The sequence below is a fragment of the Fringilla coelebs genome (assembly GCF_963513975.1).
Source record: "Fringilla coelebs genome assembly, chromosome: 23".
In the NCBI taxonomy this organism is placed as follows: domain Eukaryota; kingdom Metazoa; phylum Chordata; class Aves; order Passeriformes; family Fringillidae; genus Fringilla; species Fringilla coelebs.
In genome coordinates, this window is record NC_140049.1 from 467355 (window position 1) to 599636 (window position 132282).

Consider the following 132282-nt stretch of genomic DNA (forward strand, 5'->3'; position numbering starts at 1 on the left):
TCAGAGAGGGATTATTTTTGAGCCTCCCTCTGCCAAAAAAGGTAAGCCTTATCAGATGGAAATCAGAATCTATTCTTTGGATCAGCAGCCCGGATCACGGCTCAGGTGGAAAGCAGGTCACATAAAATCAGACCTTTCATGAATATTTATCTTGCTTTTCATTAAGCCTTGCACCTGAGGGTCTGGTCCTGAGCCCACGGAGTGCTTGTGCAGAGTGCTGCCTGCTCCAGCCCCTGGTGCAGCCAGGCTGTGAGCTACAGTCTTATTTGGATCTCTAATACATGGATAATAGACAATAAATTAACCCCTTTCTTTCTGCTGCTGTCTGCAATAGCAATAAAGGCATTGCCAGCTCCTGTGCCGTCCCTCCAGGATGATTTAACCCCGTTCCTCAGCTTCCTCATGCAGATGAAGGTTGCATCCCAGGCAAGGAGCCTTTGCAACAAATAAACTGTGGGGAAAGCTTCTGAGAAAAAGAGGAATTCTATCTGCCTCCATTTCTGCCATCGACAGAAACAAACAGCTGCTTCTCTCAGGCTGAGAAACTGAGCAAAGTCTGCGGGCTCAGAGATGCCCAAGCCAGCAGTGGCACAAATTGGGCACAAAGAGCAAAGCCATCCTGTGGATGGAACTGCACCCAAGAGCTGTTCCAGGGCTCCCTGCTGGCCGTGCCAAGGTGTGCCCTGCTCCTGCTGGGGCTGGGGCTGGTCCCCGTCCTGCCCTGCCAGCCCAGGTGTGCCCGCTCCTCCTCGGGCACGGGGTGGGAGATGAGTGCTGAGCCCCCAGCCACAGCCACGCAGGTCAGCTCACCTGACTGCAGCAAGGAGCTGCTCCAACTCCCTCCTGGGTGGGCAACGGGAGCTTTCACTGCAGAGGATTTCCTGGTCACAAGCAGGAGCACGGTGCTTTGGAAAAATCCCATTGCTGTGGTTTGCCAGCTTCTTTCTCCCCCAGGACAAGCCCAGAGTCCCCAATCCTTCTGGCCCTGGAGTCTGCTCTGAGCCAGCCCAGCTGTGTTTTACAGGATGTGCCAATATCTCTTGATTAGCCTACAATAAAGATAACACCACCCAAGCCGGGAAATCTTGCATTTTGGGTGAGGTGACACATTTTCCTAACAAGCCTGACAGTTGTGTCTTTTACATGGAGAGCAAGAGCACCTCCTGCTCAGATAGATGTTTGCATAAATATCCCTTTTGAGCTCCTTGAGAGGCTTAGATGAGAGATTTTCCATTCATGAAGAGCTTCCTTTAGCTCTGGACTATCCAAAAATACTAACTGAATTTGCTTTCAAGCTATCAGCTACTGGTGCTGCTGTGAGCAAGTTTAAATTAATGCATTAACAAAAGCTCCCTTTCTCTCTCAAAGGTCTGTACTGAGGATTAAGATCTGAATTCCAGGTTAGCCCTTAATGACACTCAGATGCGCCTTCCCTTTAGCTGGGAGACTACATCCTGCTAGAGCAGGGCAGAAATAATGATCTCACTAGATTCAATATTTTAAAAAAAATCAGATTAAACTTGAATTCTAGTTATAGAATTGTCTGCAGGTGAAGTTATTTTTAATCTGTTCCAAGATAAAGGAATAAATTTCATTTCTGCCTATTACAATTCTCATATACAGAGAGGAGTTTGGTATGATAAATTGGTTTGGGGCTAAATTCACCTCTTTTTTCCTCAGCAATGAGAGGGGACCATCCACTCCTGACCAGGAAATATTGGGAAAAATCTGTCTATGTCTGAAGGTCCAGGCTCACCTGGTGAGTGAACATGGACAATCTCACCCCCAAATTTCTTCTCCCTTCTCCCCTACGTAATAATAATAAAAAGGAATGATGATAGGACAGGACTCATTCCCCAGACAATAGCTAGGCAGGCTGTATATTGCTTTATGGCTGTTGACTTGATTTAAAATGCGCTCTTAAAAATGAAAGAACAACTCCTCAAATTTGCAGTAAACGTAGAGTTCCCCAGACCTGATTTACTGGTTACGAGCCACCAAAAAACTGCAATTCCAATTTATTGTGTTGTTGACTGTGGCAGCAGAACCCTCGGCATGACTGGAGCTCTGGTGGTCCTTCCAAAGCTGATCATTGCCTATTGATCATTATCTGGGGCTGATGGTTGCCCATTGACCATTATCTGGGGCTGATCATTGCCTATTGATCATTATCTGGGGCTGATCATTTCCCATTGATCATTATCTGGGGCTGATCATTTCCCATTGATCATTATCTGGGGCTGATCATTTCCCATTGATCATTATCTAGGGCTAATCATTGCCCATTGATCATTATCCGGGGCTGGCTGGGTTTTGCTGGGGTTTGTTCTCTAACTGGGCTCTGCCTGGCAGCAGAGATGTTGCTTTGATGGTGATGGTTTAACCCAGGCTGTGAGATCAAAGCACAGCTCTGGCCCTGTGCTCTGCTCACTGCTCAGCCTGGGCTGCCTCATAATTACAAGAATTCCCAGCTGGCTGGGAGCAGATCCTGCAAAAGGAACTCGCTGAGGAGCAGCTGGATGGAGAGCAATGTGTAAATCCTGCCCAGACACCACAACTCCTCAGGAAAGGGGCCTGGGCTGCCCTGGGAAGGGACAGGGGACAGGGGACAGGCAGTCCCAGCCCTGACTCGGTGTCACCCCTGCCCTGCCAGGCTCTGCTCCCTCCCTGACCCTCTCTGGCAGCAGCTGAGCAGAAAACGCTGCAGCTGCAGCTGCTGGAGGCTCCATCCTGGGCTGGGAGGTCTCCAGCCCCAGCTGGGAACGCCTGCTGGCCTGGAGCCCCCGGCGGGGCAGGGCAGGGCTGCAGAGCCCAGCTGGGATGGGCAGTGCAGGGATCCAGCAGCCCAGGCTGAGGGGGGGTCTGGGACCCCCGGGACACAGACAGCACCCCTGGGCACGCTGCACTGCTCCCAGGGACCCCACACACCTCCCTGGCTGGGTCCTGCTTCACAAGGGGCTGGACAGGGAGAAACCTTTCCCTCCCAGGGCTTTTGGAGCCAGCAAGGTCCCCTTGAAAACTCCTGAGGATGCTGAGAGAATTTGGGATTTCATTGTTCACACAGCCCTGTAAAATATTCCCAATATTGGTCTTGCAAGAAAACTAAAGCAGAACCTTATTATGAAAGATCATTTCTTAAGGACACTTTCACAATTCAATGTTCTGGTTTTCCTTATAAGAAAGCCAAGAAAATTCTGATCCAACTCCAACTTTTGGCAGTTTTTTTCCCGTCTCAAAGAAAATTCAGGTTTGTGCTAGTGAAGACCATTTCCACCCCTGCACCTTGACTCGAGGAAGGGGCTTGGACTCCTGATTTTGCCAGACCAGGCACAAAGGCACTACACCACATATTTCATTCCAGGGTTACAGAGACCCACTCCTTCTCATCATCACATTAATGACCTTTCTTTAATCCATGCAGGTGTTTTCCCCAGCCTGCAGCCCAAGCAAGGGAGCTGCTGGCACAACCCACAGCACACAATCAGACTACAAAGCTCTGGTGCTAGGGCAAGCTGGAGTTGGAGGCAGGCGGGCTGTGCTCCTGCAGCTGGCACTGCAGAACTCCTGCAGCACAGCCACGCAGGGAACGGGGCTTTTAGATGCAGAATTTATGCAGAATAGCACCCAATGTAGAGAGCAAACACAATAAATAAAATAAAATAAAATAAAACACACTGCAGAGGCAGAAACGTAGAAGAGAATGGAAGGGAAAAAAATTAAGTGAACTATATTTAATATTGATATTTAACCGTGATAGCTCATTCCATAATTTCTCTGGTGTTTTGACACCAGCAGGTTCTACTTCTCAGTAGGAGAATGAAAAAAAGTTGTTGAAAAAGTTAGTAAAAGCTCTAAGTGGGGTGGTAGAACCTAAGGAGATTTTCCTAGAAAAGAGAGAGAGGGGAAAAGGCAGAATGAGAGAGCAAAAAGAAAAGAGGGAAAGAAGAGAGAGTTAAAGAGAGAAGAGAGAGAAAGAAAAAGAGAAAATATATTGATAAAAAAAACAAGACAGAAGAAGGAATATTTTCACTCCAGACTATCTGCAGCAGGCTTGCTTTTGACTTTCATATTCTATTTAAAAATACAAAATTGGGAGCACTGAAAAGAGTTCCCAAATTAGCTTTTTAATAGAGATGGGAAGTTAAAAGGGGCCGAGTCATGGGGGAAAAGCGATTCAGAATCACAGCCAGGGCAGCACCAGCAGAGAGTGAGGCCAGAGCACGCCCCAGAGAGAGGAGTCAGGAAGTTTTATGAAGTGGTGACACTGTAAATCACAGAAAAATCTCTTATACCAGCAAAAGCCAAATGACATTTCTGGTTCTGCTTTCTTCTCAGCATCAGCAGAGGGAAAGAGCAAGTGGAGATATAGGGAGGGTTTGAAAGTGGAAGGCAGCTCTGAAGACATCTAATGAAGATGGATTCAGGATGCTTTGATACGTTCAAATTCTTAGAGCCACTGAAAGTTTCTCACAGAAGTTTTAGGATTCACTTTGCACAAAACTGTTCCCGTGTCCAGCATACAACTCTTAAAATCCAAACCCTGAGGATCAGGGTACGCTGTGTGTGCCTGAACTCATTGGCTGCTCTGCCACACCGAGGCAGATCACAAATGTTACTGGGGGAGGCTGGGTTTGGGGAGGGTTACTCAGGACCTGACATTCAGAAATTAGTGTTATTTTTTAATAATTACATTGAATTATCAGAAATGAGACCCTGAACTGGACGGATCAGGGTGAGGTTCAGTGGTATCTTAGGAAAAATGCCAGCACTGAAAGTGTGGTTAAGCAGTGGAGCAGGCTGCCCAGGGAACTGGTGGAGTCACCGTGCCTGGAAGTGTTCCCAGCAGGAGTAGATGTGGCACTTTGTGATATGGTTTGGTGGGCACGGCAGGATTCAGTCACAGGCTGGGGGCATGATCTTGGACGTCTTTTCCAAGCTGAATAATTCCATCAGCAGGGTCCTGGTTTTAGAGTTTCTAGAACCAGATCATTGATTTGTTGAAATGCCGAGGATTTGGAGATCTTTCCCTATTTTTATTTTGGTGTTTGGTTTTTTTTTCTTTAAGAAAGTCTTGGGTTCAGAACTCTGGGCAGAAAGGCTCCTGGAAAACGGCCCCTGCTCATTCCTGGCTGTGCCAAGTCCCCGCTTCTCTTATTTTAAGGCACCAGGGGCACATCGGACCCCCCAACACACATGCCTTGCTCTCAGAGATGCCTCTGGAGGCGCAGCTCCTGCCCCTGGCCATGCCATGCAACCCCTGCACCCCTTGGCCCCTCCTTACACACCCCCGGACCCCTCCTCACACCCCCGGACCCCTCCTCACACGCCCCCGGACCCCTCCTCACACCCCCGGACCCCTCCTCGCACCCCCGGACCCCTCCTCACACCCCCGGACCCTTCCTCACACCCCCGGACCCCTCCTCACACACCCCGGACCCCTCCTCACACCCCCGGACCCCTCCTCGCACACCCCCGGACCCCTCCTCACACCCCCGGACCCCTCCTCACACCCCCGGACCCCTCCTCGCACACCCCGGACCCCTCCTCACACCCCGGACCCCTCCTCACACCCCCGGACCCCTCCTCGCACACCCCCGGACCCCTCCTCACACGCCCAGACCCCTCCTCGCACACCCCGGACCCCTCCTCGCACACCCCGGACCCCTCCTCACACCCCCGGACCCCTCCTCACACCCCCCGGACCCCTCCTCACACGCCCGGACCCCTCCTCACACACCCCGGACCCCTCCTCGCACGCCCGCGCACACGCGGCTCGGGGAGGTGCGGGGTCCCCGCTGCGGGGCTGCTGTGCCCCCGGCCGCCCCCGCCGTGCGCCGCCCTCTGCCCGGGGGTCGCGCACCGCTCCCTGCCGGGGTCCGGCGCCCTCTCCCCGCGCCCGGCCCCGCTCGCCGCCGGCTGCGCTCGCCGGTGCCGCTCGCTCCGGGTGACACCTGCCGGCGGCCGTGCGGGCGGGCGGCGGGCGGGGACGCGGCCGAGCGCGGGGAGCCCCCGCCGCCCCCCGCCCCGCGCCGCCGCCCCTCCGCCGGGGCTGGCCCCGGCCCCGCCGATCGCCGCTCTGCGCCGCGCGGTGCCGACCGTCGCTGCCGCCGCTCCCATCGCCGCCGCCGCCGCTCCCGCCGCTCCCGCCGCCGCCCCGCGCCCGCGCACTCCGCGCAGCCCCGCGCTCCGCTCCCGGCAGCCGCATGGCCGCGGAGGCACCGGGCGGGCGGCCGCGGCCGGGAGCGCCCTGCGGAGGTGAGGGGGTCCGCCGGGAGGGCGGGGGGCGGCAGGGGAGCGGCCCCGGGGGGCGGGGGGCGCGGGCCGGGGGTGCGGGGGCTCCGACCCGGGGTGCGGGGGCTCCGGCCCGGGGGTTCACCTGCGGGCGGGGCGGGGGCAGCGGGGCCGGCGGGTGTCCCCGGCCGCTCCCACCCCGCGTCCCGCTCCCCTCCCGCCCCTCGCCGCTGCCGACGCCGGCCCGTGGCCGCACAGCCGGTGCCGGCCCCGCACGGCCCCGCAGAGCCCCGCACGGCCCGTGCCGCCGGCGCTCAGCGCGGTGCCGAGCCGCCCGGGAGGCGATGGCGAGGCGGCCGAGCCCCGCTCGCTCCCGTTCGTATCGCTGTGACTTTATGGAAGTCAGCAACTATCGCTGCGGCGCGTCGGTCACCGCCCGGAGCTGCCCGGCAGAGCAGGGCGAGGCTGGCTCGCTCCGATTTGGGCTGGTGCTTATTCACTTAACGGAGATCCGACAGCAAAGGGATAAATGAGCGAGGCTGCCGGGTCTCGGAGCGCGCCGAGCCCAACTTCGGAGCGGGGATGAAAGGGATGCTGAGGCGGCGTGGAGACAGGACTGGTAAGAGCTGCCAAGGAGCAGGGCGAGCCAGAACAGCAGGACGAGGGGGAAAGAGAAAGGTGGTGGGCAGGAAGAGAGGAGGACAAGATAGGGAAAGATCGGTTTAAATCCAAGTGATTTCTTTTTCTTCCTGAATGTAACCTCCCGCCCTGGCCAAGGTGCTGGGTGCGCGTTCGTGATGCTGGAGGAATAGCTCGTTTTCCTGCCCAGAAGGAATCGCTCCTGCCCTGTCCCCTCCTGACCGGGAGCCAGGAGGGACACACAGGGAGCTTCGGGATGCAGCCGTGAAGTTCATCCCCTACTTTCCCCCCTGCATCTCCCCCTTGGCACATTAGCATGCAGGGTAGGCTCTGCCGTGTATTTAACGGCTCCATTTGCTCTGCCAGCTCACAGCGCCCTTCTCCAGCCCGCTCGGCTCTGCCGCCGGAGCCGCCGCTCCAGCCCCGGCTCGGGGAGCGGGGCCGTGCCCAGCTGGGCTGGGCAGCGAGGGCACAGCGAGGGCTGGGAGGGGAGGGGGCAGCGCCCAGCGAGCTCAGGAGAGAGGCAGCGAGAGCCTCCGTCTCGGCAGCAATGAGGGAGAAGCTGTTTAGTCATCTCTCTATATATACTTTCACAATGATGATCACATTTACTGATTGCTTCTGACTGCATTTAGAGAGGGAGTCAAGAGGCAGGCAGCACAGCTCACCTTTCATCCTGAGGAGTGCCTGCTCCCCCTTCCTCCCCGTTCCCCAGATTTTAGCCCTACTTTTGGGCGCCGAGTGTCTTTCCCTTCCAGGTAAGGCAGCGCTGCAAGATGGGGCTCTCGGGGCTCGCCGGGAGGAGGGAGGGGAGAAGTTTGCATGCATTTATCCTAAGCCTGTTGCTTTTGCTCCTAAATCTCCCCTACAGACTGAGGGAGTGAATGTTTTGCAGAAAGTTTTATTTTCTGGTGTTGCTGCGAAGGGGAAGGAATGTGTGGCTGACAGAAGACACCGAGGCTTTGGCTGACATATTTTGCTTTAAAGCAAAGGTGTCTTTGCTGCCTGAGCCTGACCCAAGAAGGACAGGAGAGGGAAGAAGGAATGATCTCCAGGCTCTTCACTCCCATTAGCAGGGTGTCATCAAGAAACTTGCAGTGTGTTTATCCGATTTCAGATCAGCCCTGTCTGCCTCTAGAAAGGGAAACACTGAGATTTTTGGTTTGTCTCTGCTCTCTTGAGATGATGAAGAGACATTGATCAGTGTGGAGCTACAGTGGTAAGAACCCATCCTTTATTTCTGGACCCTTTGGGTGAACAGGCACTACTGTTCTCCACCTGGTTTTCCTCCTGAGCTGTCCTGACCCAGGCTGGGTCAGGATTTGGCTGCCAGGGTTTTTTGGGGATTTTTGGGTTTTTTTGGGGTGCCCTGGAGCGGCTGCAGCGGAGCCATCGGGGTCAGGAGAGCTGGGAGGGCACAGGGGGCTCCTGCTCAGCCTTCTCTCCCCAATTTGCTTGGCTCTTTCCTTGTCCCCACAGTTATCTAAAGAAAACAGATTCCTTTCTCTAGAGATACTTTTTTAAAATCAGGAGGCAAATGATTCTATTTTGTGTACCAGGTCTTCTAAATGTCATCAGCAGGGTGCCGGTCTGCTGTGAACCAGTTCCTTTTAAATTACATGCAGAAATTATGGTAATTAAAATTAGAAATATGGATATAGCTAAATATATGCTTGTTAGAATTAGAGTGTGTCTGTTTTCTATGAGAGCTCCAGACACTGTCAACAGTACATTAGATTTTGAGTCCAGCCAATTGCTTTCCAGCCTAAACAGGCTGGTTGGCAGTTACCAAAATCCAAGCAGGCAGAAAAGGGGGATTCTTTCTACATTCTGGAATTCCACATTCTAGATAAACTGGTTGCTTCATCTTTTTTTGACTCAGCTTAGGTTGTGCAGGTCAGAATTATAAATCCAGTCCCTTCTCTCTCTCCCAATTTTCTTTCACTTCCTTGAGGGAGTGGTAGAGTTCCAAGGACTCGTGGACAAGAAAAAGCAAAACCTCTGCAACAGGGATTTCACTTCCCACTCGTGGTCCTTCGGATAATTTACAGCTGAAAAAGGCTCCTCTTGTGTGTATTTTGAGGATCAAATGGGGCAGATTCCACGTAACTCTGAGAGGGAAGCTGGCTGCGCTCTGTTGTTCTAACCAGCTGCATCTCTTGGACCCAGAGAAACGGGAACTAAACTTCCACAGAAGAATTTCCCTTTCTTTCTCTTTTGCTTTAATCTCCTGTCCCTTTCATAGCTGAGGTATTTATAGCTTCCCCACATATACTGCCAGCATGGAAGGACCCATTTTATCTTTCAAAAATTGATTTAAAAATGTGTAAGTCACTTATGAGTTACCAGTGCTTTATTGGAACAATTATATGTGAAGTATTTATAGTGCCTCAGCAGCTAATGTAGGTAACCTGGAATCCACAACCAAAGTTATAAAAGTACAGAAGAGATTTCTAATGTGGTTCCCCTGAGAAATCAGGGGAGATGAGGATCCAGTGTGCTGAAAGTGGTCAGGTCACCAGTCAGTCCTGGAGAAGGACGCTGGTGATGGTGCTGAGTGAAACTAAAACCCAGGGAAGACAGTTTGCCAGCAGGGGAAGCAGGAACAAGATGCCTTTTTTTCTTGCTTTCTCAATGATTTGCCTGTATATGTTTGGTGATTAATGGATGAAATAATCCTTATTTTGCTGCCTCCTGTTCTTAAGTGTTCCATGAAAGCTACAAGGTCCACCAGCAGTGGTGGCAGGGCTGAGCCCCTGGAGATGCCCTCTCAGCTGGGGCTTTCCAAACCAGGCAGAGAAGGCTCCCAGTGCCGAGCTCTGCCTCAGCCCTGCTCCCCAGGGCGGCCAGGGCTGTAAACTCCCTCTCTGGGGGCACAGAAAAAGTGGTGGTGCTTTAACACTGAGCAGTTCTTTGGAGGGAAATCCTGTGGGATGTTTGCTCCAGCGCCGTGCAGATAAGCAAAGTGTCTCCTTGGGATGAGCAGCACTGTGGGTTATTTATTATATGTTCTGTAATTACCAAAGCTCTTCAGCAGCAGCAAGATGCTCGCACGAGGGACCTCAATTGTCCTTTAGACAGTAAAATTGCATAGGAAGATGCTCCACATTAAGGTGATGAATGTTAATTTGCCCTGAAGAGGGAGAGCGTTTCTGTGAGCACTTCAGGCATTTTCACCACAGACTCATTCCATCATTTTTTATTCAGTATTTTGATGGCCCATTGGAATCAATAATGCTGCAGCCTTGCTGGCTGGATTGGCAGCTTTCATGTAAGTTAAAAACTTTAGAGTAAAACTGCCTACAAAGATACAATTAGGCTTCCAGGGCCTGAGTCAGTGGAATCAATGGAATTTCCATTGATAAATTGACTTTTGATAGTGCTCCTAATGCATCTTATATGATAATGGCACCTTTCTTCAGATAATTTCATGGCACAATTAGAAAAGCACTAGGGAAGTGGAAGTAAAAGCAAGTTAAAACAAAAGTTAAAGACTGTCAGAACTCTGACCAAAGATCAAAAAGATAAAACAAATTCATGGCTAGATCAGAACACAGAAATTACTCAAACTTCAAGAGATTGTTGGCCTCTGGTAGCTGAGGGTCTGGACAACTTGGGATGTTCCTCATCTAAAATTCCAGAATGCAGTGAATGTATTTGGTTTCAGCCTAGGAGTCCTTCAGTTCTTCAGCTGAAGGATTCTGCCCCTGCTAGCCAGGAAATAAGTAAAGCATTTTCCTGCTGGGAAGAAATTCTCCAGCTTTGGGGCCTTCCTTCATTCCGATGTTCTTGGTATTTGGTAGTTCAATCCATCAGCCTTCACACCTGGGATTGAAGCTTACTGGTGCTCAGGTATTCTGAACAATGTTTCCCCAAAAAATCAGAATTTTCCTCTGCTCCACTGGAGGGCTGCAATACAAACCCCACCTCTGAAAGAAAAAGCGGCAGAAAACTGCTGCTGAGGCCAGGCCATGCATTAAAGATGGACTGCTGAAAACCAGATAAAAATTTCCATTTCTTTCAACTAGAGATGTTCTTAGAGCAAGATTCAGAACATCCTGAACTTGTCTAGGACTGGAAATGCAGCTAAGCCCAGCCCTGGGCTCCAGTGGTGTACAATTCCACTGCAGGCTGATTCCACTGGAGTTCCCAGCTCTTTCTTGACAGCTGTAGTTAAACTGATGAGCACAGGAGGCTTACACCTGGGGAATTATGGATTAGTCTTGTTTGTGAGGAAGCAAATATAAATTACTGTGTTTATGCTACTTTTAAAATGCTTTTAATGAGGAATCATTTGCTATTCAAAGTTTCAATCTACAATAATGCCATAGCCCCGCTGAGCTGATGATCACGTGCCTTGTTCCACATCATTCTGCACCAGTGGCTGGAACCTCTGGTGTCTGTGCTGGTCCCGGGCTCTGCAGGGCGTGACTGTGTGCCGTGTTCTCTTCTGTGTTCCAGATGGAACTGGCGTGACTCCCAGCCGGTGCCAGCAGCCTCCCCAGCCCCGTCTGCACTAACACGGCCCGGGCTCACCATGGCGGCAGGAGTGGCAGCGTGGTTGCCCTTCGCCAGGGCGGCTGCCATAGGATGGATGCCAGTGGCCAACTGCCCCATGCCGCTGGCTCCGACGGAGAAGAACAAGAGGCAGGATGAGCTGATCATCCTCAACGTCAGCGGCAGGCGCTTCCAGACCTGGAGGACTACACTGGAGAGGTACCCGGACACTCTCCTGGGCAGCACGGAGAAGGAGTTCTTCTTCAACGAAGACACCAAGGAGTACTTCTTTGACCGGGACCCCGAGGTCTTCAGGTGCATCCTCAACTTTTACAGAACGGGCAAGCTGCACTACCCCAGGTACGAGTGCATCTCTGCCTACGACGAAGAGCTGGCCTTCTACGGGATCCTGCCCGAGATCATCGGGGACTGCTGCTACGAAGAGTACAAGGACAGGAAGCGGGAGAACGCGGAGCGGCTGATGGACGACAACGACTCGGAGAACAACCAGGAGGGCTCCATGCCCTCGCTGAGCTTCCGGCAGACCATGTGGCGCGCCTTCGAGAACCCCCACACCAGCACCTTAGCCTTAGTCTTTTACTACGTCACCGGGTTCTTCATCGCCGTCTCGGTGATCACCAACGTGGTGGAGACCGTGCCCTGCGGCTCCGTGCCGGGGAGCAAGGAGCTGCCCTGCGGGGAGCGCTACGCCGTGGCCTTCTTCTGCCTGGACACGGCGTGCGTGATGATCTTCACCGTCGAGTACCTGCTGCGGCTGTTCGCGGCGCCCAGCCGCTACCGCTTCATCCGCAGCGTCATGAGCATCATCGACGTGGTGGCCATCATGCCCTACTACATCGGCCTGGTGATGACCAACAACGAGGACGTCAGCGGGGCCTTCGTCACGCTGAGGGTTTTCAGGGTTTTCAGGATTTTCAAGTTCTCCCGCCATTCCCAAGGCCTGAGAATCTTGGGCTACACTTTGAAGAGCTGTGCCTCCGAGCTGGGCTTTCTCCTCTTTTCCCTCACTATGGCAATCATCATCTTTGCAACTGTGATGTTTTATGCGGAGAAAGGGTCCTCGGCGAGCAAATTCACCAGTATTCCTGCTTCCTTTTGGTACACTATTGTCACCATGACAACGCTGGGGTGAGTGTTACTTTTCCTTTTCCTGAGCAGCAGGCAAGCATGTACGGGGAGCTTGACTCCAGCTCCTCCTCAGCGTTTTCCTGGGTGCATGTTCGAGAAGGGGCTGGAAGCGTTCGGGGCTCGATTATTCTTTGCCTTACAACTTCTGCGGTTTGTGCGCGGTTGTACAGACCAGAAAAAGCTCTCACACCCACTTGACAAATGCTCGGCACCACGGCAAACGAGTGCAGGAGGAGCAGAGTGGTGGAGTAGCAGGTTCTGATTCATTCCTGCGGGGGGGACGCTGACCCCAGCGCAGGGGCTGGAGAGGAGCTCTGCTCTCCCTGACATTGGCTGCAGCCATGCGTCTCACAAAGCTGCTGATGGGTCTCTTGTGTCTCCTTGCAATGTCAGTCCTTGTTTCTCCCCTTGACTGGCCAGGAATTGCAGATTTGCTGAATCCAAGTGGATGCTGTGGGTCACTGTACTGGAATACTCAGTGATGGGCAGGATGAGATCTGGTTTTTACTCGGCTGAGCAGGAAAGGGCTTCTTGTCTGTGCCTAGCTGTAAGTTTGAGGACTGAGCGTGCTGTGGTGGCTGCAGTGGAATTCCAAACATTCCCACGGACAGGTACAAAGATGAGGAAATCAAAGCAAGGGGAATGCAGCCGGGAGGGCTCTTTCCCCCCTTGTATTTCGTTTCTGCCTCACAGATGTTGGAACTGTGATGACAGATTTGCACTTCTGCTGCTCTGAACTAAAACCCCTGGGAGCAGAGCGGCCAAACCCTCACCCTGACAAGGCTGTGTGGAGGAAAGTGGGCATTGCAGGCGGCTGCTTGGGGCACACACAGAACCAGGATCAAGGGCACTCTCCTCATCCCACACATCACAACAGTACAGGAAATCTGGAGTTACTTTGCAATGAGTTTTCCCACTGGAGAGTTCACACAGTTCAATACCCAGATGCAGACAATTCTCCTCCTTGTAACGCAGAGACCACTTTTTCTCTAAACTGCTTTTGATTTTAAACACTTCTCTGTGCCTATTATACATGAACAGGCTCACAGTAGCACTTTTCAATTATTAAAATCATAATTCAGCTGTCAGAAAGTCACCGAATCTGGGCATATGACAACTGGAAGTCTGAATTTCTTCATTAAGTGCAAGTGTAGAACCTGTTTGTCATAGTCACCTAAAGATCTCTTATTCTTCCTTTTTAATAACGAAGCAAAGTTTGCAGGTTTATGGCAAAAGATGTTCCTTCCCCTGAGGAAGGTAAAACTTAGAAATCAAAGCTGGGCTTTGCATTCCAGCCCTGCCCCAGCTCAGCTTTCCATTTCTGACTGGTCCATACTGGTCAGATCCCCCCTCCAGTCCCCACCACGGGATCTGACCAGGGACACCTGCCTTGGCTGGCTCCTTCAGGTGTCTCTGCACAAGGGGAGAAAATCCAGCTCTGTTTGCAGGCTCCCCTTAATAATCATCACAGCATCCTGGCACGGGCACAGCCAGCACCCTCTCACACTCGAGCTGTTTCCCCTTTGTGACAGGAGCTGGGCTCAGGGGCTGGCCTGGGTGGGCTGGGAACGGCCCCAGGATGTGCAGAATGTTCTGGAGAGCAGCGGGGGCTCTGCTCCCAGCAGGGCTGTGCTGGGTTTGGGTCCCTTCCCTCCCTTTCTGAGCACAGGGACAAACCCAGTGCTCCCAGGGACCTCAGTGTTCTCAATTTGCTGCAATCACAGAAATCACAGAGGAGCGGGTGCTGCAAATGAGCTGACATGGATTTAAGAAATTAGACATTTAAACATGGCTTTGTTCACTGGGAGGGGACCTAGAAAATGCTGTAAAGTCTGAAAACTGAGGCTTCTGCTATTGCTGATTTGGGACTTTCAGGTTGTTTCCACCTTCCTGACTCCCTCTGTCTGGGGTGGGGAGTCATCAACGCTCCTGGGGAGTTCACCCTCCAGGGCTAACCCTCCTGGCCCCCTTCATCTCCCCAGAAATCCTTCCAGCTCTGACAAACTGGCACTTTCAGACAATATTTCATGTACATCTCTCTTTAGAAGCCTTTTCCATCTGTTTGGAAGGATCTTGTTGCTAATGAGAGCCCTGGCAGTTCCTCCTGCAGAGAAGGCAGCCAAGGTCTCCATCGTGCTCCCAGTGCATCAGCCTTGCCCTCCTCAGCGCTGGCCACTTCACTGCTTGGGTTTCAGCAGCACTCAGGGCTTTTATCCTGATCTTAAATATTTCCTGCCTTTTGCCCTTAATAATTCAGCCAGCATTTAAAACAAGAAACTATGAAGCACGACGGTTTTTAACTCAAAATCACATATATATATAGTTTGTTTTCACCACCAGTACATTTAAACCAGATAAGTGCAGCTTTCCCTGAGGCTGGAATCCCACCACTGCCTTGGCAGAGTGCCTTAGAGGAGTGATCTGGAAGGTGCAGGATAACTTTTTCCCTGTTACTGGGATTAGCTCCATTTGTGTAAAACCAAAGTTTGCTCACAACAAACAAACAAACAAACAAAGCCAACAGCAGGAGACCACTGACCCTCCACTGTCCTGTGCACCAGCTGCTCTCCCAGATTCCCAGGTATCTTTGGGATGCAATCACAGTTCCAGACTGACCCATAAATAAAATGCAATAAAAATGCATTTCTTCTCGGAGGTGAAGCGCAGCATCAATAAATAAGCACTGGTTTTGGTGGGGTTACCATGCAAATCAGTTTAGAGAAATTCAGGATGACTTGCAGGCTCCTTAGGCAGTTAACAGCCCAGGGAGACAGGTACAGCAGCTTTTCTGGAGTGGGAAACAAAGCAAAGGAATTAAATTATCCTGACCCTGCATCTCCAATCCCTCTGCTGTGCTCATCAGCCCTGCTTTAACAGAGGCTGTTTTTAATTCAACACAATTTAAATTTTGCTCAGGAGGCTTTATAATGAAAGCATTATTCTTGGGTGCATCTTAAATCAATCTGAATTACTGAAACAACTACTCAAAATTAATTCAAAATCAGCTCTCCAATTCATGCAGAAACATTTTTCTCAAGAGGCCAACAGCTTCCCTCTCCTCTCTGGTGCCCGGGCTGTGCCTGTGCCAGGCCCTGGCTGTGTCCTGCAGGAGCTTGGGACCCCTGCCCCGGCTCAGAGCAGCAGAGCAGCAGGGCCAGCCCCACCCCAGCACCCGTCCCTGTCCTGGCTGTTGGTTAATTCAGTGTGCAGGTGTTCCCATCTCTGCAGAAATGGGAATTTGCTTCCCTCGGTGCAGTGCATTGCTTCCCATGGAATCACAGAAGGGCTGGGGTGGGAAGGGACCTTAACCCAGCTCATTCCAACCCCCCTGCCACGGGCAGGGCACTTCCCCCAGCCCAGGCTGCTCCCAACCCCACCCAAAATTCAGTTTTATTCACTTTTAGGGAGCGGTGTGGGTGGGGAAGCCTCAGCTTCCCCAAACATAAAACCTCTGTCCCCCCACGAAACCCCACGCCAGCTTTGCCCAGAGAAAGTGTTTTTCTAAGCTTTTTACAGCTGTTTTCATTTAATATGGCAGCAGCAGTATGTTTCAGACTCCTAGGCAGCGTCCATGACCTGCAGCAGAGGCATCAAATTGTAGCTGTGAAAACCTGAGTGCCACAAAAATCCTCCTGCAGCCCCAGGGGCACGGCAGCCAGCCTGGGAGGAAGCAGAGTCCTGGGTTGGGGGGCTGGAAGGGACCTCAGAGCCCCTCCAGAGCCATGGCAGGGACAGCTCACACTGTCCCAGGGACAGCTCCCACTGTCCCAGGGACACCTTTCCCTGTCCAGGGACACCTCCCACTGTCTCAGGGACACCTTTCCCTGTCCAGGGACACCTCCCACTGTCCCAGGTGCTCCCAGCCCTGTCCAGCCTGGCCTTGGGCACTGCCAGGGACCCAGGGACAGCCCCAGCTGCTCTGTGCCAAGGCTGCCCGCCCTGCCAGGGAACAATTCCTCATTCCCAGTATCCAGCCCTGCCCTCTGGCACTGGGAAGCCTTTTCCCCCTGCCCTGGCAGTCCATGCCCTTGTGAATTTGTTGTGTTCAGTGCAGCACAACATAGACTGTCCTGCATTTCAATTTTAGCTGATTTAAAGGAGCTCTCTTGGGGCTCCTTTAGGCACAGGAAGGTGCTGTAAGGAGGGAATGCTCCCGGAGGGAATTGTCACTGAGACCTTTGGGCCATTTTTGCCCGGGAAGCAGCGGTGGCAGGAGGAGCAAAGGCTGGTGCTGGGGCTGGTTTGTCCTGGGGGATGCTCTGTGCAGCTTCTCTTGCCCAGAAAGGCAGAGCTCCCACAGCCTCGGGGTGCTCTGGGGAGAAGCTCTCTGGCTGACTGTCCCCCTCACAATCTGCAGGACCATAATGGCCTGGAGAGCACTCTGGCCCTTTCAGGGCTGGCTGCTCTGCTCAATGGCTTTGACAGACACAGCTCAGTGCACTTGGACAAGGCAGGCCCGTCTGCAGAATCCATTTAAGGAACCAGGTTAACACGGGCAAGTCAATAAAACAGCCCTGCTGGCCTGCCAATGTCAACAGCCTGGCTGGCAGAGCTGCAGTTTGTGAGAGGGTTTGTTAGCTGAGTGTGTGCAGGGCAGGGATTTGGGGTAGGGTCTGGTTTGGGCTGTCCTGGCTCAGCTTTGCCTCTGCCAGTGTGGATCAGAGGCAACACGAGCTGGTGGGCACCTGAGGAAAGGAATGAGTCTCTGTCCCCTTACAAACCCTCATTGCTGGGTTTCTCTCTCTGCTGGTGCTCAGGAGGGGGATGCAGTGTGAGCAGGGCCGTGGTGCAGAGCGCTGCCCACGCTGCTCTCTGCACAGCCAGAGCTCTGAGGCTGGGAGCAACCTTCATCCACCCTCTCCCCACACACACCAAGAGCACTTTGCAGAGGCAGGACAACCATCCATCATCTCTGGAGCGCTGCCATTGCCGGCTCCTCGGGACAGACTGCTGCTTGGGCCGGGAGTGCCTGCGCAGCTCAGGACTTTGGGAGCTGCCATTAAACTGAATCAGGGAAAACTTCCCGACAGAAACACCACTCTGCATATTTAACACCCCCACTGGGAGGGTGGATGGGATGTGGGGAGTTTCCTTTGTGAGGGAAGGGGCTGGAATTTCATCGCTCTCACCATCTCCCACGCAGCCAACAATTCCTCATGTCCAGGGGCCAAAGAGCTGCTCGGATTTAATACACAGAGGCCACTCAAGCCATGAGCTGATGGAGCTACACAAAGAGGCCATTTCCTTGAGCTTTCATTCTCCTCACTGCAGCTTCATCTCAAACAAAACCTGTACCAGTTTTCTTCTCCTAATGGATTTGCAGATATTGTGTGCGAAATGTCTTTGTATCAGAACCTACAGATGGAACCTCTTCCCTTCACTATCTTGATATAAATCTCAGGCAAGCATCTCATTTTTGAGCTATTTGTATTCACCAGAACACCAGAAGTATTAAAATACCTTTATTCATTCTTAGAGCAAGTGGAATTCAGCGGATTTTTTTTTCCTCTCTTAAAAAAAAATCATGCATCCTCATGCTTTTTGTGGCTTTGGATATTTGTAACAGTTGCACGTATGTGCAAACGCACCATTTTTAATGTGCAAGACAAAATAACTTGCCTTTAGGGGAACTCATTGTGTGAGAAGTGAATTATTTTGAATAAGGCTAAGAAATGGTGCTGACTAAAATTGTAACGTGACTGCTAAATTTACCAGTGGAAGCCTTGGCAGGGATGCATCTATAGCAACTGATTTACAGATTTTTTTTCTGATCTCCTCTTTCTTTTTTCCCCCTCTTTTCTTTCCAACCTGCCTCACAGAAAGTGCCTGAGAAACACAGATTAAAGATAACATTGCATTTTCGTTGGAGATGAAGGGAAGTGATTGGCGTGCTGACTGGATCCGGGCTATTTTTAGTCTCATAAAACGATAATTTCATAACAGAGCTGACCCAGTAAAAGTAATCAGTTTACAGACATCAGCTGACAACAAGGGACAGAGTAGCCACTGCCAGTCAGGGAGCAGGGAGAGGGGAGGAGAAGGAAAGGCCCTGAAACAAATTAGCCCAAACTAATTAGGTTCCTTAGTGATTACAGCCCACGGGTGTGCGCAGGGAGAGGAGCACGGAGGAGCTTGGTGCTGCCAGCAGCCATCCTCATCCTCATCCTCACGGGGACCTGGGCACCACGTCCTCAGCAGCCCTGCTCCCCTGGCACGGGGTTCATCCCAGCCAGGGCTAAACCCACACCTGGTCTGAACGGCAGGAAAAGAACAGGAGATGATTTACTGCCATTTCTTAAGGGATCTGTGCTTCCAAGGATGGAGGGACTGCACGAGGGGGAATGCCTTCAAAATGAGAGAGAACAGGTGTAGACTGGACATTGGGAAGAAATCCTTCCCTGGGAGGGTGGGGAGGTCCTGGCAGCCGTGGGAAGTGCCCAAGGTCAGGAAGGACACGGCCTGGAGCAGCCTGGGACAGTGGGAGGTGTCCCTGCCATGCAGAGGAGTAAACCAAGATGATCTGTAAAGTCTTTTCCAGCCCAAAGCAATCTGTGGCCCTGGGTATGGGGATGGCTGTGCCCAAAGCCAGCCTGCTTCCAGGCCATGCCCAGGCTCTGTGATGGAAGCACCTTCAGCCAGCTCTGCCTTCTCCTGGCCACACAAGGCCTGCAGAAACTGCTTGTGTCTGTTTAGCTATTTACCACTGCTCCATTAGAACACACTCAAGGGCTGTAATTCACCTCCTAAAGTTACAGCTAAGTGTGGAAGAGTTATTTTAAAATCAATATCTAACAGAATGCCATTGTTCCAACATTTAAACCTGCTGGGAAATTACCAGGAGGCATGTGGCAAGTCAAATCACTGCCTGCCAGAGGAGGAAACAATTCATTGCTGCTGCTAAAGGTGCACGCTTGCACTGCCTTTCCATCCTGCCTCAGGAATGACCCTGGGCAGGCTCAGAGCCGTGCCTGGGTAAGCTCAGAGCCCTTCCTGGGCAGGCTCAGGCTCAGAGCCCTTCCTGGGCAGGCTCAGGCTCAGAGCCATGCCTGGATAAGCTCAGAGCCCTTCCTGGGTAAGCTCAGAGCCCTTCCTGGGTAAGCTCAGAGCCCTTCCTGGGCAGGCTCAGGCTCAAAGCCATGCCTGGGTAAGCTCAGAGCTGTTAATAGGTAAGCTCCACACTGGGTTTGCTGAACACTCCCTGGCAGTGACACCCTGGCACCCCTGGCAGTGTCCCTGGACCCCTGGCAGTGACAGTGACATCCCTGGCAGTGACTCTGGCACCCCTGGCAGGGACAGTGTCACCCCTGGCAGTGACAGTGACACCCCTGGCAGTGACCCTGGACCCCTGGCAGTGACAGTGACACCCCTGGCAGTGACCCTGGACCCCTGGCAGTGACCCTGGCAGGGACAGTGACACCCCTGGCAGTGACACCCCTGGCACCCCTGGCAGTGCCCCCAGCCCCATCAGCTGCTGGGCACTCTGAGCAGCTCCTGGCAGCCCAGTCCCCATCCCAGCCCCGGGTGAGCCCTGGGCTCTGTGTTCTGGGCCCCTGTTTGTCCCCCATGTGCTCCTCCCTCATTCTCAGGGCCCCCTGGCTCCCTTTGCCACCCAACAGTCACTAACTGCTGCTGTTTTTCTCATCCTGCCTGTAGACACAGGGTTCCACATAAGATGGGAAAACAGCAGATGATAAAATCTTGAGTCATTTTCAGCCTTTAATATGCAAATGTGCAGCCTTGATAACAAGATTGCACCCCACCACCAGGCAGCTCGTTTCCCCCCTTGTTTTCATCTAGGAAAACACTTACTATTGTTTAATTTTGCTTATTTTCTATGTGGTTAGAATCATGGGATCCCAGAATGGTTTGGGTTGGAAAGATCTCATCGGTTCCCACGCCCTGCCGTGGGCAGGGACCCCTTCCACTGTTCCAGGTTTCTCAGAGCCTTGGACACCTCCAGGAGTGGGGCCACAATCCTCAATTCCAGGTCTGCATGCTCCACGTCCACCACTGGGTGTGATTTGGAGACAACATGTGCACATTTCCCTCTGTATTTGTATGATCTGCAGCACAAGGGAGCCATCCTCCTCAAATATTAATTACAGTCACTGTGCTGAGAACAAAAATAGCACTTTATTTTTCAATGGGAAAGGATGGAGCAAGCCAGCTCTTCTCACAACCTGGGCAGAAATAAGCTGGCTTCAAAGGGAGAGCTGAAGTGAGGGAAAGCTGCTCTGAGCTGCTTTCTCCTGAGGCTCTGGGGCCTTGGCTGGGATCAGGAGCGCTCTGGAGCGAAGCCAGCCCTGTGTCCCTGCTGCTGTTGGCTCCCAGGGGACAGACCCTGTGGATGGAGGGGCACTGCAGGGCCCCCAGTGTGCTCCCAGCCCCAGAGGGTCCTGCCAGGGTGCAGGGGGTGCCTGCTCCTCTGCTCCTGCCGGCCTGGCAGCGCGGGGGGAATCTGATCCTGCCCTGCCACTGAGCTCAAACCTCCTTCTCAATCACAGTCCTGCTTTAGTGGGGCTTTTCTGGTGTTTACAGTGCTTCTTGGGCTCTGTCATCAATATTAATGTGAGAAAAGCTCTGCTTGCTTCTCGGTGCCTCTTGTGAGGGAAGATGGAACGGGCTCTGACAGCTCCCTTACTCCACTGCAGCAGAGCCTTTTTCTAGTAATCAGTGTCTGCAATGAGTAGAAACAGCACCTAAATTTACCACGTTGAGCACGAATCAATGGAGCATTATTGCCAACACACATTCCTCACTGTCACACATCTCGCTTGTGCTGCTGCTTCGGGGAGATTTCAAACCCTGTCTCCCACCCAGCTTTGCACCTGAGGTACCCTTCCTACCAACCCCACTCTCTTATCCCTGCATAATTAACCAAAATATGACATTCCCAGCTTCTGCCGTGCCTGGGTGTGCCCAGACCTTCCCCCAGGAGCTCAGGATTGTGTGCAGATGGGCAATCACGGGCAGGAGGCAATCACAACTTTTCCTTGGTGCCTCTTTGGTTCTCCTGCCCACCTGCATCTGCCCAACCGTCTGTTCATCAATGCTGGAGCACCCAGCACGGCGCAGGATGAGTCCCACTGAGTCAGACACTGCTTCAGTTCATGAAATGAGCTGGCAACACATCCCAGCCTTGGCACACTCCATACAGAAGATTTCAGCCCTCTCAGATGTTTTTCTGCTCGAGAGGAATAGCAGGACAGATTAAATAATAGAAACAGCCATTCAGCAAGGCAGCTGTTGAATGAAAACATGGGAAATGGATGAAATTAGGTAAAAGTCATCCTCTAGCCAAGGGTCAGGACGAGCAGTAAGCTGGGCTGAAGGGATACAAGATTTTGGGCGGCAGAGGGCTGAGCAGGATGAATTCCACCACTAATGAGCTTAGTGAATAAGCTCATTACCTAATGAGCTCTATTGAACAAGCTGGAATTCCTGCCTGGGGAAAGCCCTGCCGTAGCTCCAGCGCAGGTAAACAGCCCCATCAGTTTGCACACACAGGCTGCTGAGGCTCAGCAGCCAGCCCAGGGTCGTGGCAGAGCCTTTCCCCGAGCTGTGGGTGTCAGGAAGGATCAGCAGAGAGCAGAGGCTCTTTTCCAGTTCTGTCCTTTCTGCACAGTTTGGGATCTGGACAAGGATGCGCCGACACGACTCGTGTCCTCTCACACGTCCTGGTAACTTTCCTTCAGCATTTACATCAGGTCCTTCCCCCTAAGGCACTGCAGAGCTGGACTGGGAATCCTCCAGAGGACCAAAACTGTACCAAAAGCTGCTCCTGAAATGGTTCATCTCTGTGAGTCTCCACCTAAAACCCCGGCCTCGCCTTGGTGCCTGGGCAGATCTGTCAGAGCAGATGCCAGTTCTGAGGGTTTGGAAAAGACCCAGAGGAACATCCCCACTGCCTCCTGGACAGGTTCTAACCCAGAAAGGCAGGAGTGCCTGCAAGGAACGGCCCCTCATCCCCAGCAAGTGAAAGCTTGGTGCAGCTTTCACTTCTTGTGACTTGGAAGTGAAAAGGGAAAATGAGATTTCAGAAAAGGAGAAGAGATCTACAGATGAAATCTTCATTTCACTTGACATAGCAACATTTATATTTATTTGTACCATTTCTTCTAAGATGTTCAGCACATACTGAAATATTGTCTGAAGCACTCATTTCCTACAGTTGTGCCACTCCAGAACCCTGGCACTGTCCATCATTTGTCTGTTTCCATCTGAGCAGGGCTAAAAAACATTGGAGGAAGAAAAGGGAAGGAAAATACATGAACTTTCCAGTAACATAGAATAGCTAGTTTGGTGGGAGATGAAGATTTTGAGTAGAAAATTGGTGTTCAGGCTTTAAAAATACAGATCTTTAAGCTCTGCACGCATGCCCTGAAGTGCAGCCCAGGGTAAACAAGCACAGGCAGCTCGTTGGACTTGTCAGGGTAGATTCACATGAGTGCAGCAGCAAAGTCTGGCACCAAATGCACTGTGAACTGAAAATGAATTTCAGCAGCTTTTGTGATTCATTTTTGGTCAGAAACAAAGGCTGTGGCTGGAGCTGCTCGTGTGCCATGTCCAGGGGTTCCTGCAGCACAGACCCTGCACCCAGGAGAGGCTGTGGCTGGGTGGGAACTTTACAACCAAACCATCATCAGTGCCTAGGACAGACAGAAAGTGCTGACACCCTCCAAGTTTGGTATGAGAGGGTCAGGAAGCCCTCAGGGGGAATTCAGCCCCTCCTGGAGGCACCTGTGCCTGGCTGGGCTCTGTGAATGGACAGGTCTGGATGCTGCCCTGGGCAGGCACTGGGAGCACATCACAGCCCTCAGGGGCAGCAGGAAATGCAGCCTGGTTTCCAGAGGTTTGGCTGATGGAGAGATTGCACTCAGCTGTCAGGGAAAGGCCTTTTCCCCCTCCTCCCCACGTGCCCCCCGTGCTCACAGCTCACTCAGCAGTGTGGCAGCAGGGCTCTGAACCGAAGGGAAATTGGCTTTTTGCCCACTGTGAGTGATAGGCTTTGTCAGGAATGATCTATTTAAAAACTGAGCCCTGCCCAGGGCTGTCTTTCAGACAGACAAAACTGTTCTTGAGGCATCACTTTGGGGCTGGAGCTGGCAGCAAGGCCCTGGTCCCACACAGGTGACTGGGGATGCCCTGGGCTTGTGGCCAGCACACGGACCCCAGGGCCAGCCCTGCACATTGCCACACTGCCAGCAGCATTGCAGGGACACAGGACAGGCTCAGAGCACACATGTCAAGGACAAATTGCTCCTTTCCCTCCCCAAACCCCGTCACTACACGGGGAGATGTCTCTGCTCACTCTTGTGCTCAGCTCAGGAACAGGAGGGCAGCACAGCTCAAAGCACTGCCCCACTCTGCTGGTCGTGCCAGTGCAAGCTCAGGGGGTCATTCCTAAGGCTAAAAAACTCATTTTTAGGGAGTTAGGGAAGGAAAGAGCTGCTGCAGAAAGAGAAGAGCTTCCAAGGGCTGGGCATTTCTGCTGCCTCTCCTGCTGCCTCTTTTGACGATAAGCATCCTCCCAAGATGGCATTTTGTCCCTCCAAGGCACATGGGGGTTTTGTGGTGCTGGTTTGGGGCTGGTTTGGAGGGGAGTGACCCCAGCAGGGACTGCCCTGTGCCCTGGGGCAGCTCCAGCTGCCAGAGGTGACTCCTGAGAGGGATCTTCTCCCAGCTGACCGTTGACACATGGCTGGGTAAATGAGATTGGCTTTGGCATCTCGTTCCCTTCTCAATCCATCTCCTCTCGTGCTTTTCTCCCCTCCAGCCCGCACATGGAAAGGTCAACCAGTTTAATTACAGATGTGGGACACATCAGCACCATTTGCAACCCCAAGTGAGCTCGTGCAGCTGGAGCTCCTGCACACTCCCACTCACTGTTGCACCAGCTATAAGAGCAACAGGTTCCTTTGCAGTCAAGAAACCTCTCCACGTATCACTGGACTGATAACAAAAGGAATAAATAACTGCAGAGAGTGAATTTTAATGACATTTCTGTACCAAGTCTGTCAGAGCACGCTACAACCATTTATTCAAGTTCACTGCCTTCCTAGATAAACACTGACATCTCTATTTTGCAGGTGTAAAATCCAGTCAGAGAAAGGCTGAAGTTCTCCTGCACAGCCCACACAATAAAGAGTTCCCTGCACATCTCCCAGTGGAGCAGGGCCTGTGCACTCCCTGAGAGTGCAGCTGCAGCAGAGCCACGGCCTGAGGCAGCTCTGATCAAAGCCTCCCCTGCTTCCAGCAAGACTTGATGTCCTCAGAGGGTGACCAGAGCAGGTCACCTCCTGCAGACAGGCCAGGGGTGGCACTGAGATCCTCTGATGTGTGTTCAGAGGCTCGGCCTGGCACCTCTCCAGCTGTAATTCCCTTGCTCATCTCTGGAACATCTGTAGGTTCTGCTGCCCAGGTGGGTCATTGCAGCTCTGTTCTCCCACACTCTCCGCCCTTTGAAGAGCAGGGGCACAAATCCATTCAGGAGCTCTTTATTGGGGTCAACAGAGCAGTGCTGTTCCTATCCCTTTAGAGAAGCCCACAAAATTCTACAGGGGCCAAAACAAACAGGAATACACAACCAGCAGCTGCCCCAGCCTCCCAGAAGGATTCTGTGGCATTCCAGGAACTCACAGTGCACTATAAACTTTGCTTTGAAATAAAGGACACTGTGATTTTTAATTGCCTCCCAACCTTTCATTAATTGGGCTTTATGCAGTGAGCAACATCCCAACAGCAGGTCTGCAGCCTCAGTGCAGAATGCAAATGGGCCACAATGAGGGGAGGGCCCTGAGCCAGCCAAGCCCAGCCCCAGCAGAGACTTCCTAATGATCCAGTGGCCTTTGTTTCACTGGAATTACTTTCAGAACAAGCAGCATCTGAGAAGCATTCCTGACACACCACAAATGTTGGCATTTGCTCCTCGGAGAGGCACAGAACAGCTCCACAGAGTGATGGCTTTCGGCAGCTCTGAAAAGTCACACTTGAAATTTATTTCCATAATAATGAGTCTAGTGAACAATTTTGTCAGGAAGACTTATTTGCATACCTCCCATTTATGTTTTCACGTAGTTTCTGAACTTCCCATAAACAACAGGCTCCGTGGTGATAAAAGCAATAATCCCAAGGGCAGGAATTTGTGATGGCCTCGCGCTGTGCTGCAGCTCCCCAGGGCTGATCCTGCAGCAGAGGAGCTCAGCCTGGCCCTGGCCCAGCCTGGGCTCACCTGCCAGAGCTCCCAGGGATGCCAGTGGGACTCCTGGGGGGTCTGTGCAGGGACAGGGGGGGACCTGGATGGTCCCTGAGGGTCCCTTCAGCTCAGGGCAGCCTGTGACTCTGACTCCATGAACGCCAGCTATGGGAACACAACTCCCTTCCCTCGTGGCCATCTCATCCTGCCCTTCTTGTGCCCTGGAGCAGCTGCTGGAGCCCCTCAGGATCGGGATATCCTCAGGACTGGGATCCCCTCAGTGCTGGGATCCCCCTGGGACTGGGATCCCCCTGGGACTGGGATCCCCCTGGGACTGGGATCCCCTCGGGACTGGGATCTCCCTGGGACTGGGATGCCCCAGGACTGGGATACCCTTGGGACTGGGATCTCCCTGGGACTGGGATGCCCTCGGGATCTGGATGCCCTCAGTGTCGGGATCCCCTCAGGACCAGGACCCCCAGCCCAGCCCAGCCCAGCCCAGCCCAGGGCAGCCAGCCCCTGCCAGCCCCCAGGCCCTGCCCTGCAGAGGGGACACAGCCCCCGTGCCCAGCAGCAGGCTCAGCTGGCCTCAGCAGGGCTGGGGGTCCCAGAGCCCAGGTGAAGCTCCCCCAAGGGGCTCCGGGAGCAGCAGCAGCACCTGAGCCCTCTCCCTGCTCTCCCCGCAGGCCTGGCTGGAAACATCTCCCAGCAGAAACCTGGAGGTGTCTCTGGGGGCTCACAGTGCCTTTTGCTCTAATTCTTGTTGACATTTCATTTCACACGCTATTAAATGACCTCCGTCAGAAGGATGGAACAGAAATTTGGTTCAGAAGAGAGGAAAAATAACGTGTGCTTCAGGAGAAAACAAGCTCCTGATTTATTTTCCTGGTGAAGTTAACACGTGGGGCGCAGAGCAGCCAGGCAGCCTGAGCCAGGGCTGCTGTTGGCCATAATTCTGTATTTGGGGACTATGGCAGCAGAGTCTCTAATGTCACAGCACATGTTTCTGTGATTATTGCCATTGTCACACCATCAAGCTGTTCCTGCCCAAACTAATGTCTGCCTCTGTTTGTGGGCAGAGCTGAAAAGCTCTCTGTGACAGCCAGGGTGGTACCTGCAATTCCACCGTGCTGGATAACAGAAGGACAAGTGGAGGAACTCCTCTGCACCATTTTTGTGTGAGCAATTCAGCAGTGACACATTCTGCCAGCCACCTCTGGGGCCGGGGGTGGGCAGCTCTCCTGACACCTGCTGAACCTTTCTGTGAGGCTGGAAATGACCTCAGGAGGGGGAGCAGGGCCCTGAAGGTGCAGGTGAACCCTTCCATGGTGAGGAGGGGAGTTGGTGCTGGCACTCAGGGCACCCTTGGGGACAGTGGCTCCGAGAGCTGCACACTCACAGAGCTGATGTGGGCAGAGCTGGGCACACAGGGAGAGGGGGGGCTCCTGTGAAACACCTTCCCCTGCCTTTCCATGGGCTTTGGCTCCCAGCATTCATCTTCTGTGGTGATTAAAGCTCAGCAAAGTCATTAATACTGAGATTATTACACTATATCACATTCAAAAATAGACTTTTTTACTTGTTTTAGGAAGATCACCCCCTTTTCCAAACGGGCTTTCCTAGGGGAAACGCAATACTGAGACCTTGGGAAGGAGTCCATTTGTTTATGGCCAACCAACAATTTCATGAGTGCAGGAAAAATACAATTTCTGGGGATAAACAGGGGCCGTTATTGGCAGCAATCCCACAAGATCATGATGGGATGCACTGGAGCACTGCAGGGGATTCCCTCAGCATCGACCTGGGGGTGCAGGGGACGGAGGGGTGGGGCTGTGCCCAGCACACCTGAGCTGAGGCAGGGGCACGGCAGGGCAGGGCAGGGCAGGGTGGGCACAGCGGGGCAGGGCAGGGCAGGGTGGGCACAGCGGGGCAGGGCTGGCACTGGGGGGCTCTCAGGTCCCTCCCAGCCCATCCCCTGAGCTGTGGCTGGCTGGCTGTGCCAGGCAGGGGCACAGCAGGGCAGGAAGGTGCCACAAACGCACCCTGGCCAGAGGACAGAGCCATTCCCAGAGCAGAGTCACTCGGCAAAACCCAGCCAAGCTCAGGGTTGACCTCCAGACAAATAAAGCTGTCAGGAGTAATTAAAATGCTCTTTTTCTTTCTCTCTTCTCTCTGCTGGTCAATAAGATAAACACAGGCCAGAGGAACACAAAGAACAGGCTCTGTGCACTCTGCACTCCCAGAGATGCTTTACAGCCTCAGACAGCAGCCACAAAAGCTGAGCTGATGGGTTTCGTTCCTGGCTGAATGTGTGTCCTTCTGTGTCACTTTGGCGTGGAAGGAAAGAAATATGCTTCTGCCTAAACGTTCCAGAATGGCCACAGGACTTAGAGCAGGTCCTCATGACAAGATTTGTAATCCTGACAGGAAGAGATGCCCTAAAGCCTCTCTGGGGAGGTGGGAGAGCCCTTTGGAGTGAAACCTGGGATGCTGGAAGCTGTCAGAACAAGGCCCCAGCTCTCTCATGCTGGGCCCACCCGGGTGGGTTCAAACCTGCTGCCCCTCCCCAGCCCTGGGCCAGCCCTGCTCAGCTCTGCCTCCAGCTCCAGCTCTGCCCTGCTGCCTGCCCAGGGCGGCTCTCAGAGCAGGATCTGTCCTCCCCCAGGACATCAAAGTGCTCCTGCTGGAGCCCCTTTCTGCCAGGGAGGCTGAGAGAGGCTGCATCAGCAGTGAAGTGTGAGAGACTGTGAAATATGGCTGTGCTTTTGCAGCTCCTGCCCCGCTGAAGCTCCCTCTTAGCTCAGGGTAACCTCCCAGTCTGCTCCTACGTTTGCTTTGCAATGAAAAGGAGAACATTAAAAAAGTAATGGAAAAGGCCCTTTTCCCCCTTTACTTAAGTATCACCTGAAGGTTTAAATGTAGTAATTAAAAGTCCCTCTATGCTTCTGCATGAATTTTTAAATATAGTCATTAAAAATAAAATAAACCCTTAGCATGATCTGCCTTACATAACTTCCTCCACAATTTAAAAATAACTTGTACAACTTTCTAGTACTCAGTGTGCATCACAGCAATTAGAGAGAGGCAGGTAACAGCCAGCTCCAGCCCCCACCAGGAGGGCAGGATCCCACAGCGGGGATGATTTGGGATCAAATTTTGGCATCTCACTGATGATTTGGGGAGAGACCCCATCCCCAGAGGCACACGGAGCTGGGGGGCTCCTGGTTCCATGCTGGTCCCAGGCTGGGAGGAGGCAGCTCAGCTGCACATCTGGAGCGTGGAACATCTGGAGTGGGGGATCCCCTCCTCCTGAGCCTGAGCACAGCCTGGCTCTGCCCCCCTGCATGGCCAGGGAACCCCAGGTCTTGTGTCACAGCAGAGAGGGAGGGCAGGGAAAAAGCTGATTAAAAGCTGATGAAAAGCCCCAAGAGTGTAAATACAAACCAGAGCTCTCTCTGGAATCACACAGCACACAACACACTCTGTGAAACCTCCCTGCCTCGGCCCATCCTGCTCTGAATCTGCTCTGAACCAGGCCAGCACAGTCCGAAGGCTCTCCTGGTCCAGACAAAGTTCCTGAGAAATCCTCAGGAGCAGCAGAAGCCACTCAGAACCGCAGAGGGGAAAGGAGTGACCGTGTGAGAATGATAAATGTGCTGGAAAATAAGGGGAGTGAGGATATAGATCAACACAGGTCCATAAATCATGGCTCACATGATGAATTTGTTATGCCAGCTCTGCCTGTTGAACTGTTAAAGCAATGCTAAAATATGATTGAGGCACATGTGAGAAACTCCAGGCAAGTCTGCCAGGCCTTCAGCCCTGTAAGTTATTACAGCTGTACTCACCTAAGTTTACATTAAATTAGGATCCAGCCAGTTTTAGCTACAGAGAGAATTATTACTGAGCATCCATCAGGCACAGCAGCACCAGGGACCGGGCACGCAGCTATTCCCCATTTCCCAGCTGCATTCCATCCCTAATTTATCCACTGCCACAAGCTTTCTTCCCCCAGGCACACCCACCCCTGCCTCGGGCTGAGGAGGAGCCCAGATGAATTCCTGGGGTGCTGGCTGGGACCAGCAGGAGCAGGGAGCAGCCCCAGAGGGCACGGGGCAGGGTGGGACCCTGGGACCCCCAGGGCTGGCACAGCCTCCCTGGGCAGCCCCAGCCCTGTCCCCCCGAGGGGACCCAGGGATGCTCTGGGGGCTCCCCCAGCCCTGTGCCCCCGAGGGGACCCAGGGATGCTCTGGGGACTCTGGGGGCAGCCCCAGCCCTGTCCCCATCCGAGGGGACCCAGGGATGCTCTGGGTGCTCCTCCAGCCCTGTCCCCATCTGAGGGGACCCAGGGATGCTCTGGGTGCTCCTCCAGCCCTGTCCCCATCCGAGGGGACCCAGGGATGCTCTGGGAGCTCCCCCAGCCCTGTCCCCCCGAGGGGACCCAGGGATGCTCTGGGGGCTCCCCCAGCCCTGTGCCCCCGAGGGGACCCAGGGATGCTCTGGGGGCTCCCCCAGCCCTGTCCCCCCCAAGGGGACCCAGGGATGCTCTGGGGGCTCTCCCCAGGTCTCCTCCAGCCCTGTCCCCATCCAAGGGGACCCGGGGATGCTCTGGGGGCTCCCCCAGCCCAGGCTGTCCCCAGGCCAGTTTGCTGTGTCACTGCAGGGCTATTTATAGTATTTATAGAGCCAGGCCTATCCAGGGAGCTGGGGATGTTGACTAGTATTCACCATGAATAAAACATGGATATTCTCCTGGCTGCAGGAGCCAAGAGCTGCTTTGGATTTAATGTTTCACTCTGTGATCAGACTCAGCTGCTGAGGCAGCCCCTGGTGCTCCAGACACAAAGTGGGATTTGAGACTTGGACTGAGAGAAAACCTCACAGAAAACAAACACGTTTGTCAGGCAGCATCAGGCCTGGCAGACACTGCATTCTTGCAGATTTAAATCAGAGATTTGGGAGGGATTCCTGGCTGGGAGAGTGGGCAGGCCCTGGCACAGAGCAGCTGGGGCTGCCCCTGGATCCCTGCCCAAGGCCAGGCTGGACGCTGGGCTGGAGCAGCCTGGAGGGTGAAGGTGTCCCTGCCATGGGATGGGGTGAGCTGAGCTTTAGGGTGCCACCAGCCCCAGTCCAGTCTGGGCTTCTGTGGAGTTGAGGGCATTAAAGCAATGATCCTTCAGGGCTCCTGGAGCAGCTCTGTGGCAGGCAGAGAGAGCAGGGAGGACGTTCAGCAGCCTGGGACAGTGACATCTCTCTGTGCTGACCAGCACAGACACACACCCAGGCACCTGCCAAGCTCCACTCTGGCCCAGTCCCTCTCTCCCATTACAAATGAATGCCAAGTTTCCTACAGTGACATCTGAGCTGTGCAGTGGCACAGGGAAGGTCAGAGTGGTGGCTGTGCTCCTCCATCCAGCTCTGAAGTAGGTCAGGTAATGTAGGACTTGGCATTGCTCTCAGAGTAATCAGAACTGGAATTAAATTTAGATTTCAATAATGAAGGTGCTGGAAAAAGTCAAAACTCCAGGCCCGTTTCTGTGGCCCCCCTTCCCTCCTGCAGGAGCCCCCTGTGGCCCTGGAGTCCCCTCTGAGGAGCAGGAGCACGCAGATAGTGCCAGCTCACCCAGGAGACTTTTAACTTTGCGCAGGGTTTTTGTCAGCTCCCCCGGACACATCGTCCCGTGGTTATGTAGAACACTTTCATGGCAACTCTCACTGTCAAATTTCAGATTATTTATAGCAAACATAACCTTAGGAGTGCCTCTGCAGATGAACAAACACCAGCAGCCTCTGCTGCTGCAGCTTGGGAAGGGACAGGACTGCCCAGCTCTGCTCCAGAGTGACTCAAGCCCCAGAGAAAGCTCAGCTTCTCCTGGTGTTTAAACCTTCATTACTCAGGATATTTCCCTCTCAGGTTCAGAAAGGCTTTGGTTTCATGTATATTTGTCATGGCTCACAAAACTGCTTGGTTTCAGTTGGATTCGCAAGAAAAAAAAACAGTGCAAGAAGTTCATTTCCCAGAGTTTCACCCATCCTGCATGAGAAAAGCTGAGAGCAGAAAGCCTGACCTAATGAGATTAGCCAGGTTACTATTGCAGAGCTAACTGCTCTTGGGAAGAACAGAAAGAAAAGCCCATTACTGACTGATAAATAAAATAAAACTCATTTTTCCAATGTATTCTGTAAATCAAAACACTCAAAGAACCTCTAAGGCTATATTAAAGCCAAGAAAAACGTAACATGAAATCAATGTTAAAGGCCATCTCAACATCCTTTTATCTAACCAAAATTGTAAACACACTGCTCCGTTCCCAAAGCACAAAATCCATTTACACTTTGCATACTTGAAAAGAAGTCTAATGCATTTTGAAAACCACAGACTTAACTGCATGTTTCTCCCATTTAATACAACGCAGCTTAATAAGATTTGCAGGAGGCACAAAAGGCAAATTGAGCCCTGGAGTTGAACACACGATCTCAGGTTCCCAGCAGAGAGGCAAACCTGTGACGGGGAAAATGCAACAGCAAAGGGATCAAAGCAGGATAAAGGATGACCAGAAAAGGGAGGGAAAATCAGGAAACAGATTCAGCACCCGAATTCTTGCAATGCTCCTCTGAACGCTTGGCGGATGATTTGTGGCAGTGACAGAGTCAGATCAAACCCAGCTGCCAGAGGGATTTGGTTTCTTGTGGATAGCTGCATTCCAGAGGCAGGCAGGTCGGGTTTGGGTGACACAGCAGGCAGAGAGGCTGGGGAGAGGCTTTGGCAGCCCAGGTCTGTGCTGCTCTCCCCAGCCCATCCACCCATCCTCAGGGAGATTTCCACTTCTCCCTCCTGCTCTGGCCACTGACAGCAGGGCAGACTTCTGCCCAGGACTTCAGGCTGAAATTTCTGAGTATGATAAGAGAAAAACCACCCAGGCATGAGCTTAGAAGGACAGGTCTGAAACATCCAAGACCTGCAGCTGTTTGAAGGCATCCCAGGAACTGGCCAACCCCATCCATGGACATGTCCCTCAGTTATCCTGTGCCTTTTGATCTCTTCACTGGCCTCTGCGTGTCCTGCAAGGCTGCAGAAGCACTGAGCAGTGAGTTTCTCATCCTAAAATCTTAAATTCCCCCTTGAACTCTGCCCTGTTCCTGTCCACACTCCACAGCCCCTGTGCAGCCCCTGATGCTGAAGCACAAGCCCAGGTAACATTGTTCCCTCTGCTCAGAATTAGAGAGGCTGACATTAAGCTGGGTTTAAAGTGGTGTGTACACAGCAGAAAGCCGAGAGCTTATCCACAAGTGGTCTGAGGCATGGCACAAACTCAAATGACTCAACACAACAGATGCTCTTTATACCTGTCTGACTCCCTGCACAATGAGTGCTCTGATCCAAAGCTTTTATGGCAAAGCTGGAGCCAAAGCTGGCTGGGAAAACAGAGTCCTGAGGACTCAGGAACGCTGGCCTGGGTCAGGCTGGCAGCTGGAGGAGCTGAGCACTGCTTTGGGGTCAGGAATGTAAGGTGTGCAGGCTCAAAATTAAAAGTACCCCTGATGTCAATTCTCGCCCCAAAACCACCTCCTAGCCCTGGGCTGGGAGCAGAGAACCCCCTGGGGAATCCCTGCACTGGCTCTGGCCCCTCGGGACATCCCAGGGGGCCAAGACATCCACAAGGAACGAGCCCTGCTCTGGCTGCAGGAGGAAAGGGGAAGGGGTGGAGCGGGCTGGGAGCAGATTTCCATTTAAAAAATCAGTGACTTTGGAGGAGGCAAGGAAATGACCAGGGATAGCATTTGTCCTTTTCCCCCTTCCTGCAATGTGCCCACTGCCTGGTTCTGACACAAAGTTCTGCACGGTGCCAATAAACCCCAAAACCCTGGGGACCCTGCTGGGGATGCTGCTGGGACTCCTCCTGCCCTCTGCCATTCCAAATAAACCCCCAAACCCCGGGGACCCTGCTGGGGCTCCTCCTGCCCTCTGCCTTTCCAGTCCCCAGCATTTCCCTCTCTCCCCCATCTCCATCCCGTCCCCAGCAGGTGTTCCCATGGCAACGCCGTGCAAAGCCATCCTTCCCTCCGACACCGGAGAGATGGGGAATGGCTGGAGAGAACCGGCTCGGGAAAACCTGGAAATTCAGCCAAAAATAGCAACGGCAATAATGGAAGGTGAAGGTGGAAAAGTGCCCGGGGGCTCCAAAGCCCTGCGGGCTCCCGGTGCAGCCAAGTGCAATTTGCAGCTTCTCCTTCCTCGGTGAGAGGAGGCAGGAGCTTTGTTCCCTCCTCAGAGCTGGAGCAGCCCTGGCAGCTCTGTCCCTTCATTCCCTCCTCTGAGCAGCAATTCTCCTCATTCCATTTTATCACATCGGAATGACTCTACGGGGCCCAGAGAGCAAGGAGTGAGCAGCAGAGCCCCAGATTCCCCCCAAGGAATGGCTGCACTTGAAAGCTTATAACTCTTCCAGTAAATCAGGGTAATTTGTGCTCTGATGTCCTGCACGGCTTTACAAGTGACAAATCAATCATTATCCAAACACCCTTTGATAATCAGTGTGGTTCCATTAATTATGATAAATGCTTTCAGCAGCTACAGTATGTGGATGCAATGTGTAATTGCTTGGGAACTGTATTACCCTACTTTTCTGCTCACGTCCTCAAGTACAAAGTCTCTGAGAAAGTGCCACACTCCAGCAGCTGAAGGCAGAGTTTACACAATCTACCCTTCCAAGTGTTTAATTGGAGCAAATGCACAGTCCATTAGTATTTCTGTTATTAAATATTAAGTAATATTCCTTGAAAAAGACCCATTACAGCTTTACAAATCACAAATGTGCAGGAGGAGTGTCTGAGTCTCCCGGCCCTGGGGATTAATTGCAGCAGTTGTTGCACAGCAACGCAGCACAGGCCACCAGGACCTCACCCGATGAGTAACACTGCCTGCAATTGGAATTGCAGGGAAATGGAGCCTGGCAGGAGGCAATTACCCAGCTCCAGAGCTGGCTGGGCTGCAGGGCTGCTGTGTGCTCGGCAAGGGCATCTGGAGGGACTGGGCTAGGGATGAGGAACTGTAATTCCCTTGGGTCTTAAAGACACGAGAGGACAGGGGCTGAGAGGCTTCAATCCAAGTGACAAACTGAACCACAGATCCACAGAAGCATCCCCACAGACCAATTCAGTGACAAACTGAACACACAGATCCACGGAAGCATCCCCACAGACAAATTCAGTGACAAACTGAACACACAGATCCACGGGAGCATCCCCACAGACAAATTCAGTGACAAACTGAACACACAGATCCACAGAAGCATCCCCACAGACAAATTCAATGACAAAGTGAACACACAGATCCATGGGAGCATCCCCACAGACAAATTCAGTGACAAACTGAACACACAGATCCATGGGAGCATCCCCACAGACAAATTCAGTGACAAACTGAACACACAGATCCATGGGAGCATCCCCACAGGACGATTCTGGGGATTCAGGGCCACAGCACCTCTCTGGGAGCAAGAGCTCTGCTGCCTTTTCTGAAAGAACCAACACTGCTCCCAAACCCAGGAGCTGGTGTCAAAGTAAGGCAACACGAATTTAGAAAAGGTTACAATTCTTTTGAATTCATAGAGAAATGGCCCTGCTGGCAGGTTTTCACTTGCTCGGGGTCTCTTTTCTGGGGCCATTCCCATTTGTCACCAGGAGTGACAGGATGCTGAACTGGGCAGACTTTCAGAGCTGCGCCTGTGTTTACATTTCCCCCATCCTCATGATCACAAGGACTCAGATCTTGGATTTACAAGCTTTAAGGGAGTTTTCCTGGGGATTTTGGTAAAGCAGAACAGCATCATTAATTGTCTGGGAAACCAAAAGCACATGTTTGAGAGCTTGTACAGCATCTGTGCTATTCCTGCAGGAGCTGCTGCAGGGGAAGGAGCTGAAGGTCAGCCTTAAGCTGGAAAGGTCTTGTTTGTTGGAAGAGTAAAAACAGTGGGCATGGAATAAATATTTGGACGGGCTAAAGCAGCAGGGAGGAAGGAAAGGAAAGGGAAAGAAAGGGAAGGAAAGGGAGGAAGGAAGGGAGGAGCGAGCAGGGCTGGGGAGGGCAGCAGGGCAGCTCCAGCTGCTCCTCACCGGGCAGGGGCAGGAGCAGAGGGGATGGAGCAGCCCCACGGGAGCCTGGGGATTTCAGCATCGCGGGAAATCAAGGCAAACAAGGTGCAGGAAGGGGAGGAACGGGGACACAGCCCACCACAGCAGGCAGGGCCAGGAGGAGCCCCCACAAGGAAACTCCTGCAGTGCCCAGTCCAGATGGGAGCAGCAGAACAGCCCCGGGCATCCTGCTGCCCTGGCAGCGAGCACTACCATCGGCACCGAAAGAGCAATATTTAAAGCATAAAGATAAGCAACAGCTCTGCTTAAATGACTGCTTAGAGAGGATTTTCCCCCAGAATGTGACTTTTAAAGACGCGGTTTTCATTAAAATAATGAGGGCTGTTTAAACTCTGAGTCTAAACATCCATTCCCAACGTTTGTACTTCAAGAGTTCCGTTTTGCAGAAAGGATCCTCGTGTTTGATGCACATGAAAGGTTTTGCGGGGGGACACAGAAACACTCACGTTTGTGTTTGCAGAACAAAACAAACCACTTCAGAATGAAGGAGCCTGAGCCCGAGGAGGCTCCTGAGGCACCTCCAGGAGTCCTTTCTGCTGCCTTTCCCCACTGCACCCTTCAGAGCCTTTTTTTGCCTGCTTTACACAAGTTCTCCCGAGGAATTGGTGCTCTCGAGTCCCCAGCGACCCACCAGTCCCTTTCCTGCCTCCAGGGATGAACCTCAGCACAGCTCCAAGAGCTTTCTTAGCAAAGAGGGATTTAACCCTGTGTTTTCATCAATTTTCCCTAAACCTCTTGGCATTAAAAGATCTGAAAATAAACCCCCTTTTCTATTTGGTGTGGTTTTGGAGTCTAATTTAGAAATGGTTTGAGAAGAGCTTTTTTTTCCTTTTTAGCCTTTATATCAGTCATTTTATCTGATATATGATAAGCTCAGATGAGTTTAAACTGATTCATCCTATTTTGTAATGTTTAAATGTACTTTGCTGAAGCTCCATCATAATGTCACACACTTTTAAAATGAATAATTCATCCTGCCCACCTTTTCTGAAATGCCAAAAGGATACTGTGCCTTTCCAGAGAGAAGCAAATACCTCCACTAAAGAGTACACAAGGAAACAAAATCATTTAATAGCAAATAGCAAGGCCAGCTGCAGCCCTGCAAATCTCAATCCTGTGGCTCCTGTGGGGTAACACCTGAGCCCAGCAGGGAAGGGGCAGCCCTGGGGGCTCTGGGCAGCCCTGGGGGATGGAGGAGGGTCTGAGGAGCAGCCCAGGTCAGCTGTGCCCAGCCCTGGGCAGGGATGGCACTGCTCTGATCCCAGGCTGGCTCTGCTCCAGGGAGAGCTGTGTCTATATTCTATATTTACCTCTGGTTATATCCCTCACTAACAGCCAGGTAGGGATTTGTCAGTTTGGAGCCCAGCAGGGAGCAGGGAAGGCTCTGCAGTGAGTGGCACTTAGTGGGGAGCAGTGTTTGCCAGCTGGAATAAAACGCAGGTGGAGTGAAGAGAAACCTGGGGAACAGCAAATGGCAGGGAGCAGGGCTTGTCCCAGCTGGAGAACAGAGATTTCTGCTGCCAGGGCCCTCCAGCCCGGGCTGGGGGCTCACCTGGACAGGAGCAGCTCCAGGGAGAGCCCAGAGCCCCGCCAGGAGCTGGAGGGGCTCCAGAAGAGCTGGAGAGAGACTGGGACCAGGGAGGGAGGGACAGGACAGGTCCCTGCTTTGGTCACAGCCACCCACCTGCCCAGCAGGAGCCCAGGAGGGTTTCCTGAAAGGGCCAATAAATCATTTTGCCCCAGGATAGCACTGAGGGTAAGGCAGGAGGAGAGAGCAGGGCCAGTGCCAGGACTGCCCCAGGTGCCCCAGGGGAGCAGATTCCAGCCCCACAGACCCTCCCCAGCACCACAAACACCACGTTTGCACCCACGGCCTAAATCTTCATTTGTGTTTCATAAATACTTGATGGGAATATTTTACTGAATGGTGGAGAAGGCAGGGGATGAACTCTGCACTGGAGATACCAAAGGCATCTGGTCCCTTTGCTGAGCCCCCCTGGGAGCCCCCAGAGCTGAGCAGGGCAGAGCAGCCAGGCAGGGACAGCCTGGGTCCCACAGCCTCTGCTGGGGAGGCTGCAGCAGAGCCAGCTCCAGAACACCCCATGGGTCTGGGAGAAACCAAAACCAAAGCAAACTAAAGCCCCCAGAAAGCCCCGTAGTCATTTTCCACCAAGAGGCCCCTGCTGCTCATCAAACATTGAAGAGCAGTCTGTGAATATCTGTGAAAATGACCTCACTGCCATTCTTCAAACCTTCCCTTGGAGCCTGGCAGCTGCTGGTGCTTGCAGAGGAGCACCAGAGGAGTCTGGAGCCCTGTGTCTGCCCCCTCCCCAGGCTGGTCCCAGTGCCAGCTCACTGCTTTGGTGTGGCAGAGCTGCAGAGGGGTGCTGGCAGAGCCCCTGCCCCTTCCCCAGGCTCCTTCCCAGGCAGCTTGGGCAGGGAAAGGGAGCAAAGAGGCAGGTTCTGCTCACCCCAGGGCTGTGCTGGCTCTGACACCAGCAGGGACCCTCCCTCTGTGCCAGGCTGCTCCAAACTCTGTCCAGGCTGGCCATGGGCACTGCCAGGGCTGGGCTCACAGCCCCTCTGGCATTGATCAGCCCTTTGCAGCAGTGAGCTCTTGAAAGTGATGGGAGGAGAAATTGCTGAGCACCCAAGGAGCTCCTCAGGGCTCTGCAGCCCCTGTTCCAGGTGGCAGGGCTGGTCTGGCCCTGCTCTCAGTGAAAAATGAGCTGTCTCATCCCTCGGAGGGCCAGGACACCCCTGGGAGGGAAATGAAATCCCTGCACAGCTCCTGGGGCTCCACAGCCCTGCTGCACAGCCCGGCTGCACAGCTCCTGGGCAGCACAGCTCCTGCTGCACAGCTCCTGCTGCACAGCTCCTGGGCAGCACAGCTCCTGCTGCACAGCTCCTGCTGCACAGCTCCTGGGGCTCCACAGCCCTGCTGCACAGCTCCTGCTGCACAGCTCCTGGGCAGCACAGCCCTGCTGCACAGCTCCTGGGGCTCCACAGCCCTGCTGCACAGCTCCTGGGGCAGGACAGCCCTGCTGCACAGCTCCTGGGCAGCACAGCCCTGCTGCACAGCTCCTGCTGCACAGCTCCTGGGGCTCCACAGCTCCTGCTGCACAGCTCCTGGGCAGCACAGCCCTGCTGCACAGCTCCTGCTGCACAGCTCCTGGGGCTCCACAGCCCTGCTGCACAGCTCCTGCTGCACAGCTCCTGGGGCTCCCTGCTTGCCTGCCCACTGAGGAGGGAGGCTCTGGGGACCTGATTTCTGTCCAGGAGTCACAGCTAAAAGGGACCATCTGCTGCAGATTTCAGCATTTGGCTTCTGGTTGAGCCTGGGAAGAGGAGACAGCAGAGAAGCTTTGGATGCCAGGGAAAGCTCAAGGTCCAGCCACAGCAAATCCAGTCCTGGGGAATAAGACTTATTGAATGTAACTGAATTACTCTTCCCTGGCTTCACATTCATTGGAGGAAATTGTGTGTGATGTTTATCTCTATCTCTGTCCCTCTGACTGCGCAGTGCTCCTCTAACCCAAATCTGATCACTGGGAGATGTCCCTTCCCTATGAACCCACCCCTCGGAGCCCAGCCCTGGGGTTTGCAGCTGGGGCTGAGGGAAATTGATTCATTTTGGATGTCTGGCCAAAGCCTGGGCACCCCGTGGGAGCAGCAGGGCAGAATAATCCCCTGTACATAAACAGAAGGTGCCCATGGGGGTCAGGAATTCATTAACAGCTTTTGGGGCCAGAAGGGAAATTGTGCCCACCCTGGGGCTGGCAGAGGAGCCAAACACCCAGGGACTGCAGGTCTGGCACGCCCAGCATGAGCTCAGGATCCCTCTGCTGATTTTGGAAATCAGTCACGTTTTCTATGGAGCTCAGCCCTCTTCTACCATCTTTAGTTCTTGGGTGACTCAGGTGACTCCTTCTGTCCATACACAGTTTCCAGGGATCTTTTCCATCGTTTCCAAGAGATTTTCTCTGCTTTGAAAGCCCGAGGTGCAGGAGGAGAGGATTTAGGAGTGGCAGGGTCCCACTGAGAGATGGAGAATGGGGCCCAGGCTCTGTGCTGAGTGTCTGAGCTCTGCAGCCCTGCCTGGGCAGGGCTTACAGGAAAGCTCCAGAGCTTTCCTGGATGATGGCTGGACATGAGGGCCGGCACGGATCCAGCCCAGCACTCCCCTGTGGCACTTCAGTCACTTTTGTTACATTTTGTCATCATTCTGTCACTTTATGAGGAATATCAGGCTTTATCTCTTACTGGCTGGCTGCGAAACGAAGCCAAATAAAACTCCTTAACGAGGTCTCAGTGCAGAAACCTTCCCACAGTGCCACGTTTGGGCCCCTTTGACCTCACATGCCCATAAAAAATGTCCCTGTCCCCAGCTCAGGGCTGTGCTCTGGCACCACTGAGTTTTACACTGCATTCTTATTCCCTGGAACACGACTCAGAACTGAGCCAAGACAAGGGCAAAAGGTCTGAAAAAATCCAGTTAGAGCCTCTTTGTAATGATGATTCCATTTAAAAAGTAGAAAATCTATTCATGAGAGAATAAAAGAGCCCCTTCATGGGAACACACAAATTTAGAAAGGGGACACAGTTTCCCTGGCTCACGGGAGGATTCACCATCCCTGTGGTCTCTTGTCACACCAGTTTAAGGCTCATCTGTTGCTAATGGCTCCAAATTCGATTTTTAGGGTACAGACGGGGAGGAAATGAGCCCCGGTGCCAAGGCAGGCTGTGAGTGTGAGCCCAGGCTCTCTGCTGTGAGCCTCGGCGAGGGCTGTGAGTCACCCAGCTGCTGCTGGGGTGAGTTAATAACGGAGAGAGGGCAAACATCCTGCTTTGTTTTAATTCCTGTCATTGACTAAGATGCAGCCCAATTAACCAAGCCCTATCCCTGCAGGACAGGGTAAAACACAGATTCACAGAGTGTCCTGAGCGGGGAGGGACCCCAGGCACCCCCGAGCAGCCCTGGCTCTGCACAGACACCCCAAAATCCCACCTGGGCATCCCTGGCACTGCTCCAGGAGCTCTGGCACCTCCTGGGGCCGTGCCCAGCCCCTCTGGGGGAAGGATTCTGCTGGAACATCCGAGCTGGGCCTGCCCTGGCCCGGCCCCAGGCCTCCCTGTCCCAGAGACCAGAGCCGCCCCTCTGCCTCCCCAGGCCATTAAATCCTGCTCTTTGTACTAAACAGACATTTTCACATGTTTACAGTGCCGTTTTCACAGTGCCACCTCAGGAGCTGCCCTGCTGTCAGTGGTGGGGCAGAAAGGGCCCAGCTGAAGTGGGCAGAGCCCGATTGCCCCTGGAGCCCTGCCTCCCTCCCTCCCTGAGCCCTGGCGGTGCCCAGGCCGGGTGTGTTCAGAGCTCATTCCTGCTGAATCATTCCAAGGCCTTTTCCTGCCTCTGAGTTATCTCCACCCAGCTTTGCTGCCACAGGCACCAGCACACAGCACTTCCCACCCCGACGTGGAGCTGCAGGCCCGCTCTGGGTCTGGGCCCTGCTCTGGGTCTGGGCCCTGCTCTGGGTCTGGGCCTTGCTCTGAGCCAGGCCTTGCTCTGGGTCTGGGCCCTGCTCTGGGTCTGGGCCCTGCTGCCATCCCTGCCTCGGTGCCAGCCCTGCTGGGGGGCAAGGGGACAGCTCTGAGCACCCCTGAGTGCTCACAGATGTTTGGGACACACGCTGGGCTGGCTGGCTCCCCAAAGCCCCTGCAGCTCCCACTGTGCCCCCAGCCCTTCCAGCCTGGCCTGGGCGCTGCAGGGATGGGCAATACTGCCCAAACTCTGTCCAGAGTCCACAATCCCTGTCCAGAGTCCACAATCCCTGTCCAGAATCCACAATCCCTGTCCAGAGTCCACAATCCCTGCCAGCATTGACAAAACCCTCCTCAAACAGCCCCCATAGCAGCCTGGGGCAGGTGGGGGCACCTGCAGAGCTGCTGCAGTCAAGGAGAACATCTCAGGGTGTCAGGTGCCTTATTTCAGGATATCAAACGTTTTATCTCAGGGTATCAAATGCTTTATCTCAGGGTGTCAGGGGCTTTATCTGCTGCCCCCACTGCCAAGGGGTTGCTGTGACCTGCTAGCCCTGCCCAGCCAGTGACACAAGGGAAAATGGGGAAAGAAGGAAGGAAAAAAAAAACCCACAGCAACCAAAGCAAGAGAGGAGAGGAGGTTTTTGTGCGCCCAACTAATGAATAATCATCCCCAATTCCCTGCTCTGCCCTAATCCCCTGCTGAGTCACTGGTCCCTGCTGGAACCCGGGCTGGGTGACTCCTCTCTCCCAGCCTGCCAGGGAATTCTGCCAGATGGCAACAAGATTTGATTAGTTGACTGTTTCCTATTTGTTTTAATTAGTAGTTTATTAGCCATATGTTGAATTGCACATTTCAGCCACTCTGCAGTGCTGCTGGAAGTCAGAATGGATCTGGTGGGGTTTTGCTGTCTCTGAGCCTCGCGGGGTTTGCTGTGGGTGTGAAATCACCTGGGCAGGGCCGGCTCTGCCCCTTGCTCTCCCCACCTGGTGCCATCTGATCCCATCTCTCCTCTGGTCCATCCCAGTGGATTACCCACCTCTGCCAGTGCCAGCAGCTCCCAGAGCCACTTGTCCCCCCAGCCTGCCCCTGGCACCCCCAGGCTCTGGAGGCCCTGCTGGCACTGTCACATCTTCTGAAAAATCTCTTTGCCCAGGATTCCTCTCCTGGGAAGCTGAGAAGCCCCAGAGAAAAAGGAAAACAGTATTATCTCATTTGCTCCTCCTGTGTTTTGCTGCTTTGGGATGTGGTTAGAGATTGTTTATCTAACATGTGAATGGTTTTTACTCTTTGGCCAATCAAGGCCAAGCCGTGAGAGTCCCGAGTTTTCTTTAGTGTCTTCTGGCCTCCTGTAAGTGTCCTTACTGTATTCTTTAGTGTACTTCAGTATAGCATTCTTTAATATAACACAGATCATAAAATAACAAATTAACCTTCTAAAAACATAGAGTCAAATTCATCATTCCTTTCCTCCCTGCGACAGCAGTCCCTGAAGGTACAACACCCTGCTGGCAGCACAGAGACCCCCAGGGACCCCCGGGAGGAGCCCCCTCCCCTCCCCAGGACGGTGTGAGGCAGGTTAGCAGAGCCTGAGAGCTCGGTGCTAATCACCCTTTGTGATTAGCACACCTCTTTGTTCCTGCACCGCTTTGTTCTGCGCTCCCATCAATCAGCCCAATAAAAGTTAATGGGAAATAGATAAAGAAGGTCATAAACAGCAACAGCAGAGATTCATTTCAAACCTCACTACAATATCCACAAGGACCTGAGAGCAATTTTCCCCCAGCACAGGCTTTGATTGCAGATTCTGGCACCAAGGGCTGCTGCTGCTGCTGCGTGTTCCAGCAGCACACAGCTCCTTCTAGGAACAGCCAGCAGCTCTTGAGCAAACCCCAAACACATCCTGCTTCTTGGGGGGAGCCACTGGAAAGGTGCTTGCAGCAGGTGACTGAGAACACTGGGCAGCTCAGCAAACACCCCAGAGCCACCAGATTGCACAGAAACATCCTTGCATTAGGATTCCTTGATTCCCATCAGTTGGAAATGCAGGTTCCTGGGTGTTGGGCTGATCTTGTGCCCTTCCTTTCCCAGTAGCTCGGGTCTAAGGGGCGGTGACTGCCCTCTCCAGCGTGTGTTTAATCAGCACCTCGCTCCCATCCCCTCCATGCACCTGCTCCACGTGTGGGCTCACATCCATTTTTAGATTCTAATGAGTGGCACAGGTTAAAAATAACATTTCTGCAGCACATTCCCACCTGCTCCTGGCACAGATCTGCAGGTGCAGATGGACACAGCCCCGACCCTGTGTGCCCATCCTGAGCTGGGAGCAGGGCAGGCTCCAGCAGCCCTGCAGCAGCCCTGGGGTAGTGGAGCTGCCTCCTGCTCCCAGGCAGCCCCAGAGCCAGGGATGGGGCACAGCAAGGCTGGGAAAGCCCTCCAGGCTCCTCCAGAGCCAGACATGGGGCACAGCAAGGCTGGGAAAGCCCTCCAAGCTCCTCCAGAGCCAGGGATGGGGCACAGCAAGGCTGGGAAAGCCCTGCAGGCTCCTCCAGAGCCAAGGATGGGGCACAGCAAGGCTGGGAAAGCCCTCCAAGCTCCTCCAGAGCCAGGCATGGGGCGCAGCAAGGCTGGGAAAGCCCTCCAAGCTCCTCCAGAGCCAGGCATGGGGCACAGCAAGGCTGGGAAAGCTCTCCAAGCTCCTCCAGAGCCAAGGATGGGGCACAGCAAGGCTGGGAAAGCCCTGCAGGCTCCTCCAGAGCCAAGGATGGGGCACAGCAAGGCTGGGAAAGCCCTCCAAGCTCCTCCAGAGCCAGGGATGGGGCACAGCAAGGCTGGGAAAGCCCTGCAGGCTCCTCCAGCCCAGCCCTGGTGAGTGCCACCGTGCCCAGGGTAGCCCAGGGCAGCCCAGAGCAGCAGCTCCAGGTGCAGTTGAGGTTTTGGGGGGTTCACAGGCACAGAGCACAGCTCAGCACAGAGGCACAGGGAGAACACTCCCTCCAGGAAGGGATGAGGAGCTCCGTGTTTACCCAGGCTGGTGCACAGGGATGATAATGTCACTGCTCGTTAGTAAACACTGACAAATGTGACACCAGCAGCAGCTAATCCTCGGAGCTGCTGGAGCCAAGCACTCAGATCTGGTAACAAGTACAGATAGAAACATACTCCCTGGCCTCCGTGTAGTATATCAAATATTTAAAGTTACTTACTGAACACACAGGCTCTGAACTTGCAGCTGATCGCTGGAGCAGGTTCTGGGCAAGGATGTGGGAATGCAGCCATGCCAGCAGCTCCAGCTGGGGAGAGCCACCCTGCAGCTGGAAAGTGAGACAAATGAGACTGGCTTAGGGCATCAGATAAGAAAAGATGTTCCCTTTATTAAAAAATAGCAGTACATTCTTTACATTTAGCATAAAACCTGCTGTAATTACCTAGCAGTTGGAAAGCAATTTGCAACAGGCTTTATTGTTCAGCATCTGAAGCAAATTCTCGGGGAAACATCCACCAGGGAATAAAGGAAAATGAGATGTGCCACAGTAACTACAACATTCAAGAGCTTGCACAATGGAAATTTCAGGGAGCCTTAAACGAGCTCCAGCGCAATTCCACTTCTGTGCTTCTGTTTTTGTTTGTTACTTAAAGGGCTCTGGCTTTGACTGCAGCTTTTTCTGCCCTGTGTACACACACCCACCAGGACTGCCATAATCCTCACAGAACAGTGGGGTTGTACTACAAAGGAAATATAATTGTCAAAAGAAAAACCAAGTCTTTGAAGCCACAGGACAAGAAACACTGTGGCAGTACCACCCCAGGACTTCACTGCTGATCAAGCACGAACCTCTTTGGGCTAAATCTCCACATTAAAGGGAAAAGGCCATGACTGATGGCCTGCAAATCCACCGCAGCATCCCACAGCAACTGCTCAGCCAGGGGGAAAAGTGGAGCTCACACAAGGTTTTGGGGATGAAGGAAGGTACATTTCACTCCTGCTCAGCCTGGAATAAATCCAGCCTCACTTCCCCACAAGTGAGAGAGTCGGGAGAGCTGTGGTGGAAATAAATCACTCCAAGTTTGTACCAGTCTTTAAAAAAAGACAGAAAAAGTTCTAGTTCTGCATCTCCCCAGGGCAGGAGCTCACAGGAGCTCTGGCCCAGCTGCTCACACCTGGTTCATGCCTGGCCATGCAGGGGGGACACGAGGGGACCTCCCACACCACACAGGGAGAGCCAGGAATTTATCAGGGGCCTGGTTATTCCTTCTTTCTTTCCTTTCTCCCTGATTAAATAACATTCCTCCTGGTTTCATTTCAGACATCAAATAAGACAGGAATGTGTCTTTGCAAGGAAATATTCTGCTCTGCTCTGTTCCAGCCAAGCTGAAGAGCAGAAGCAAACCCATCCCTTTGGTTAGAGGAGAGAGCCAGAGTGCTCAACCAGGACAATTAACCAGTTCCTGGGCAGAGTTTAACCAGTACCCTGGGTAGTTTAACCAGTTCCTGGGCAGAGTTTAACCAGTTGCCTGGGCAGTTTAACCAATTCCTCCCATGCAGAGCTTCAGAGCTCTGCCTTGCTGGCAGCCCTGCCTCTCCCTGAGCCCCAGGCAGGTTTTTATTCCCTCCAGTGCCCAGGATTAGGTGTGCACATCTTTATTTTGCTGGTGTGGTTGCTGGGTGCAGCTGGGAGCAGGGCTGACCCACGACCCTGCAGCTGCCTTCTGATGGAGGTGGTCCCACACCCAGAAGTGAATGGCTGTGTCCCCCCTCATCAGGAAAATCAAACCCTGCTCCAGCAGGGAAATCAAACCAAAATCATTCCCTCATTCAAGAGAGAAAAAGAAAAATGAAAGTGATGTTCAGAGCAGTGGCACGATCAGCGAGTGAAGGCAGGCAGAGGAGATGTGATGACAAGAGGGATGAGGCTCTGTGCTCTATGGGTTGGTACAGAAGCCAGGAATAATAAAGAGCAAGGAGGATCAGACAGACATTTACAGAAATCCTAGACTTTATTCAATGAATTATTTAAAATCTATGTCTGATCTGGCACAGGAGGTCACTCTGGAAGGGAGCACGGGAGCCCCATCATTCTGCCACCCAGAGCTCTGAGGAGCAGAGCCAGGACACACAGGGCCACGGTCCCACACAGAATTCCAGGGGGAATCTGGGGACACTGGGGTCCCAATGCAGTTCTACAGCCCCAAGATCACCCTCCCTTCCTGCTGTGCTTCAGTGAGCACTGGCAGAGGAATGGGAGAACATCTCCCCCACCCTGAGAGCTTCCCAAACCAGCCAGCCCCATCAAGAGCCAGTTCCCAGGACCTGAGGGAGGGCAGAGTACCTGCACCAAATGGAAAGTGCATCTCAGGGGCGAGGTTAACACCTGCAGCCCAGTTTTCCTGGCCCTCTGGGTGAGGAGGGATTGGTGCCCACCCTTCCTGAAGTCATGGAGGTGTTGATTCACTCTCTGTCCATCCTCTCTTTGCATCCCTGCCCTACAAACCCCCTTGATCACAGAGCTTGTTGTCAGAGAGGGATCTGGGATCGTGCACTGGTTTGCCTTGTTCAGCACGGTGCCCAGGCTGGGGCTGCCCTGGAGTGCCCCACGTGCCAGAGGAGATGGGGGGCAGTGTGAGATGAGGGCACACAGCCTGAGCCAAGCCCAGGAGCAGAGCTCTCCCACTCCTGCTCAATGGCAGCAGTTCAGGGCTCTGGGAAGAAGGGAAAAAGCTCCAAGCATGAGATTACTACATTTTGTACATTACACCCTGATAGCAGCTAAAAATAGCCTCTGACGGTTGCTAAGTGCGTTCCAAATGGCTTTCCTTGGAGTAAAAATGGGATTTATTTGAAAAAGCAGAAGGTGGGCTTTGTACCATCACATCTTGGGAAGGAGCTGAGCAGGGGAAGGAGCTGTGGGAAGGGAAGGAGCTTTGCCAGCCCTTTTCTCTGGGCAGGGAAGGCAGGAGGGGCTGTCAGAGTGTCCAGGGCTCCTGGGCACTCTGTGAAGAACACCTGGGGACTCCTGGCACCCCTCAGCCCCTCCCTTACACAGAGCCCCAGAGCTCCTCCTGCCCCTGCCCCAGCCCAGGAACAAGGGAAGGAGCCTGCAGGGGCTGCAGGAGCAGTGACAGTGACTGCAGGGGCTGCAGGAGCAGTGACAGTGGCTGCAATGGTCAGAGGAGCAGTGACAGTGCCTGCAGGAGCAGTGACAGTGCCTGCAGTGGTCAGAGGAGCAGTGACAGTGGCTGCAGGGGCTGCAGGAGCAGTGACAGTGCCTGCAGGAGCAGTGACAGTGCCTGCAGTGGTCAGAGGAGCAGTGACAGTGGCTGCAATGGTCAGAGGAGCAGTGACAGTGCCTGCAGGAGCAGTGACAGTGCCTGCAGTGGTCAGAGGAGCAGTGACAGTGCCTGCAGGGGCTGCAGGAGCAGTGACAGTGGCTGCAGTGGTCAGAGGAGCAGTGACAGTGGCTGCAGGGGCTGCAGGAGCAGTGACAGTGGCTGCAGGGGCTGCAGGAGCAGTGACAGTGCCTGCAGGAGCAGTGACAGTGCCTGCAGGGGCTGCAGGAGCAGTGACAGTGGCTGCAGGAGCAGTGACAGTGGCTGCAGGGGCTGCAGGAGCAGTGACAGTGGCTGCAGTGGTCAGAGGAGCAGTGACAGTGCCTGCAGGGGCTGCAGGAGCAGGGAAGATCCTGCAGTGGCTGCAGGAGTTTCACCCAGGGCAGAGAAGGGAGCACAGAGCCCCCAGGAGCCAATTCCCCCTTCTGGCTCCTGCTGGGGGCCCTGGCACAGGAAAACTCAGCTCTAGCAAGGCTGGGGCTGAGCTCAGGGGAGCCTGAAGCAGGCTGGGAGCATCTTTCAGCTGCCCCCCAGAGCAGCCCCAGCCCGGGATGCCCTCCTGGTGTCCCTGGGCACCGGCCAGGCTGGGCACTGCAGCTGGCACAGCCTGGGCAGGGGAAGCCTCCTGGCCTTTCTCAGGGTCTGAAACACTGAACTGTTTCAGTGCTCTGCCATTCTCATTAGAGCACCGTGGTTATCATTTCCTAATTAGGAAAATGAACTGTTTTTATAAAGATGAACAGTTGTAATTGAAAGACATCTGATGTCAGAACAATTTTTGAGACACACTCCAGGTATTAAGAGAGCCATTTCCTGCAGCAGGACTGAGCACTTGCTAACAAACCTCCTTGGGGGGAAATAGCCTCGAGATAATTGGAATTACAGCCCTGCAAACAGCACCAACACGCTGCTGCAAGGGTTTGGGTGCTGCTGAAGCTCCTGCAGAAACAGGCACAGGCAGGCAGGGATGAGCTGGGGAAGGGCAAGAACCAGAAGCTTGAGCATCCCCAGCACACTTTGGAGCACCAGATTTCTCTGAGACCTCACAGCTCCTAAAATGAGAATTACTGTCCAAGGGGGATTAAAATGTGGAGAAAAGTAAAATAATGGTTCAAAGAAAGCAGGTGTTAAATTAATAGGTACTTATGCATTGATGTGAGAGCACATGTGCTGGAGGAAAAAGGAAAAGATTAGAAACCTCATTTATTTTCCCAAATAACTTTTCCATTGCAAACTCACTGTGTCCTTATCGAGACAATTTCAAAAAAGAAAAAACCAAAAAGAAGCCCTTTATCATGGCTTAGAAAGGAAAACCATTTTTAATTAATTCTATCAAGGGAGGGAAACTTGGTCAGGTTTTTTGCAGGTGTGGCCAGAGAAGGTACCAAGGAGCTCTGGGGCTCCTCTGTGCCCCTCCAGCAGGGCCAGTGCTGACATGCAGAGGGGCAGCTGTGGCCAGCAGGGTGGTTTCATATGTGAAACAATGGTATTTCACATGAGAAAGGACAGGAGAGAATTCTGGGGGGGTCTGGGTCCCCAGCCAGGCCCTGCCCTGTGGCACTGGCTCTCTCCTTGTGCCAGGTGTGACACCCACAGCTGGACTGGCAGAGAGCAGGGGGGTTTCAGGGACTTGCCCTGTGCCAGGCAGAGCTGAACTTTCCCTTCTCAGCTCCTGCACCCTCATTGGGACCTCGGTGCAATCCCCCTCCCACTGGATCCAAAACACCATGGGAAAAGATAGAGGAAAATTTATTGCCACAAAATGAATTTGCCTCCAAACCTCCCATTATCAGATCAGATTTATCAAAGAAAAGTAGGCAATTAAAGCCAACTGAATGTTTCACAAATAAAATCAGCCAGGTTCAGAACTGGCTTTAAAATGACAAAACCCAGGAAATTACAAACTTGTGAGTGACAATTTATCCCAAGCACCTCTGCACAGAGGCCTCCCAGCATTATTAATGACCCACTTTGTCAGCAACTTCCTTCCCTCTAACACACTTTCCTCTGGTGCTGTGGAATTTGGGGCATTTTCTGTGGAGCAGCAGGTAAATCTCATCAGGAGGAAGGTCAGAACGTCGAGGGGGAGGGCAGTGATGTCTCTGTGACATGCTGGGTGACACAGCCTGTGCCAGGCCCTGCTCCCCTGGGCTCCAGAGGCACCAGGAAAACCTCACTGCAGCAGAGCCCAGGTAGCCTGAGGAGCCCACTGATATTTATTTTTTTATTGAAAGAGAAAAGCACTGTTACTTTTCATTCCTGACAGAATTCTCCATTTGCTATGCAAGTCAGCAAATGATAAAATAGCAGAATATTCACCAGTGTCAAACAGAGGATTTCAGCAATAAGCTCCAGTGCAATGTGAAATATTGTAACAATTATTCCTTGTGATCAGGATGTTAATCTTCCTTTTTCAAACCAAATCTGAGGTTATCCAGTATGATCTTGCCAGATCCTCTCAAAAATTTCCCATTTTCTGAGTCCCTGTGTTCACTGTGATCCAAAATCTGTAGCATCATTTAGCTCAGAGCCTCCTATTTCCACTCTGTGCAGCTTTCTGACTAAACAAAATCTAAATTTGTGGGTGTCTAAAGATGCCTAAGCAATATACATATATACATACATATATAGATATATATATATGTGTGTGTATGTTTGTGTCTGTAGGAATATATACAAGCTTACATCCAGAATCATGCAACAGTTTGGGCTGGAAGGGACCTTAAAGCTCATCTCATTCCACCCCCTGCCACAGCAGAAGCACCTTCTGAATAGACAATAAATGCAAATTTCATTTAAAAATGCCATGGTGCACATCCCCAACTCTAGTTCCTTAAACTGCAGGTACTTGGGACAGTGACAGGACTCCTGCTTAAGCCCAAAGCAGTAAGAAAAATACAAATGTTTCAAACACATCCAGAAATAAATACAGATGAAGAGTATTTTTACTGCTAATACCTCCTGCATCTGGATTTAAGAGTCTGGATAATGTGATGAATTATTAACATGCTAATGTAAATGTAATCAAATCTCCTGACTGGAGTGTACAGAGATCACCACAGGGAAATAAATAATGAAATGTTTCATCTTCTCTGCTCTCAAGTACCTGCTCTGCTGCTGGGGGTGTGGATCTGGGGGAGGGGGGGACAGGAAACTCATTGGAGTGGATGTGGAGAAACAGAGAGAGAAACCAACGTGCTCAGCCTCAGTTTCCAGCCTGCAAACTCTGCCCAGTCCTCCAGAGAGCACAGAATGGACAGGGCTGTTCCCAGAGCCTGGAGCCACCCTGCTGCCCCCATCCCATCCCATGGATCCCATCCCATGGATCCCATCCCATGGATCCCATCCCATCCCATCCCATGGATCCCATCCTATGGATTCCATCCCATGGATCCCATCCCATGGATTCCATCCCATCCCACCCCATCCCATCCCATTGATTCCATTCCATGAATTCCATCCTATCCCACCCCACCCCATCCCATGGATCCCATCCCATGGATCCCATCCCATGGATCCCATCCCATCCCATCCCATGGATCCCATCCCACCCCACCCCATCCCATCCCATGGATCCCATCCCATGGATTCCATCCCACAGATCCCATCCCATGGAGCCCATCCCATCCCATCCCATGGATCCCATCCCATCCCATCCCATGGATCCCATCCCATCCCATGGATCCCATCCCATCCCATCCCATCCCATCCCATCCCATCCAATCCCATCCCACTGCAGGAAGTGGTGGCTGCTGTGTCAGTCTGTCCTGTCAGCACTTGGTGCTGCTTGCCTGGCACGGCAGGGAGGAGCTGGGGCTTTCTGTGAGTGCCATCCCTGCCCAGGCAGGGGACTGGAGCTGCAGGAGTCCCTTCCAACACCAACCATTCTGTGAGTCTGTGCTGGGGGAGGTGAATTCTCTGCAATCCACCTCTCTGGCTGAGAAACTGCTTTTCTGCAGCACCCCTGGTCACAGGTACTGCTGCCCCTGTGTGTGCCCCCCATGGCAAACCAAAGTGCAATGGTCACACAGATGAGAAGATGGTGAAAACACACAGAGACAGAAATGCAGAGTTTCCAACCCCCCAGCAATCCCCCAGTCCTGCCTGGCTGCAGGCTCAGTGAGACGTGGCAGGACTCACATTCTGCCCAGGCTGCCTCCCTCCTTGGAAGGACAGAGATTTGGTACACCTCACAAGGGAGGTGCAGCAGAGCTTTAAATAACCACTTACAAACCCCTTCCAAAGAAAATAACCTGTCAGTTAATGCCAAGAAATCCCAGGCTAAGATTGATAAAATAGGACTGCCTTCTGCACTTGTGGGAAAGGAATTAAGGAGTCGTGGAAGTTTTTGGCAGCCAGGAGGAGAGGGAATTCTCGCTCCTGCTCCTGCTGAAAGTGTTCCCAAAGCAGGAGCCGTGGTGGGTCCTGGGATAAGACATGAGACATGGCTTGCTCAGGGTCACATCCACGTGCAATAGGAAGAATTCAGCACAGGGGCTTTAGAGCCAAAGGCTCCCCCTGAACTCCTGTGGGAGGTGAATTTTCCTGCTGGGTCACAGCAAGGCTGGAGGACGTCAGGGTTCAAATCAGGTACCCACAGCTGCTGAGACATTTCACCTCTCTTTGGCCAGTTAATTTAAAACAGGATTAATATTTCCAGCATGATTAGAATTTTATGAAGCTTAATTAATTAAAGGTCATAAAACACAATGAGACCAGCATATGACAGAGCTCAGATAAATTCAGACTCTTAGTGTGGAAGTCCTGCTGTGTTTGAGGTGTATAAGCAGCTCTGCAGGGCTGCAGTGGGGTGGGGGCTCAGCCAGGAGCTGAGAACCCCCAAAATAACCCAGAGGGGAGAAGAGGAAACCCACAGAACCAAAGTGAGGATTCCCAAAGTGGGAATGAGCACAAAGCAGGGGCCAGTCTGATTGCTGAGGAGTCACCCAGCACCACCCTGGGGCCAGGCTTTAGGGTGAGCAGGGCAGTGCTGGGGCCTGGCTGGGTTTCATGGTTTAACAGCCTTTCCCACCCCAGTGAGTCCATGGTTCTGTGAGTGTGTGGGCACGAGGAGCTGTGCACACACATCACTCCCTTCAAAGGAACTCACTGTTCTCCAGGACCTTTAATTACTAAAAAATGCAGCAAATCCCCTTCAATATTCCAAATTAGGGTGGGCAGAAGGGGCTGTTTGGGATTGAAGGAGGATAAAGAGAATAAAATGCAAATCTCCCAGCAGTTTATCCTTATGACTAATACCTATCACAACAGATTCGTTTGGGAACACGCCTGTGACGTTCAACTTGTCAATCCTCCCCACCTCTCCCAGCTCTGCTCAGGGACAGCCTGTGCAGCTCCAGCTCTGCCCAGCACTGCCTCAGGAGATGCTGCACCTCCCCAGCTGTGCATCCTGTGCTGGGAGTCAGGGAACCATGGAATTGTTTAGGCTGGAGAAGACCTTTGAGGTCCCCCAGTCCCAGCACCAGCCCAGCACCACCACAGTCACCCCTGAGCCGTGTCCTCAAGTGCCACATCCACACCTTTCTGAACACTTCCAGGGATGGAGACCCCACCAGTGCCCAGAGCAGACTGTTCCAATGCCTGGCAGCCCCTTCTGGGAGGAAATTTTCCTTGAAATCCCATATTAACTTCCCCGGTGCACCCTGAGGCTCGAGGTCCTGCTCTGCTCCGCAGAGGGGCCCCGGCTCTGGCTCAGCCCATCTCCTGTCTAAAGAAGCTCCTTGGTTGGGAAAGGCTCCAAACCTCTTACCAGACCACTTGTGTCTCAGTGAAATTATCAGGAAGGATAAGAGTGCAATTTATAACTCTAAACCCCGCCTGCATTTGAATCAAGCCAAGCCAAATCCATGGCTGTCTGGATTCCCTTCCCCAGGCCAGGTAGCAGTGGGCATTTGGGCATCTGCTGCACTTCCAACCCTAAAAACAGCTCCAATCCTGTGAATCTCTCTAAGTACATTAGCCAGAGAATGAAAACCTCATCGAGATTAGGTTTCCATCTCCCCACAGCCACGCACACGGCAGCTGGGATTAGTAAATGACCAGAGCACTGAAGGAGGGAGGAGGATTAACAAGGGGAATAAAAAAGGTCGATGATCAGCGGCAGCTCTTTGCAAAAGAGACTTAGGACAAATGGCACAGGCGGCTCCCACTGATTGCCCGGGGCAGTGAGAGCTGCAGAGCATGGAAATGGAAGAACAATCGTGCCCTAATCCGGGGGCAGCAGGGCCAGGCCACCATCCCTAACCAGGGGAGCCCTCTGCAGAGCCCCTGCCAGCTCCAATCAGCCCAGGGCCCCAGGCTCAGGATCCAATTCCAGCTCCAGCTATTATTGCAGGAGTTTTAATCTCCGTTCTTATGCAAACAACTGGAGGGAATGATGGACAGATAAATAAAGAAACAAATGAATAAAGCTGGGCTGACACACAGGAGCAGCACACGCCTGTGTGAGCACTGGCATGGCAGTGGGGGGAGATGAGCAGGACAGGGGTCACCCCTGCTCTGACCAGCTCAGATCAGCTCAAATTTGATATTCCAGACTCAGCAGCACAGAGGCAACCACTGCTGTAACAGTGAGCACAAATGTAGGGGGAAAATGAAAAAGGAGCTGTTCTTCATTTGTGTCCAGACATAGGAGATGTGACCCATGAAAAACTTCAAAAACCGTCAAAACTTCAGCTGGAGATTCCCAGCACAGCCCTGGAGGAGGGAGAAGTTCACCTCTATTAAAATTAAAATTAAAATCCATGTTCAGTCTGCCATCTCCTAAACCTGTGTTTAGGGGGGTGCAACTCCTGCACTCATCAGAATTCTGGGGGAGGAGATCCATCTTCCCCCGCTCCCCAAATACCCACTAAAGGCCTCTTTTGGAGCAGCCCCCCCTAAACTGCCACAGCACTGATGGAACAGGAGCTGCTCGGTTTGCTCAACTCATGGAAGGTGCTTCCAGGCTGTCAGACTGCTACCTTGCTCATATTAAATCATTTCCCTGCACCAAAAGGAAATTAAAGATTATTTTATGCCATTAGCTTTTAGTCCATTTACAACTTTCTGCATTAATATTAAGATATACAATCTCATTTTTGTTCAGGCTGTAAAAACTACATGAATACAAGATATTTGAAAATTATTTAAGAACTGTGCCCTGCGAGCAGCTCCCTCAGAAGGTGAACTGTGAGGTCTTGGCCTCCCATTCCGAGCCCAGTTGAAAACACATTTGTGCTTGTTAGCAGATTAACAGATGAGACAGAGGGGAGTTAAACACGGCCAAGGTGTGAAAACTAATTATAGCTGCAGCAGCAGGCTGGCAATAAGAAAAGCCAGTGTTAAGTGCCCGTCCTAAGAGGTGATATCCATCTCTAGTGCAGGAGGAACAAGACAGGGCTGAGCCTGGTTTTATCTCCAGGAGTCTGGTTCTGAGCCTGCACTGAGCAGCGCTCACAAGGGCTGCACTCACATCATTTCACTGCCCTAAAGTCGCCCTTTTTGGAGGCAAAATGTGCAGCCAGCTGCAGCACGAGCTGCTGGAAATGCCAGCCCAAATCACAAATAACCCCCACCAGTTCACTACCAAGAGTGAAGTTCCCCACTCCTCAGGCCCTGTGAGGCACAGACCATTCCATGTGGAGCCTTTTCAGGAGTTTGAGCAAGAGGAGGGAGCTGCTGCACAGCCAGGCAGGATGCCTGGCAGGATCCTCTGGAACTGGGAAAAACATCTGTGGGAAGCAGGTTCCCACAGGGAATGGGGTAAAGAACATCTGTGGGAAGCAGGTCCCAGCTCTCCTGGGGGCTCCTTGTCCCTCCTCTCTGCCTCTCCTCTTTGCTGTCCGCAGGCAGCACCTGGAGCTCTGGCTGGCTGAAACCCAGGTGCCCTCGGGGCCAGGGGGTTTGTCCTGTCCAGAGGCAGCTGCTCCTCACCTGGGCTGGTGCTCCCTGTGCCCCTCCAGGATCCCTGGGCACCAGCCCTGCTCCTGCACAAAGAACAGCCAGGGATGGGGTATTACAGGCCCTGTACTGTTATTTTCTTCATTATTTACAGACTGGGGCAGGATTTTGTTGCTGTGAGCACACTGGGAATGGCAGTGTCTGTATCAGCCAGTGACAGGGTTCAGAAATTCTCCATCTATTCCAAACCTGCAGAGAGAGCTGCACAAACTGCAGAGAGTGACAGATCCTTCCCTCTGGGGCTCTCTTGCTTTCCCTGAGCCATTCCCCTGGTTCCTCAGGGACAGAGCTCTGATGTAGGAGCTGTGCACCAAAGGAGATCAGAAATAGTAGAAAATGGGGTATTTCTCTTTCTTTAGAGCACCCCAGCCTCAGCAGCATTTCAGCGATGACAAAGGCACTCCTGCCACGGAGGTGCAGTAGTGTAGCACCTGCAATTCCACCCCTCAGAGGTCAGCACTTGTGCATTTTTGGAGTTCAGGGCTGATTCTTTGTGCGTGCACAAGAGCCAATTGCATCCAAGAGAGCTGTGTGCCTGTTGGACTGGAGGTGTATTGCCGTATGTCTGGTGTATACTCAATTAACACAGTGCAGCTGCACTGCTTCCATCTGCATTCCAGAGCAGATTCCCCATCCCAGACCCAGGCAGGAGTCCCACAGTTTGGATTTATTGAAATCATCGCCCCAGGACTTAGGTGGTTGGAAATACTCAGCCAAGCAGCCCAGCTTTGCTTTGCAGGAGGAAAATTATCCAGCCAGGGAGCCAGAGGGAGTGGGATGAGGACTGGAGGGGCTGCCACGTGCGGGCTCAGCCTGCAGCCAGAGGTTAAAGCAGAGCATTTCTTCCAGGGACTGCTTCTCCTGCTCTGAGGTTTATTGAAGTGTGACTTGCTGGTATATTCATATTCACCATCAGATTCAGGGCTTTTTTTAGCTCCCTGCAATCTTTTTCTCTAGGCATCGGAAATTTAATTTTAAAATTGGTTTTGTGTAATGCAGGCCTTGGTCTGGAGTGGCTGTTTCTGAAGCACCTGTGTTCAAAACTCATCTGCCTGTGAAAATCATTACAGGTGTAGGAGCTGAGTAAAGGGGCAAACTGCACAGATGGATTTCAGTCAAGTTTCACTGCCAGGGTCTCTTTTCCTGCTGTGCAAAAGCAGCTTGCAGAAAAACACCAAAAATACACCAAGGTACAGGAGCAGGGGGATTGCAAACACAAATACACAAATACACAAATACACAAATACACAAATCAGTGTGACCTAATGGCAATGTTTAGATCCAGGACCTAATCACAACCTCTCGGGAGACAAGTACAGGGACCCAGGGCTGTGGCTGGCTGTGCTAAGGAGAGGACATTCAGCATTCTCTGTGAATGTTCTTGCCTTGTCCAGCCCTGCACTGAGGCAGCAATCTGACTAATTAAAGTCCAGATCTGGGCAATTACAGACAGCAACGCGTGGCTGAGAAATAATCAGATTTACTTCTCCTGTCCATTCATGAAAGCACCAGTGCAGGGCTGGTTCAGACCTGCGTGGGGGCAGGAGCAGAGCTCTGTCTGGGGACAGCAAAGCCAGCTCTCCCTGGGCACAGTGTGCAGGGCCAAATGTCACCAGGGCTGGGAATCTGGGACACTGGGGGAGAACTGAGGGTCCCCTTGAACCAGCTGCTGCCACAGCCCTTCTGTGCTCCCTAGCACAGGCATTTCAAACTTTCCAGCTGGAGAACTTGGCTGCTGCATGTCCAGATTGGAATTGTAATAGCCTTGCTATTATAAGGAGGGCAGAGAAAGGGAGGGGTCCGGGAAATGTGCTCAAAGAGCTCGTGGATTTTCTTCTTAGAGGTTTTTTGCCTGCTTTAAGGGGGCTCTCGTTGGAAAACAACAGTGAGCACAGCAGCAGTATTATCAAACATGAAATGGAAACTCCAGGAGAGGAGGCAAGAGAAGGAACATGGCAGCTTTTGTTTGAAAAGTCAAATGCAGTTGCATTGATCCATCCACAGCTCAGAGGCCGCTTTGTGCATTTGAGCTTTACAAAAATCTCCAAATCCTCAGGAGCAGGCTTAAGGGACTTGATCCATGTGTCAAATCCCCAAGCTGCAGCAACACCCTGACAGGCCTCAGTTATCCTGAACAGCACACAAGGTGGTTACTGTCACCCCAGAGGGCAAAAGCAGATTTGGAAGGAATAATAATTTAAATGTTTTTCATTCCCCCCCTGCTCTGTGCAATGACACCAGACACTGCAGCATCAGGAGCAGCCCAGGAATGGATGCTGCTCCCTGGACCAGTGCTGTGGGCAGGGATGTGCTGGGAGCCAGAGCATTTCTGGGCTCCTGGCACAGCCCGTGCTCTGGAGCAGCTCTCTGGGGCTCTGGGGTGGGTTTTTGGGTTTTTTCTTTGCTTTCACATCATTCAGGGCACATCAGCGGCAGAGCAGGAGAAACCAGGAGCCAGGTGTGCCAGAGGAACTCCAGTAATTTAAAGTGCAAACTGAACCCTCCCCTCTGGGGCAGGTCTCTGCTCCCAGGGCTCCCACAGACAAGCAAACAGAGCAGGCTGGTTTACACTTGTCATTAACTTGCCATTTTAATGAACTTCTCAGCCTTCAACCATCCTGGTGCTCGTACTTGTGCATTGGCAGAAGTAGACTCACAGCTCACAGCAGCAAACAGAGATTTGCAAATGAACCTAATCCTGTCAGAGCTCTCAGCACAGGGACACACATTTTCTTGCTGGCCAGTGGTTTGGTTTTATACCTGAATTCTCAGGCAACTCGGAACCCTGGTAGGAAATTTCATGCTGCACAAAGCTGCTTATCAGCATCAAAAGAACTGAACTAAGATGGCTGGGAGAAGGAAGAAAAAAAATTTATTTTTCAAGTAATGTTTCTGTTCCACTAAAGGAGCATAGGAGGTGGGTTTGCTTTTCACCTCCAGGAGAAACTGTGCCCCTTCCCTGGCCCCTTTGAAGGGCACCTGAACCTCCAAGCCTGAGCAGGAATCACTTGGCTGTTTGGACACAAAGAAGTGCCTGGGAAAGTTTATAGCAGTAATCAGCAGCTCCTGCAGGATCTCAGCAGAGCAGCATTAATAAACATTAAAGAGGAGTGTAGGCTTGGCATCTTTCTAATTAAGAGTGGAGGAGCCTGGAGATGAGGTCAGTGCCCAGATGGGGTTGAAGGGCAGTGTAAGCTTGAGAAAATAAATTCAACGTAAAGGTCATCTATATGGATTAAATGATCTGAACAGTCAATTCCAGAGCCCTCTTCTGCAATTAATATTTAATTAAAAATAGAAACACTATAAAGTTTAGCTTTTAACCAGCAAAATTATTTCATGTCCCATAAAACCTTTAAATACCAGAGCCTGCATCCTCTCTGTCCCCTGCACAGAGCAGGCTGTGGCTGTGAGTCCCTGGGAAGGGCATTCCAAGGGCAAAACCTGTAAAACACTGGGGATCTCTCCCCAGTGACCAGAGACAGCATTTGACAGCTGAAGGGTTCTTTTCATTCAGTGGAGAGTTGAATGCAATTTCGAATCAAATCCAAGCACATCATGAATTAAAGGACTGGGTTAAGCCAGTCAGCAGCAATCCCTTGTTTCAGAGGGGAAGGGGCTGGAGAAGAGGCACCTGGGGGTAGTCCAGGGGCAATCTGCTGATCTCCAGCCCAGCCAGGCCCTCCCCAGAGCTGCAGCCCAGCCCAGCAGCAGCAGCTCCCAAAGCCAGTGGTGCCTTTTCCCTTTGCACATCTCCCTGGACCTCTCCTGAAAGTGCCTCCTGCACTTGTTCAGTGGGATTGGAAATGTTCTGTCTCCTCTGACTTTGCTGGCCCAGAACTAGGCCACCAAGACGTCACCAGAGGAATATTTGTTCTTCAGCACTCGAGTCCTCTGTAACCTGCTTCTGAGTGTTTAACCTACACCACCAGCAAGGAGCTGGAAAAGCAGTTTCAGGCTCGTCATGTGAATTCTCACCTTTGGAGAACACGGGGAAAAGTCACTTTGTTTTTACAAGGTCCTTTCACTGGGCTGAAGCTGGAGAAATTTGGTTCCCAACCCTGTCACCCATTTCCTGCTCGATTTTCCAAAGGCTCACACTCTCCCAGCTTCAGTGCCCTGGAAGTGCAGATAACACTGACTTGTTTTCATATGAGCCGGAGATATTTTTACAGTGCTATGAAAATAAGAAGTAATCCAGTTCAAAGACTTGTTTTTGCTTCCTCAAAGTCAACCATAAAATTCCCTCTACTTCAGTAGTGCAGGATCAGTGAGTTTTTCTCTAAATGTTTGATAGAGCTTCCTCCCTTTATTCTTGGGACTTGGAGCCCTCCTGTGTATTTTCACTTTTTGCAGGAGATTTGTTGTTGTTTTCAAGGGTACGGAGGTGTAAGTGCAGGATCTGATTGCCTGGAGCTCTGTGCCTCCCTCCCTGCTTTGGAGCAGCATTCTGGGAGCCCTGACCTTCCCCAGCCAGACTTTCTGTCACCCACAGTCAGCCACAGCTCAGCTCAGGGACACTTCTCAGAGGAGCCTTTGGCACTGCAGGGGTTATTCCCTGGCTTGGGAAAGTGCTGTTAAACCTCTCTGAACCCAGAGCAGCAGCCTGGGTGATCCTCTGTGGAAGGAGGCAGAATCCTCCACTCACAGGAGCATCCATCCATCCATCCATCCATCCCTCCTTCCTTCCATCCATCCATCCCCCATCCATCCCTCCATCATCCATCCATCCCTCCCTCCATCCATCCATCCATCCATCCATCCATCCATCCATCCATCCATCCATCCATCCATCCCTCCATCCATCCATCCCTCCATCCATCCATCCATCCACCCATCCATCCATCCATCCATCCATCCATCCATCCATCCCTCCATCATCCATCCATCCATCCATCCATCCATCCATCCATCCATCCATCCATCCCTCCATCCCTCCATCCCTCATCCATCCATCCATCCCCCATCCATCCATCCATCCATCCCTCCATCATCCATCCACCATCCATCCATCCATCCATCCATCCCCCATCCATCATCCATCCATCCATCCATCCATCCCTATCCATCCATCCATCCCTCCATCATCCATCCATCCATCCACCCACCCAGAGTGAGAGCAGCCAGGGAAAGGCAATCAGCTTTCCTCATTCTAAAAAGGCAGCACAATGAATCTCTTCACTTCTTAGCCAACCCCTACAGCGTGTATAAATTAAATTAGCAGCCATATATCTTGAGATAGTATATACAGGGAGAGATATCATATACACACACACAGGTGTATGAAATTCCCCCTGTCTGGAATGGCTTTTCTGACCTGGAGGTAGAAGGTAAGAGGTGAAACTGCTGAAAATCTCAGAAAACAACACATCCCACTCACTCCTCCTGTGACCCAGGGATGGTTCCCATGCAGTCACATGCATGTAAAAAACCCTTTTGAAGTCTCTCATATTTTGTTACTAATTCTGGTTTGCAAACAAGTGCCTGGTGTTACTGCTGAAATATGTCAGAGCTGTTAAATGCTTGTATAAATAATAAATGGGAGGGCTTGTACCAGGACTAAGGTCTCTCTGCATCAAGAACTAGACAGTATTATGTTTTATTAATAACCATTTGCAAACCACAGTGAAGCAGGGAAATGGCTGCTGTGCCAGGATTTTAAACCTCTGGTTCACAACCAGCCCAGCCCAGAGGGTTCTCTGCGTGATCCTCACCCCCTGAGGTGGGGAAGGTGCAACCCCTCCCTGGGGAGCAGCAGCACGCTGGTGCCAGCCCCTCTGCTGGCCTTTGCCACCTTCCCCAGGGCTGTGGCTGAGCTGGCACCCCTGTCCCAACTCAGTGTTCTGATTCTGCAGAACTCTAAAATACCAACTTTCCATTCTGTCTCTAGGACAGCTGTAAGAATCATCCTTGATTTCTATCCGTGGGTAATTGTGCTACAATTATGGAAAACAACACTGTGGCGTGGAAGTGCTTACGGTGGTTATTTCAGCAGAAACAGCCTCGTGCATTTCTAAAAAAGCATTTTCCAGCCCCTTTGCGTACAATAGGCAGTGACAGACGGAGCAGATTTACATAAAACCACGCGAGCATCGAGCTCTTTCCAAGGCGGCCAAAGACTCCGGAGCAGCTCCAAAGCAGCACCCTGGGCAGCGCCCGGAGGGAGCCGGAGGGATGAGCGTGTGTGTGCCACTGCCAGGGCAGGGATCCCGCACCTCTGCCCGCCCAGGTGAGCCGGGACCCTGCCCAGGTGGGCCTGGAGAGCAGCCAGGCTCCCAAAAACAACAGGTACAGCATGGGCTGAGCACACAGCCCTGCCCAGAGCAGCCAGGTTCCCAAAAACAGCAGGCACACCTGGTCTGAGCACACAGCCCTGCCCAGAGCAGCCAGGTTCCTTGTGTTCCACCTGGTCCAGAGCACCAGGACTTGGGGACAATTTTTAATTTTTTTTGGCAACTTCTGAATTCAAAGATCCCCTCCCACCCAGCAAACCTGCAGCAGAGCAGGTGGAGTAGCAGATTTTACACGGATTTTAGAGCTGAGGAAGGTTGTGGGCTTGCCCTGCCATCCTGCCCTGCACACTGTGCATCTCCACACGCACAGAACCCACGGGGGCAGCTCCCAGCCAGGCACCCCCAGCACCCACAAACCACCCTGGGCACAAATGGGAATTCAGCAGCACCGAGGCCAAGCCCTGAGCCTCGCTCCAGATCCCCTCTCTGTAAATCTAAACACCTTTGTAAGCCCAAACACCTCCTGTGGCTGTGAGAGAGGGACTGCCAGACAGCTCATGAATAGAAATGCACTTTGAAAATTGCCCAGCTGAAGGGCAGCCCTTACTGATCCACAGAGCTGGTTAGGTGTGAAAAATCACTGAGAGTCAAACTAGTCCATTTGCTTGCCCAGAGGAGCTTGCAGGAGTCTACACCTCAAACAGCAGTGAACTAACACCTCATGAATATTAAAGAGCTCCCCAAACAGCTTCTTCTGCCCTGGCGTGAGCTGGAGAAGTGAAACATCAAAGCAGCCTCCAGGGAATGAATTTCGTTGACATTTTACTTCGATTAAAAACCTGATCTTTGTTAAGCCACACCTAATGTTGGAATACCAGCAAGTGTGAAGGCAGAGAATGTTACACTGGCATGCAAAAGGGAAAAAAAGGGGAAAGAAAAAGAAAAAGTCTCAGAGAGATTTGAGCTTGGTCTGACTTGTCCCCAGCCCTGCCCTTCAGTGGAGCTCGCTCAGGTGAGACCTGGGCTGCACCTGGATCCAGAGGGAAACCACCTGCAGCTCCTGCAGGGTCTGGGGGGCTCTGTCCCTGCAGCCCCTGCAGGGTTTGGGGGCTCTGTCCCTGCAGGGTTTGGGGTCTCTGTTCCAGCTCTGCAGGACAGACTCCCCCTGCTCACTCCTCTTTTTGCAGCCCAGCCAAACAGGTGGCTGGGGAGGAATGAGGGGATATTAAATTAAGCTCAGGTGAACCTTCTGGGGAAATTCAAGGGAGCTTAATTGCAGAGTATTTGCTTTTACCTATTTCTCCCTTTTTATTTGGCAAATGCTTACGAGCAAACTCCGTGTTTAATGAGGAGGAAAGCACTGATGAAAAGATACATTTTTCTAACATCTTTAATCTGAATTCCTGCTGGTGCTGCACATTTCCCCAACAGAATGCTTACAGGTGATGAGGTTGTCCTGCAATTTTTTACTGATTACAGCCCAGACTAAATCAGATGCAGGAGACAGATGTACAGCTATATACCTATGTATGGATAAAAACCTCCAGATAAACACAAAGCATTCAGCTCAGCAGAGCCCCAGTCCCTCTGTGGTTTGAGAGGCAATGCTGTGTGCCATGTGCAATGTGCACAGATTTATTGCAGCGGGCAGAGAGGGGCACTGGGCACCTGACACCCTCCCTGACCCTGAATTTGTCCCTCAGCAGTTCTGGGGTGCACTGGGGCTCCCTCCCTGAGCCAGCCCAGGGATGGAGCTGTGCCCTGAGCAGGGAATTGCTGTCACCCTGGAGTGGCTCTGGGGAGGAACAGCCCCTGCTGGACTGGGTGTCCTGGGGCTGGGGCCTTTCCCCACAGCCTCTGCTTTGATCAGGAGCGACCTGAAGCCTTGGTGTGAAACCCTCCTCTCCTGACAGGGCTGGCTGTGTGAGGAACACCTCTCAGGAGCAGCCAGGTACCCCAGCAGCTGATATCAGCACTGACAAATATAGACACTTCTTACATAAGGAGGGACAGTCAGGTCACTGAATTTTCAGGAAGATGTTCTCATTGATTTCCAATAGGAAATTCTGATCTTAAACGCTGTATAAAGTGGCATTTTGATATTATTAATGCCACGTCCTGGATGATATGAATGCTTAATCTGAGTGTAAATAACGACTGTGGAAATAGTGACTGGGCACTGTCAGTGCAAAGAGCAGAGTCCCCTGGACAAAGAGCAGGAGCAAGCTCTGGGGATAGGGCAGGGGAGGATTGCTCTCACTTTCAGCTGAGGCTGAGGAGGAAAGAGCTGCCCAGGGTGACTCAAAGAGCCGAGTCCCATCCCTCAGAGCCTCTCCCTTCACCTGTGACACCTGCAGGGCTCCTGTGCCAATAAACCCCCAGGCAGAGGGAAGAGGAGGGAATGGGAGCAGCCCTGGGGCTGAGTCCCCTGCTGGAAATGACAGATGAAGGACAAAAATGTAACGTTTACCAACTGAATAAATATTAAAATAAAAGGATTTGGGAGCCCTGTCATGATCTCAGTGCTTACATCAGGCACAGGCTGTGCATATCTTCACATTACAGCTACTGGAGGAAAACAAACTGGATTACCAGGGCTTAGTGCTTAAGCAGGCTGTTCCCCAGCAAGGCAAGGAACTTTGGCTGTTCTGCTGCTAGAGATGAGATTTAGACAGGACAGAGACAAGGATCAGACTGTTTTCCTGTTCAAGCACAACGATTATACCAAAGAAATGAAATAAAAATCACAAAACCTTCCCAGCTCATCCTCAGAAATGCCAGCAAGGCTGGGGGTACGTGAGCTCTGTGGAGTCAGCCCGAGTTCCACCCTCATTTTCCTGCCAGGACACCAATCCTGACACAACACAAAACGAACCCTGCCAGGACACCAAACCTGCCAGGACACCAATCCTGACACAACAGAAAACCTGACACAACACCAATCCTGCCAGGACACTAATCCTGCCAGGAAACCAATCCTGACACAACACAAAACCAACCCTGCCCCAACATCAATCCTGCCAGGACACCAAACCTGCCAGGACACCAACCCTGCCACTCCCACTGATGGCCAGGGGAGCTCACCCACTCATTCTAACGGGAAATTATTTCATTTTGAAAACAAAAACAGCAAGAAAGCTTTGCTCCCAGCAGAGCAGCAGTTGGGGTGCACTGCCCGGGTTCCTGCAGCTCCAGAGCCAAGCACAGGGCTCATAAAGGCTGGAAAAGAGCCCAAAATGCAACTTCTAGGGACAAACAAGGGTTGGATCCACCAGGGCTGGATCCAAGCCCCTGTATGGGATGATTCCTCAGTCCCTTCCAGCCCAAACCCTTCTGGCATTCTGGGGTTCTGTCTGGGCTCCAGCAGCTCCTCAGTCTGGGAAGGACAGCTCCTGTTCCTGCTCTCTTCCTGTCTTCCTCAGGAGGAGGGAAAGGTGATTCCCCCCTGCTCACAGGGGAGATATTTTTAGAGGGCATTTTTGATCTAGCACTGGATAAAAGAGGGTTTAGACTCGCAGGGGCTTAACTGCCCCCGGGATAGAAAAGGCACAAAATGTGCCAAAATCAGAGGAAATCTGTGAACTGAATCCAGCAGCTTAGAGCTCAGCCCCTGCTTGTGCTGAACCAGAGCAGGAGAAATCTGCTCTGCTTCCCTGATTGCCATCAGTCCCTTCTCCCAAGGAAGAAGCCACAGGGCCAGAGGAAACAGCCTGGGGTCCCCCAGGGGAGGGCCAGGCTGGATCTCAGGAGCAATTCCTGGGAAGGGCTGGGGCCAGCATCCCTGGAGTGCTGGGAATGTGAGGATGTGCCCTGGGGACAGTGCTGACACAGGGGTGCAGCTGCCTGGGCCACCTTACAGATCCCTCCAGCCTGAACCAGCCAGGACCCTGCAGGGAAACCCCAAAAACCAGAGAACAAACCTCAGGCACCCTGCTCCCCCTCCCTGACTGCCTGGCAGGGGCTGCCTGTGCCCTGTGCCCACCCGGGGGTCCCAGAGCTGTCACAGCCCTGCAGGACAGGGACAGGAGCCCTGAGCTGGGGAAGGGGACCCTGACCCCCCTGGGCTGGCAGCAGAGCCCAGGACCCCCCTGCAGGGCTGGGGGACCCTCTGGGGCCAGCTCGGGGTCCCTGACCCCCCTGTAGGGTTTGGGGACACTCCTGGGGTCTGATCCCCCTGTAGGGTTTGGGGACACTCCTGGGGCCAGCTCAGGGTCCCTGACCCCCCTGCAGGGCTGGGGGACACTCCTGGGGCCAGCTCGGGGTCCCTGACCCCCCTGCAGGGTTTGGGGACACTCCTGGGGCCAGCTCAGGGTCCCTGACCCCCCTGCAGGGTTTGGGGACACTCCTGGGGCCAGCTCGGGGTCCCTGACCCCCCTGCAGGGCTGGGGGCACCCCAGGGAGCAGGGCAGGGCTGCTGAGGGCTCCAGAAGGGAATTTCACCCCCTGGCTCGCTGCCTGCATCCTGCAGGGGAAGGAGCAGAAAGCAGCTCCTGGCTGAGGTGACACCATCCATCCATCACTGCAAACTTCCACAACCCCGCCTCGTTTCTGCTGAGACTGATAAAACTCTGCAAGGGAGAGGGAAATAACAGGGACTTCCAGGCAGGGCTATTTTTCTTCTTGATTTTCTTTCCATTTGAAAGAAAAATCCTGTTAAATCTGAGGTGGTTTTAATCAAATACGGACAAAGGCAATTGAACTGTTCACAAACCAGCCTCTGTTCTCCACTGGCTTCTGTTACTTTCACTTCAAAAGTTGGTGGGGCAGGCCTGGCCCAGGGGAATTCTCCATCCCTTTTATCTGTTACCATCTGATGACAAATGGCACATTTTTGGGATCACTTTCCCTTGGGAGGGACAGAAGTAAATATTCAGGGAATATGAAGACCTTGCATTGTATTTTACACCCAGGGGAGGGAAACTGGGATCAGCTCTGTGCCAAAGGAACAGGGATTTTCTGATTTCTCAGCCCTGGAAGGCAGTGAGTTCCCAGTGTCAGATTTTGGAGAATCCCTGGTGGAGGGACCTGCTCAGGGGCAGAGGGACAGAGATTTTGTCTCTCTGATCAACCCTCAGGAGGGCTGCAGGAACCTGACAAAGGATCCAGACATTACTGGCTTTTCTCTGCATGACAATCCCATTTCCTGCCTCTGTTATTGATCGTGCTCAGCTCCCAGAGCATCTCCTGTCCCGTGCAGAGGAGCTGCCATGTGCAGGGCTCTGCCACAAATTCTCCATCACTGCTCCCTCCCTTCTCTCCCAGCCACTCCTTCAACTTCTTCAAAACTGATTCCAACTTTCCCAGAGTCTGAAGCTTTCAAAAAGCCAATTCTTAAAAAGCTAATTAGTTCCCCATAGGCTTTTTTTTTTTTTTTCTGGACTCAGTAAATATTTCTGAGATTGCTCTTTGTATAATCAGTGTTAGCAGCTCATTAAAATGCACAGTATGTGGATCATTTGGAATGTGACATGGCTCAGCATGGACACTCAAGCTGCTTAAAAAGACAGAAAAGAAAAAGATGGGGATGAAATGAAAGCCAAAAGCCAGCATTTCCTTTAAGCTGACACCACAGTTAAGGATTTAAGACAGGGCAGGGAGCCTTCAGCCCTGCTATTAGGGGAAAAGTCTAATTGCTCCATGCTCTGCCTGCCCTCTCCTGCCTCTGTGTTCTCCAAAAGATTCCTTTTGCAGAGAGCCAGGATGCAAAAAATAAAAGGGTTCTCTGAGCAGGTAATTGTGTAGGGTTTTCACTCTGAGTAATATCAGGATTCTTCTTGAATTAATAATGAATGAAGTAATTTAAAAGGCCTTTAGTGTGTGCAGCCAGAAATAAATAATGCCTTAATCTGGGACATTTTATTTTCCATTAAAACAAACACTTTTTAAAAGTGGGCATTACTGAGCAGCACTCAGCTCTCTCATGCCAGATGCCTGCATCAGATGGACAATGATGCTCAGGACTTCTCCCCGTATTTCAGGCGTGCTCCTGGTGCCTGATGGAGGGCAGGGAGGTGAGAGCATCACTGGGGTCACAGGGAGAAATCCCAGCTGAAGGAATGCCAGGATTGGGGTGGGAATGGCCATTCCTGAGCTGGCCCTGCAGCCTCACTGCCCGGGGTAAGACAGAGAAACGAGCCCCAAATCAGCCCTGAGTGACTGAAACAGAGAAATGAGCCCCAAATCAGCCCTGAGTGACTGAAACAGAGAAATGAGCCCCAAATCAGCCCCTGGGGTGAAACAGAAATAAACCCCAAACAGCCCCTCAGTGACTGAAACAGAGAAATAAGCCCCAAATCAGCCCTCCCTGACTGGGTAAAACAGAAATAAACCCCAAATCAGCCCTCCCAGACTGGGTAAAACAGAAATAAACCCCAAATCAGCCCTCCCAGACTGGGTAAAACAGAAATAAACCCCAAATCAGCCCTCCCAGACTGGGTAAAACAGAAATAAACCCCAAATCAGCCCTCCCAGACTGGGTAAAACAGAAATAAACCCCAAATCAGCCCTCCCAGACTGGGTAAAACAGAATAAGCCCCTCTGCCATCCCCTCTGCAGAGGTCTCTCTGATATTTCTTCCCCTGCTCTGTTTAATGAATGGTAATAGGGAACACTTGATTAGGAGCCTTTCATCATTTTAGGACTAGGGGCTTTAGCTTTCTGACCTACTTTTCCTGCCAATGAAATTCCATTTTTAGCTTCAACTCAAGGTCTGAATGTTACCCAAATTCAGACCATCTGTTTTAACTGCCTACAGGCTGAGGAGCTGATCCAAGCCAGGAGAATAAATGGAACCAGTGTTAATATATGAAGTACTCTCCACCCTTTGAGTATTAAATAACCTACTTGGTTTGTTCCTGCGTCCTCACAAACATTCCTCTTCCTGCTGCTGTTGGAAGGAACATTCCTGCCACCAGTTGCTCTCAGGTCACTTTTTCTGTCCAGCTGGAGCAAGGAGCAGCCTAGACCTGGCTCCAAGCTCAGCTTGTCCCTTCTCTGGCTCTGCTGAGGGCTGGTCCAGCCTGCCCAGGGATCCAGCAGGGAATGACCTTCCTCCCTGCTGGATGCTCCCCACTGCAGGAGCAACAGAACTTGCCTCTCCTCAGAGGACAACCCTGAATTCATCTCTGCCCTTTTACCACACAAAACTCAGTAAGAAATGTGGATTCATAAACCAGAACAATATCAAAAGAGGCAGCTTCACCTGGAAAATCCCTACTAAGCAACTGCTGACCACAGCTTTGCTAAAAATCCAAGTGAGTCCAAGTGCTGGAGATAAGCTGCTGCTGGAGCTGATAAGCACCTCCAGCCCTCGTCCCTCACAGCCTGGCTGGGGGCTGGAACTGCAGCACAATTTCCAGAGCATCATGAAAACATCACCAAGTGAATGATGCCAGGGAAAGAGAAAACAGGAGTGTGAAAGGATGCCAGATCTCACAGCTGAACGCCCAGCTGGGGAAGTGCCCGGCTCCAAACAAGGCAGAAAATAAGGATATTTAATGTAAAAGAATCCTAGCATGAAATGGGCTCTGTACTTCCCCAGGCACGGCTGATTTGCTGCTCCAGGCTGGCGTTTGACAGCCTGTTTGCAGCTCCTGCTGCCTCAAAGCCATCGTGGCTCTGCTCACAGCTCAGCCTGCAGGAGCACCCGGGGTCCCAGCCCAAACCAGTCTGGGGTTTGTGAAACACAGCTGGACACCCCTGGGACATCCCAGCCAGAGAGCAGGGGGCTCTGGGCAGCCTGAGGTGCTGGAAATGGGCAATAAATGGCATTTACAGGGCCCCTTCCAGCACAAAGCAGTGGCTGGCAGAGCAGCACAGGTGAGCTCTGGGGGGAGAGCAGTGCTGCCCTAATCAGATCATCGATGAATTGCTCAAAATGCACATTCTGGAGAAGTTTTCTGGATGAGAAGCTGCCTTTTACTAAACAAATTAATGGGGAAGTTGGGTTCTCTCATCCCAGGCTGGGGAAAAGAAGCTTTGGGTTTGAAAAGCCCAATTAGCAGTAACTGGAATCCAGTGCCGAGTTTATTGGCACCGTGGCTGATACAAACATGCCACGGGGCCATCAGTGCCTTGTGGCAGCACCAGGACAGAAACAGCCTCTCCAGCAATGAATATTGCAGGAGCTGAGGATGCAACAGAGCAGCAGAACAGCTGCAGCTTCAGAGCCTGGCAAAGTCAAGGGAGGCTCTCAGGGGTGGGAGCTCTGGCTGCCTCTGCCCCCAGAAACGAAGCTGAGACATTCCCAGCCTCAGGGCTGACGTTTGTACCTCCCAGGTGAGCCCAGGGGGGCTCAGGAGCTGTCCCAGGTGAGCCCAGGGGGGCTCAGGAGCTGTCCCAGGTGTCCCAGGGGGGCTCAGGAGCTGTCCCAGGTGTCCCAGGGGGGCTCAGGAGCTGTCCCAGGTGAGCCCAGGGGGGCTCAGGAGCTGTCCCAGGTGTCCCAGGGGGGCTCAGGAGCTGTCCCAGGTGTCCCAGGGGGGCTCAGGAGCTGTCCCAGGTGAGCCCAGGGGGGCTCAGGAGCTGTCCCAGGTGTCCCAGGGGGGCTCAGGAGCTGTCCCAGGTGTCCCAGGTGAGCCCAGGGGGGCTCAGGAGCTGTCCCAGGTGAGCCCAGGGGGGCTCAGGAGCTGTCCCAGGTGTCCCAGAGGGGCTCAGGAGCTGTCCCAGGTGTCCCAGTGGGGCCCAGGAGCTGTCCCAGGTGAGCCCAGGGGGGGCTCAGGAGCTGTCCCAGGTGAGCCCAGGGGGGCTCAGGAGCTGTCCCAGGTGTCCCAGGGGGGCTCAGGAGCTGTCCCAGGTGTCCCAGGTGAGCCCAGGGGGGCTCAGGAGCTGTCCCAGGTGAGCCCAGGGGGGCTCAGGAGCTGTCCCAGGTGTCCCAGGGGGGCTCAGGAGCTGTCCCAGGTGAGCCCAGTGGGGCTCAGGAGCTGTCCCAGGTGTCCCAGGGAGGCTCAGGAGCTGTCCCAGGTGTCCCAGGGGGGCTCAGGAGCTGTCCCAGGTGAGCCCAGGGGGGCTCAGGAGCTGTCCCAGGTGTCCCAGGTGTCCCAGGGGGGCTCAGGAGCTGTCCCAGGTGTCCCAGGGGGGCTCAGGAGCTGTCCCAGGTGAGCCCAGGGGGGCTCAGGAGCTGTCCCAGGTGTCCCAGTGGGGCCCAGGAGCTGTCCCAGGTGTCCCAGCAGCAGAGGGATCCAGGGGAATCCTCCGGAAAGCTGCCTGGCCCCAGTGCCACCATGGCCGGGCTGTCCCTGAGCCCCTGCAGAGCTCTCAGGGCTCCTCCTCTCACAGGAGGGTTGCAAAGGAACGTCTCCATCTCCCCACAAGCCCTTCCTGCCCCCAGGGTTTGATCTTCCCTGGTGCTGTTTCAAAGCTCCTCTCCCAAGTCCCCAGTAATGAGGGAACTCTCAGTCTGCATGTGAGAACAAAACTCCCCGAGCCAGACTGTGAGCCAGACACTTATTATTGTACTCTCTGCAAATGCACAGAAGGGCTTTTTCTCCATGCCCCGGGTCACTGGGATCATGTTTGAGGCATATGATTAATTTCCAGCCTTATTGTGTTAAGGGCCAGCAGGAGAAGAGTGAGAATTTTTTTTAGAGAAGTGTTAAATGGGGTAGAAGAACTTGTCACTTAGCAGGAGCTTTGAAATGATCTTTGCATAAAGCAGCAGCTAAGAAGTTAATAGACATGAAGAGCCATCTATTGATTTGAGGTATTCTGAGGGGTTTTGGTGTGGGTGAAGGCAGGAGAAGGATTCTGCTGGGGATAAAGAAGCCTTGGCTGAAGCATTTCACGTGCAAGGCGTCCTGCTCTTCCTCAGCCCCTCATTCCAACAGGTTCTTGCGTGGGGACGGGAAGTGCAGCTGGGAAAAAGGGTGTCTTGAAATGTTTGGTTTTCCTCTTGGGTGTAAATTATTCTTAGCTCAACTCTATTCCCCTCAAAGCTCTTTGTTGGCCATAGACTGACATCACATTTAAAAATAAAGCCTCAATTGAAATAAATCATTTCTCCTTTCAACGTTTGCTGCACCCAGCACCAGAACATCTCAAAGATAACCACAGAAATCCCTGAAACCATCTGATAGCAGCCCAGGGCTTGTCTAGATTTCAATTTTCAGTTTTCAGATTTCTTCCAGAGCAGAGGGGCTCCAGCCCCCAGAGCATCCCCATGGGCTCCTGTGGCACAGCTCCACGTGCTCTTTGTGCAACACAAATTGCAGCAGAAGATTGTTGGGTCCAACCCAGCAGAGCTCTGCGTGGATATTTTTCAGCTGGCCTCACAGCCCTGAGAATTCACCTTTTACTGAATGCAGGCTTTGAACAAGCCCCAAATTTCTGACTGTGCAGATGGCAGGGAAACTGCTGGGGTTTGGAGTGGCAGTGTAAATCAGCCCTCATTTGCACCTGGGTGCCAGGGAATGGAAATCCATGAGCTGCTCCCCAGCAGAGGCCGAGTCTGGAGTTTGCTGGGGCTCATCTGCCTGGGGAGGGGGCACAGAGCAGGGAGGATGCGAGTTCCAACCCAGCAGCTGCTGAGCAGCACTTCTGATCTGCACAGGGGCCTGGCTGGGCTGGGCTGGGCTGGGCTGGGCTGAGCTGGGCTGGGCTGGGCTGGGCTGGGCTGGGCCGGGCCGGGCTGGGCTGGGCTGGGCTGGGCTGGGCTGGGCTGGGCTGGGCTGAGCTGAGCTGGGCTGGGCTGGGCTGGGCTGGGCTGAGCTGAGCTGAGCTGGGCTGGGCTGAGCTGGGCTGGGCTGGGCTGGGCTGGGCTGAGCTGCCAGGCAGGGCAGGGTGGCTGTGCCCAGCCCAGGGTGGCAGTACCAGGGGCAGGGTGGCAGTACCAGGGGCAGGGTGGCAGCACCAGGAGCTGTCCCTGGCCCGGGGCAGGGTGGCAGTACCAGTGGAAGGGTGGCAGTACCAGGGGCAGGGTGGCAGCACCAGTGGCAGGGTGGCAGCACCAGGGGCTGTCCCTGGCCCGGGGCAGGGTGGCAGTACCAGGGGCAGGGTGGCAGTATGAGGGGCAGGGTGGCAGTACCAGGGGCAGGGTGGCAGTACCAGGGGCAGGGTGGCAGCACCAGGGGCTGTCCCTGGCCCTGGGCAGGGTGGCAGTACCAGGGGCAGCACCAGGGTGGCAGTACCAGGAGCAGGGTGGCAGTACCAGGGGCTGTCCCTGCCCCGGGCTCCCAGCCCCGGTGCCAGCCTGGCAGACACGCAGCCCCGGCGAGCCGGGGGTCTCAGGAGGGCTGTCCCGCCTCTGTGCCCGCAGGTACGGGGACATGGTGCCCAAGACCATCGCGGGGAAGATCTTCGGCTCCATCTGCTCGCTCAGCGGGGTGCTGGTGATCGCCCTGCCCGTGCCCGTCATCGTCTCCAACTTCAGCCGCATCTACCACCAGAACCAGCGCGCCGACAAGCGCCGCGCGCAGAAGGTGAGCGGGGAGCCCTGCCCGTCCGTCTGTCCGGCCGTCTGTCCGGCCGTCTGTCCGGCCGGCCGCCCCCCGGGCTGGGGCCAGGGTGGGCGCTGCGGGCACAGACGGTGAGTGACCCCTGTCTGTCTGTCCGTCCCCTCCTGGGCACTGCGGGCACAGAAGGTGAGTAACCTCTCTCTGTCTGTCTGTCTGTCTGTCCCTCCTGGGTCATGGGCACTGCGGGCATCCCCACCCTATGCAGGCCCTGCTCGGTCCCTGCATCCTCAGATAATCCCCTCCAAACCAGCCCCAAACCAGTCCCACCCCGAGGCCAAATCCTGCCAATGCTCCCAAGGCTCTGGGGAAGGGACAGACGGACGCCCAGCCCCGAAACCAGCACAAACACACACAGGAAGGGCCCAAACTCACACCCTGCAGCAGGCACTGATGGACACCCCCTGCCCCAGAGCAAGGGGAGGCACTGAACTGCCAGGGCCCCCAGGACAAAGCACATGCCCCAAAATAGGGCAGAATGTGCCACAGGGATTCCTGCTTGGCTCCTCTCCAGGACTTGTGGTCTGAAAAGCCATTGTTGTCAAATTTCAGCTGCAGAACCCCCCACACAAGTTCTACTGTTCCAATGGCATCCAACTCTGAGCCATTTCACACCAGGTGAATGTGGAAACCTCACACACAACTGGATAGGTTCTTGCACAAAATTCTCCTATTATATCTCATTAAGTTACACCCAGATAATGACTTACCGAGCCACGTTTCTAGCACAAGCAAAACAAACTCTTATGATCCCACAGAATTTGAACACTGGCTGACCCAAAGTCCAGCCAGGATAATTTACACATCCTGCCTTGGAAATGGAGCGTGCCCCCAGCAGAATGCACCCTCAGCCCTCAGCCCTGCACGCTCTGTACCGGGGTATTTTCAGCATCAGGAGCAGCAGGGCTGTTATGGCTCACCTTTCCCACATCCCTGTCTGGAGCAAATCGATGGCTGTGTGGACAAAACCCCTCCAATCATCCCCAGGAGCTGTTTATCCTCCTGGCTGCTCTGCTCCTCGCTGTCTCTCTGTAGTTTCAGATACACCCATCCAGCAGCACGCTCTGATCAGCACACAAACCCCTCAAAGCTGGGACTGAGCACTGGGAATACACAAAAGCCCCTGGAAATGTGAAGGGATTACTGAATATTCCAAATTCTGAACAGTTTTTGCCAGTGGAAGCTCACTGAGTCACTGAGAGAGTATAACAGATTTACTATATCTCTATTTCAATCTGCTAAATTACACCACAGCCAGAATCAGGTTTTTACAACAACTGCAAACCAAAGGCCTGAGGTTCTTTTTCTCCCCATGGAATGCTGTCTGCCAGAAATGCAAGACTCAGGGGACCTGATGGAGAACAGTAGTAGAAAAATGTGTTATTTGTGCTCCAGGCGAGCATCTGGGCCGTGCCTCCTTCTTGCATCTCAGGGAGCTGACAGCAGAGAGCTCAGATACAAGACCTACAAACCACAACATTTGGCAGTCACAACACAAAAGGGGAGTAGCAGAGAGACAGAATGGTGCAGGAATGAGCTGCAGGCCCAGCACATCCCTGCTGGGCTCTACAAACCCTGCCTGAGGCTGGATGGGGCACACCGGGGCTGGGGAGGAGGTCTGGGGGATCACGCACAGCACAGCAGAGATTAGGAGGGTGCAGGATGGCCAAGCTCTGTGCCCTGCTCTGCAGCTGGCCCTGGATCCAGAGGGCATCAGGGCAGCCCCTCTGGGAATCCCAGTGGCTCAGAGCTGTCTAAGGTGAGCCAGGCACGAGGATCTGGGATTCACCTGGCGCAGGAGCGGGTGAGGCAGGGAAGGGAAGGGCAGGGCTGCCCAGGGACAGGTTTATGGGGACACTGGCAGAGCCCACTCAGGAGTGCAGCCTTGGACAGAAAGCTCTGGTTCTGCTGCAGCAGCCCCAGCACAGACAGGAGCTGCTCCAGAGCCCAGCACAGAGCACTGGGCCAGGCAGGGCTGGGGCAGAACCAGGGCTGGCTGCGGGTCTGGGCTCCTGCACGGAGCAAACCAAGCTTTCCTCCTCCAATTCCACTTTTCCTTTGGCCTCTGATCCCCTTGGTAACAGGGAAAAGTCCCAGCACCTTTGATGCCAATGTGATTGATTGCAGCTTTTATAAAGCTTTGCTGTATTGACACACACAGTGTATAATTTCGCCCCATTTGAATTTCTAATTCCCTTGATATTGGTGGAATTTCTCAGTTAAGAAACTTTTCTCAAGTCAGAAGTGTGAGTAATTTTCACATGATCAGCACTGCATGAATACTAAAAAGCAGGAAAGAGAGAGAAGCACATTAGTGACAGTCCCTCTGGAGCTGGTCAGGATGTGCAGGGGGACACCAAGGATCTGCTTGGATACCACACTTGTTCCAGCATCATCCCACACTGAACTGAATCCCATCTTCAGAAAGAGTTGAAACTCTGCCCCCATCTCACTGAAGTTACAAAGAATTTGCTTGGCTTTTTCAGAAGGTTGGAAAAATCCCTTTGCTCTCTCAGCCCCTGAATATGAAGAACCCACCAGGAGAGGCTCCTTACAGCAGAATTTAGGAGCACACCAGGAGTTTAGTGAGTTCTTGTTCTCTTTGAAGGGAAGAGCAGTTTCTTGGACATGTGTCAGGACAAATGCTTGGAAAGTTCTGTTTAGTTTCAGCATCATGACTCTCATGGTGCACAGGTAGATTTCAGACAAGGCTAGAGACCTTATGAACTTTTCAAGTGAGCTCAGAATGGGATTTTCCAGTGGCCAGTAACAAAGGCAGAAGCCCTGTGTGAGCATTGGGCTGGCTGGACTGGCATTCCCAGGGCTGCACTCCAAACTCCAGAGCACAGCCCAGCCCCTCTGGCTCTGCTCAGTCCTGACTTTGCCTCCCAACTGTTGAGGGGGCTCTGGTCTAGCAGGAAGAGGGATTTAAGTAACATGAATAAAATACCAGGAGGTGGCTGTTACTCATCAGCATCTATTCTTCAACTAACTGAGGAGAAATGTTCCTTAAAAAGAAAAAAAAAAATCAGTAAAACACAGAACCCAACTACCAGTGATCTAATCACTTTAAATATAAATTATTCTTTGCCAAACCTGTACTGTGAGACAATTAATTACCAGGAGATCTGGCAAATCCTAATTCATTGTGCTGTGGTATCAAATTCTGTCCTCTGGCATGCAGCAAGGAGCAGGTCAGTGTGACTGGGAGATGAATTGATCATTTGTGACAAGGTTCATTTGGGTAAAATTGTTGTGTTTTTTTCCTTTCCCAACGACTTTTTTTCCCCCCCTTTTTTGACTGATGTGCTAAGAATAGACATCCCTGACTTTGAAACGATGCTGTTCTTCAGTGAATGTCACAGCCTTGGGTTTAAAAGAGAATGTGACACTTAAAAGGCTTGACAATAGCATGACTTTGTAATTCAGATGATGCTGGAGGAGCCCCTCTCTCTGCTCAGCTTGCAGCAGGAGGAGAAGGAGACAGGAGCTGGTGCTGGGTGGGGGACAACACCTCCCACTTGCCCACCCCGGCAAGAAAAGGCAGAGGCAGCTGCTGACAGCTCCTGAAATGCTGCTCCTTTAGCAGGGAGAGCAGCTCATTGTTTGGGAGCTGCAGGAGGGGGAGCAGCCCCCAGGCACAGCTGAGTGTCCCCAGCACAGCCACAGGGCCAGGCAGGGCTGGGGACAGCAGAGCCCCGGGGTGACAGTTCAGCAGGGACAGTGTGGGTCTCAGAGCAGAGGTTCAGAGGGCAGCTCTCACACCGTGCTGCCCCACAGCAGCAGGGAAATGGAAATGCTCAGATGCTGAGGGGAAAGAAAAGCCCAGCCCTGCCTGAGGTGGGGATTTGGTAAATGAGCCTCGGTGCTGGGAGAGCTGATCATCCCAGGGGGCTGCCAGCAAACCCAGCCCTGGGCTTCAAGCCTGCAGTAAATGTGCTTTTGACAACCACAGCCTCGCAGGGTGTTCAATTCATTTCATTTATTATCTGGTGCCCTTTGGCTCCCTGAGAACAAGCAATGTACCGCACGAGCCTCCAGGCAGACTTCTCATTGCATCCCGAGGCTCTGAGCTTCCAGGAGAGAGCCAGACACAGACTGAGGCAGGACACAGCAATTCAGGAGAGCTGCTCCCACAGCAAGCTCAACATCGAGCTGAAAGCTGAATAACGCCAGGCTGGGGGAGAGCAGGGGGAGACAGGGGGCCAGGGCACACCTTGTGTGGGCAGGGAGGGCAGCACCCAGCACAGAGCAACAGGGACAGAGGGAGGGAGGATGGCAGGGGCAGAGGAGGGCAGGGAGGGAGGCTCTTCTTCCATGGGGAGAGAGGGAGAGGATGGAGGGAGAGGATGGAAGGAGGCTCTTCTTCCATGGGGAGAGAGGGAGAGGATGGAGGGAGAGGATGGAGGGAGAGGATGGAGGGAGAGGATGGAGGGAGAGGATGGAGGGAGGCTCTTCTTCCATGGGGAGGGAGGGAGAGGATGGAGGGAGGCTCTCCCATGGGGATGCAGGGAGGGAGAGGATGGAGGGAAGTTCTCTCCCATGGGGATGCAGGGAGGGAGAGGATGGAGGGAGGTTCTCCCATCGGGATGCAGGGAAGTTCTCTCCCATGGGGATGCAGGGAGGGAGAGGATGGAGGGAAGTTCTCCCCCATGGGGATGCAGGGAGGCTCTCCCATCTCCTCAGGAGACCGTGGCACGCAGGCAGCCCAGGAGGAGGTGGCTGTGGAGATGCTGACAAGGGGCTCCAGCCCAAAGGAAGGAAGAGCAGGGACACAAATGCCTGCTTGTTCCTCAGGAGGATGCAGGAACAGCCTGGTCAGACCCTCGGGAGCTGCAGCAGAGCTGGGAGAGGGGAGTGGTGCTGGGAGAGGCTGGATCTGGGTTTGTGTCATCCCCTACCCGTGAGGAAGGCAGCCCACACAGCTGTCAATAACCAGGCCATTGTGATCATTGATGTGCCACAGAGCAGGGGAGTCAGCTTTGAAATGTTCTGGCTTTCAGCTGACACCCTGAATTTTGGAGGTGGCTCACTGAACTTCAGAGGGTGGCCAGGAAGAGTGACTGGGGCTGTGTAAGGAGGGCTCAGCAGCAGAACATGACTCAGTGCCAGCAGGGGATGGGGTTGGGAACTTAGGGGGAGAGAGAAACAATAAGGTTAAAACTGGAGCTGGCTGACATTTAAAGAACATGTTTTTTTCAACCAGAATGAATCTGTGTGGAATATGTTTTTGTTGTTGTTGATATTTAACAGTCTTTGACAGGGGGGATAAAAGCTTTTTTATTATTTTTTTAGAAGATATTTCAGTTTTGCTGGGCTAGGTACCTCTTTCTCTGTTTGTCACATCCCTTAATAGAGTCCAGGGGAAAAAAACCCAAACAAACAAATTAGCCAACCAGGAATCCTGCCTCTTTTCTTTCATATCATTGAGGAAAGCAAAACACCATTTTCCATCAGTTCAGCTATTCCAAATTCCCCGAGTCCCAGATGGTATCAGACAGGGAGCTGTCTCCCCTGAGAGGAAGGGCTGAAATCAGCGAGCTCCAGGTTATGGGTTCAGCTCCAAAGCAAGCCCATACATCCAGCTGTTACAGGCTGCTCTCAGAAGCTGCTCCTCGTTAATTTTCAGTTCCACATCGTGCCTCAGCGCAGCCAGAGCCCAGCCTGGGCTGTGGGGACAGCCCCGGGTCCCCGTCCTGGCTGCTGCACGCCCAGGCTGGCGGCAGCCCAGACAGACGGACCCGTGCGCTGCACAGCCGGAGGAGCTGCAGGGGCTCCTGCTGCCCCCTCCATCCCAGAGCTCAGAACGAGTGCAGGCTGAAATCAGCTGCCCAAGGAGCCTGGATCAGAGCACTCAGCCAAAAACCTTTGCTCAGTCAGGGCTGGAATCTCCCCCAGGGAGGAGGGGATGGGGATGGGAATTGGGATGGGGAATGGGGATGGGGAATGGGGAATGGGGATGGGGAATGGGGATGGGGAATGGGGAATGGGGATGGGGAATGGGGAATGGGGAATGGGGAATGGGGAATGGGGAATGGGGAATGGGGATGGGGAATGGGGAATGGGGAATGGGGAATGGGGATGGGGAATGGGGATGGGGAATGGGGAATGGGGAATGGGGAATGGGGAATGGGGATGGGGAATGGGGAATGGGGAATGGGGATGGGGAATGGGGAATGGGGAATGGGGAATGGTGATGGGGAATGGGGAATGGGGATGGGGAATGGGGAATGGGGAATGGGGAATTGGGATGGGGAATTGGGATGGGGAATTGGGATGGGGAATTGGGATGGGGAATTGGGATGGGGAATTGGGATGGGGAATGGGGATGGCGAATGGGGATGGGGAATGGGGAATGGGGAATGGGGAATTGGGATGGGGAATGGGGAATGGGGAATGGGGAATGGGGAATGGGGAATGGGGCTGGGTCAGCCCTGGCTGTGCCAGCAGGGCCCTGTCCCCCAGGGTGACGCTCCCTGAGCTGCCACAGGCTCCACACCATTAATGAGAAATTAGTGCTCATCCATCAGGGCCAGCACCTGGCATGTGGCACCACATCAAGCTCTGCTAATTCCTCCAGCCCTGAACACTTCAGAGCTATTAATTGGGGGTGTGAGCTGTGTGAAAGATGTCATAAAGTGAGCTCTGAAAGCACAGATAAGGAAGGACAGACAGATAAATCACAGGCAGACAGCTGCTCCTCACGCTTGGCTCGCAGTGGAACACTGAGCTTTATTTTGGACTAATGCAGAACAGCAGCATCCCTATGCATGATGCAGAAAAACATGAGTTTTCTTGTGATTTTTTTTTTAAGTAATAAGTTTCTAGACAAGTTCTGACACCCTGATTTACACCCCATAACGATTCCAGTTATTCCAGATTATTCCCACTACAACTGGGCACCTCTTTAAGGACATCCTTGGAGCAATTCTGCCCCAAGCTCTAAAAACCTGTTCCAGCACTCACACTATAAAAAATGTACGTAGGAATGTCTTCTGTTTCTATTTTGAGAAGGGAAGAGGTGCCTTTGTCACTCAGCTGGGCTGCTGCTGTGGGAGCTCCAGCACAGAGGGAGCCTGGAGCCAAGCTGCAGCACCTGTGCAAAACAAAATCCAGCCGAGGGAAAGCAGCAGCGCCTAAAGTCAGTCCTGACACAGATCCAGGTGTGGCTGGGTGGGTGAACACACACCACACAGGCTGCAAGTCACAAGGAACTTCCTAAACAGGAGAAAGAATTTCTGAAACAAATATCCCAAGGAGTGAGAGCTTCGCTAAACCTGAGCCCGAGCTGGTGAAGCTCAAGGTGAGAAGGGACAAAAAGGAGTTTCCAGGAGGAGGGGAGCAGGGCAGTGGCCCAGGGCTGCCTGACCAGCCTCCAGTGCTGCCCAGGGTGACCCTTGGGAAGCTCCCTGCTCCTCAGGGTGTCTGTGACTGGGAGAGGCCCAGACCCATTAAACTCCAGATTCTGTGCATCGTTCTATAAATAGCCTGAACATGATGTTCCTCCGTGCTGGAGGAGATTAAACAATAAAGTTCATTGGAGATGATGTTCTGTGGCTTTAATGGTGCCAAGGGTAAGGTGGCATTAAAAGGAGAGGCGCAGAGGAGGAGAGGGGAATCTTTCATCTCTGGAAAGTAATGAAGAGGCCCAAAATAAGATCAAGGTCTGGCTGCAAGTGGTTCTGTCAAATTATATAGGAGTATAATGAGTTCTACACTACCTAATTTCCATAGGCAGCTCTGTGACATCTCCCCCAAAGCAGAAGTGACAGAACAGTTGAACTTGGCTCAAAAGCCGTGTAACGGAAAGGTTTGAGAGGAAGTAAAATCCAAATGTGCACACTTTGTTTCCTAGAGAAAACAAAAGAGGTGAAAAGGAGAAGAAAAAGTTCCTCTTAGATCCTGCAGCAGTGCTGTGCTCTGTTTAACTCTGCAGTCTGCTCGTCACCTTTTCCACCTCCAGAGTCAACCAAGTCCTTTCCATCCAGGATTCAAATCCAAACCCCAAACAAGCAACAGATGCAGACAAAAGCAAGAGAATAATATCTGTATCATAAATAATATTTCATATTTCACCTTGAGAATAGAAAACAGATCCAAAGCACTCCACTGGTGACTTTGGAGAGCAGCTTCATTTCAGCCTTAAACACCCAGCGGTGCTCACCTACTGCAGCAATCACCAATAACATTTAAACTATTAATTACTGAGGAATTAGCATGTAAAGCACGGTTAATTACCTTGAGTAGCTTCACTTTCTTCCCGTGGTGTGGTTTTAGCAGCAAAGGGAGATGGACATGGACAGAGCACCTCTCAGGTGAGAAAAGGCTGAGGAGGGACTGTGGCCCCACAGGGACAGCTCAGAGGGAGCTGGTTAATGTGGGAGCACCCTCAGGTGTGCAGGTGTGGAGAGACAAAAACCACCTGGACAAAACCCCCTGGACATGGGTGGAGACCTTATTAATGATAAATACCTTCAGGTGTGCAGGGTCTGGAGAGACCCAAAACCACCTGGATATGGGTGGAGATCTCATTAATGATAAATACCCTCAGGTGTGCAGGTGTGGAGAGACAAAAACCACCTGGACAAAACCCCCTGGACATGGGTGGAGACCTTATTAATGATAAATACCTTCAGGTGTGCAGGTGTGGAGAGACCCAAACCACCTGAACATGGGTGGAGATCTCGTTAATGATAAATACCTTCAGGTGTGCAGGGTCTGGAGAGACCCAAAACCACCTGGACATGGGTGGAGATCTCATTAATGATAAATACCCTCAGGTGTGCAGAGTTTGGAGCTACCCAAAACCACCTGGATATGGGTGGAGACCTTGTTAATGGATAAATACCTTCAGGTGTGCAAGGTTTGGAGCTACCTAAAACCACCTGGACATGGGTGGAGACCTTGTTAATAGATAAATACCCTCAGGTGTGCAGGGTTTGGAGAGACCCAAACCACCTGGATATGGGTGGAGATCTCATTAATGATAAATACCCTCAGGTGTGCAGGGTTTGGAGCTGTTCCAAAACCACCTGGACACTGGGTGGAGACCTTGTTAATGGATAAATACCTTCAGGTGTACAGGGTGGACATGGGTGGAGATCTCGTTAATGATAAATACCCTCAGGTGTGCAGAGTTTGGAGCTACCTAAAACCACCTGGATATGGGTGGAGATCTCGTTAATGATAAATACCCTCAGGTGTGCAGGGTCTGGAGAGACCCAAAACCACCTGGACATGGGTGGAGACCTTGATAATAGATAAACACCTTCAGGTGTGCAGGGTTTGGAGGGACCAAAACCACCTGGATATGGGTGGAGATCTCGTTAATAGATAAATACCCTCAGGTGTGCAGAATGTGGAGCTGTTCCAAAACCACCTGGACATGGGTGGAGACCTTGTTAATGGATAAATACCTTCAGGTGTGCAGGGTTTGGAGCTACCCCAAACCACCTGGACATGGGTGGAGACCTTGTTAATGATAAATACCCTCAGGTGTGCAGGGTTTGGAGCTACCCCAAACCACCTGGACATGGGTGGAGACCTCATTAATGGATAAATACCCTCAGGTGTGCAGGGTCTGGAGCTGTTCCAAAACCACCTGGACGTGGGTGGAGGTGGCTGTGCACAGTCAGAGCAGGTGAGCTGTGATTCCAGTCCAGAGGGCCTTTCCAGCCTCATCCTGGGAGTGAGGATGCCAAAGCAGCTCCAGTGCCCAGAGGGAGGAGGGGCTGCAGAGTTCCTGCCCCAGGTGCTGCCCTCCCTGCTTCAGGAGATCTGGGCAGCTGAAGTTGTCTGGCTAATATGGAATCGTGTCATAGCTTGTAGCTTAACAGTTTTTTATGCCACATAAATCAAGAGTGAGCGTTATCTCCATAAGAACTGGATGAAAATCATTAATAAATAATAATTAGCTGTTTCCTGAGCCTGCCATCTGGTAAGCATTTCTCCCAGCCAGCAGCTCCTGCTCCCTGCACTGCTCCAAACAGCAACAGGACGAACTCAGGCTCTTCTGCCTCCTCTGCCAGTCCCCTTGGGAAGGGCAGACCCCCAGGATGCTGCACCCTCCCCACCTGTGCAGGTCTTCACTGCCCTCCTGCTGATTCTGAGCCCTCAGTTTCTGAAAAACCAGCAAAGCCCACAAGTTCCTGAGCCCTGCCTTGCATCCTGCTCTGAGAAACACGTGGGCTCCAAGATAACCAAATTAATCATTCTAACCTGTAAGTGGCTGTCATTAGTATTATTATTTTCATCATATAAATTATCTTCCAGATTAGGTCATATGCATTTTGAGATCCTGTGGTTTCCTAGCAACTCCTCTCCCCATCTCCATGCAGACACAGTGTGCCGTTTGCTTTTCCTTTTTTAGCCTCCTGTGCAGGGGTTATTTCAGTAGCAGTGAGCTCAGGCCTGGCCCTGGTGACCTTTAGTCTGTCACATCTGGGGGAGAAGATGCAGGAGACACCCATCCCTCTCCCCAAAATGATGTTTGCAGCAGGGCCAGGGGACCCCAGGCTGCGCCTGCCACCTCAGCACCAGGAGCTCTGCAGGACAGGGGTGACAAAAACATCACATCTGGTCAAAACTGGCAGAATTTGGAAGATCTTAAACCCTTCTGTACTGTCAGGCTTGATCAAAGTGCCAGAGCCCCCAGAGCCACAGGACAGGTGCCCACAGGCCAGGCAGAGCCTGTGGCACCCAGCAGAGACTCTTCCAGAGAATTCACATCTGCACACCCACAGAAAAACCTGAGCTGTTGTTTTTAAGGTGTTTCTAGTCCAATGGAGGAAACTGTCTGGAGGGCCAAACCAATTTTAGGCACCAATTTTAATTAACTTCTCTAGCTGAGTTAATCAAGATATCTACCAAATTTAATCACGATGGGGACGGGAGCTGGGCGCTGAGACGATCCCAGCCCATCCTTTGTGCAGGAGAGCAGGATTAACTTCTGTCCTGCCCCACTGACATTTTTTAAAATAACAAGGTCTGTTCTAAGCTACAAAAGCTGTGGGGCTTAATTATTTAGATAGCAAGTGGCCCTGTTTCAAAAGGAAAAGGGAGCAGAGCTCAGAACCATCTCCACTCCACATGGAGTACAGCTATTAATATTTGATCCCCTGCTAGCCTGGAGGCAAAGGGAATAATGTTCATTACAACAGCCTGAGACTGAATCCACTTTAACAATTGACTGCACTGGAGATGAGGATGAACCGTCCCTGCTGCAGGGAGGTGAGCTGGGGCAGTTCCTCCAGCAAAGGAGCTGATGTTTTATCAGGCATGGAGAGAAATGGGAACCTTCAGTGGTACCATCAGAGCATCCCTGAAATCCAGCACTGCACCCACAGCCCACTCCTGGTTAGAGGAGGGAGATGCCTGTGGCATGCAAGAACAGACACACCGAGGTACATACTCGTGTTTGGAAGGAGCCATTCTGTGGCAGTGGAATCATCAGGGGCAGAGGGACAATTCCATGCCCCTGGAAATGGAAATATTGCCCAGTGCTTTGTCCCAGCTCTCTCCACTGCCCCCATCCCCTAGCAGCAGCCCCCATGGATCTGGTTCCAGGTCACAGCCCAAGGCCAGTCCTTTCCAGGGCCTGGAGCAGCCCAGCAGCTGGGAAAGGGTCAGAGTGGAGACCCAGGTTCAGTGGAAAGGGAAGATCCAGGTTCACTGAAAAGGGAAGATCCAGGTTCACTGAAAAGGGAAGATCCAGGTTCATTGAAAAGGTGAAGATCCAGGTTCATTGAAAAGGGAAGATCCAGGTTCATTGGAAAGGGAAGATCCAGGTTCATTGAAAAGGGAAGATCCAGGTTCACTGAAAAGGTGAAGATGCAGGTTCATTGAAAAGGGAAGATCCAGGTTGATTGAAAAGGTGAAGATCCAGGTTCATTGGAAAGGGAAGATCCAGGTTCATTGAAAAGGGAAGATCCAGGTTCATTGAAAAGGGATGATCCAGGTTCATTGAAAAGGGATGATCCAGGTTCATTGGAAAAGTGGAGATCCAGGTTCACTGAAAAGGTGAAGATCCAGGTTCATTGAAAAGGGATGATCCAGGTTCACTGAAAAGGTGAAGATCCAGGTTCATTGGAAAGGGAAGATCCAGGTTCATGGAAAAGGGAAGATCCAGGTTCACTGAAAAGGTGAAGATCCAGGTTCATTGAAAAGGTGAAGATCCAGGTTCATGGAAAAGGTGAAGATCCAGGTTCACTGAAAAGGTGAAGATCCAGGTTCATTGAAAAAGGGATGATCCAGGTTGATTGAAAAGGTGAAGATCCAGGTTCATTGAAAAGGTGAAGATCCAGGTTCATGGAAAAGGTGAAGATCCAGGTTCATTGAAAAGGTGAAGATCCAGGTTCATTGCTCACTGTGCTCTCAGCCCGTGCCTGGCCCCTGGCCCAGGCAGTTCCTTGGCCAGCACAGAGACCTCACTGATCCCACACTGATCAGGAGGCTCAGCATTAAAATGGGACAAGGAAATCTAGGTGAGGTACAGGAAACAAAGCCAATTTCAGGCGTCCCCATTTTGGGGGGTCAAAAGAAGACCTATTTCTCAGCCTGGTGGCAGTCTGTGTCACCCAGTTAAGGCTGCAGACTTTACCCCGTGGGTGTCTCTGCCTGAGACATTGTCTGCAGGGCCACAGGGTCTTGAGGTTAAACAAATACTTCAAATATTTCCAGCACTGAGGGCCAGAGTGGCTCACACCTGGACAGGGACAGAGCTCCTGAAATGGCTCCACTCTCTGGACCCACTGCAGATCTTTGCCTCCTGCCTTTCCTCTTCCTACAGCATTTACCCATTAGCACCTCTAATTAGAAGGGAAAATCACGAGCTCCATGTTATTTAAGGGATTATGCAGCATTTTAAACTACAGCACAATGTAATTATTTTTTAATAGCTGCAGCTATTTAATGTATTTACTTTTAATGGCGTTTGAGTCATAAATTAACAGTAGAAAAGAAAAAAGGCAAATCACCCGACGGAGAAGCAGGCAGCAATTGAAAAGAAAAACGAAAGTGCTAAAAGGAACTATCAAAAAGGAAGAGGTAGGGTCTTAGTTTTTCTTGTTGGCTTTATTCTGGACTGCTTTTATCACCTGTCTTGTCCCCCTGGAGGTGTGTATTTTTGGGCAGCTCTTTATCAGATGCCACAGCTGATGAAGCAGCAGTGCCACTGCAGGGCCCTCTGTCCCCGTGCTGCTGCAGCCCGAGCAGAGCAGGGACAAGGACAGAGCCGAGACACACGGAGGGGTTGGAGGGCCCAGGGTGGGGGGGAAGGTGAGAAATGGGGACACCTCACGTGCAGAGCCCTAACCCCACTGTCCCCAGCCCTAACCCCCTGTCCCTGCCCCCGTGTCCCTGTCCCTGCCCCGTGTCACTCTCTCTCTGTCCCCGTGTCCCCGCAGAAGGCGCGCCTGGCGCGGATCCGCGTGGCCAAGACGGGCAGCTCCAACGCCTACCTGCACAGCAAGCGCAACGGGCTGCTCAACGAGGCCCTGGAGCTCCCGGTGAGTGCCACCCCTCTGCTGCTGTCCCTGCTCCTGCTCCTGCCCCTGATCTGTCCCTGTCCCTGCTCCTGCCCCTGATCCTGTCCCTGTCCCGGCTCCCGCTCCTGTCCCTGATCCTGTCCCTGCTCCTGCCCCTGCTCCTGCTCCTGCTCCTGTCCCTGATCCTGTCCCTGTCCCTGTTCCTGCCCCTGTCCCTGCTTCTGTCCCTGTCCCTACTCCTGTCCCCAGAGCTGCTAGGGCTGGGCAGGCTCACACAGCCCTCATTATAATGCCCCCTGCCCTCCCTGTAATACCCCCTGCCCTCACTGTAATACCCCTGCCCTCATTATAAATACCCCCTGCCCTCCCTGTAAATACCCCTGCCCTCATTATAAATACCCCCTGCCCTCCCTGTAATACCCCCTGCCCTCCCTGTAAATACCCCCTGCCCTCCCTGTAAATACCCCTGCCCTCCCTGTAAATACCCCCTGCCCTCCCTTGGCTCCTTGGGAGGCTGCTGTGCACTGCCTCATCTCCAGCTGGACAGGGAAATGTTCCCTGGCTCCTGGCTCAGGCTGCCTGCTGCTGGGGTTATTTTTAAAGGCCTCTGGAGGCCTCTGGCTGCTCAGGAGGAGGAAAGTTTAGAGTGCTCAGATTGCTCAGCAGAACCAGCAGACACGAGAGGAGGTTATTGCATTAAGCCTGATCAACACCAGGACAGGTATTAGCACATTCCATGGATTTCATTCCCAGCAAATCAGCCTGTGGTGCACGTGGGGAGCAGAGAGATGAGATGAAGAGTGCCTGAGCCCCAGAGCCACCCCAGACTTGTTTGTGCAGCCTCCCTCGGGATCCAAGGCTCAGTTTCACTCTCCCTGGGACACAGCCCTGCTTCTGTGCCCCGGGAGGAGCAGCAGAGCCGGGGCAGGAGCAGCACGAGTCCCCTGAGGAGCTGGGGGGGCTCCAGGGGTCCCCAGCCCGGCCCCCAGCACAGGGAAGGGAAGGGAAGGATTCAGCCAAGGACAGCAGCAGGAGGAGATCAGCTTCCAGCAGGCTCGTGCTCCACAAACGTGTGGATTTGTGGCATTTGCCATCTAGAGACGAAGCGCTCAGACTGTTTTCTTCCCATTTGGAGGTTTTTTTAGTGGGCTTTATGTCAAAAGTGCTCGAGGGATGGTGAGATCCTTCCCATGGAAGCAGCCTACATATCCTCTTAGCACTAATCTCCTTGTACAGCTGAAATTCCCTTTTAGCTGCAGTGCCAGGAGGTGAATGCCCCAGAACAGAAGGCTGGCAGCTCTGGTGCCGTTTCACAAGCCCCAGATAAGCACTGGGCAGGGCAGTCCAGCCCCTGGACCGGCTCACCAGGCCCACCGATGGAGCACCACCATCGAGGTGAAGTGGAAGAATTTTGGGTTTCAGAGCTGACACCACAGCGTGCTGCAGCCTCCCCCAGGCGCCCAGCAGCTCCCTGAACGTCTTCCAAGAGCTGAACGGTGGCTGGCATCAAAGCCCTGCCAAGCTGGCATCCCTGCTCCGAGAGCAAAGCTCTCTTCCCCAGCTCTCACTGCAGCCAAACTCCTCTGCTGCAGACCCAGATCCTGTTTGCCTGCAGCAGCCCCGGAGGCAGAGCCCAGGCCTGCAGGACCCCTGCCTCAGCCCTGCTCCCAAAATCCCAAATGCCCGGGGGCTGCCCTGCTCCTGGCCAGCAGCCCTGCACACCTGGGACGGCCTCGGGGAGGCAAAGGTGCCAGTCCTGAGCCCAGCTCCCCCCTGTCACTGCCAGGGCACAGCACAGGGACAGGCACAGGGACAGGCACAGGGACAGGGACAGGCACAGGGACAGGGACAGGGACAGGGACAGGGACAGGCACGGGGACAGGGACAGGGACAGGCACAGGGACAGGCAGGGGCACAGGGACAGGGACAGGGACAGGGACAGGGACAGGCACGGGGACAGGGACAGGGACAGGGACAGGCACAGGCACAGGCACAGGCACAGGCACAGGGACAGGGACAGGGACAGGGACAGGCACAGGGACAGGGACAGGGACAGGGACAGGCACGGGCACAGGGACAGGGACAGGGACAGGGACAGGGACAGGGACAGGCACAGGGACAGGGACAGGCACAGGCACAGGCAGGGGCAGAGGGACAGCAGGTGAATACCCTGGACATCCTGAGCCCCAAACACTGTCCCAGGAGAATACCCTGGACATCCTGAACCCCACACACTGCAGCAGCAGCAGGTGAATACCCTGGACATCCCGAACCCCACACTGCCTGTGCCCCTGCTGTGCCCCAGAGCTTGGGCAGGGTGCCAAGGCCAGGCCTGCCCGGGGCAGCAGGACAGCCTTGCCCTGCCCTCCCAGCCCCAGGGCAGAGACAGCAGGACAGCCTTGCTCTGCCCTCCCAGCCCCAGGGCAGGCTCAGCAGCCCCGCTGTCCTTGGGGAAGGGCAGCAGCACAGGCTCCTTTTTCTCTGCCCGCTGGTTCCTGAGCCTGACAGGGCAATTCAGCCCCTCCTGCATTTCCTGCCTTGCTGTGGAATACCCAGGAACACACAGGCTGGGAATCCACCTGGCTGGACAAGAGAAATCATTAAGGAAAAAACCTGAGGAGACCTCCTGAGAGCCAGGAGAAAAACCTGAGAGCTGGCAGCACTGAAATTGTCCTTACCCTGTGCCAGCCCCTGCTGGTTCTGGTTGTTCTCCTGGTTTTACACCTGTCGGGGTTCTGTTCCCTCCTCTTTCTGTGCCTGCTCAGGGATCCACCGAGGAGGAGCAGCACATGACTAAAGGCACCTCCTTAATCGAGAGCCAACACCACCATCTGCTGCACTGCCTGGAAAAAACAACCGTAAGTACCAGCACCCCTCCCGGGGCTCGGGGCAGACGGCACCGGGGGGCTCTGAGGGACCTGGCACATCCCCGGGGACATCCCCGAGGGGTTGCACCCCTCCTGGGCTCCCCCAGCACATCCCCCGGGGGTTGCACCCCTCCCGGGCTGCCCAGAACAGCCTGCAGTGGGTGAAAGGCGCTGTTCCCTCCTTGTCCGTGCCATGAGAACAGGAATTCCTGCGCAGAGGGACAAGGGTGGGATTGTCTGCTGCCCTCAGTCCCTCCCCTGCCAGGGCAGCAGCAGCTCCTCAGCTCTGGACACACAGAAATGCCAGCCAGGGCTTAGGGAGGTCTCAGAATGAGGAGTTTCATTTTCTCAGTGCTCCTGAGAGTCCCAAAGTGCATTTGCACACATGCCACCCCAGAGGGGCTGAGCAGCACCAAGGGACAGCTCTGCTGCCTCGGAGGAGGATGCTGCTGGGGACTCCCTTCCTCGGCCTGGCACCATGCCCAGGGCTGGAGAAGGAGCCTTTAGCCCTGGAGGTGGCTCAGGGAGGGTGAGCTCTGTCCCAGGGTTTAAAGGTTGCACACATCTTTTCTCATCTCTGGCAAGGGCAGGTGGTTTGTCCCACAGCCAGTTTTACAGCATGACTGCTCTGTTTGCATCCTGCAAGGTGTCGGGAGTGAGAGTTTTGTTTTGCATCAGTGACTGATTGTGCAGCAGAAGTCCTGGGGAACATTTCAGATATTCTGTGATACAGATGTTTTGCTTCCAGGTTTATAGAAAAGGTTCTGCAGTAAAGGAACACATTATCTACACCGTGATTCATTCTAGGCAGAATGGAGAGAGGTTAACACTTGAAATATTCATGCCTTTTTCTATCTGCATCCATCATCAAGTGTACTTTTGATTTCTGACTTGCAAGGGTTTCTTTTAGACAAATCACCTTCACTTCCATAGTTTGGCTTGTGCTGGAAAAGCAGCACTTGGGCCTCAGAGAGACACTGAGGAATTAACTGCAGTGAGCTGAGCCCAGGGGGCTCCGAGGGTCCCAGGGCAAGGGCAGGGAACGGATTCTTCCTGTATCAATGGCTCCTGAATTTGTTTTATACAGCTCATCCTTTATTTCAGTGTTACATTACCAGCAGATAGTTCACAGCCTGACTCTTCAGTTTAAAGCTGTCTGCTGAGCCCCTCGGAGCTGTGCCCCCCATTCCACAGCCCCAGCGTTCAGAGGTGGCTGGGGCAGGCAGAGCTGAGCCCTGCCTGCAGGCTCTGCCCTCCTGGAAGGGCTCAGAGACTCCGACCTGTGCAGGGCAGGTGAGCATCGCCCGCCAGCTGAGGGAACCCAGCGTGCCCTAATTAGTGCTGCGGTGCCCTAATTAGCGGGTGTGGTACCCTGGCTGTGTCAGCCCACCGCACTGACAAAGGCTGAGCACTCCCAGCTCGCAAACCTGCTCAGACAATGAGTCACAGGCACTGAAAGTGCTCCAAAATTCCTCTTTTTCAGCAAACAGCGGCAGTAACAGAGACGCTCGAATTTGGATTAAAACTCAGAAGGAGAATCTGCACAAAGGGGTTCTCCCTCGTGGTTTTCAGCCAGTTACTGCCATGCTGTAGCACCAAATCAGAGAGCAGGTTTGCATCCTGCTCTGGAATTACCCGGCCAGAAAGCTCAATGGGTTTGTGTGCGGATCCTGTACTCCATGTAATCTATTAAAACACCGTGCAACAGGAAATTTAAATTGCAGTAAAAGCATTTTTAAACACTGAAGAGTCATTTTGTGAGCAAGTGGCAGGAATGGAATGAGGAATGTACCATGGTTGCAAGCTTGTTTCAATGGGCAATTCACCCTTCCTGAGAGCAGGCAGAGGATTCTCAGAGTGCATTATTTATTGGCCTGGTCTCTGGGCTGTCAGTGGCAGCACTTCCAGCTGAGTGGCTGTGAATGGCCCCAGATCTGCTGTGTCAGATGACAAAGTGACCCTGGAGTGCTTGGAGCTGCCACCACAGAGATCACTTTGTCATATTCCCACAGCAGATGGGGTTGGCTCAAACAAAAGGAGGTTTTTCCCCTCCCATTCCAGCTCCCAGACTGTCTGGACATTCACATGCTGTATTTTCTCCAAGTGCTGAGTGCCTTGAGCCCAGCCCTTCAACCCAAACCCTTTTCTGTGCTTTCACAGAGTCTGATCAAAGCCCACAGTCCAGCGGTGGCACAACAGCAACACAATCCCAACCTGTGACCTGTGGGTCAGAGCTGAGACCTTGTTTGCCTTTGCCTCAAAGGATCAAAGCCAGAAAGTTGTTCTGGTTCTGCTCTGTTCCCACGAGCAGAGCACTCAAAAGCTGAATTGGCAGCAGGGTTCTGGTTGAGGGGCCTGAGAGAAGGTTCTGTTGCCCATTCAAACTTGAGCTGGAATGCTGAGGCCAGAGATGCAGTGCTGGGACTAACTTCTGGATGCTGGAATGGACAATGAACTGTGTTTTTATCTTCTGTTGGCATGTTGTCCCGTAGGGATTGTCCTATCTTGTGGATGATCCCCTGTTATCTGTGCGAACTTCCACCATCAAGGTATTTAATCTGTTTTCTCTGTGGTCTCTGTGACGTGTCTGGACAGTGTTTGCTTTCTTCTCCTGCTCCTGTCCTGGGGGCTTGTGCACGTGGCTCCCTTTGGCTTTCCAGTGCTCTTGTTCCCTGTGGCAGTTGTGACTGTCCCCGTGGGATCTGGTGGCTGCCTTCAGCATGGTTGCTTTTGTTTCCCATCTCTTCTGAAGCCTACAGGGACTGGATGAGGTCTGTTCACTCTACCTGGGTGTTCTTAGCCACACACGAGAGTTCTTTCTTTCAGGATTTCTTGTTCCTTACCACAAACGCTCCTTACAGATCCAGCCTTCTGAATTTCCTTCCCCTCTTCACTGCTGCGTTTGTTGCCCCAGCCCGTGCACCACAGGGATGCTTTGACCCCCCCAGCCAATCTAACATTAATTCTCTGGCCAGCGATCATCCAAACAAAATACAATCCTGCCCCCAGGCAGAAAGAAAAGGAGCATGAGCTCCTTTGGGGTTTCGTAGCCATGTGGCCTTCCAGACTTTTTGAGGCCATTCTGGAATGCAGCAGAAGATGAAGAGAAGTTCAAACCCCGCAGAGTGCCCGGGTCAGGCTGTGTGAGCAGCGATGGCCTCACGCCTTTCTCAGCGGCACAGCTCCCCTGGTTTCCCTGCGGGCAGGGCAGGGCCGGGCAGGGCAGGGCAGGGCAGGGCAGGGCAGGGCAGGGCAGGGCAGGGCAGGGCAGGGCAGGGTGGCCCCAGCGGGCAGATCCTTTCCTGGGGCAGTGCCCGTACAGCCCCGCAGGCACAGCGAGCATCTCCCGCAGGCCAGGGCTGCCACCCGCCGGCAGTGACGGCTCCGCTCTCCCCGCAGAACCACGAGTTCATCGACGAGCAGCTGTTCGAGCAGAACTGCATGGAGAGCTCGCTGCAGAACTACCCCTCGTCGCGGAGCCCCTCGCTGTCCAGCCAGGCGGGGCTGGGCGCGTCCTGCTGCTCGCGGCGCCACAAGAAGAGCGCGCACCTGCCCAACTGCAGCGTGCCCGCCACGCGGCTGCGGAGCATGCAGGAGCTGAGCACCATCCACATCCCGGGCAGCGAGCAGCCCTCGCTCACCGCCAGGTACCGGGGATGGCGGGGCTGGCAGGGCTGGCAGGGCTGCGGGGCATGCAGGAGCTGAGCACCATCCACATCCCGGGCAGCGAGCAGCCCTCGCTCACCGCCAGGTACCGGGCTGTGCCAGGGTAGGGCTGGTAGGGTGACAGGGCTGTACCCAGCTGTGCCCAGCTGCAGGGCTGGCAGGGCAGTGTCCAGCTGTGCCCAGCTGCGGGGCTGGCAGGGCTGTGCCCAGCTGCAGGGCTGTGCCCAGCTGTGCCCAGCTGCGGGGCTGGCAGGGCTGTCCCCAGCTGCAGGGCTGTGCCCAGCTGTGCCCAGCTGCGGGGCTGGCAGGGCTGTCCCCAGCTGCAGGGCTGGCAGGGCTGTGCCCAGGTGTGCCCAGCCGTGGGGCTGGCAGGGCTGTGCCCAGCTGCAGGGCTGTGCCCAGCTGTGCCCAGCTGCAGGGCTGGCAGGGCCGTCCCCAGCTGCAGGGCTGTGCCCAGCTGTGCCCAGCTGCGGGGCTGTTCTCCAGCCAGGGGCAGGGCCTGGTGGCAGCATGCTCGTCTCCCCCCAGTGATGACCCACGGGAGGTGGCTCCTGGCTGCCCTGGAAGGAGCAGGTTAAAGCTGCCCCAGAGCCCAGGGCAGCCTGGAAGGTGGATGGATGGCAGGAGAGGTTCTGCCCCAGAGGGTGGCAGGCACAGGACAGGCTCCCCAGGGAACGGGCACTTGGCAAAACCGAGGGCCAGCAGCATCTGGCAGCCAAAGCTCTGGGGGGCTGAGGTGGTCCCACAGGACACTGCACTGACTTTCATTGCCCAAAAGCCCAAATTGCCACTCTAAGCATCACTGGGAAGCAAATAAGAGGAATTTCACCATGGTGCCTTAGTAGCTGTGACCTAAAAAGCCATAAAGGACACAGGTAAAGTGTCCCTTAATAGAAAATGGCTAAAATTTCATTTTATACATAAATTGCTGAGAAAGAATCATTTATTCACCATATAATCCCTGCAAATATTAAATTACTTTCCAAATCCCCCTCAGCCCATTAAGTTTTTTGTGCACTAGGGCTGGTTTTGAATGTCCCATTCCTCTTCTCCCCACTCCTATCAAAGGGACGTACAAACCAAAACAAAGCTGCCTTTAGGGCAGCAAGTGATTACTTGGTGCCTGAAGGGCTTTTCAGAGCATGAATTATGAATGAGTAAGCACAAAACAAGTCTCCAGCTATTTCAGTTTCAATATGACAATGTTTTGAACCAGCACCTGAAGCAGTAATTCAGGGGAATGTCAACTGTTCTGGGTGCTAAATCAGACACCGGTGATATTTTAAATGTCAACACTTATTTCACTTGCTTACCAAACTGGGCAAGGATGGAGAGAGGAAAAAAAGCTTTTCAGTTATTTTTGGTGTGGAATGCAACCAGCTGGGTGTGCTGGTTACCACTGCCAGGAGCAACCGGGCCCTGGGGTGGGATCTGCTCCTGGATGTTTGGGGGATCAGAAACCATCCCCGGGTGAGTCACTCCGAGGGAGCAGCAGCAGCAGCAGCAGCCCCCGACTGGGAGCTTTCCATTCTGAAAGGACAGGCCTTGTGTGGAAAATGAACATGTTGGGCTGGTAATAGCAGACTCCTGTAGCTGTGCAGATGCACAGAAATCAACCTATCATTTTCCCCCTGTAATTAATTATAGGATGCAATTGATGCAGATCTAATAAGAATGCTCCCAGCTGTCACATCCTTGAAACTACTGCAGAGAGAAATAAAATAGAAAGGATCGAGGGATGGGGAATGTGAAAGAGGTATTTGAAATGCAAGAAAGATATCATTTTTCTCAGAAAGAACTACCTGTGCTCTGAAAAGATGCACTACAGGCCAGTGTATTCAGATGTCCTTTTCAATAAACTAGAATTATGCAAGAAGGAAATGGAAACAGAGCAATTTGCCCCGTGAGAAGCCGTCTCCTAACCAGGGGGAACATTACCGAGGCTGGGTGTAATCTGTGTAGACATAAATGGTGCCTCGCAGGAACAGGGGCACGTTTAAATGGAGCCTTTGAATATTTCAGCTGAATAAGATCCTGATTAAGAACCACAACCGTCCCCATCCTTTCTCCCGCCTCATTCTGAGAAACAAGCCAAGCACTAAATTTGTTTTCCAGTCGCTCCAGCCTCAACATGAAGTCGGACGACGGGCTGCGGCCGAACTGCAAAGCGGCGCAGATCACCACAGCCATCATCAGCATCCCCACGCCGCCGGCGCTGACGCCCGAGGGCGAGAGCAGACCCGGCCCGGGCAGCCCCGGGCCCGCCACGAACGCTCCCAACGTCGTCAAGGTCTCGGCCTTGTGAGCCCGGCCCGGGCCGGAGCCCCCCGGGCCCCGCGTCAGCCGGCACCGCGCCGGGCACCGCGCCGGGCACGACCGGGCACCGGGCAAGGGCTGCAGGAGGACCGGCAGAGGCGGCTGTGCCCGCCAGCTGTGCCCCGCCAGCTGTGCCCGCCAGCTGTGCCCCGCCAGCTGTGCCCCGCCAGCTGTGCCCCGCCAGCTGTGCCCGCCAGCTGTGCCCCGCCAGCTGTGCCCGGCCAGCTGTGCCCCGCCAGCTGTGCCCCGCCAGCTGTGCCCGCCAGCTGTGCCCCGCCAGCTGTGTCCCGCACGGCCCGGCAGCAGCGCACAGCTGGAGCGGAGCCGGCAGCGCCACTGCAGAGAGCGGAGTCTAACACTGTGTATCGCAGCACCTTTTTAAAGGTTTTTAATGGATAATATTTATTCACGAGGAAATGACTGAAAAGGTGAAAAACAATAGATTTTGTGATTTTTTTTTTCTTCATGGAGCAGGAGCAGAACCTTTAAACCAACCAAAATTTCACTGTTGTGTTTTTTTTTCTTTTATAGGAAAAGATTTAGACAAAAGAAGCCACCTGTCACAGCAGCCCCCTGCATGGCTGTGCGTGTGCGTGTGAGTGGGCAGAGGCACAGAGGGCACCAGGGAGGTGCCCAGCAGGAGCCCAGGGGTGCCAGCCCTGCACACACACCCCCACACACACACCTCCCTCCCTGGATGCCGTCCCCGATTTAGACTATTTTGTACCCGCCTTTCAGGTCAATACAGTGCAATTGCAAACTGTGTTTGTCTGCTAATTATTGTCTGTGGAAACATATTTGTGGAGAAAAACAAAAACAAGGACAAAAAAAAAAAAGAAGACAGGCTTTAGTAGAGTTTTAGTCCCACCTGGGTATCTGCTTTCTATTTTTGTTATCACTTACTTGTAAGAGTGTGACTAGACTACAGTTCTGTATTTTTAAAAAGGAAAAAAAAAAGGTAGGATTCTTTTTTAATACTGTGCACACAAACGGCAAAGAATGAAAGCACTGAACTCAGCTGCATCGAGCGATCCTGAGTCTAACAGAGGTTCCTTGTAATGTATGCCCATGATTTCACTTTTTACTTTTGGTTCCTATAGAGAAATTCCTTTGCTAGCACTGGACGTGTAACCCATTGTAAATAGTAGCCAAATAATGTCTGGATTTATACTTGATAATAATCAACCCCAGAGCCAAATATCTTGCATGGACAGAGAGGTGTTTGGCTTTTTCACAGTCTGAGGGCTCCAGTTGTCCCATCCATGGCTTCTGGGCTGCATCGAATTTGGGGATAGACAAGGTCAGCAATTTCAGTTCTCCAGGCCCAGCACAGGATCTGCCTGAGAAGGGGGAGCAGGACTGGAGCTTGGGAACCTTGCTAAGGTGTGGTACAGACAGCATTTTCTACTCACAGATCTACACTTAGTTTGGGAAAAGTCTAATCATGAACTAACAGCTAACCAAAACCTGAGAACACTGTGTGGTACCCCAGGTACCTCATCCTGGGCCTGAGCCGTGCTCAGTGCTGGCACCTCCTCTGACACCTTCCTAGGAAGGATTCCTCAGAGGAAATTCATGGCCTGAAACACAACTGGTCCCTCTTTCCTGCCACTCTGCCTTCCTGGGGTCCCCTTTCCCAGGGGCTCCAGGGAGGGCAGGGTGAGGAGCATCCCCTCCCTCCCCTGTCCCAGCCTGGCTGAGCCCCTGCTCGTGCACAAACCTCCCCACCCTGTCCCCAGCAGCCCCGAGGGAGCAGGGGAAGGTCCCAATCCCCTTCTGAGCAGGGATCTTACCAACTCAGAGTGGAAGGAAGGGCTCAAAGAGTGTTTGAGGCTGGCTCAGCAGAGGGATGATGGTTTTTTTAACATCTGTCATAACCTCTCCCGATGTAATATTTATCTGCACATATACACACACATATAGCTAATTACAGACACGTACATGTATAGATAATTAATGCTGATTACACATAGGAGCTGCACCCTGCTTTGGCAGCACTCCTGCTGCGCCTGAGCCATGGCTGCTGCATTAACTCACTTAGAATCCTCCTAACCCTCCTTAGATTCCTACAGCATCCCAGGAACCCCAGGGCTATGGCTGAGCCTCCAGTACTGCACCAGCTTCCAGTCACTTATTCCAGGGCTGCAATATGTTACCCAAAAGTATGTTTAGTCCTGTTTTAAAAGATTAAAATGCTCTGCCTTTTGCTGCTTCCTGTAGGAGGTTATACTGCAGTTAATCTTACCCTTACTGAGGCTTGTTTCGATGCTTTATTTTCATTTTTGCTTTATTTTCATTAACTGTCACCATCTGAGCACCCCTGCCCTTCTAGATCAGAGGCCTTGCTCTCCACCTCTTGCCACCTTTGCAGCCTCATCTCCACTGGCACAGAGTGAGGGTGAAATGCCCCGTGCTGACAGGGGACAGGAATAAAAATTACAAAGAGTCAGGGATTCCCCATGGATTCTTGGTGCTGCCTTTCTTATTCCTGATTGAGTGTGGAGTGCTGAACCAGGCCCTTCACATCTCTGCATCTGTAAATAGCCCTCGTGGCAGCCCAAAGCACTGCTGGGGCTTTTAATCACTGTCAGTCAAACCTTTTGGAAAAGGGAGTATAACACTCGAATTTAAGAGGTTAAAAAGAAGGAGGAAAACCAGTTCCAGGAGTTTCTGGCTGGCTGCTTGGGCTCTGATTGCCACGGCCTCTGTCTTCTTCCACAAAACAGGAGTTGTTATCCTTGCTGGGAACCACGGCTGTGCCTCTGCCATGAACAGGGCAGCTGCTGCCCACGCTGTCAGTTCCTCAGCACAGGCTCTCAGGGGATAAAAACACACAGAATCAAGGAAGTCTGAGCCTAGGGAAACAGGCTAAAAGTATTTTTAATGGAGGCATTGACTCCCTTTATCCTCTGAAGTCGCCCAAGTAAAGCGTCCAAAAGCACCTGGCACTGCCTTGTGGAAAACCTGGGTTTAGCCCAGGAGAGCACTGTGCACCTCTGGGGGCTGCAGGGACAGGGATCCACCCCTGGAAGGACAGGGATCCACCCCTGGACAGACAGGGATCCATCCCTGGAAGGACAGGGATCCACTCCTGGAAGGACAGGGATCCACCCCTGGAAGGACAGGGATCCACCCCTGGACAGACAGGGATCCATCCCTGGAAGGACAGGGATCCACCCCTGGACAGACAGGGATCCATCCCTGGAAGGACAGGGATCCACCCCTGTAGGGACAGGGACCCCAAAAACCCATCACCTGGCACTGCCCCCGGGCAGGGGCTGCTCCAGCCGGGCCCCTCTGCAGGGACAGCACCGGGAGCGGCACCGGGAGCGGCACCGGGAGCAGCACCAGGGACAGCACCGGGGCCAGCACCGGCAGCAGGGCAGGCTCCGAACAGCCCCGGGAGCCCCAGGACACCACCCGCGCTGTGCTGGCACTGCAGCTCCTTCCCCCTCCTCCCATTCGTTGAGACTTTTTATCGTTTTAGGGAAGCTCCTTTAAAAGAGGCAAAAGCGGATTCTTTGTACAAAAAGCAAGGAAGGGCATTATGTTTTCAGATTTTCCTAAAGCAATATAAAAATATCAAAGGAGCAACTCCTTTTTCTGAGCATTTCCTTTCCAAAGCTTTTTCTGAAGGAAAAAGATTTTCAGCGATTTTCAGCCTATGCTGTCAATAGATTTCCTCTGTTCTCACCTGGCATTGAGCTGCTAACAGGATTCACACCCAGCTGGCAGCAAATGATGAAAAATACTGTCACACATAGGCTTTGACTTCCACTGGCGCTTTCTAAAAGCCACCTTTTCCTTTCAGTTTCCTTAAAAGGACAACCTAAGTAACACACATGGCTTTAGTGCAGAATAAACCTCATGGATAATCCAAAATACATCTCTCTTTAATTGGCCAGGAAGACCAAATTTAATCAATGCCACTTGTTTAACCTAAACCTGTTGCTAATACTCCTGTACTGTAACCCAGCATTTGCCATTCCAGTCTAGAGAGCTCAAGGTGTGTGCATGAAAATCAGATTAATACCAGCAAAAGAATGCAAATTTCCTTTGAGAGTTTGCTTTTTGAAGTAAAGAGGTTGCAAACATTGCATCTTACATGTATTGTAAAGAAAATCCAGGAAATTAAAAACACATTTAACTTGTGTGTTGCAACATCCCTTGGACTTTGAATACTTTAATCTGTTGGACTAAGGCAGAGTTACAGTCAGCACTCATGGAGAGCTGGTGAACATCAGCTTTGAACCACAAACTTATTTCTGCTTTTAACGTTGGGTGAATAAAACACCTTTCCCACATCACTCACCCATCCAGTCCATCTCAGTATTTTGTTTTAGAACACTTGTTTTTCTCCAAGACTTGGAGCCAACTGCAGCAGATCCATGGGTTTAGAGCCCAAGCTTTTAGGCTTTGTATTTGCCAAAAACGCTGTCCATGGTGATTTTCTAAAAGTGTCAGAGCAAAGGGAAGGCAGCGAGCATCAGGAGCTGAGCAGCAGCACCTGGGCTCTGCTCCTGAGCTCCTGAGCAATCACTAAGTGACCTCGAAGAAGTCATTTCACCTCTCTGGCAATCCTGTAGAGCAAGGAGCACCTCCTCTTGCACGGAGGGGAGCTCAGTTCCTGACCCCCCAAAATGCCACAGGGAATTCTGGAGAGTGCCAGAGCTGCTGCTCCTCTTCAAGGAGCAGAACCTGTGCCAGAAACGCTTCAGGTGGAACAAAAGAGCAGGTGACAGAGAGCTTGTGGAAGTCCCTCCTCCTGTTCCCAGTCAGGTCTGTTCCTCTGTGTGTGTCCGTGTGTCCCTCCCCTCCCTGGGTTAAACCAGTGCTGCTCCAGAGCCTCAGCTGGGGAAGGTCCCCACCGCACCCCACGCTCCTCCCCACTCTTCAGCCACCACTGGGAGCTCCCAGGGGCTCCTTGGACCAACCAAGGCTCTAAAACGGTGTGATGGTCTATTTTTGATAAACCAGTATGGCATTCCAATGCAATGGTGTTTTCTTTAGGAGTTCTATGTTGTAAGAAGCTCTCAACCTGATTCTTTTCTATTTTCGTACTTTAAATGGGCTTTGCTTTACAAATGTCAGAGGACAGATACGAAATGTACTGGACACAACTGCAGGTAGCTTCATTTGAGAACAACTTTCTAGAAGAACCAAGTTTCCTGTTGTCTTCTTTTGGAATTGTAGTGCATATGTTGAAACTTGTATATCATTTACAGTATTGAGTCTTGTGCCACTGCTGTACCTGATGTATCCAATCCGGATTAAACAGAGTATGTGCCACAAATACCAACAGCATGCTGTCATTTCTTCTCAAAACCTTCTGGGAGGCTTTTCTGGAGAACTTTGGGTGTTGACCTAGGCCACTGGAGCTGCACTTAAATACTAATTAACTCTTCCCTAAGCAATCACTAAGGAAATCAGTGAGATGTCACAGGACAGCAATAATGCAGATACCGAAGTGCATCCCTTACAGTGTGCCCTCTGGGAATGTTACAAGTTGCAAAAATTCATCTTGGAAACACAATCATGCTGTCTTGGCCTTTTCCAACTACGCAAAGGGGAACCCCTTCCCTGGAGTCATTTGTGACACAAAGGGAGTAGGCAGGAACAAAGCACCGAAAGAAAAACTTCCAAAATTAGTGCAGTGGCAACCCTGAGCCAGCCAGCACTCCCATCTTTTCCTGCCCCAGGACAGCTCTGTACAAGCCAAACAGGAAATATCAATTAGTTTCAGCACTAATGGGTAATTCCATTTCTAATTAAAGCATTCCTGTAAGTGTGGGAAGTCTGATACTGTTGCACCCAGAGGGACAGACCAATTATGATTGCTGCACATTTTCTACATAATTAAATCCTCCACCACACAGCCTGCTGCACACCTTGCTATAGAAATGTTATTTATACAGCGTTAATTAACTGGATTTAATTTAGCAATTGAGGCATTGAGATGCTCCTTTCACTCTGCCACTTCACTGGGATATAAACAGTGCCTGGTGTCTACCAAGAGAATCAGGGAAAAGGGGATGATCACCAACCTGAACAGACCATGGAGCCTCACAGGGAATTCAGCTTCACCCAAGGGCCACAGGGAAGGCAAGGAGGCAAGAGGGAGGGCAGGCCCTGGCACAGGTGCCCAGAGCAGCTGGGGCTGCCCCTGGATCCCTGCAGTGCCCAGGGCCAGGCTGGGCAGGGCTGGGAGCACCTGGGACAGTGCAGGTGTCCCTGCCATGGCAGGGCTGGAACAAGGTCCCTTCCCACCCAAACCACTCTGGGATTCCATGAAATACAACTGGGATTGTTCTGTATTTTCTCCTGACATTTCTTATGTGGGAATGGCTGCCTTTTATCATATTTTTTTTTTTTTACTTTGGATTGTAAAGATTCCAACTGAGCATCCAGCTGTCTTTCTTTTCCTTTTATTAACAAATTGTAACACCATCACTGGACCTGTGTAAAACATTTACCAGACACAGCTGCTTATAAAAAGACACCATTTTCTCCATTTCAAACAACATCTGTCTCTTGTCAGTGTCCTTTAGAGCAGCCCTGTTGCCACAGCCCTGGTCCCAGCCAGCAGCATCAGGACATCAGTCCCCATCTCTGAGCAGCTCCTGGAGATAGACTGAGTTGGTGTGGTAGGCACTGAGGCAGCTCAAGTGCCAGTAACTCCTGCTGTAGTGGGACACTGCTGAGCAGTAGCTCTGCCAGGCCTCGTAGTAACATCTCCAGTAGTGCTCAGAGCTCCAGCCCTCATGTGCAGCGTCACCCCAGGAGCTGCAGCTCTGCTCCTCTTCAGCTCTGCTCGTGGCAGGACTGCAGAATTGATGCTTGGGGCTTCTCCTGGGTTTAGCATTTTGTTTTGGGACTTTCTTTTTCACTTCCTTTTTCCTGGGGCCGTGGGATGGCTCCCAAGGCTTCTCTGGTGTGGGACAGAAACCTGGGGGTCCCCGGCGTGCTGGGGGCACAGGGCCTGGCTCCTGTGTGTCTGACAAGGCCTCAGAGCAGGAGTTGTTGGCCCTGCTGTTGAAGGAACCCCTGGAGCTCCCTGAGCCATTATTGGCCCTGCTGTTAAAGGAACCCCTGGAGCTCTCTGAGCCATCGCTGTCAGCAGACACAGCCTCGTCTGCTGCTGTCTCTGGGCGATGTTCCATCTCTTCCCACTCCACATCCCCATTTCTGGGCAGCCCACGCTGCTCTCCTGGGCCTGAGTAACTTCTTAAAATCTCCACCTCTCTCTCTGACCCTTCTTTAATGAAATAATCATAATCTTCAATAAAATCTGAGAAGCTCCAGGGATTGGTGAGTTGGGTTTTGAAAGAAGACAAGCACGGAATCTTGGGAAGATTTTTTTTTAAGGCCTCCTCATCTGGAGCCTGAGTGCTGTGTTGTCCATCCATTCTGGAGATGGGTTTGACTTGGTTCCTCTGTTCTGTGTGACAGCTGGAAGTTTGGGGGGTTCTATTTTTCTCTACCTTTGCAGGATTTGTGCACTTTTTAATCTGTTTTGGCTTCGGAGTCTTTTTTGGCCTTTCTACAGAAGAATTATCCCTTGGAAGATTAGAGGGAGGCTGAGGTATGTCTGGAAAGCCATTCTGGACAGGCTGCAGCACTGGTTGCTCTGGTTTAGGACACACAGTGTCACAGTTCACCACAGGACCTGTGGGTATTGCAGGTTTAACTTCTACCTGCCCATCCTCAAACTGCTCCATCATTCCAGGGGGGATTGGCTCTGCACAGAAGAGAAACAAGCACCACTCAGTCAAGGGCATCCTTCCCTCTGGAGCTCACACAAGTACCCAAGAGAAGCTTCTCAAAACTGCATGTCAGACATCAGGTGAGGGCCACAAACCAGCCCCTTCAATTCTCAGAAGAGTCTAAAGAGCCACAACATTTCCTTCATGGGGGCACCAAAGGCTGCTCAAGACAAACAATGCTCCATTCCATGTTAGGAGCTGAGTGTGAAGAAGGTGGGCTAAAAGCAAAGCAGCCCCAGCAGAGAAGCCACACACCAGCCCCCTGGGCTTGTCTGAAGCTCTGACCAACAGGAAACCACCAAGCCCAGCTGCATCCCCAGCACAGAGCCCACCTGGCAGAGGAAGGAGCTGCAGGTTGCACTTCTGAGCAATTTTCATCATGGTGTTCTCCTCCTCCCCACGGCAGCAATAGGTCACAGCCAGCCCCAAGGTGCCTGTGGGACAGAACAGAGTTAACTGCAGGCCCAGCAGGGTCAGGCCCAGCCCAGCAGGGTCAGGCCCAGCCCAGCAGAGCCCAGCCCAGCAGGGCTGTCCCACCGAAGCGCCCGGCGCGGCCGATGCGGTGCATGTAGGTCTCCCAGTCCTGGGGCACGTCCAGGTTGATGACCAGGTTCACCTTCTCAGCATCAATTCCACGAGATGTCTGCAGCAAGGGAGGAGGAGAAAAGGGCATTGAGAGCTGAGTAACTCCCCAGAGCTTGAAATGAACCCAGAACCCCCGGGAGGCTGGAAGGGACCACAGTGGGGTCATGTCCAACCTCCCCAGAGTCACCCCAACACGTCTGGCACTCACAGCACGCTGCCCCTAGAGCAGCTTTCAGCTGCAGAGCAACAGATAAAGTGACAACTATTTTTGAGCCAGATCACACAATGGATTGGGTTGGATGGGCCCTAAAAGTATCTCCTCATTGCAGCCCCTGCCGTGGGCAGGCAGATGAGCAATGGGGGCGATTTCTAAACTCCGCTGTGACAATAAGTCACAGTCCATGGTGCTTGATCAGCACATTTATGCTCTCTCCAGTTCCAAGCCAAATCAAATCCTCTGAAGTAACTTTATGTGCAATACTCCTGCATGCTGTAAAATTTGCAGAGCAGTTAATAAATTTGAAATAGAATCTGTAAGAAGCTTGTTTGGAAGCAGTAAAAGCTCACCAAGTCTGTGGAAATCAGAACTCTGCAGTGGAATTGCTTTAATTTAGCCATGGCATCAAGTCGCTGATTTTGATTCATGTTGCCTAGTAAGATAAAAATTAGAAGCAGGTTACATTCTTCATCTTTATGCCCCTCACATTCTAGAAAACACTGCTTTGAATCATCAGAAATAAGTCAGAAACTTCTTCAAACAAAACCGGAAAACTCGGGTCACTCATTACAAAAACAATTCTTTTCCTTGTAGATTGAGTCTTAAAAGACCTATGAAGATTCAAATGCTATTCTCAGCCATTTAACTAGACGCCCTGCAAGGCAAGATTTAAGATATATTTTCCTGTTTTAGGTCACACTTATGCACAAGTTCAGGGGAAGCAGAAAACCATGAATGGATTTACCTGAAATGCACTCAGCAGGGAAGCCTCTGGATGTCAGTATTTCAGCCAGATGTTGAGCCCTGAGGGAACACACACACACACTGGAAACTGGAAATAAAACCAGGCCTAAGAACACCTGCCAGTCCTTAGGTTATTCTCTACAGCCAGGGACTGCATTCTGGTATTTTCAGTATTTCACACTGCATTCCTCAGGCTGCATTTCAGAGCTGAGGTTTGCAGACTGCTCGGAGGCCTCACAGCTCCCATAAATCCATCCATGGCTGGACATCACAAGCACTGCTCTCAAACCAGCTTTGTCCAGGTGTTATTGCAAATTACCTGCTGTGCAAATTTGAGAAGACTAAGGCTTGGTTGAAAGGAATCTTGCTGAACAACTCCTGCAGGTGCTGGGTTTTCTCCTCAAAAGTTTTATGTGGGAGGGGATGGGAATTCACGATTTTGTAGTACTGCTTCAGCCCTGAGCAGGAAACCAAAACAACAGATTAGGGGTTGCCACAAAAACACGCAGAACACAGAGTTCTGTAAACATGTGATACTGCAGCTGAAGGGAAACTGCAAACAGACACACATGAGAGCCTCCAAGAGAAGTTTTTTTTTAAAAAGGATGAAATTTTTTGAATGGATAGAAAAAGCAGAAAGTTCCATTTGTCATCGGTATTTTAAAAATACAGAATCAGAGAATGGTTTGGGCTGGAAAGGCCTTTAAAGACCTTCTCATTCCACTTCAAGATTCCCTACATCAACACTGGGAAGCAATATTCATAAATTGAGTAACTTAGATAGGGAAATTCCTAGAAAAAAATCATAGAGATTATGAATTATTATAATTCATAAATACATAGAAATTATGAAAAATCATGCATTCTAAAGGCACATGTTTTGGCTTTAGTGCCCTCCCCCTCATCTACTGCTGTCCATGTCACTGTAACCGCCTTATGTGCTTACCAAGAAGGGCTGGGTCCGTGGGGTTCAGCCTGACAAACGTGGGCTCCCTCATGTACCTGGTGAGAGCAGCAGCCAAGGACTCGGGGTAGGTGGCAGAGACTGCCAGCACCTGCTTATTGACTGGCAGGGAGGAGTAGATCCAGCTGGGAGACACAACCAGGGCAGTTACTCGCAGCAGGCACCTGACCTGAGCACTCACCACCAGGGGAGGGCTCTGCCTTACTTGACCTGCTCCTGGAAGCTGCCCTCCTCCAGCAGCTTGTCTGCCTCGTCCAGCACCAGGAGCCTCACGCTGGCCGTGCTCAGGTAGTCCAGCTCGATCAGCTGCTTGATCCGCCCTGCAGGGGGGGACAGACAAACAGCTCCCAAAACCTCACCCCAAACACCCTAACAATGAACTTCTAAAGTATTCTTGAGCCTCTGAGGCACTGAGGCTGTGCCCTATTAATGACAACAAGCACAGCCCTGCAGGAGGGGACAGACAAACAGCTCCCAAAACCTCACCCCAAGCACCCTAACAATGAACTTCTAAAGTATTCTTGAACTGCCTCTGAGGCTGTGCCCCAATAACGACAACAAGCACAGCCCTGCAGGAGGGGACAGACAAACAGCTCCCAAAACCTCACCACAAACACCCTAACAACGAACTTCTAAAGTATTCTTGAACTGCCTCTGAGGCTGTGCCCCATTAATGACAACAAGCACAGCCAGCCCAGCATCCCCAGGGCCGGTCACTGAACTGTGCAGGGTCACAGGGACGGCTGCTCCCTACCTGGGGAGCCCACAGCGATGTGGCACTTCTTCAGCCTGCTTCTGTCCTGGCTCAGAGGCGTGCCCCCGATGAACACATGGCATTCCAAGCCTTCCATTTTTATGCCAATGGTCGTGATCACGGCGTGGATCTGCACAGCGATCTCCCTCGTGGGAGCCAGGATCAGGATCTGCGAGGTGCAAGGGTTAAACGGGAGGCTCAAAGCCGCAGGATGGCGCTGAGAGCGCGGTGCTTCAAAGGGACCGCGGTGCTTCAAAGGGACCGCGGCGTCTCCCGGCCCCCGGTGCCGCATCCCCAGAGCAGCGGCTCCCTCTCCGGGCCGGCTCACCTGCGTGGCGGGGCTCTCCAGCAGCACGGCGTCCAGGGCGATGGTGGCGAACACGCAGGTCTTGCCGGTGCCAGACTTGGCCTGCACGATGAGATCTGCAAAGAGCGGCCACGGCGGTCAGGGCAGCCCCGGGAGCAGCCCCGGCCCGCGCCCCAGCGGCCCGCCCGCTCACCCAGCCCGCAGCGCCCCAGCGGGATGGCCTTCAGCTGCACCGGCGAGGGCCGATGGAAGCCGGCCGCCTCCAGCCCCGCCAGCACCGGCGGCGACAGCAGGAGAGAGCCGAAGTCGGAGGGGCCGCCGGGCAGCAGCACGTCCCGGGTGCGGAACCGGCCCGCCGCCTCCATGGGCGCCGCCATCTTGGCGGGGCGGGCGGGGAAGTCTCGCGAGAGGTGCCGTAATCCCGTGCCGGGCTAGCGCCGCCAGGGGGCGCCGTGCAGGGCCCATGGCGGCGGCTCCGCCTGAGGGCGGGCGGGCACGGAGCGGGCCCGGAGCGGGCACGGAGCGGGCCCGCTTCGGACGGGCCGGGCCCGCGAGCTCGCTACAGCCGCGGAACAGCCCCGAATCGCCGCTGAGTGCAGCTCCTGGCCCTGCACAGACACCCCACACCCCACCCGGTGCCTGGGAGCGCTGTCCGGACGCGCCCTGAGCGCCGGCAGCCCTGCGGCCGTGCCCATCCCCGAGCAGAGCGCACGGCCCGCAGAACGCGCGACTTTGAGAGCACAATAAACTCCTGCCAAAAATTAACAGCGCAGTATTCACTCAGCAAAGGGCAAGTGCGTTAATCTGTGTGTGCGTTACTTACTACCCTCTGTAGGCCACTTATTTGAAATCGTGGGTGGGTTTATGAATATCAGCTTTTATGGTAGCGCCCCAGAGGCTCTGGACGTGCAGCTTGCATTCATTGCAAGGGGATTTGGAAAATCTCCACAGTGGCTTCTACTGTACAAGCACATACACTGTGCCATTATTCTTACAGTGCTGGGCAGCCAAAATGAATTTTAATGGCTTTGGTGTATCACAGGCTTGGTCACGCCTTTGGAATTCCTCTTGTCTATATTCCTGATGGAGGAGAAAAGTCTGACACATTCTGTTCAGTGATGTTTTATTGTGATGGTACTTTCCTGTGAATATCTGAGCAGCAAACACTTAACCCTGCAGGACAAAGAGCAGTTCCAGTTTGGAGAGCACTCCAGCTGGTTGGGGCTGTGCCCCAGAGCACAGGTAACGGGACCTACAAACATGCCGCTGTTCCAATCATTTTTTAATTTTTAAGGGGATATTCTCATTGGTCCTCAAGGGGAAAGAGTCTCCAACATGAGATAATTGTCTCTGGATAAATCTGGGAAAGGAGACAGACAAAGACACCTGGACATAACAAACATTTGATTAAATAGAGCCTTTCATAACCCTTTTAAATTGATGTGATTTGAACAGACAAGAAAGAGCAGTGAGGAGGGACTGTTCCCAGGGGGGAAGGGCAGCCAGGAGGTGACAAACAGCCCCCAAGAGCCAATGCAGGAACTGCTCCCTCTCTGTTTCTCTCACTTATTCCTTTCCTCCCAAGGTTTCATGCCGGCTGCCATACAGCCAAGGTGATCTGCGGACAAACATTATTCTCTGTGGAGCGTTAATGAGACGCTCAGACACTGCACGGTCACTCACAACAGTGCTGCTGTTTGTTATTTCATTTTCCTTCAGCCCTTCAGTGCAGACAGACTCCCAACCGTGTCCCTGTGTGTCAGACACCTTGGCAGGTTTGGTGTCCCTCTCCCGCTGGTCCTGGCCCTGACTGAGGGGCTGTGTCACATTCAGGCTCCTGCAGCTCTGCCAGTCCATCCCGTGAAGGGCTTTGTTTTAACCCTCATTCCTGTAGTGAATCTTACCTGCTGCTGCTCCTCGCTTGGCTGTGAGCTGTGTGTGAGTGCTGTGAGTCACAGCATGGACAGGAATCTTCTCCCTTCAGCCTTGCTTTGCCTCGGGGACTCTGGAGTGCCGAGTTCCCGTTGCTGACCTTCACATGTCAGCCCCGCCACGAGGAATCTGCAGCTTTGCCATGACATGGCTTTGCTTCTGCTTGCAGTAAGAGCCAGAGGAAAAATTCCTGCTCAGAGCAGCCTTTGGAAAGCTTGACATTGAATCTGAATACTCTGCAGGCAGAGTAGGTCCTGGGAAAGGATTTAGGTTAGTAAAAGAAGCAGATGAGACATCCTTCAGTGCTGGAGTGTTGCTAAAATAACACGTTCTTTTAAGGGATATAAACTCCCTAGCTTGGGGTCATAAAAATCTGTGAGGTTTTAGGATGTAGGAAAGCCCTGCTAGGGAAAATTCTTTCTCCCATATACACTGAGAGCATGTTTTATTCCTCCAAGAAAGAGCTCACCACATTTTTGTCCATGCCAGAAAGTGCACATCACATATTTGATTGAATTCCATGCAGGACCCATTTTCCCCTGAATTTGTATATCAATGTGTCAGCTTTAGGTAAGTGATGTTCTAAGACACCTCTGAGTGATGCTGCTGGTGCTCCAAGTCGGGTGGTCACTATTTCACACTATTTCAGGCTATTTCACACTATTTCACACTATTTCAGCCTAACACCTGCAATACCAGGATGTAGGACTTGTACTAAATACTTCCCACAAATTTATCCATCTCCTCCTTTTCTCATAAATCCACTCTTCATTTCCAACACTTAAATTCTTGTTGTGACTCTTTGAAATGCTGAGGTAAAATGCTCATGGATGAGTTGGTATTGGCTTCCAGAACTGTTGGGTTGTATCTATTTTAAGAACATATTCATTATTGATTTGGACATTGCCACTGCAAACAGGCACCAGCCTTGCCTTATTCCTTTGCCTTCAAAGGATTTGTCTTTCAGATCTGCCAAGACATGGAATTATTCAGAGCAAATCTGGTTTACATAATATTTGTAGAATATTTTGAAAGTGAGATAATCTCATCCTCCTTTCCCAGATGTTTTCAGATTAAGACAGGGAAGTTTCTCTGTTCTCTGCAGCACGTGTGAGTCACTCTTTGGAGTGTGGGCTGTATTTGTGTTTACACTGCCATGGAAACTGTGTTTGTTCTCCGTACAGTAGAGCCCGGGACAGTGAAAGGGCCATTGATCCAGCAGAGACAGTGACTGCACATTCACCACCAAAAACTGACTCTGAGCACCCTGCACTTTCACTTGCCCTCTGGAAAAGAAAGCTGCATGGCAAGTTACCAAGGAGCAGCAAGTCTTGGGAGCAGCAGAATCCTCTCTGTTCCTTCAGTAATGACAAAGCTGTGCGCTCTTCCCAGCGAGTCTGGTGCGTGCAGTTGTCATAAAAAATGAGGAGGAGGAGGAGGAGGATGGTGATGTCTCACATCCATCTAAGGCTCATCTCAGTGCCCTCCTGTGGAATGGATTGGGTTCCTTGTCAGGCCCATTGTTCACAAGGATCAGGGAGAGCTCCCCAGATTTCAGATGTGATCCCAAGTCCACGGGGGAGTCAGCAGGGCACATGCACGGGTGCAGCTGCAGATAAAAGCAAGGAGACCTAAAGGATCGGGTCAGAGCAGCTATTTCAGCTCTGCAGAGAGAAATGCCATATTTCACTCCTGTTGTTTTCCTCCAAATAAATAAACATCATCCCAGTTTAATCTTAGATACCAAGATTTGCTAAATTATTTTTTGAGCTCGTATGAGCAGGATCTAGGTCACGAAAATGCAGCGAGCCGAGAGGAAATCCAATAGATGTTCAGCACAAGGCAGTGCTGCACAAGGAGCTCCCTGGTCCTCACTCCTGGCACTCCAGGGCAGGCACAGCAATGCCAGCAGCTGGAATTTGGCTGGAGCAGCGTTTAAAGTTTGTATTTTGAGGATGGGGCATAGTGAGGCTGGGGCATGTCAGAACTTTATATATAAAGGCCACAAGTACAGAGCCTGTATGCAGTAAATTAGACTTAATGGAAGAAACAGGAATATTTTCAGGGCTATTTTATCTCTTTATGCACAAATATAAAACCAGCCAAAGTTCTGACATGACATCCTTACCTATCGTGGCTGGGTGTTTCTGCCCCAGTGGGTTTAAACAAGGATGAATGCAATTCAGGTCATGCTGCAGCTGAAGTGGGAGGAAATTCTCAAAGGTTTGTCGTCAGTGCGCAAGAAAGTCGAAAGGAAAGAAAATTCAGCGATAACCACGCTTCTTAGCTGGGCAAAGAACAGTCACGTGGGAGCCTGGAGAAACCAGATCAATGAACTGAAAGACAACAAATGAGATGAGCCTTCAGCTGTGAAGGGATGGATGTTTCCTCAATCAGGAATGAACGAGGCCGTCCATAGAAGTGGAATACTCCACTCTGAAGGAGTATTCTAATTTTTGCCCAAGGATCTCAGTTTTTCTTTTTATCCTGAAATAAACCATGTAGCTTTCTGCTTCAGGGAGTTTTATTCTTGGCTCTGTATTTTCTCGGAGATCTGATTTTCCAGTGCACTGCGCCATCTGCTCATGGTTTACACCACAACAGAGCGGAAGGAGCGCAGGGCCTGGCATGAGGTGTCGGTGCTGCTTTGAACCAGTTGTCCACACGCAAGAGAAAAATGCTGCTTAGTAAGGAAATCCTACTGAGAAAATAGTTCAGATTTTTCTCTTCTCTTGCGAGTTCCCAGGAGTTTGGAGCACATGAATATTCTGGTCTTTTCTTTATTCTGTGCTCATGAACTCCTTTGTCAGTCTCCTGGGACAGGAGCAGCCCCGGAGGCTGGAAAAGGGATCAAAAAGAGTTCCTTAGCAGAGCCAAACAGAGCCTAGAAACTCTTCCTGTTCCTCTGCCCGAAGATCACAGAGTTTGGTGTCTTGCAGGAGGCACAGGAGCTCACAGCATCTGCCACTTGCCTTGTACACGTGCAGGTGGCCTCCTGAATCCTTGACGTGCACCGAGGGTAAAGCATTGTGCAAGTTCAGTTTGATCCTTCCCACAGCCATGGGTACCACTGGCATCTCTGCTGTAGTGCCACGGTCAAATGGGATGGCATCAGTTAAATTCAGTGCTGGGCTGGCCCTTCTCCCCCTGTCAGGGACACTGTAGGGACAGCATCAGTTAAATTCAGTGCTGGGCTGGCCCTTCTCCCCCTGTCAGGGACACTGTAGGGACAGCATCAGTTAAATTCAGTGCTGGGCTGGCCCTTCTCCCCCCGTCAGGGACACTGTAGGGACAGCATCAGTTAAATTCAGTGCTGGGCTGGCCCTTCTCCCCCTGTCAGGGACACTGTGAGGCCTGGGGGGTCACTCCTGCTCAGTCCCTGTGCCCCAGGAGCTGCCCCAGCCAGGGCCATTCCGGCTCCCAGGGCCATCCCAGCTTTCTGATCTCTCACTCCTGCCTGGCTCCCACCCTGCCATATGCTGGGATGGGCCGTGGACATCCACACCCGACCCCAGCCCGTGGGGAACAGCCAGCTGGCCAACAAATCCTGCCAGATTTCAGGGGAAAAATCATAGCTGGGCTAGCTGGCTTAGGCTGTAAGGAAGAGCCAAGACTGGCAAGTACCCACTCACATCATGGCATGGCCTGTTGGAAGCGATTCACTTTTGGATAAGGTCATTTCTTCAATAAATTAATATTTTTACTGCTCCACATTCTACAGAGCCCCGAAGAGAGATGCTGTTCCCATGCTGAACAGATGGGAAATGGGAACCCTGAAATGAGCAAGGAGACAGGAAATTTTGACCCATAATAACCCAGACGCTGGAAGGATCAATAAACATTAACTCTGGAGTGTTTCCCAAACACATGTGAAAGGGCAGATCGCAAATTTCCCATTTAAATTGGATTTTGACACAAAGGTCAGCTTTCAAAAACACTGAAACTGATTTCTGTAAACAAACAAGCAAACAAACCAAATCCTATTACCTTCTATAAAAACTATTTTCCTCCAAAAAGTAAAGACCTGAAGAGGCAAAAATTTTAGCCAGTCTTTGTGAAAATTATGGGACAAAACCAAGTAATTACGCTTTTAATCCCAAATTTGAAAACACAAAGTAGTATTTCTCCTCCTATCAAGTTCTTCAGCAACTCGGGCTAAATTATCCAGGGGACTCAGCATTTATCATCTAAACAACACATTTTGCAAATAAGATTAGAATAATATTTATTTGTGAGAAACACTCAAAACTTCAAACGCTTTCAAATTCAGCGGTTATGAAGTCTGATGATCCAAAAGTGTTTGTATTTTTTTCCCTGCTCGCCTGTCCATCTGTTTGGTGTCCTGTGGTGAGAAGCAATATTAGAGGCTGTTGATCTGAGATAAAAGAATCCTGGTCTTAGAGGGGCTCATCCGTGGCTCTGACATCCCCACACCCGGAGTTTTCCCGGCGCTGCTGCGTGCGCAGACTGGCACGGGCTGAAACAGCGCCTGCGGAACAGCGAGGGGGAAAATAAACCCCGCTCAGGCACCGCGAACACCGCGAACACCCGCGAACACCCGCGAACACCGCGAACACCGCGAACACCCGCGAACACCCGGCCCGGGGCCCTCCGTGTGCTGGCCCTGGCCGAGGGCGCTCGGACACCGCCACCAGGGCGTGTGTCCCTGTCCTGCCCGGTCCGTGTGTCTCTGTCCTGCCCGGTCCGTGTGTCCCTGTCTGGCCCGGTCCGTGTGTCCGTGTCCCGGCCCGGTCCGTGTGTCCCTGTCCCGCCCGGTCCGTGTGTCCCTGTCCTGCCCGGTCCGTGTGTCCGTCTGTCCCGGCCGGGCCGTGTGTCCGTCTGTCCCGTCCCGGGCACCGCCACGTCCCCCGCACTGGCCGGACACAGCACGAGCAACCCGGCCCGCGGTGAGGACGAATCGGGGACACCGCAACTGGGTGGCTTTGCAATTTCTCCCGATTAAGGCCATGTAGGTTAATCCGTGCTTTTGGCGGGGTGGTCCGCGCCCGCGGGGCGACGTGCGGAGCGCAGAGCGCCGCAAACGAAAGCGCCCAAGTTCTCGGGGAGCGGGGAGCAGGGCCCGCTCGGGCGGGCGGAGCGCGGGGCTGGCTCGGGAGGAGCGCCCGCCGCCTCCAGCAGCGCGGCGGCCGCCGGGGCCGGGCGGGGGGATGCGGCTGCCCCCGCCCCGCCGCCCGCACACGCGGCCCCGCCGCCGCCGCGCCGCGCGCCCTGCCCCGCGCCCGGCCCCGCCGGCAGCCCCGGACAGCCCCGGACACCGGACAGCCCCCGGACGGCTCCCCGGAGCCGCCCCCCGGACACCGGACAGACCCCGGACAGCGCCGGACACCGGCCAGCCCCGGACAGCCCCCGGAGCCGCCCCCCGGACACCGGCCAGCCCCCGGCCGGCCCCCGCTCCTCCCCTCCGGCGGCGGCCCCGCGCCGAGCCGGGCCATGGAGCAGCACCTGCGGCGCCTGCGGCAGGAGCTGGTAAGGGCCGGGGGTCGGGGCGCCCGCGGGGCGGCCTGGGGGGGCCCGCTTATGGGTCGGGGGTCCCGCCGCTGCCATGCCCGTGAGCGGGGACAGGTCCCGGTTTTGGGTCGGGGGTCCCGCCGCTGCCATCCCCGTGAGCGGGGACAGGTCCCGGTTTTGGGTCGGGGTCCGTCCGTCTGTCGGAGAGAAACCGCGGCGGGGGCGTGCGGGGGCTTTAGGGACAAGCTGCCGGCGCAGGTCAGAAATCAGGGAAGCAGCCGCAGAGATGGATAGGAACAACTTTCTGGGAATCAGAAGGCTGTAAAGGGAGCGCGCTGGCACCTCCGGTACCCTGTGAACATACTTCTTTAATAGGAAAGCCTTTGTCAGAAAGGAGCGGTGTTTGCGCCCTCCCGCCGCTCCTGCTCGGGGGTAACCCCAGTCCCGGGGCTTGCTGGGGCTTGTCCAGCAGCCCGAAGGTATTGCTGCTGCTCTGGGGCTGCCTGGGTGGGTGGGAGGAGGAACTGATACTTCCCAAAATAGGGTTCCAGTGGGTCTGGCTCGGAGTCTGCGTTCTCCTGATAAATAGATAATGAGAACAAAAGGGGAAGACAAGGCAGAGCAAGGACGGGTGGGTGAAGTTTCTGAATGCGAGAAGCTCCCGGTTTGGACTGGAGGGAGGTGATTCCAGCTGGGTTCGTGCTCCCTGGAGTTCCGTGCAGTGCCTGCGTTGCAGGAAGCCCTCGGTGTGTAACCCAGTCCCTGAGGAGCAAGCAAAGTTCCAGCTGTGCCCAGGGCAGGAGCAGGGCTGGAGAGCCCCGTGCTCCTCCAGATCCCCGTGTCTTGTGAAACACGGGCTGGGGCAGTGGCCTTTTGCTCTGGATAAATGTGGCAGCAGTGACATTTAACCTGCTGGCGTTCCCAGCGTTTCCCTAGCTAACACAGGAGGTGAAAGGCAAACTAAAACAAAGGGAAGTGGGAGTCACTGGTGTGCTGTACCCGGAGTGTGATGAATGAAATGCAAACTGCCAACTGGGACGTGCACAGAACAATCTGACAGCCCTTGAAAATCTGAGCGGGGAGGTGAGATGGGAGGAGGAATAGCTTCCAGAAGAACATCGTGAGAATAAGGTTCCTAAATCAGTGTTTTGTCTTCTAACCAAATCAGTTTTGTTATCTGAGCAATATTTTTGTAGAGGAGCCTAAACATTGCACCTCTGAGTCTAAAAGTGCCTGTTTTGTAGTGCAAAATATAACTTCTGGAGAGTCAATATATTGACAGAAAGGGAGACCCCTCACACTTAATGTGAAAGGCAGAAAAAAAATACTTTAAATGAGAAAATTCTGGTTTTGTTCAGTCCTTGCTATAATGCAGGAGTTGATTTTTTCAATTGTAAAAATGCAACAGTTTTTATTATATTAATAAACCATGACTTAGCCCGGCATAAATCTGTGTATGCTTGGCTTAAAACACTGGGAAGGGGCAGTTGTCACCTTCAGCTGGACCAGCTGTGACTTGGCTGGGGGCAGCCTGGGTCTCCATACGTTTGGTTTTCAGCAGTCACCCTGGTTCCCCCTCCCACAGCCCGGTTTTTGTTGTTCAGAGCTTCCTTTCACACGGGCTCTCGGTGCTCCCAGCGCGGTGTGAGCGCGGCTCTGCGGGACATCCGCAGGGTGCAGCTGGACAGAGCCGTGCTCTCCTCCTCCTCCTCCTCCTCCTCCTCCTCCTCCTCCTCCTCCTCCTCCTCCCTGGCCGAGCCAGCTGCAGTGACAGTGGGAGCTGCAGCAACTGGAACAGCCCTCAGTGCTATCCTGAGCAATTCCAGCTTGTCAAAATCACTTGTGTGCCTGCAGCCTGGAATGAAAATAGACGAGTGTTTCTGTGCAGGGCAGCGAGCAGCCCAGGGACAGCTGGGCCCATCTGCACCACGGGCGGTGGGAGCTGGGCTGGGCAGCTCCTGCCCGGCCTTTGCCTGCTGCAGAGCCACGGGGCACGGGCAGGAGCGGTGAGAGTGGCTTTGGCCACCTGGGGCCAGTGAGCCCCCGGAGCGGGGCACAGGGGGTCTGGCCCCGGGCATCCCCACGCTTGCAGGAGCACACCAGGCTGTGTTGTGGCCAAGGAGCAGCCCTGGTGTGCAGGGAGGTTCTGCAGAACTTCCCTCAGTGGGGAGCAGGCTTTTGAGGGCTGCTCAGTGTCACATGGCAAGGTTAGAGACTGTCCCATTAGCAGAAGTTCAGTTTGTCTCAGTGCAAGCAGCCTCTGGTTGGGTAAACCAGACTTTTGGCCAGTTTTGAGGAGGGGATTTTCTCAAAAAATAGTGGATGTTGGCACAGCTCCCAGTTCCCAAGGAAAGGTTATCTTCCTGTGCAACTCAATCCCCCACCAGTGTGAGACAGGAGGATTCCAGCTCTGTTTTTCCTTTCCCTTGCTTTGTTTATTAAAAACACATTTAATTGCTGGTGTGCTTGGCCGGGGCTGCTGTGGGCCCCTGTGTCACCTGCGCCCCGAGAGCACAGCGAGCCGTGCCAGGCGAGGTGGGGCATGCCTGCCCTGCTCTTCCCATTTCCTCTGGGAAAGCTGTGCCCGGGCTCCCGAGGATGAACCTGACCCCTTTCAGTCAGCGGGGAGAGATCTCCCGGCGCAGCCGCCTGTTTTCCAGTGTAAGCTGATCGTTTCTGGCATGTGTGGTGTCCCTTTGATTGGAATTCATTCAGAAGCTTCCACACGCAGCGGCTGCAGAGCCTCAGCTGACACAGCCATTCATCCCCGGGGACCCGGGCAGCCCTGCCGGGGCTGGCACCCTCCGCCCGGGCAGCCCTTCCCCGCAGCCCGTGCCAGCTCCGTGCGCCTCAGCCCCGGCCGCAGGGAATGCTCCAGACCTTGTTCTCCTCGGGAAGCCCCCGAGATGGATGGAGCGCTGTGGGAGCGTGCAGCACTGTTCCCAGGTCGGGTGGTGGACAGGCTGTGGCTCTGCACTCCTGTCATCTGTCCTTCCCGGGGCACGTGTGAAATGTGCCCCAGAGCTTGGGAGGTGCCGTTCCTGCCATTAATCCCCATCCTCAAAGCCCTTTGCCTGCATCGGGGATCTGCAAACTTGTCCTGAGGCGCAGCAGAACTGCGCTGCTCCCCGAGCCACAGAGTTCTCTCAGCTGAAAGCTCAGATTTAGCAGGAGTTGTCTTGCTGGGACTTGGCAGAGAGGAGTTTCATTTCTGTGCTGCACGTGGCAGTGCCTGCCTGCACTCCCAGACACCAGGACAGGTTGCACTGATGTGCAGCAGTACCACAGATGTGCTGTGGGATGGGGGCCTGGGGCTCTCGCTGGTGGAATAAATCATTGTTTTCTGTCTGGGGGCTGCTGAGCCCATGGGGCAGATTCATCTGGCACCGGGGTGTAGCAGGCCGGGGGGCACAGCCACCTTAGCTGTGCCTGTAACCTTACTTGGCTGTGCTTGTAACTTTACTTGGCGTGTTTTGGTCTTGCAGATGAATCCAGGGTATCTCTGGGCTTTCTGTTGCTTTCTTCTGGGAGGAAAAGTATTTCAGTCACCACTCTGACTGGAACTTTTAATGTTCTTCCTGCACATTTGTCATAAATGCATCGAATTACTGAGGTTGATAGAGTCTGACTCCCTTCTTACATTAATTTATGTCCTGGTAGACAATGTTTCTTGCTATGAATATCCTGCAGGAATAGAACATTCGGTCCGAGTGGAAATGCAGCCAATTATTTTTACTCTTAGCCTGCCACTGGGTCCTGTTGCAGTAAGTGTGTCACGCTCTGGGATGTGCTGTGTTTTCAGTCCTGCTCTCCCTGGAGGGGCAGCTCGGTGCTTTGCAGTCTGCCAGGCACAGGTGACAGCCCTGAGGGTCCGGTGCACGCTGCAGCTCCGGCAGGTGGGAACAGGCAGCTCCGAGTGTCTCAGCTGATGCAGGTCCCTTTTTGGGTGACTTCATCCCTGGCTGCTGGGGGCAGTGCCAGGAGAGTGGGTGGCTGTCCCAGATCTCATTCCTTGGTGTTCTGAGGGGAGGGTGCAAGGGAGTGACTTGACAGCAGATGTCCTGCCGGGTTTAACTGGGGAGAGAAGGCAGGCACAGGCTTTGTCCTCTGGGTTATTTCCAGAGCAGTCACCTAAAGATGAGGGTGGATTTTTTCAGACTCCCAGTTTCACATAATCAGGAATGTTAAAGAGCAGATTCCCAGGACAGCAGGCCTGGGCTGAAAAGTGACACTTTTAACCATCGTCTTCAGTGGCCAGTCTGTCCATCGAGGCCTGTGGTCTCTCTTACCCTTGGGTTGTGAGTGCAATCTGAAGATTGGAGTTATTTTTGGCCCATTTTTATCCTGGTTGAGGAGAACTGATTTTTCTGATTTGCCTTTAAACATAGTGAGTGTGATTGGGGAACACAAGCAATATCCTTGCAGTGGGAAGGAAGGTGGGTAATGGAGTGGTGTGAACCACGTCAGTCACGGTTAACATCTGCTTAGGAGCCTGAAATTGTTGTGAGGGGGAGTCTCTGGTTCAGTTTCAGCATCCTTCCTCCTTCAGATAAACTGTGAGCTCACAGTTAGCATCCTCATGCACACCTACCAAACCCTGGGAAGACGGGGTAAAAGAGACACTTGAAATTATTGTGATAAAATGCAAGGACTGAAAGACAAGTGCAGGCCCTTGGCATGCTCCAGGGGAAGGAAAAGAAAGGTGGAATGAGGGGGTGAGAGAGCTCTATGTGCAGCAAGGCCATGCCCAGCCACAGCTGCAGGCTTGCAGAGATTAATCCAGTTAGTGACCCAAAGGGAAACACAGAAACAATATGATCAGCTCAGCAGTTCTAAAATAATTTCAGTCTCTATTATGTCATCTGCTTTAAATACCAATTGTTTGGCGCTGGCTCTGTTGCCCATCTGACCTATTATTGAGAACTATTTGCCATTTGTTCTTTCCTGTCCTCTTAGCAATAACTTCCTCTGTGTGCATTTCTTTTACCTAAGAGCTGGACATCTGTCTTCCTCCTCGTTGTGACAAACACTCTCGGGGCTCTTCTCCCAGCCCTGTGCTCGGCTGGAGCCAGGCTGTCTGGGCTTCTCCTTTCCATCAGCAGCGCGGAGCTGCTGGCCCTGGGCAGAGCAGGGGCTGGGAATGCAGGGAGCTGTGGCTCCAGGAGATGGGCTGGAACTGATCTGAGAGCTCAGAGAAGGGAGATGTAACAGGAGAGCATCCGTTCCCAAAGGGGCTGGGAAAAGTTACTGATTTACCTGGGAGGGGGAAGGAAAATCCCCCTTGCTTGGGGTCTCAGGTGTCTGGGGCTGCGTTTGATGAAATGCCAGTAACTGCTGGAGAGGTTCCTTGGGCCAGGCTGCGTTCATCAGTGGTGGAAGATCAGTGGTTTACCAGCTGTGGAAAGCAGTTGTGGGTTATTGTTTGGGGGTGAGGACATCATGGACAGGGTGGCTTCCAAAGCAGTTGGTGCCTTTGCTGCTCAGGATGGTGCGCTGCCAGTGCAAAAAACCCTCTCTATATGAACTCTGGCAGCTTTTCTTTGGTTCCCCCCACGTTGAACATTCCCTGATCATCATTTGAAAGTGGAATTTTGAATTTTGCACTTCAGTTTTCAGTGCTTGGGGGGTCTCTCGTGTGAATGAGCTTTGCTTTGGAGGAGCACTGAGGCAGAGCTGCCTGGGTCACACCTGCACAGGAGGGCTGAGCCAGGTAACACCTCAGTGCTGAAGAAAGGAACCTCTCCCATCACACACCAGTCCCAGGCACCGAAGGGGAGCACAGCCCTGTGAGTACTTGTCTTGCTTTAAAAGGCATGAGTTGGCTTGTGCAGAATTAGACATGAAATTTTTCATGCCAATTTTTAGGGATTGCAAAAGTTTCAGGAGTAATGAGATCCAGTTTGAGGCATCTGATTTTTAACTGGTTTATAGAGCTAGACTTGGATATCTACAAGTTGTCATGGTTCTAAGAGGGCTTTTTTGGAAGCAGAGAAGCCAAACCACCATTTCTCTTGAAGGGCTGAGTGTCTCAGATGAGACAGCCGGGGACACAAACCTGAGTTCCTTCTGCAGGAAGTGTGTGACCCAGAGCCAGTGGGACTATGAGGGCTGTCCCTTCAGCCTGGAGCTCCCATCACCTCCAGCACTGCATCCATTTGATTTCCAGCCCAATCTGCTGATTTTTTGCAGAATCCCTTTTTCTTCTCATAGACCAGGTAGTTCAGTCCTGACCCTCTCTGCCAGAGAGGGGATCTCTCTTCTCTGGGACGTTGTTCTTTTTCTGGAGAGTCTCAGAGAAGCCAGTCTGAACTTGGGAGAACTGAGATCTTGGCAAGGAGGAGAGGCAGGCAGTTAGACACTGGGGAAGGTTTATTTTCCCTCCAGAATTTTCTTTCCAAGGTGAGTACTCTTAATTGCAGGTGGATGGAATCCAAGCCCCGCAGGCTGTTCGGTCACCAGGCAGTGACTTCACTTTGGGCTGGGCTTCCCTCTCTCTCCAATTCTGTAGAAGACTGAGCAGATACCAAGAAGAGGAAAAGATAAAGCAGAGGGGGTTGGTTTGCTTCATTTTTTAACTTGCACAACCCGAAATCACAGCAGCGTTTGCCAGCAGAGTTGAAAGTCTCAGGATGTTGAGAGCTCAGTCGCTGCTGGTGGGGCTCACATTGCTGGAGGGATGCTGGGGCTGGGGGGTGGGATTCCCCCCTCCCAGGGCAGGGAACCAAGGGGCCACAGCCCAGAGCCCCCCCTCCTCCCCGGTGCTGCGGGGGGCTCAGCCCAGGACCCCCACTCTCATTGCCAGGAGAGCCTTTCCACAGAGAGAACAGGACCCTGCGCTGCCCGGGGCGATTACTGCGCCGGGGGATTTGGTGGGAAGTGGCCAATGAGGGGCCAGGCTGGCTCCAAATCCAGCTTTTTCCAAAGCCCCAGATAAAACAGACTGCCGTTAATAGGGCAAGGAAGGTTAGGACGAGCAGCAGCCCCGCAGATCTGGAGAGGTAAGGTGGCAGTCCTGCCTGAGGCTGGCCCAGCTCGGAGGGGGAACCAGGAGCGCGCTGGGGCTGCAGTTGGGACGTTGTTTGCACATCTGCAGCAGGAGTTTATTTGCTGATGTTAAGAAATGCCATAGCTGGAGGCTCTGGGTAGTAGAATCAGGAAGCTGAGTGCAGATTTTCTGTGTCTTTGTAGCTGAGTGCTCATTCTGGGTGATAAACAAGTTTCTTGAGATAAAAGCTCAGGAAAATGACTGTAACCTGCAGGTGAGTTCAGTTCTCGGTTCTGGGGCTGGAAATGGGGATTTGTGGTCAGAAACTGTTGAGCAGTTTCCCCTTAGAGAGCTGGGTTGTCACAATTTTCTGTTGGCTGCTCTTCCTCACTGCTCAGCTCCACGTACAGAGATGGAAATAGAGCGAGTAATTGAACCAGCTTAGTTAAAATGAAAGAGATGTGGAAAATAAAGCTTGGTAATGTAGAGCTGAACATAAGAATAAAATAAAAAGCTGGCCTTTTCCACCCTAATCTTGAGATCTGCTGCTGTACAAAAAATGGTGGTGAGGTTTTTAAACTGCTGGTGACAGCGTAGGCTGGAGCTTCCCGGGACGGGGTAATCTCTGCAAACCACCTCAGCCGCAGTGACATGGCCTCACCTCCAGCCCTGCCAGCCCCTGCTGTTCCTCCCCTCTCCTGCCCCTTCCCACTCCCCCTCCTGCTAAAAATGACTCAGTGGCAGCTGTTGGGAAGTGGAGCCCGTTTGCTTCCTGGTGCTGCTTTGGGAATATGATCCAGATCCTGCATGAGAGAGAGGAGGCGGCGGAGCGAAGGAGAGGGGGGAGTGGGGAAGCTCTGGAGAATAACTTGCTTATTTTAAGCCTGGCGTAGAAAGTTCAATCTTTGTAGTGAGGTTCAGGGATGAAGCAGAACTGCTACTAAAGGTCCTATCCTGGGAATCAAAGAATTCCTGGTTGAATGTAAGTAATCCTGGAGTTTGTTTGTTGTTCTATGCAAAATTTCCAGTGCATTGAAATGTCTTTGATTGTCCTCTAGCGAGAGGTGCCTGTGCTGAGGGCATTGAGAGCTGGAGATAGGTTATGAAGTAACAACTTATTTCTTCCTGGGGTTTATTTTTAACCTGCTTGAGCATTTCAGGTAAGGAAGCAAGGCTCTGTTCTGGCTCCTGATTTCAGCTGGTGACAGGGCACAATAGACTCAAAAGCACAAGAATATTCTAAAACTGGTGGCAGCCAAAACCATTCATAGTTCCACACCTTGGGCTTCTGCCAAGCAATTAATGGAAGCTCAGACTCTTTATTTTTGTTGTCAGGTCAAACAGTCCACTTCTGTCAGCTCCTCTTATTCCTAGAGGGACACTCCTAGAAAAATCTATGGAGAATGGGAGTCCTGTTGGCTGAAGGGGATGCAGTGCAGGTGGGATGGGTGGCAGGTGTGGCAGGAGGGAGGGCACGGCCCAGAGAGCTGCTCAGCCCTGCTCTGCTGCCCATCCTGCCCGGGGGACGCCCCTGGGGACCCTGACCCCGGGGGACACCCCTGGGGACCCTGACCCTGGGGACACCCCTGGGGACCCTGACCCGCTGTGCTCTTCCCTCCGCAGCTCTCCATGAAGGAGGTGGGTGACGGGCTGCACGAGCAGATGAACTGCATGATGGGCGCCCTGCAGGAGCTGAAGCTGCTGCAGGTGCAGACGGCCCTGGAGCACCTGGACCTGTCGGGGCGCGGCAGCCCCGCGGAGCAGCGCCGCGGCAGCGCGGGGGCCGCGCAGGAGCCGCGCCCGGGGGGCTCCCGGGGACGCTGCCCCCCGTCCCTGGCGTGCCCGGTGCCGCAGCCGGCCCGTGTGCCCCGGCCCGCCGCGCTCCCGGAGGGCTGCCAGCCTGGAGACGGCCCCTGCTCCTCGCGGAGCCTCTGCGGGGAGGCTGCCTGCCCCCCAGAAGGACCCGGCTGCGACGACGGCCACGACTGGACGTCGTCCCTGATGTCGCAGAGCAGGAACCGGCAGCCGCTGGTGCTGGGGGACAACGTCTTCGCAGACTTGGTGGGGAACTGGCTGGACCTGCCCGAGCTGGACAAGAAGGGCGAGAAGGGCGAGGGGTCCCTGTCCACGAGCAGGTCCCAGGAGCTCTGCAGGAAGTTCTCCCTCACGGCCAACATCTTCAAGAAGTTCCTGAGGAGCGTCCGGCCGGACCGCGACAGGCTGCTCAAGGAGAAGCCTTGCTGGCTCCCTCCCGAGGACAAACAGCCCGAGATTTCCAAAAGGTCCAAAAAGATCAACAAACTCAAGGGGACGTTCTACCTGCCCCTGCACGGGAACCTGCAGAGCCATCACAGCAAAGCAGAGCGGTGCCCGAGGGCAGAGAGCCGTAGTGAGCACCCCAAAATGGGCAGCAGGAAAGTGCCCGACTCCAGGGACTACAGCCAGGCAGGGTTTGACATCAACACGGCCGTCTGGGTCTGACCTGCCCTGCCCAGCATCTCCACACCCACCGCAGCTGGAGGCCCCTCACCTGCCCAGGGCACCCTGAGCTCTCCGGGGCACAAGAGAGGATCCTGCAGAACCTGCTGCAGGCTTCACTCGCCTGCTCGTGGAACTTTCTGGAGAACTACGGCTGCCTGAGCAGCAGCTCCATGTGGGGAGACCTTGGGGACCAATATTGGTAAAAATAATGCAGACCTTTAGCAGCTTTAGGGTGAGTGGTGCCACAGGGGAGCGGCTCCTGGTGCCAGGCCCGTTCCATCATCTCCAGCTCAATGGTGCAGCACAAAATCCACGGTGTGCATGTGTGTGTATGAGTGTGCAAATATATATATATATATATATAGTTTTGTTAAAAAAAATCTATTCCTGCTTGTATGCACTTGAAACTGGGTTACAAACCAGGCATCCCAAGCCTTGTACCTGAAGCACTTGTTATTTAAATGGAAAGAAATAGGTTTGAATTTATAAGACTTGAACAATTGCTGGGTGGGGGGCAGACCTCCAGCTTTGGGGGGTTTCCCTTCAGCTGTATCCCTGGTGTCCTGCCAGCGTCTCTCCTTCCCCTGCCAGTCACACCAGAGGGGCACAGGGCTCCTTGCAGGGCGTTTGTGAGCTGGGGGTGTCGGTGGGTTTGCCCCTCTCCCCTCCCCTTGTCCCTGTGGATCTCTCCAGGTGTTGGATTTTCACCCAGATGCAAAGTTCAGTGCCCATTTCCCGTCGTGTTCCCTGCTGCTGTTGTACAAACCCTGCTTTGACAGAACCGAGTTCTTCAGTGTCCGACTCTGCAAGAGTTTCCAATAAAGTGGGATTGTCTCGCTCTGCTCTGGGACACCCTGGCTCTGTTCTCTCGCTCTGGGCATTTCCCTGGCTGTTCCCAGCTGGGGCTGGGCAGGCTGGGGGGCAGCCAGGAGAGTTTCCATCCCAGGAGAGGTCATAAATCAGGGCAGAGCTCCCTGCCAAGGTGCCAGCCCTGCTGCAGAGCGCAGCCCCTGCCCAGCCCCGAGCCTCCAGGGCTTCTGCAGCCTCCCCCAGCGGCGGCACGGGCGGGGGGACGGGGGTCTGGGGGAGAAGCTGCTGCCCAGGGCAGAGCCCCGAGCTGGCTGGAGGGGGGACAGGGCCAGGGGGCTGCCGCAGCCAGGGGAGCAGAGCCTGCTGCTGGCCCTGCAGCCCTGCTCTGCGACCCAGAGCCCCAGCAGGCGCTCTGCGTGCCCCAGGGCTGCTCCCAAACCTGTTCCACTCACTCCAGCTGAGGAGGGGCTTGTGTCAGAGCAGGGGCATTCTGTATTTGAACTCCCAGCTCTGCTCCTGCTGTAGCTGCCCCAGGCCGAGAGGCCGGTGCAGCAGAGGCGTGGAGGCAGAATTCTTTTTCTCCTTTGCAAATTAAATATAGGCACAAGGCAGGCCCTGCTCGTGCCCATACAAGGAGAGGAGCAGGGCAGCACCCCAGCTCAGCACTTCTGCAGGAACCTGAGCAAGCTTTTGTCCTTCCTCCTCCTGGGCTGCGGGGCTGCTGCTTCCCCCTTCCCCGTTTCTCTGAATGCTGAAAGGCTGCTTGTAAAGCATTTTGTTTTCCTCCTCTTTTATCAGTAGTTCATCCTGTTTGTTACCTTCCCTCTCCTTTCCAGAGGGTCACCAAATAGAAGGAGTTTTCCAGAGAGAGGAGCAGCTTTGCATTAAAATAGGATTTTCCAGGGTGTTTGCAGTGACAAATCCAGTGTGGGCTAGGCTTCAAATGCTTGGAAATAGCGAGAAAATGCAGCTGCATCTCAAAGTTCTTAGGAGAAAAAATATTTAATAAATATTCTTTATAGACATTCAAATAATGAAGGATATCACCCAAGCCAGACGTTCTCCCTAATTTAGTCTCCAGAGCAGGATCTGCTAATAGATCAGAGCTGGATTTGTGAATTACCATTTCACTTCTCCAGGGACTTTTCCTGAAATTATAATGGCTTTTGCTCCTCTTTCTTTCCTCGTGAAACTGCCACGAAATTGTTCTCCGTTATTAAGTATGAAACCCACCTAATTAGCACGGTGCCAGTGTCTGAGAGGCGCTGGCTGTGTTCTGCATGGCTGATAGGGGTGGCTGATCCCAAACACGGCACCCCAGTGAGGGGAGGAGGCTCCCACGAACCTGGGGGCAGCGATGGCAGAGGCAGCCGGGCGCTGGGATTTACTGGGAATCTCTGGTCAATCTCAGCCAAGGGCTGGGTGAGCAGCACGTCCCAGGGCTCGGGACACCCAGCCCTGCAGCTGCACAGCCCTGGCACGGGTGGGTGCTGCTCTGGCCCATATGGCCTAATGGGAAGAGAGGATTTAGCTCTTAACGTTAATCGAGTGCTTTTCCAGGAGCTGCTCCTGTGCCTGGGCTTTCCCTTCCTGGAGCCCACACCCTGCTCTCCCGGCCAGATGGCCTCCAGAAGGCTCCCAAATGTGCCTGTAATTAAAAAGCCTTGATTTTCAAAACCATTTCACAGCTTATTCTTCTGACAATGGGATGGGGCTCCTTGGGCTGCTGCGGGGCAGGAGGAGAGGGGGCACGGCTGGCTGCCCCCAGAGTGTTTGCTGTTCACTGTCTGCAGGGCAGCACGGGGCCAGGGCTGTAAACGGGAAGAGAGCAGCGTTAGATGGGATATTGGAAGAAATTCCTCCCTGTGAGGGGGTGATGCCCTGGCACAGGTGCCCGGAGCAGCTGCGGATCCCTGGCAGTGCCCAAGGCCAGGCTGGGGCCATGGAAGGTGTCCCTGCCCGGGGCAGTGGCTGGAATTAGGGCATGTTCAGGGTGCCTTCCAGCCCATTCTGGGGTGGCTCAGCTGCAGCTCTCCGAGGTACCTGCTCGGAGCTTCCCCCTCCTCTGGGCTCTCTCTGCTCCAGGCCAATTAGGGGCTCACACCCAGGGCAGCCAGCCAGGCGTTTATGCTGCAGCTGCCTGATCTGCATGTGCTCATGCTAATGGGGTGGAAACCATTCAGGGCCGGCTTTGTGTCGAGCTTCCTGTGCCCTGAATGGAGCTCTGCTTGGAAAAGCCACACACTGGGTCCCCTGCGCTGGACATCCTTCAGGAGGGGAACTCTCCTCTGTGTGCTCCTTACCTGTTTGCAGAGGTGTGGCTGATGTGATGCTGTTGGCAGCGTGGTCAGAGCTTTGTGCTGAATTTACGACTGAAAGGGGCAAATAACAGAGAAATTCTTACTTATTCCCAGCAGGAATGGGAGAAACATTCTATTTGCAGCTACAGAGCATTGGGAAATTCTCTGGAGATAAAGTGCACTGCCAGGAAAGTCGAGCAAAAGTCCTCCTTCAGCAGGGGTTTTATGGCAGCTGTAAATCAGTGGGAGATGGATGGGATAAGGCACCTCAAAGTGCAGAACCTGCTCCTTCCTCCCTGCACCCTGCAGGAGCCGCCCCAGCCGGGCTCTCTGTGCTGAAATCTCCCCAGAACAGCCTGCCACCCCTGCAGCCCCACCGGGCAGGATTCCCGGTGTCCCCAGCCCAGGGGATTGTCCCCAGCAGGGGTTCAGGTCCTTTGCCATCATGTGATTTCATGGGACAATTCGATGTGACACATCTTGGCAGCCTGGGGAATCCCAGAGGAGCTGGAGGCTCGGCAGGACCAGAGCCCCTCATCTCTGTGCCAGCGTCCCCCACTGAACCCAGGGATGGCACCACGGGGAAGGACAGCCCCGGGCTGGAAGGAGCCCTGAAGGAAGCAGGCAGAGGCGTTTTCCTGGCATCACCAGGGGAGCCTGCCTGCCCTTGCCGGGAAGAGCCAAGAGGGAAAGAGTTAAAAGCTGTCTCCAGGCAGGAGAACAAAACCACCATTGCGCTCATCCCGCTGCTGTGCTCATCTAATTACGTTATTTAACAGGATACCCTCTCATTGATTTTAATTACTCACATAATTTGGGAAGTAATTCACAGCACATCCCTGCAGGGTGCACGAGGCTGAGCCGGGAACAATGCACTCAAGTCTTTGCCAGAGGAGGGAGGGAGGGGAAACCAGCCCGGCCCCAGGCCAGGGGGACCTGGGGACCTGTCCTTGGGAAAGGCTCCGGGGGAGCCAGGGTCACCTGTGGTGTGGTACTGTCACCTGAGATACGATATTGTCACCCAGATACGATATTGTCACCTGAGATACGATATTGTCACTCACAGTACAATATTGTCACCTGTGATACAATATTATCACCCACAGTACAATATTGTCACCTGTGGTATGATACTGTCACCTGCAATACGATATTGTCACCCACAGTTCATTATTGTCACCCACAGTTCATTATTGTCACCCGTAGTCCAGGCTTCCCTCACCAGGAGCCACTCCTGATCCCCAGCACCATCAATCAGATGGCCCTGGTGGCCCTGGTGGCCCTGGTCCCCAGCCCTGGTGGCTCTGGTCCCAGCCCTGGTGGCTATAAAATGTTTTCAGCCCCAGCCCTGCCATTTTCAGGGGTTTTTCAACCCAGCTGCACACGGTTCAGCGAAATTGCACCCCCAGCATGCACTTGTTTGGTTTCTTCACTGTCTTTTGTAAGTCCCCCTGCTTAATTAGGATGCAAACAATCCCAGAGGAATGTTTAATTAATATTATAAAGCAACAATGGGATGATTAAGCAAGTCTGGGCAGCTGCTATTTATACACAGGACATGTGGCACTTGTTGGGGGCGAGCGTGTCGAGGAAAAATCCTTCCCTGGATCTCTCGCGGTTTTATTGCTTGTTTTAATTGTCTGGTCCAGCCTTTTCTCCTCTTTGTGCTCGCTGAGGCAGAGCAGAGGAGCCGGGCTTTAACCCAGCCCCTCGTTCAGCTGAATTCCAGGGAAGGCTTGGAGCAGCCCTGCCCAGCCTCGGGGGCTGCCCCGAGAGCCCGGCCAAGCCTGGGGCAGGAGTGCCCCAACCCGGGCCAGGGGCAGCCCCCGGGGACCCCTGGAGCGGGAGGACGCCCCGGGGATGGGGACAGGAGCAGCAGCACCCGCTGGGCTCCCCAGCCAGGCAGGGCTGGGATGGGGCCAGAGATCACCTCCCAGCCCTCAGAACCCCGTGCTGGGGTTGGAGGGACCCTCCCGGCCCCGTGGCACCCCCTGCCCTGGGCAGGCGCTGCTCTGGGTGGGATGTGCTGCTCAAACAGCCCCCGGTGCCTCGTGGCGCTGGGTTTGGGGCATTTTGTTTGGACGTGAATTCTCTGCAGCCTCTCCGAAGGCCGTGCACAACCTGAAGTAATCGTATTTGCCTTGGGTTGAACTCTTTTGGCACTTTCTAAAAATAAACACTCGATGTCTTCTTCCCGTGGAGCTGCCTCTGCTGGGAGCAGAACCAAACAAACTGGTAAAAAATTAAAGGAAGAGGGAAATCCAGCAGAAGGGACACGAGATGGCAACAGCACAGCCCCGAGACTGTCAGGAACCTAAACCCACAGCAGACAGCGGCAAAATAATCCGGGGGGGGTCCTGGGCCAGCCCCACACGCTGGGCGTTGTCCCTCCCTGCTCTGCCCTGGCAGCTCCAGCCTGGCACAGAATCCCAGCCCCGGGGAGCTCCGGGCAGCAGGAGCCCAGCCCTGAGCCGAGCACCTGCAGCAGCAGGACCTGGGGGCTCAGCTCCATCCCTGAGCCGAGCACCTGCAGCAGCAGGACCTGGGGGCTCCTCAGCCCGGCACAGGGAGCTCCATCCCGGCCTTTACCCCCAAACCTGCCTCTGGCAGCTCCCGGGGCTCAGTCCCACCGTGGGCAGCAGGGGAGACACCCAGGAGCCTTTTCCTCCTGCCCGAGAGCAGCTTTTGCTCTGACTCATCGTGTCTCATTCACCACCTCACACTTATTCAATTATTACTTCAGCCCTGCTCTGGGAAGCTTATCTCACACCAAATCCTTCTCAGTCAAGCCCTAAATGCTGATTGTTTCAGAAGGAAGGGGCCAAAAGCTGCCTGTTGGCTGCTAATCAGCCTCTGCAGGGCGAGGGAACACCCTGAGCTCCTCAGGCAGCAAAGCCAGGTCCTGCTGCTGCCCAGGCTGGCAGGAACTGCCTCCAGCTGTGCCAGCTGCTCCTGGCACGCAGAGCCACAGCCTGGCCCGGCTGCACAGAGCCAAGGGCAGAGCCCTGACCCTGGGGTGGAGCTGGGCTCAGCCAGCAGCCCTGCAGAGGGATTTGAGGGAGCCACGGCCCCGGTCCGAGGAGCATTTTAGCTTGGATCCATCTCCTGGGCAGGCTCAGCACCCCTGACAGCCTGGGGACAGGGGCAGATGGGTGCTCTCCTCGTTCCCATGGAAATCCTTGCACGTTTCTAACCAGAGTTCAGAACCACTGGCTCCTGTTTGCCGTGGAGGTTCGCTGCCAAATTCTGATGCTTCTGCCCCGGGTGATATCGAGGGTGAGCTGGCCCAGGTGCACGGGCCAGGGCAGAAACCCTCGGGTGTGCAGCTGCTGGCTCACCACAGGATCACCGAGGCTGGAAAAGCCCTCTGAGATCAGGTCCAGCTGTCCCCAGCGCTGCCAAGGCCACCTCTGCCCCGTGTCCCCGGGTGCCGGAGCTCTGGAGGGCCGTGGAGCTCTCCCAGCGCCGGATGCTCCGTCCCTGCTGTGGCTCCCGAGGTGCTGCAGCTGCAGCTCTGCCACATCCAGCCCTGCCCTTCGCTCCTCTGTGCCTCCCCTGCTCCTGCAGATTATCTGGGGCTGGAGCCGGTGTCGGCTGTCCCTCATTTCAAACATCATTTATCACACAGGATTATCCTGCAGGGGCTCCCGGGCAGTCATATTTAATAACATAAACTGCTGCAAATCAAATGGTTTCTCCCGTGAATTTAAGCCAAACTGACACAGCAGCTTGACACTTCTTCTTTCCAAAGCTAAATGGGAGCTGGGCGGAGGATGCTGGATGCCTGCAGCCCGCGGAATGGCGCAGCCAGGGAGAGTCGAGGTGCGAGGGAGCTGGAGCCGATTTACCCAAGGACTGGAGCAGCCTGGAAGGAAGGGGCAGCAGCCCTGCTCCCTCTCACTCAGCTCCCAAAAGGGGCTGCAGGGAACCAGATTTCCGTGTGAAACACCTGCAGGGAAAGGGCAGGCTTAGGGATCACCTCCGCGGGGCAGAGGACTCGGCCGGGGGCTGCTGCTCTCCTTGGGGCGGCTCTGGAGGAGAGCCAGGGGCCTCTCGGGTTTCTTGGCTGGAAAACTCCTGGAGATCAGGGCTGGGAGCCGCCGGCAGCGCCCCCGAGCCGGGCGGTCCCGTTCCAGGGCCCCACAAAGCCCCGGGGTCCCTGCCCGGCCCGGGGAGCCGCTCCCCGCTGCATCTGCGCTGTGCCGGCGGCTCTGGGCGGCGGCAGCTCCGGGCTGGGCACCCGGAGCATCCTCCCTGCCTGCCTGCCCTGCCTCCTTCCCTGCCTCCTTCCCTTCCTACCTCCCTGCTGCACAAGGGCTCCTTGTGCCCCGAGCCGCCTCCGTGCCAGCCCGATCGGGGCTGGGCCACCAGGGAAATGCCGGGGATGTTTGACCTCGGCCAGGGCTGGCCGTGGGCTGCTCCGAGCCCACCCGAGTCCCCAGGGCTCCAGGCAGGACGGGCAGCTCTGGCTGAGCACGGGGCTGCAGCTCCAGCTCTGCTCCTCACTGCTCCCAAACCTCTGACAAAGGATTTCAGCTTCCTCTGGTGCTGCTGCCTCTGAAGAGCATCCTGCTGGGGATGGGGGACAGGGGGTCCAGGAGAAGGTGGCTGATGGGTCCCAGCGCAGGAGGAACGAGCCCTTGTCTGCAGCTTCCTGCAAGGGGAGGACAAAAGGCTGCTTTCAGTCCCAGGACGGTACAAACACTGCTTCCCCATTTCCTGGGATCAGGAGAGCTCAGCCACAGGGGCAGAGCTGTGCCAGGGCTGCTGGCAGGCTCTGGCATTGGCAATTAGCCCTGGCCGGGGGCTACTGAGCCCAGAGCCCCCCACTCCTGCTCCTCTCCCTCCTCCTGCACAGGGTTTGTCTCCAAATTTGGGGAGTTTCCTTCCAGGAGGAAGGACAGAGCTGTGGCTGAAAGCCAGAGCACTGACCAGCTGCTGCAGGGAAACCAGTGCCAGAGGCCAGCCCAGCCAGGAGGGGGGAAGGATGCTCAGCCCCAGCCAGGAGGGGGGAAGGATGCTCAGCCCCAGCCAGGAGGGCTAGCACATGCTGGTTATTCACCAAGTGGCACCTGGGCCTCTGGAAAATCCAATTTCATTCCTCAGTGCCTGGTCCTGGCAAAATAAAGAACACATTGATTAGTTTTGGTGATTTTGCAAAGGTTAATGGTGAATTTAACGTGAATTTTCATTTGCTCTGGTGGCTGCAGGATGCCCACATTAGCCACTGCAATGGCAGGAATGCAGCTCAGAGCCAGCTGAAC

The 132282-nt window shown here is 53.3% G+C and overlaps 3 protein-coding genes across 4 annotated transcripts; 2 read left to right on the top strand and 1 right to left on the bottom strand.

Moving 5' to 3' along the window:
- Positions 1–11407: 11407 nt before the first annotated feature.
- On the top strand, positions 11408–95696 carry KCND3 (potassium voltage-gated channel subfamily D member 3; the record flags this gene model as incomplete). Of its 2 annotated transcripts, XM_084220655.1 has the most annotated exons (7): positions 11408–12516; positions 73179–73341; positions 86778–86879; positions 89624–89716; positions 92218–92274; positions 93125–93372; positions 95507–95696. In XM_084220655.1, 7 exons carry the CDS (start codon positions 11408–11410, stop codon positions 95694–95696), a joined length of 1962 nt encoding a protein of 653 aa, XP_084076781.1. The 2 variants fall into 2 exon arrangements, with proteins under 2 accessions (XP_084076781.1, XP_084076782.1); XM_084220656.1 differs by lacking the exon at positions 92218–92274.
- A 6137-nt stretch (positions 95697–101833) lies between these two features.
- Positions 101834–107421, bottom strand: DDX20 (DEAD-box helicase 20). Its single transcript, XM_084220773.1, has 11 exons — positions 107235–107421; positions 107063–107157; positions 106735–106903; positions 106186–106300; positions 105963–106105; positions 105336–105474; positions 105018–105076; positions 104623–104705; positions 104008–104113; positions 103803–103904; positions 101834–103445 (listed from the first exon to the last, which is right to left on the bottom strand). Exons 1-11 carry the CDS (start codon positions 107416–107418, stop codon positions 102304–102306), a joined length of 2337 nt encoding a protein of 778 aa, XP_084076899.1. The 5' UTR covers positions 107419–107421; the 3' UTR covers positions 101834–102303.
- A 6825-nt stretch (positions 107422–114246) lies between these two features.
- INKA2 (inka box actin regulator 2) lies at positions 114247–124671 on the top strand. Its single transcript, XM_084220619.1, has 2 exons — positions 114247–114460; positions 123051–124671. The coding sequence occupies exons 1-2, from the start codon at positions 114425–114427 to the stop codon at positions 123906–123908; spliced, it is 894 nt and encodes a 297-aa protein (XP_084076745.1). The 5' UTR covers positions 114247–114424; the 3' UTR covers positions 123909–124671.
- Positions 124672–132282: the final 7611 nt, after the last annotated feature.

Coding starts and splice junctions, on each gene's coding strand:
- DDX20 (XM_084220773.1), bottom strand. CDS start 107,418: ATGGCGGCGCCCATGGAGGCGGCGGGCCGGTTCCGCACCCGGGACGTG. Junction 106,301..106,734: donor CATCGCTGTGGGCTCCCCAG/GTAGGGAGCAGC, acceptor CCCCCCCTGCAG/GGCGGATCAAGCAGCTGATC. Junction 104,706..105,017: donor CCCTGCTGAGTGCATTTCAG/GTAAATCCATTC, acceptor TTATCTTACTAG/GCAACATGAATCAAAATCAG.
- INKA2 (XM_084220619.1), top strand. CDS start 114,425: ATGGAGCAGCACCTGCGGCGCCTGCGGCAGGAGCTG. Junction 114,461..123,050: donor GGCGCCTGCGGCAGGAGCTG/GTAAGGGCCGGG, acceptor TTCCCTCCGCAG/CTCTCCATGAAGGAGGTGGG.